Source organism: Diadema antillarum, unplaced genomic scaffold (genome assembly GCF_040938485.1).
Source record: "Diadema antillarum isolate AM-2024a unplaced genomic scaffold, OU_Dant_1.0 seq00000665_RagTag, whole genome shotgun sequence".
Lineage (NCBI taxonomy): Eukaryota > Metazoa > Echinodermata > Echinoidea > Diadematoida > Diadematidae > Diadema > Diadema antillarum.
Genome location: NW_027271576.1, coordinates 20,494 through 164,672, shown reverse-complemented (window position 1 = coordinate 164,672; position 144,179 = coordinate 20,494). Strand labels below are relative to the sequence as shown.

Genomic DNA, 144,179 nt, shown 5'->3' with positions numbered 1-144,179 from the left:
GTTGCTCCTTGGTATTGCTCGGTATAGGCCTAGGCCCTATAAATGACGGAACTGATGCAAACTTGCCATAAAAAGGTCCACTTTTTCTAATTCTTGCTTGTTATGCTGATAAAATCCAGAAGTGCCCCTCCCCCACATTTGAAAAACGTATAGCGCCGGCCATGGAACGTTTCACAGCCCAGGTCCTGGATATATGATGGGCTATATGAGTTAGTCATACCAGTCAAAAGTTGGACAAACATGACAGTGATAATATTGGCAGGTCAGTTTGTAAGGCCACCTAGAGATGATTATGGCTTACTGTCTGTCCATCACCAACTACAATAGCCAAACCAAAATACATAATGCAGTATAAATATATTCGTTATCCTGTTTTCATCCCAAGGGAGGAAAGTAAGCCCTATTTTTCCCTTGGGCTAAGGATTCTTCATTCACTTTATGAAGCTTCAATACACATAGATGTATTTGTAGGAGGAGAGGGAAGAACGATGAAAGGGAAAGAGAAAAAAAATCTTTATTCTTAATTTAACCATCACTATACGATGTTGAGCAGGTGAGCTGTATCACACAACAGTAACATGTCGTAGAAGGGGAAATAAGTTTTCCAATTATTATACATGTATTTTGCGACGAAGGAAAATACCTCGGGATTTCCCCTGGAAGACAACGAATGGACTATAACCTACGCTTGCTTTGTCCAGGGATTCGAACTGAGTGTGATCCAAAGAAATTTTATCTAGGTCTTTGATACAATGGGATCGAGGTGCTTTCCTCTCACCTCCCTGATAATATCTAAGTTTAGTATAGAAGTATGCTATGTACAGCACTCGATGTTTACACGCGTGCGTGCGCGTGCAAGGGCCTTCGATGAACTGGCGGACGAGTGAAGTGCGTCATGTATACTGTATGGATGTACGTATCGTACACTGTGTGTGTGTAAATTACGATAGGAGGAATTACGGAATCAAAATAAAAAATAAACAAAGAATAGACCACCAGTCAGTTTCGTCTTTGATCGTCTGCGAGCACTTGTGTAGGGAATTCTGACAGACTAGAGTTCTACTAGCAGCAAGAGCTAGCATATACAGCTAACAATACGTCGGTGGGACCTAATGCTTACTCTCTTATCACCTTTATTCAGGCCTTTCTGTAATTCCCTCACCGCCTTATCGAGCTCTAGGTTGCAGCAGCTGCTAAGACGACGGTCTTGGATGGGATCTCCCCCTCTCGCAGCTCGTATGTCCATACACTTCCTCTCATTCCTCTGCATGCAGCTGCCGTAATACAGTACACCGCGACCCTCGGGGCTCACCCTACCGCTACCGTACCAGGATCCGTCGACAGTCGTGGGACGTTAAAAAGAAGAATTCTCGCAAATCTACGATTGGCTTGGCATTTTCTTGTCTCCAACCGGGATAAACATTCTAGACGCCGTCCACTTCACTTCGACTAGGGCCTAGAGTCTATATTCTAAGCCAGTCAGCGTAACGTGCAGACCGTAGACGGCTGCAGACGGACGGGATCAGGATCACCATGTCCGAGGGCGTCCCGGGCACGGACGAGTCGATAGTCGACGACGTTAACGGGGAGCGATCAGCATGGGTGATGACAGAGCTCCGCGAAGTTCTGAAAAGAACATTTTCTTTTCTCACAGCAAGACAGCTTAATGTGTGTGCAAGGTGCGTAACCCACCTCAATTCTCATTCCCTTGTGAGTGGATAAGGGTCTAAAGACAAAGTTAGCGTCGAAATTCTTTTGATTAAGTTGTCTTTCAAACGTCTGTTATTATATTAGATATTCTAGATCTTTCTTCTTTGACCTGGTCCATGTTGACTGTCAAAAATGCCAGATTATAATCAGTACCTACATGCAACTATAATACACAGCCCCTAGCTGTAGCTGTGAGAAGTTGCACGGCGTCTGGTCGAGCTATACCTACAAAATACATGTAGGGCCTACATGTAGCTGCATTGACTGCTTGCTTTTGAGTTGGTGCATGATCCCGCATGAAACAGGAGCATGCTATGAAATACAATTGGTGTAAATGAAGCAAACCATTTTATAGAAGAAATGAAAACAAGAACTAGAATCTCATACCAGCTTTTACTAATGTCAAATAGCAAACAGAGTTGGTCATGGCTGTTGTATAAATTACTACCTGCTATAGTAAAGTTCTGTGTTTTGACTTTATGACATTATTTCTTGTTCCTGTTATGATTTGGCCATTCTCCATTCAGGGTCTGCAAAGTATGGCACAAAACAGCTAGGAGGATTCTTGCTAGGCGGCAAAACATCCACTGGGTGGTAGACTTCAAGTCGTCCCATCCCAAGGGCCAGACGTCACATCCACTCGGCTTCTTTGGTTTAGGTCTAGAAGGAAAATTACAGGTAAAATGAGTTTGCAAACAGCACCAGCAGCTGCAACTGCCTTAGATGACAATTAGTTCTGTATTTGATTGGGGAAGAAAAGAAAAAGATAAAGAAACAACAAAGCAATGAAAACCTAGTTTTTGGTAGTATGCTGGGATGGTGACCAAACTTTGGAGATACACCATTTCAGAAGATTAAAAAATCTGCCATTTTTTGTTTTTGTGTGTGTGTTTTTTTTTTTTTTTTTTTTTTTTTTTTAGAGTTTGTTTGGAAAATTGCACCATTGAGGAAGGTACACATACTTAGAAAGTCTCATATAGGCATATTATAGAAGATGATTCTCATTTGAATGGCAGTATTCGGCATCAGAAATCACATGTAGTTTCAGCACCCTGTATCTTTATGCAACAACAAGAAGATGATGGAAACACTTAATTTAGTGAGCATATAAAGTGGAACAGCAAGATTCTGTATTGTCTGATAGAATACAGATATAATTTGCCTTTGTTCTTATTCTTCACATCCATTTCTATTCCACCTCCCCCCACCCACCCCCCAGTCTACTGACTCTCAGCCCAAGCTAGCACTAATGTTCACTGAGTTCTCAAAGGGTGCGGAGTACAGGGCCAATGGACCTTCACGGAAGAAGACTGAGGACAGTGGTCCCAAGAAGGCACAGGAGGTCGTTGACTTCATCAGGAATCTGCTCCCAAGTGACTGCATCCTCCTCAGCTTGATGACACCTGGGACAGTCGGTATGCGTGAGAATAACTAGTATAGCCCACTGAAACTGTTCTGATTTTGTTATAGCACATGATCACCACAGACCGCAACCTGAGTCTTCTTGTCGCAGATGCTCAACAGGTTGTAATTATCGTCAAATATGAAGAGCAGCTTGCGATCATGGCAACCTTTAGATGATAAGGTTGATGGGTATAAAGACGCTCCAAAAGTGCAATCACATCATGTCAGTTTTCAGGTGCGAAGGTCATGGTCAAATTCTTACATGTCTGTAATGTAAGAGATCATGCTAAGAATGATAGATTGATCATACATGGTCATGATATCAGTTGGTGCTTTGTTTTTGCTCATGAACCAAAGGTAAATCTGTACTGTCTTTGATACCAGTTACGTTTGTAAAAAAGTTAAAACTTGACCCAGTGCATAACAGCTCACTGCAGGCAGCAAATTATAAAGGTTGAGTAAAAGATACAAACACTATTGTTGTGAGGATTTCTTTCTGTCAGCCTTGTGACATGTTTCAATACATGTTGCAGCACTTACAATTGTACACAATATTTCATGTGTTGTTTGATTTCGGAATAGCATGGGATTTGTAGAATTCATGAAAACAAAAACCCTCACAAAATACATGGCGTATCACAGATCTGTGTTTTCATGTCTACGCTACCTGCCTTTATGAGTGCAAAATGATTCCTAGAGGTGACACAAATTAATTTAGGAATGAAAACACTAGTTTATGAGAAACTTTGAAGAGTGAAATGGTAAGACAAAAAAAAAATGCTAGGTGATTTTTTTTTTCTTTCTTTATCCTGTAGCTCCTACATGCAGTGAGAGCACCAAACCCTGTGACGAGAGCGAGTCCGAGGGAGGGGCGCTCTGCGCCCTCTTTCCAAAGCTGCCTGGGGTGGAGATGAGCCTTCTGCCGGTCTCCCTCAAGCTCCTCCAGGGCGGGGATAAGGACACCCTGTGGCAGCGGTGGCAGGAGACCGGGCTCTCACCGACTGACACCCAGTGCATCCTCCTCTTTGGGTGGGGCTTTACGACGGGGGTGCAGCAGGCCGCTCTCGAGCTGCAGCGCTTGTTCCTAGAGAAAGCTGGCCGCAGTCCAGTCATCGCTGGTGCCATTGTTAACCGCCTCCTCAGTAAGGGTTTATTTTCAAGGTAAGTGAGATATGGAGGACAGTCTGAAGTAGATACAGATAAAAAAAAAAACTTGTTACAATGGAGTTAGAATTCAGGTCCCCAAATTATCATCTATACAGTGCGTATCATAAAAAGGTAATCCAGATTTGGAAGGCTATTATTTCGTAATTGTCACCAATGGAGAGTGCAGTGTTGATTGTGAGGAGAGGGGAACTCTTCATCTTTCAATTGATACCTAATTATGTTGACAAATGTCATGCATGACTGAGCACATGACAAATTGCACTTTTTCCAAATTTTAGTGTTATCGTGAAGATACGGAAATGGATGTCTCACTAAATGATGAGATATGTCAATGAAAGTGGTCAAATTAACAGGCCAGCCTTCACGACTGCAGGTTTGTGTTTTTAGGGTTTCTTCTATATCTTTTATGGTCCATGACCTTCAACATAACCACGTTGTTGATAACTTGTTTGCTCCCACAAAAGGCTAACCCATTATCCATTTTTGTCTCTTCATATTCAAGACATGTGTTGAATATGAGCAGAAAAAAAAATTGGACTGTGTAGGTTGGCCTTTGTGAGAGTGAGCAAGTTATTGGACAGGTGGCCATTTTTAAGGTTGTGGACCATAAAGTGTGAGAAGAAACCCAAACACAAATCCTAAGTACAAACCTGCAGTCATGAAAGCTGACCTATAGATTTATTTGGTCATTTTCATTGACACATCTCGTCCATTCAGTGAGACCTTACATTGTTCGTTCATGTGACACTCAAACTTGGAAAAAAGTGCCATTTGTCATTGTTGTTTTTGAAGTTCTTGTGCTCAGTCACGGATGACTGTGTCAACATAATTAGGTATCAATGGAAAGAGGAAGAATTTGTCTTTCCTCCCAACCACCATTGTGCTCTCCAAATGGTAGCCCTCCAAAGTTGTATTACCTGTAAATCACGGCTTCCAATGGTAAACAATACCTTTAAAGATTGAATGGACTACTGTAGTTTGTTATAGCGAAGTAGTGTGTGCTTCCTACTAAGGCTCCTAATAAAAAGCCATTCATTGGAAAAAAAAAATCATCAAAGTCTCCTGTATTTTTGTATTTCATCAGCTGAATTTCACAGTCATTGCATTGTTTTCCGGAACTTTGACCAATTTTGTGATTATTCTTATCAGCATTCATACAAATGTAAGAGAAATGTGTGGAGAAATGAAGAGAGTTTATTAATGCTGCGGTGAGATTTTCATTTATTGACAAGATAATGATGATGTGATGCTGTTTAAATTCATATGTCTCATCTTTGCAGCAGTAGGGTACCAAAGTGTGATGTCATAGCTATTCATCGATCATTGCCATGGAAACTGGTTCTGGACAACTTCACCTGGCCCAAGTGTTTATGCACGCACCTGGGCCCCATTTAAGATGTTCGGATAGCAACTCTTGCGGGAAAGGCAACTTCCAAAGGCAAAAGCCAATCAGGAAACTGGGTTTTTGTAATTACCATCGACAATTGAAGACCTGAATATAAGAACGACCCAAGTCCAATTTTTGGCCAAAGTCAGTTTGACATTGGAAATTGTAGCTTATGCATGGACTCGTCTTGTGTGTAAATGTTAAATCCTAATTACCCCCGGAAGTGCCTGAAATGAATGAGTTAAATCTTATATTAATGTAAGAATGAAGGACTTGGGTCATTCTTACATTCATATTATAGAGCCCTCTCTCATCCTTCTCTCATCTCTATAGCAGAATATCATGTATATGAATCAAAGAACGACCCAAGTCCATATGATTCAAAGAACAACCCAAGTCCATCACACAAAATGGCCTCTCCACAATTAATGTAAATGTTAATTGTCATAATATATGTTCTAATTTGTATACAATGTTGCCTTCTCATCACAATTAAATAGAATATTATTGGACAAATAAAAAAGATATGAAGTTTTTTTAAGTTTACTCAAAATGGTCTTCCATGGACTTGGGTCGTTCTTATATTCAGATACTCAATTGCCATTCCAGCAAAAGTTGTTTATCATATCAACTGTCTATGAAATGGGGCCGTGGTTCTAGTCCAAGCTATAACAATACACGTAGGTGTGACATCATCACTTTAGTACTCTATGGCCTCATGGTGCTGTAATTGACAGGCCTGAAATGTATGACCACAATTCATTGCTAACCAGGTCAGAGGAGTCCTCGGGGGTGATCGGGGTGATGTTCTCTGGGCCCAACGTGCGAGCCGCCTCGGTGGTGCTGGGAGAGGAGGTGCGGCAGCGAGAGGACACGCGGAGAGCCATCTTGAGGCTGAAGGAGGCCAACATCCATGCCGGTTCCGCCTCGCAGAGCGTGGGCTTCATGTTTGCCTGCGCCGGCCGCGGGCAGTTCTTCTACGGCTCCAAGAACGTGGAGAGCGAGGAATTCCATCGCGTGTTCCCCGACACGCCCCTCTTTGGGCTGTTTGGTGGAGGGGAGATCGGCTGTGAGAACCTGTCCCGTGGGGAGAAGATTGACAATGGCTGTTTGAAGTCCATTGCCCATGCATACACCACAATCATGTGCCTTGTGACCTTTGACCCAAGCTAAGAAGAATGCCTACTGATGACGCCTTGCTTTGGTTGCTTCACATCACTTTCAGGCATACAAACGCTTCAAGATGGTGTTGCGGGCAGGTGCAGTTGGTGGCAAGATCTCTTTGGGCTGTGAGGGAATACACTGCCAATTCTCTTTGTCGCACAACAGGTAAGAAGGATGGGCAAGATATCGGTGCATCGCTGCCTAATTTTTATGCCTCAGCCACGAAGTGGTGCCGGAGGCATTATGTTTTCGGGTTGTCCTTCCTTCCGTCCGTCTGTAATGAATTTTGTGGACAGCGTAACTTAAAAACCTTTTGAGGTATCCTAATGAAACTTGGCATGTAGGGGATGAAGTTGTGCCTATCAACTTTTTGGTGCACATGCTCAAGGTCAAAGGTGAAAAGGACAAGATCAAATATGTAAAATTTCACTATTTCCACCATATCTAGGCAATGCCGGAAGATATTTTCTTGGAACTTAGAGTATACATGTATTACCCAATTTAGATTCTCTTGTGAAAGTTTAGGGTTATGAGGTCAAAGGTCAAAGGTCAAAAGGTCAAGCAAAAATATTAAAACTTCACTTTTTTCTCTGTACCTTGGAAATTGGTATCTTCATGGAACATAGTATATATACATGTACTGACTGGCAGTGATTATCCAGAGAATTTAGGGTTCATGGGGTCAAAGGTCAGGGGCCAAAGGTCAAAGGTATTACTTCAAAATGTTACTATTTCCCTCATATTTATGCAATGCCAGCAGGATTTTTTTTTTTTACACTTGGTGTATGCATGTATAACCTAATAGAGATTCTCTGGAAAGTTTTTTTTTTTTTTTTTTGCCTCAAAGGTCAAAAGGTCAAAGATCAAGTGAAAGTGCTGAACTAGCTTTTTCTTCCATATCTCGGAAGTGGCTCAAGTTATCTTGAAACTTACTACATATTTATGCATGTTCTGCCTGACAGTGAGTATCGTATGAATCTTAGGGTCAAAGGCCAGATGAAAATGGTAACAATTTACTATTCAATACAGAAATTGCGCTTTTTCTCCCTACCTTGAAAATTACTTAATGCATAAACTTATGAATGGGTCAAAGTCAAGTTAAAGTCCTGAAATCCCCAAATACATGCTCTCCTATTCATCCAATTAAACCTAGGTCAAGGAAGGTGAACATTCAACACATTTGTGACAAACTTGTCATTTTAATATTTTGCCAATTTTGTGAAAATGTTATCACACATTGTCCACATGTACTATAGACCTATTAGGAGAATCATGCATTATGGCGGAGGCATACCTGTCGCCATAGCAACATTTCTAGTTCTTTTTAGCACAAGCTTATATCATACTCCAGTGGCCATTATGAAGCAATGTGTCAATGCTTGTCAATGTTCTCCTTTCACTAAACACAAACTGACTTGCATTTTTCCATCTCATACACACAGACAATCATTGCCCTTTCTTAAGAGTCCTTGGCTATTATCTAGAAGTCTCAACTTCCCAGACCATACACATTTTGAATTTGCTTATTCAAACTGGATGCAATTGGTACACTCCTTTTCTCTCTTTTGATTGAAGCAGTATTTGAGCAAATATTTGTGTCTTCACAGGGATGTTCCCATTTGTTGTGCATAAATGACTATAGTTAATAGGTCAACTACAATATGTGTTATGATTGGTTAGATTGCATCACGTGATTGTGCAAAACTTTTGGTATAGTGAACGGTCATGCCTGTATTGAAACATGTGCAGAGCGCCTATGCTTTTATAGTCCATTCAGTGGTACACAGCAGGGAGACATAGGATCAGGCAAAGCCTTTCAGTATACGAGCACGTGGAGCACAGGACACAGAAAGTATGCAGTTTACTGTATACGCCAAATATTTCGCGAGGTTTTTATTTTCGCGAATTTCGCAAGTCAGGTGCTATTCGCAAAATTAAAGACAAGAAAATATTGACTCTGACCCCGATATGATTGTGACGTATGCGTATCCATTTCTCCATTCAATACAATATTAAAAAATATGGCACTCGGGGATAATTCTAATTTGCTGTTCTGTAGTCTAGTTTAGTGCATGATAGAGCATGCACTAGTTTGTATAATACTCTATGAGCTGAAATTTTTGCAATGGTTTAAATTTGTTGATTTTTGCAAATCGCCTGTAATCTGTAAAGTAACACAGAAATATAAAAACGTGTGAAAACAACAGTGTGTGAAAATATAATTTCTGTAATAAAAAAAATCAAGTGATGTCAACTTTGCATCATGCGCAACTATAACTGGAGTAACTGGACATAAAATGTAGGTCTAGTACACTGTATTGGACATGATATAGTGATATCTGGGCACAACAAGTGCAACAAGTACAACAAGTGCTGAGTACTTCGACTGCAAAACACACTTCTAATTTATATACAGAGAATCACCAAGTAAAAAACATCCAGTTCTGGTATTGTCACTTGTTATTCATTCAAATTTATTTTGTGAAAGGTGAAGTAATGATTGCTAGACCCTCGCAGCTGCAAAATTAACAATACTAAAAAATGTCCCACAAGAAGCAATTCGCGAAAATATCTGCAAAAATTTCAGCTTGCTTCGTACATGGATATGGTTATGGTTTATGGTCATGTGTTTACGTAGTATGAAGAGTGAGTGGCCACTGAAAGGCAAAGCTCCGTGTACCTGTAACTTTGACACAACAGGGTTACACTCTAATGCACAAGTTTGATCTTACACTTCTGTAAAAGAATACATGTGACCCTGCATCACAAAACCAACAAAAAGTCACCAGACATGGATTTTTAGTTAAGAGCAGATTCTGAAAGAGCAGACTTTAGGCTTTAAAATGATGTCTAACTCAATTCAAATGGACTCTCCTAATCTATCTAAATGTTGGAAAGAAAGCACACACTCTGGAAAAGTGTGAACTGAGGAAAGAGGCTCTGAAGTACAGGGTCTATTCATGCTCTTAATCTCTAAAAACAGGATGTAAACCACCGGAGCAACAACAATAAAGGAATGATCAGATTAAGCTGAAATTGAGCATACTTTATTAACACATTCTGTAGATTAATAATGCCAACTTTCAAAGCAGTAGCATCATCCTTTCTAAAGTTATTAGAGTTGAAAGTGAAGAATGTGTACAGGGTTTTTTAGAAATGAAAAGGGGACTCGCCTATTAACTCAACTACAAAAAGTCTTTGTAAGACACACCTAATCACACTATTCAACAAAAAAGTGTTTGAGAAAAACTGCTTAAAACACTTTAATTTCCCATTGGTTTTGTGATCCAAAACTTAAGCATATTGTAGAAGAAGACTTGCTCTTTCAGAATATTTAAAAAACTCTAAGATTGGCTAGATTGACCCATTTCACCTATTTTCAATCCTCACACAAAATCAGTGCATGTGACTTTTTGTTGGTTTTGTGATGCACGGTCACATACCCCTGTAAGTACTTCCCTTCATGCCTTAAACCAGTCATTGTGGAATTAGGTCAGTGAGTACAACCTTAAAAGTTTTATGTCTCTATGTGCTGTGTACCTCTTGCTCATTGCATTGATATGAATTTAATGTTGACTAAAGTCCACTCAAGACACAAAGAATTCTTCTTATCTGTTGTAGAGGGCAGTAACTGGTATACCTGATAATGGAGTGATAAACAGCTTTTTGATCAGTGTTTGAACAGCATATATTGACCTTTTGTTCACCTGCACTCATGACAAAGCAAAGTAATTTCTGACCGACTTTGTGTTTTTGTTCTTGATGTTTTAGAACCTCTCTCTTCTCTGCTGTAGACATCACAGCCTTTTGGTGATCGTTGATGCAGTAATCTTTTTCCAGCCTTTGGAATACTCAGAATTAAAGTCGTGTACAAATCTAAAGGGGATAAAACTGAAATCCCATCTATGCAGTAAATAATTGGTATGCTCATTGCATGGTGTATTGTAAGCATATTCATCATTTTTTTTCTTTGCTTTTATAAAAGAATGACCATGTTGGGAAATTCAACATCCTATATTAAGCTATGTACAAATAGGCTGTAAGTCTAAATGAAAAAAAGAAAAGAAAAAAGAATCAGTGCCCAAACAGTTAACGTACCAAAAGTTTGTATCTGCTGCTTTTGATAGTGAAATCATGATGCTTGATTTATCATGTGTTTTGAAGACTATAAGCCAGTTTATGCTTTGAGTATGAGCAGAAAAAGTTAATGGTCTTGTACATGTAATTCACTGAGATAAGCATGTGTATTGTGATGATTATTCATATAATCCTAATGAATGGAGCTTGCTAACACATCTACCTGACATCAACAAAGTCTTCATCAAAGCCTAGAATTTATTTGGCAGTGACTGTACAAAAAGTTTGTTAATGCATTCCATGCAAAACAATGGAATGGACTGGTCAGCTGGTGTACGCAAGCTCATTTAGGGCAGTCTTGTGAATCTTGCTTTGAAAACAAGTGAAGTGCCTAGCCAAGTGAGAACAAAAGAAAGGTCATTTGGGAAATGTGCAGGCGAGGTAATTATGAACTGGCTTGTTAGGCTGTATCTTTTCTTGTGAATGTACAGTAAGTGTCAAGTAACAGTACATTGTGATGTTGTGTTACTCATTTTTGACATCTGTAATACCAAACTGTACAATGTTGTCTTGACATTTTTGTTTTCTGTAGCTTGGCACGGGAATGCAGTATGTATGGGAACATTGCGAGTGTGCGCAGAGTGGTACAGGTACAGCTTTACATGTACACTGTATGTTATGATACTGTAGATTCTTGCTACAAAGAAAGCTAGTACAGTCCGACCTCTCTTATACAGATATTTTCACGAATGAGGAGATCAATAAATCATCGTAGATATTTTTGCGAGATGTTGTTTTCGCGAATTGACAATGACACTATCGTAAATGTGCTATTACCATAGCATATGGCCACATTTTTGTGTGTTTTTGAATTAGCGATCCAACTGTGATTCGCGAAATTTGCGAAAATGAAACCCTCGCGAAATTTGCGAAAATGAAACCCTTGCGAAAATTACAGCCTATACAGTAATTATGGGGGGGGGGGGTTTCAAACTCAAACAAAATTTCCACACAAGTCACATAAATGACATATATTTCCTAACATAATGAAGTAAACATACATTCATATCAAATTTTTGTCTAAAATAACATGCATTCTGACATTCACTACCCCCCAAATCACCGCAGGGACATGGACAGAAAATTTGTCATTAAAGGCATGTTACACGCGATCGTTCATTGGGTAAGCAGCTGCGTGTATTAATCATCGAGTCTCCCATATCCAGCCAAATTCCTTATCTGGATAAGCCCTGGTCCTGACATGTTTGAATAAGAGGGGTTGCATTGTATGCCAAACTCTTGTTACATGTGTCTAAGAAAGAGTTTTTAGGTTTTTGTCTTGCCTCAAGAGTTCAAAGATTCTTTGTATTATTGTCTTTCAAACCCTGGTATAACAAAGTTTTGATGTAACGAAGTGATTTCACTGGTCCTACAGAGTTTCTCAAAGAGTCTAGTACTGTAGAAAATACATGTACATCTGATTTTTTTTTAAAGTGATATAATGCCTGTGGTACTGAAAAAAAAAAAAAAACGAAAAAAAAAAAAAACTTAATCATGCATGCTTGTATACAGCATTTTTACTTTTTGACTGCTTGGGGGAAAAAGCACTGTAAATAATATTTGAGACAGTATCAACAAATATGCCCATTCAGCAGTCAATTTTTTATTCACGTCTAGGTCTGCATACGTACATGTAGGTGATGGTCTGTGGAACTATACATGTCATATTCAGTATACGTTGGGAGGAACCATGTACAACTGTATAAGGAGTACTGTTGTAAAGAACTTGTCTTCATTCATTCTATACACAAGATTACTTCACTTGAGGTGTAGGCCTGTTTACAGCTGTACAAGAAAGAAAATCTATGAATTTATTGACATTCAGCAAATGATATCAATTGTTTCAGTGTTCATATGTCACTGGTGTGACAAGAAAGCTGTCTGGTGGTTAGTACATTGTATCAGTGTCTTCCATGTATGCAGTCATACATTGCATGATTAATTGGCCTTGGCCTGAGTTCTTCATCACCTGTGGAGAGACATGGTTTTGACACCCCTGCACACAACTCCCTTCCCCCTTCCTTTCCAAAGAAGGAGATCAAGCATATTGTAGAACTGTGTGATAAAGATACAGACAACTCCTGTTATAACAAAGTCCTCAGGACTGGCAGTTTTCTTTCATTTTAGCCTGACAAATAAAGTATATTGATATATTAAAGAATAATTATGGGACTTGAATTATTACTTCATAGCAACAAAATGTGTTTATAAATGTGGTCATAATAGCGTGTGTTCATGATAGAGGGTGTGCATTGTATTGTTTACCCTATCCACAGCATAAACACTTCTGTGGACTGTGGTTGTGAAGAACACTGTGTTAACCAAACTATTTTGCTACAGCAAAATAATTTTTCTTGCCTGGAATTTTGAAATTTGTCCGTATATTTTAATCATTTTTGCAAACCCTTTATATGTTACTAACAAACTTCGTGTAACAAATGTATTTTACTGTTCCTAAGTATTTTGATACAAACTGAGAGTCCAGTGTGTGTGTCCTGGCATCATAACATTCAGCTTATCTCTGCAGGATACGAAGTCAGTTTCCTGTGCTTGGTACATTGTAGTTGCTGATAACATCTCAGTGTTTGTTGTGAGAGCTGTAGATTTTCAGCTCAGCTTGACCCTTGACCCTTGACCTATCTATGACCACTACGCCTGGCACCTTGGGCTGGGGCCACCCCACCCCACCACACACACACACACACACACACACACACACACACACACACTAAAAAAGTTAAGTGGCAACTACAAATTGTAGTGTGCAGCACTTGCACATGACTTGCTACAAGTCATGTCTGAAATGAACAAGGGGTGGAGCATATACACATGTACATGATTTGCATATTAAAATTAAGTTAGTTTGTATTGGTGAGCAATGCATGTCTTTCTTAATTGTCTGAACCAAATTATGTGGGATACTGGTACATGTACAAAATGTACATTATTAAAGATGCATGCACTTGTATCTTTATCAATTGGAATTGTCTTATGGGTTCAAATTATGACAAGACATTAACATTGTATTATGATTGTTGCAGTGCTTCAGTGATATTCGGATTGAATGAGTAAAATTATTTGCTTTGTCGGGTTGTGTAGGAGGGCTCTTGCAAGCAATCATTGATATGTACTTAAAAGTTACATACAATAAATAAAATGGATGCAATATGCTCATATCACACATTGTAGACATGTTTCTCTTTAGTGAGGCCTTTTGTGTTTGAGTGTGTGTGTGTGTGTGTGTGTGTGTGTGTGTGTGTGTGTTTTGTGTTAGAATTGTGCTAGCATTCCCTGTCGGTATTAGCTCACCAGAACCAAGGTTTGAGTGAGATACGTACTGTGATCATTCATCTAAGATCTTTTTGTGTGGCGAATTCTGTAAACTGCTTGGTCAATTAACCATGCAAGACATATCCCTTATTCATGAATGTGACCATTGCTCCCTCGTATTTCACATTGTTCAGACATGTTGTTCATTTGTACACATGACAGCTGTGGGCAGTTTGAACTGTTACAATTTACTACTTGCTAGCAGCACACTGTCCTACACTTGATTCATATGAAAGAAAGACAAAAAAAAAAAAAAAGGCACAAGTGGTGGGTATAGACCAACATTTCTGACATATGAATTAGTGGTCTATGGTTTCATGGAAGATCTTTAATATACCAATGAGATAACATTACCAGATAAAATTGTTGCCCTTGCTCTTGTGTAATACAAGCAAATGATGGATTCCACGAGGCTGACGGCCGAATGGAATATGGCACCAAACTGTACAGTGTGCGTCATGTGTCATGCGTCCCCTGGGGGTCCAGAATTCTGAAATTAGAGAATCTTTTAAATTCTTCCACTATCAAACCAGAAATGATAGAGCAAGGAAGTTCAGGAGATGGAGTTGGAACAATTTCATTTCCTTTGAACTGGATCTGCCTCACAGATAGGAGGACATTATTTGATTCCTGTGTGATTGCATAATGACCATCCTCTCTCTATGGAAGATACAATGTCTTTTAATATGATGGTAATTTGAATTATCTTTTTTTTTGCCGGGCCTACTTAAAGGACAAGTTCACCTATTACCTCTGTGTAATATATATGTGGATTCATACAATGCAGCAATATTAGTAGAACACATCATTGAAAGTTTGAGGAAAATTTGACAATCCATTCAAAAGTTATGAATTTTTGAAGTTTCAGTGCTGCAATCGCTGGATAAGAAGACTACAGTGTACTACACTTTGTGATGTCACATGCATAGAACACTATAAAGAAAATATAAAGAATATTCAAGAGTTCTTGACTTGCTTCTTTCAGAAGGCAGGGGGAATACATGCAGAGACTCCAACTCTCCCGCTTTCAACGGGAGATCTCCCGCCGAAAGCCCGTTTTTGCAAAATCTTAATTTCTCCCGCTTGAAATGATTTCTTACTCTGTGTCATCGTATGTTGTAAAATAAGCCTTAGATAGCACGAGATAACATCTAGGACCCTAGAGTTGGACCCCGGCAGCATGGAACTTAGCGCTTCGCGCACATCAAGTTGGAGTCTCCCCGTTTGCTAGGGGTTTCAGGCGGGAGAATCTCCAGATCAGAAGGTTCTTAGGGTTGGAGTCTCTGTACATGTAATATTACCCTTAACATACATCAGTATCTTGAACAAGTTGAGGCAATCTGTAGGGCCTACTTCTTCAAAAAATGACATTTGTGGCATTCTCTTTATATTTTCCTTATATTGTTCTATGCATGTGACATCATAACCTGGAGCAGTCTTCTCATCCAGCAGTGACTGTGCAACAACTTGAAAATTTCATAACTTTTGATCTGATTGTCTAATCTTCCTCACACTTTCAATGATATGTTCTGTTGATACAAGCTGTATTGCTGCATTCACTCAATCAACATGTATATGAAGGTGAACTTGTCCTTTAAAGATGAACGATACAAAATGGTAGAGACACAGGGGTCTCTTTAGGTAATAGCATGGAGCTAGGTATCCATGGCAACAGTATACAATAATGTGTCCAAGGTACATAATTATTGTAGACTTGCAATACTCTTGTAGGCGCTATATCTACTGGGTTTCTCTACCTTCCCCCCCCCCCCCTAGAATGGTGGAAAGTAGGAGGGCTTATTATAAAGTTCTAGTGCCTGCATCTACCGTAGTCAATGAAGGTGCCCCACAATTTTCGTAGTCGAGTGCTGTAAAGCCATTGTACATGAATGCATCGACAGAATTTGTGTGAAACTGTAACGAAGTCTAAACGCTAAGGGGTAATCTGCATCATGCGGGGTGGTCAAAACTAAGACCCCGTTTACAGTGCGAGGCTCGGCCGTGGCCGAGCCCGCCTTCATTTCGGTGTAAACGTGCAAAAGGCCAAATGCGGGGCCAAAATTGGCCGTGCATTTGGCCACGCTCTGGAGGTGGTCTCGGCCGCGGCCGAGCCGTGGCCAAGCCCCGTTTTTTCTCAGTGTAAATGCAAACTGGGCCAAATGCGAGGCCAATTTTAGTCTGTCTTCCAAACCCTCTGCCCGTACTATTTCGCTATTCAGGATATTAACCCCCTCAACGTCGAAAACTAGTATAGTTTACGGTGGTTTTGTCCTGCAAAGAATTTTTCCTTCGGCAAAGGCCTTTGCCCGAACGACGACTTCGTCGCCACAGAATTCAGTTGGCAAAGGGTCTGAAAACCAGACTATACCAAATTGCGTTTGTTTACAAGCAGAGCGCCACTACGACAAAATATTGAAAGGTTTGAATTAAAAGCGCGGCCGAGCCTGGCAGTGTAAACGGACAAAATTGCGGGGCTCGGCCTTGCAATTGAGGCTGGGCTCGGCCGCGGCTCAGCCGCGACTCGGCCCAGCCCCGCACTGTAAACGGGGTCTTATACTCAGTCATCAGAAAAGTTGACTTTGCATCAAATGAATACCAATAAATGTGATTCAAAAACACACAAGCAGACAAATAAACAAACATGTGCATCCATTATTGTCCCATGATCACAATGATTTTCAGGCATTGTGCCAGATTGACCTTCTTGAGATGTGATCATAAAAGAGGATTACTGTGGAGGACAAGGTGAACAAAGAACAGAAGTGACTGAGCCACCAACTGGGAAAACTAATTAGACAAGATCTTTGAAGTCAGGGTCATCAGACAACAAACATTACCATGGTCTCCAGCAACAGTAGGGAGCTTTAGATTTGCGACGCGGACGTTTAAGACGACGATTGCATTAGCCGTTCTCCTCTCTCCCTGTGTCGTGTTGAAGAGTAGCTTTAGATTACGCGAAGTTGCAACCTATAAAAAGTAAAATGGTGCCCCCATATGATCAGTGCATCAAGTAGCTCTCTGCGTCATGACTGAGTGGATGCAAAAATAGCCCAGAATGCATAGTGAAAACTCAGATGACGTGAGCTATAAATAGATGGATTGATTTTAGATAAAGCAATTTTGTGCATGTGCAGAATGTTTTTTTTTTTTCCTTCTGAACGTCCATGTTGCAAATAAAAGCTCCCTATTATCAGGATAAGACACTACACAAGGAAACAAAACACATGGGCACGCTGACATGGGTTTTTTAAGATCTTGCTCTTTTTGTTTGTTTTTTGGTATTCATTTTAATGATGCATAAACAATTTAACAAAGAAAATGAGTGGATTCGTTCTAGAGACAAAGTTGAGACAAGCCGACGACTCTTCGATGCAATCCTTCTTCTTGTGTGCTAGAAAGTTATAAAAACATGCAACTTTCTCTAAGCATCTGTTTCATTACTCTACCACAAAAAAAAAAAAGCTAGAATCCATCATCCCATCAAAGTGGCATGCAGGTGTCAATGAATGTTTGTTTGTTTGTTTGTTTGTTTGATTGATTTTTAAGTGCATGCTTCTGTGTGAAATGAGTGTTACAACATGGCTACCCTTTGACACATTTGTGGCTTTTTCTACCATACCAAAGATCATGTTCATCATATTTCCTAGACCACAGAAACCTGTTTTTGGAAATTGGAAAGTGGAAATTAATCATACAAATGATTTTTATTGCAAAGACTATGGGAGCCCATGTAGTAAGAAGAGATAAAATCAAATTTGACTCTTGATAAAGCGGTGCCCAGAACATCCAATAAAAAGTCTTGGGGGTCATGTTTCAACTTTTGTCTCTAGAGCCAATCACAGTCTACATAGTTCTTCCTATCATATACCTGGTGAAAGAGGAAACAGATAAATCTCTTGTATACCATACTACTACATTGCACTTGAGATTACCTAAGAAAAGACTTGGAAGAAATGGCTTACTTTACAGACACAATGGGCTGTACCAAAAGATATCAACATATTTGATACAAACTTGTACTTTTCTTTATGCACTACAGTAAAGCAAATAACCAAATGAGATGTACGGCAGACATTATCCCTAGAAAGAAGTCCAGGGTGATGTAGGCCTACTATTGAACTCAGTTTGATAATGACATTGAGATGTGACTGCAGAGCTACATGGCTCATATGCTCAACTAAACCACATGGTATGTCTCATTAGTAATACTGTAAACCACCTATACAGCCAGGGGAGAAAAAGAGAGAAGAAGACATTATTCAAGTGATTTTTACAATTCTGATTACAGCAGTAGCGATCTTAAAAATACAGGGGGTGAAATCTGGTAAGATTTGTTCCTGCATAAATAATCCTTTTCTTTCAAACTGAAACCTTTTGTTGTCGTTGTCTGCACAAAGGCTTGTAATGATGGGTCCGATGAATGGATTTCTGCCTGCCCATGACATCCCTATTGGGGACTTCCCCACAAACTATGAGAACATTTGACCAGTGGAATGATGATTTTGGTCTACACTCCATTGTGCTTATAGCCGGAGGAAAATAAAAGAGGTCTTGAGACACGTTCACATTCTGTTTAATGTTCCTATGAACGCACTTTTAAATCTTTCATTTGTGCGATCACTTTTACATTTCGAGTTTTCTGTCCTTTCTGACACACACAAAAATGGAATATGAAGCAGCTTGCAGAAAAGAAATCTGCAGTATTTACTCGAGATTATTTCCACAATCTTGTAGTTCTGAGATTTAGAGATTCTTGATGCTGAAGTAGGAATTTCACGCTTCTCATGATAATAGTACGTTCATCTACAATGTTGACACATTTTTGCATATTATACTGCCGTCTACCATTCCACTAGACTATTTCTACTAGAGGACAGTTGTATAACCTACCCCATTCCAAAGTAATAAAGCGTGTATTCCCTTAACTGATGTGCATATTCATTTATTTCATGTAACATTATCCACAACATTATTTCCTATACATGATAACATTTTATGTTATGCTCTTTATCGCTATATCATTGATAACAACTAAAATACAATATCACCTAAAAGTGAAATCATTTTCTAACTGATACACAACACAACCACACCGTTATGATAATAATCTTGATTACATTGCGCATAATAATCACACATTTTTTCTCAACATTAGGATTTAACATGTTCATGCAATTCAAAAGAAAGGCACATTGGTTTTGACTACTGTAAAAGTGGACATTTTCAGTGTTGAAATTTTCGCGCATATCACGCAAAGAGAAACTAGCGTGAAGATAAAAACCTGTGAATATTTTTGCTTGCCGTATCTTCTAGTAGTTGATGTCTCATTTTTGCTGAATTAACAACACACGAAACTCTTCTTACCCGGCTGAGCGCGAAAAAATTAGTCACACGAAAATATCCACTTTTACAGTATATGTTTGGAATGTGGAAATGTCACAGCAGTAGTCATAGTCTTACTTTCAGACCCAGATGTAGACCGAAAGGGACATCACACACCAAATCTGCCACATTTGCAAGGGGCTACTACAGGACACAAGGGGACAGACAGCTGCTGGCAAGGTGTTCGAGTGTCCACTTTAATACATTATACTTCTACGATGAATGCTATCGGCAGGAAATAAATAATTATCATTCGCAGTAACGCATGCAGAGTCGCACTTCATCGTAGATTCTATGAGAAAGACACACATAGCTATCGATAGATTGATGGATAAGTTGACACACTCGGCCAAACAAAGTAAAATGGCAAAGATACATATAGAATATGGATGGATAAATAACAAAAAGAAACAAAAAGCTAATGAAATAGATGGATAGTCAGATAAACAGATATACTCAAGAGAGATGGAATGATTGATCAAATTCTGATCAAGTGACCGACTATTGGTAGATATATATGCAAATGTCAAGATAAAATTAACCAATCTTATGGAAACATAGCTCTATCGATGACACACTGAACTGTGTGGTACTGAATATTGCTCAGAAGTAAAACCAACTTTTGCTTTGTCACTAGCATGTTCTCAAAGCATACGTGCGTGTATTGTATGAATACCGTGTATGCCATATATTTTGTGGGGGTTTTATTTTCACAAATTTGCCAAGGCACGTGCTATTCGCAAATTTCAAAATGTGAAAATTCTAATTCTGATCCAGACACAACTGCGAAGTGCACATCTACATTTTTCCATCCGTTGCCGTGCTCTGATATCACATATTTAACCATCCGCAAAGTCATAGGGAGGTCCTGATTTGTAAAAAACCAACACTCGCTAAACATATGACATACACCGTAACATATCATATCAACAACCATCAAGCAGCACACACACTCTGATGTCTTCACACGATATGGGAACAAATTCCTCCATCTTGGCAGTTCTATAATCTGAAAATCCAGAGACACCAGGACTCATTCAGGTCTTCATGCTAATGTGCACCATCCCCACTCCCTGGGGGAGTTCCATTTTTCTACCATTACTTTTTACTAAGGCTGGGCACATTGAATGTACGGACTCAATAGGCTTAATGTCATTACTCACTTTCGCAGCTGGACTATATATAAGTCCATCATAGCCCCAAGTTGTTTCTTGATGGAAATTCACAGAGTAAACAACAATCCAATTTATTCCAGTTACAAGGCAGCTTGTACTAAAACCACAACTTTACAGGCCAAAATTAGCACTGAACATCGATATATAGCCACTAATGCTGAAAACAATTAAAAAATAACCACATGAAAAAGTATTGCTTTTTATATACCATTATGCAAAGGTGAAAAAATACCTTTTCTGTTTCTTTTTGCTACAAAATCTTAAGTGGTAACATATATATATGAATACTTCAGCCATTTTATATCAAATGAAATATTGTTAAAAACAAAAACGACCTGTGCCGAACACTTTTTGTACATTATTCACTTGAGACCACTGCAGACACACAGATATCTCTTCATGAATTTGCTCCATAAACGTTGAGACTGATCACACAATGAAAAGGTTTTTTTTCTTAACTCATACTATACATCAGATGAGTTTTCATGCCTACCTCATAGCACAAGCTATCATATTATACACAAGAATAACTTCATATAATATTCTACTACTTGCATACACATTATACAAGGCTTGACACCAACTCTTAATCTTCTTTGGTGGCCAATCCTTGGATTTCATTTTTGGTGGCCCCCAAAGAATAAGGAAAAAACATAAAATTCTAAATTATTTCATATACATAACATGAAGATATGATAAATATGTGAAAATAGACAGGTATGAGAAAGTGCTTCAATTATCACACGATGTGACTAAGAAGTGCAAATATAGAAAAAAACAAAACATTAAAACTGGACTAATTTGATAAAACATCAAAATAATCACTGAACTGAGGCATTAAGCATGATTTTCCCTGACATCAAATATCCATTCAACAGAGGGTCATACCTAGTTCTATCATGGGATAGATAAAATTGCGATGTGAAAAATTTGGCAGTGAGAATGATATTTTAGTCAAATTTGGCCTCAATAAAGCCTGTGTTTAGCCACAAAGACTAGCGGTGACATGGCTTGCTCCCTTGTCATCTCAGCTAGCTAAAATGATTGCAGTTATGAAGCACTAAGCCGCCAGTTATTCTCCCCTATTCTGGATGATAAAAATCTTTAAACAATGTACGCACCCACACTGGAACATTTGATATCTTAAAAAAGTGGTGGCCCGACATCCATTTCTCTTGGCCCTGGGCCAATGGGCCACTGCTAATGTTGAGCCTTGACATTATATAACAAGTTTCACCTCTTGCCAATACTCCTCTAATTTCACATCACAGAAATTATGATCTTATCAAATATCATATGACACTTTTCTGCCATAATACAATACATTTATATATGTCACATTTGACCGCATTTTTATGTACAGCATAAATTGCATGTTGTATACAGAATGCAACTGTCACGAAAATCTAGGTGCTTGTTAAACATAATATATCTTTGATGCTCTTATCCCTGCTGTTTTAATACTTTGGCATTTGGACCGTAGATCAAACAGAATGATATTTACTCTACATATACATCCGATTCTACACTGACTTTAAATTGCAACTACATTGCTTTAAAATATTTCAACACGAAGAGAAAATTACAGAAGAGCTTTTTGCTATCATGAAACAATGGTTATAAATACATTTAAAAAATAATGAGATACAAAAGCAACTAAAGGCCACCATAATCAAAATCACAAAGCAAACTTACACTGTCTTCACCAGAGGAAGAATTGTTTACCATTATACTTTATCACAATAAAAATTCATATAACGTGTTTTCATTTTGATACTCTTTGCATTTTGCATAAATGTTACCTTACAGTTGATTTAATGCCTTTCTCTTCCTTCTTTTTTTTTTTTGTGCTTTGGTATTGAGCAGGTGAAATATTGCCATTTTCCCATTTCAAAGACAATGCTGCCATAGTCCCATGTACCAAGAAATATATCCTCATCCCTCCGTAATTGTTCACTTGCCAGAAATGAGGGGACAGAGATTCTGCATGCAGGGCAAAGTGAAACAAGGGGGGGGGGGGGGGGGGGGGGGGGGGGGGGGAGGGGCCTCCACTTGGTACAGAAAAATCAATCTTCAACTGAATTTTTGGCAGAAAACCCTCCCAGAAAAGAAAGGCATCTTTCCCCGAGGTCATAGAGTACAAATCAGGTTTCCTAACAATGTCTGCCTCGACTCAACAATGTGAAATGAGATTCAAGATCTTCAGCAATCTTTGCTTCAAATTCGCATGAAACAAAGACAGCTATTGTCAATATCAACAAAGTGTTTTTTGTGTGTGTGTGTGTGTGCGTTTTTTTAATTACTAAGCATCTGTCGCAAATCTCATTTGTTTATTGTCAAGTTGTATTGGAAAAATAAAACAAACAAACTCAGAATACTGGACACATACTCTGTATTCCCGTAGTTGTTGTTGTTGTTGTTGTTGTTGTTGTTGTTGTTGTTGTTGTTGTCGTCGTCGTCGTCGCCATCGTCGTCGTCATCATCGTCATCATCATCGTTGTTGTTTAAAATTGGGTGTACAGACTACTACAGAGTACTGCACCAGCACACTGTCTATATCAAAACAACCTTGCCTGGTACTTTCATCAGAACGTGGCATACTACTGGTACACCTCACAGGATTGAAAAGATTGCTCTGCAGGCAGCCACACAATGTTTCAGCTCACCCTTCCACTCAATCCACTGCTCAATTTCTTTGAATCAACTGTACCCTGTAGATTGGAATTTGTTTAGCTTTAGCGATACATGCGCTTTACATAATCTAAACCACAAATAAAAAAATAAAAACAAAGGACAAAAGTCCTAGGTATGCTCAAACAGCTACAGACTGTAGCTGTCTGCTAGCCAAGTTGTACCCTGTACCAAATAATTATACTAAGATACTCTTCGTTGCTACAACATTCATCTCACCACAAATTTGATGATCAGAAAACTTATAAGGTAAGCAGAAACAAGCAATTTGTGCATGATAGGTAGCAAGAAATCTAAGTTGCTCTGTGAATGCTGTCACAGTAGACACACAGGAGACATCTTGCCATGCAGGTATCTCAGTTGTTTTGGTCCTCTAATTGCAATGCCAGGCATTTATGCCTATGAAGCCTGATGATAGGGTAGAGCGGTGGTACAATCAATCGGCATTCTCCTGGGGCATAGGTTGGCCACTATGAGTAATAGGTCAGCACACTGGTCTGGTTGCCACGCATCAGCAGCATGGGGGGGAGGTCGTCGGAGAGCACTTCCAGCCAGCTCATGTACATGATGGGCGGACAGAGCTCCTTGCGAGGCATTGGCAGGGACCTGAAGAGGGGTGGGCGGGGGAGGAGCAAGCATTGCGTCATGAGGAACAATATTACACTTCTGTCACTTCAAAAGAGCACAATAGGTAATGTTACATTGTAAGGCAAAACCTATGAAAACAATGATTGAATCATTACAGTCATGGTGACGATTATTGTATCATTTCATTAAAGCCAAAAAGAAATAGGAAAGGAAAAGAGAGACAACCAAAAAAAACCAAAAGAAGCAAAGCAGCAAAGGCAAATAAAAAAGAGAAAAGTCCAAACACAACACTTATCTTATCGTACTGCTTGGAGATTTACTCAACACATTTGGAACATTTCACAGGGACAGGTGATTATCATTGCATTGGCCTTACAAAGATAAAACATTTAAGTTTTTCACATGAATTGTGTGGTGGCATATCAGACACAGAAATATTTTGGCCCTGTCCCATGAGGCTCTGTGCAATACAATCTGTAGCTTCTTATTACTGCAGACACCATGGCAACAGGTGGGCGTAAGGTCTGTGACCACTGCAGACACTGCCATGATGAGCGTAAGGTCTGCATGTTTGCAAGTGCTTTATTGATAGAGAAACCTCATCTACTAATTGCAAGTAATGTTTCATATCTACACAACATTGTATGATAGATCAATGGAGAGTCATTGTAAAGCTGATATAAGAGAAGTTATTATAATCAATAAAACGGCAACAATGTATACAGCAATGCTGCACACTGGCACTGGTCTGACGATCCCTGACCAGTATAAAATCACTGTCGGACCAGTAACTTTTTCAGGAATGGACCAGTAAAAAAATAGAAAACCTGGACACCTACTGGTCCGACAGACAGGTTGGACCAGTAGAAAAAAAGGGTTAAGTGTGCAGCGCTGTAATACAGATATTCACCCTAAATTTAATCAAGGTCAGAGTGTTTCAGATTTTCATCAAAGACAAGGCACTAACTATCTAGATCTAATTTTTATCACCTCTTCACTTTGTTTCAAAGAATTTGGATCTGTTATTGTTGCTAAAACTGAACATTACGCAGGGCTCAACACCAACTTTTTTCTCTGGTGGTCCATTCAGCTACTAAAATCTTATAAAGTTGCAAATTTGGTGGCCTGAAAAAAGAAATGCAGTGGCATGAAATAAAAGGAACATAGCAAATCATTTTGAAATGTAGTTTCCCGATCGGGCCACCAGGCCACTGCTAATGCTAGTGGTGGTTTATCCATCTCAGAAAGCATCCCCAAACAGACCCCGGAGTATCAATGCTACAAGCTTTTTTCAGAGCACACATGCAACTATAATGAATGGGTGAATATGCTTGAACTCACATGACAATCAGCGAGGCATTCCTGGAGTGTTCCTCCAGCAGTTCCCTCAGCCGGATCTGCCTCATGGTCTGCAGGACAAAAGAGGATGTAGATTCTGTAACTACTAGGTCAGCACAAGGCGTGATTCAGCAGGATGTGGCTCGTAAATGTAAATATTACCCCCCCCCCCCCCCCCCCCCCCCCCCGAAAGAGATAAACAAATGAATAAATAAATGAATAAATAAATAAATTAATCAATAGATAAATAATAAATAAATAAATATATAAATAAATGAATAAATAAATAAACAAACAAACAAATAAATAATCATACCTGATGCTTCAGAGAAACAAACTCAAATCCAAATTCATGAATTTCTTCCGTCGAGATGTTTTCATTGCAACTGATTGACAAATTGCCCTACATCGACGTAAATAAGCACTGAATTTGAATAACAAAGCAGTACCCGCTGCATGCTATAAGGATTAGAACCAACACTTGCTTTCGGGCGAAAGCTCGGTGGTCTAGTGGAGATGACGCCTGTCCGGTGATCAGGAGGTCGTAGGTTTGAATCCTGCTCGAGTATGTACGCCCATGATTTTTTATCATGGCTACTACTAAACACTGATCAATTCAGTGCTTATTTACGTCGATGTAGGGCAATTTGTCAATCAGTTGCAAACTCAAATCCACTGATCTCCCACCAAACAAATCACCTTTGCTATGCTTTCCTTTAACACTTTAGTACTCTCTGGCATAGCTGTTTCACCAGTGAATAAAAAATGAATTTGTTATGAAGTTATTTCAAATGGAGAGACCAAAATTGGGAAGTTGTGAGGCATTGACATCATCATCTAATTTGCATTATGTGACTCTGACTGGCATCTATACTGTAGAAATCACAATGAATTCTTTATAACATTCTAATTTCTTATTTCTTGTTCACTTTACAAAAAAAAATTCTCAATTCTTTTTCTTTGATTTCACTCAATGTATTATACACTGACCAGAACTCCAGGTCTGCTAACATTCCCACATCCAAATTAGGAAGATTCCACACAGCAATCAGGGAGATATCTGTGTGTTACATGCATTTCAATGGGCAAAAATAATCCCAAATCAGGGAAATTTTAATATTCTTTTATACAGACATGGATAGATTTTGATATTTTCAGGGAGAATCCTGCAGAATCAGCGAAACTTGGCAACTCTGGAACAGAGGGAAGAGTTTTCTCTTTACTGTAGAGAAATCCTTGCATCCTTTCCCTGTGGATCTCACCTTCTCCTTCAAAGACTCCACGTTGGCCTCTGTGATCTTCCAGGGATGCGACTTAGGGTCTTCGTCATCTTTCAACAGCCATGGTCTGATGAGGTTGTTGAACTTCTCTATACTGTAGAGATGAAGCAAAATGTAATACATAGACAGAACACATACTTACATTTTGTTATATTCCTTCTCTTGTTTTATTTTGTTTGTTTTTCTTTTTGTTTTTTCCACACAGGAAACTCCCAGTATTTGACAATGTCACACACACATTGGCAGCCTACTTTAATAGCGATCATTTGATGTTCCAGCATATTAGCAATAGTGGCATTTGGCAGAGTTAATGGAAATATTTAAGTGTAAGAGCTACAGATTGTACACTATACTTCAGGATATTGTGTAGTCAATTTGTATCAAAGACTCGCTGTCGTGGTGAATTACATTAGCAGCAACTACTATGGCAAAGAGTAAAAATCCTCAAATCTGATCGGTATGTTGCAATGGCAGCTGACATTACAGTAAATGACCATGGCAAGAAGTCGTATTGGCAATAATGGCCTCTGGCTATGGGTGCATTTGAGCACTCTCCTAAAGATGTACCATACCGCACCGAATCCTCGCCAGAGGAGCATTCAAATGCTCCCAAAGTGTATCATACTATACCATACGGAACCAAAAGCGGACCACTTTCTAATGTGCTCCAAAAGTGTACCATACCGTACCATGCCATGCCAGAGAGCGTTCAAAGCAAAGTAGTCCAAAATATATGTTGATATGAGAAGAATGTGTGTACAATCATAATACAAAGAGTCAATTCTCTATGTTACGGACACCTGTATGTAGCCTACATTGTAATCACGCTACCACATACGTGAATATGCTGGTTGCTACAAAACCTGTTACCCATCTGACTCGAGTCCAAAAATAGCTCATGAGGTACACTTTTTTTCACAGAGCACTAGAATGCTCCCACTCTGGCATGGTATGGTACAGTAAAGGTATGGATCAGTTTGCTTCAGTTCTGTTCATTGAGTGCTCAAATGCGGCCTAAGAAAGAGGCCCTTAAGGGTACCTTGCTGCCGAAGGCTTCTTGCTGATGTCTGGGATGATTGTCACGCTGTCATGAGGAATGCGAAACTTGCTCAGCATGTTGGCCATACTGTAGAAAAACAAACACACAGACACAAATGTGGTAAAAGACAGACACGCAATGTGGCTTCCATTTTGTACATTCCTGACTGATGAACCCCCTGAAAACGAAAAGAAAAGAAATATGCCCCAAAGTTAAAAACTGTCTTCTATCATTTGGCACATTGTAAAATACATCAATCAGCATTACACTTTTTTTTTTTTGTCTATTAAAGGTACTGGTTTAGATCCATTTAAATGTCCTAATTCTAGGTAATCACTTTCTATTATCTAGTCAAGAACGTAAAGATTACATCTTGAGGAAATAAGGCAAAACTTTCAGGTGACTTAATGATCATGTTAATTTCATAAATTCACTTGTACAGAATAGCATAGCAATTCTCTATGATTACTATCTCCCAAGATATGCTGTACTGATCAAATATCATTTGTCATTATCCTTCATTGTGTAATAAAGCTGCCAAATTGATTATTATCCTAATGGCCTACAAAAAGGCTCCATGTAACCACCCCCTCCTGAATAGTAAAAAAAAAAAACTTTCTTCAATAGTATTTTACAAAAGAATAAAAAACAAACAAACAAACAAACCATTCACAATGCTTTATTTTGAAACCCTATCATTCAATGACACCAGTATTAACAATCATAAAGAAACAGGAAACAATAATTGGAAAGCATTAAACCTTCCTTTCGGTGGTAACAAAAAGTGGTCTGGGAATGGACTTACTTTCGTTTCTCATGGTCCATCCGCTCTTTCTTGCCACTAGCAAACACCCTCATCTTGCACTTCTGCCAGTTGGACTTCTGGGTCAGTAGATGGGGCAGCAGGAGGGTCAAACCTGGTCAGTGGACAAATGGACGGGTCAGCGAGTCTGTGTGTCTTTCATTAATCTCATACACTATATTCTGTGAAGCAGCACATGCACACAATTATCCATTCCATTCTTCTACTGACCTATCCTATCTATCTGCAATCATCTGATATCCATACATCAATCTGGCTATCTTCAGCTAACTTTCCATACATCCACCCATCCAGCCAGTTGTCCATCGATACATTTATCATCCATTTATCCACTCATTCATGCATCCATCAATTTATCAAATCATTCGTTATCCTGCTAACTCTAAATCTATTCAACAATCTAGTTACCCATCTACTCATCCTTTCAACAATCCATCCATCCATTTATCAATTTCATCCATACACCAACCCCATTCATACATCATCCGTCCTACTCATCTATCCATCCCATTCACCCATTCATCCATCCATCTTCATCATTCATCCATCCCACCCATTCATCTACCCATCAATCCCATTCATACCTCCATCCATCCTATTCATTAATCCATCCCATTCATCCATTCATCAATCTCATTCATCCATCAATCCCTTTCATTCATTCATCCCATTCATCCATCAATCCCTTTCATTCATCCATCCCATTCATCCACCAAGCCTACAGTATTTCTCCATCCATTCCTCCATCCATTCCATTTCTTCATCCATCCATTCAGCCATCATCCATCATCCATCAGTGTATGTCAGCGGCAGCCACGACTATGATGAGCAGGACAGACTCTTCAAGTGCCCAATACCTGCCTAAAACAATACAGGGGTAGAGCCTTCTCTTCCATTGCTCCATGTCTCTGGAACTCTCTACTAATTCAACTTCAGAACTGTATAACAACCGTGACACATTCAAATTTGACCTAAAGACCTGTATTTTAATGCAACTCTGTGACTAATGTGTGAAATATTCATCATCATCATCGTCATTATCGTCATCGTCATCTTCATCATCGTCCCTGTCATCATCATCATCATCATCATCATCGTCATCATCGTCATCATCATCATTGTTACAATTGTCATCGTCGTCATCATCATCGTCATCGTCATCATTATCGTCGTCATCATCATCATCCATGAATTCCAATCACCCAAAGAACCCACCTCCATCATCAAAGAGCCACCAGACGTCGATGGTCCCCTTTGGTTGCTTGCCCAGGAACTTCTGCGTGGTCTTGATGACGGGGTCGATCTGCATGTTTCGCACCAGCTTCTCGCTGGTCAGCAGGGGTCGCGTCTGGTCCGGCTGGCCATTCATGTCAGCCTCCGAGTTCTGGACCAGTGCGGACGACTCTCGGGCCTCTTTTTCCGTCACTCCTCCCACTGCCCCGTCCTGCTCGGCTTTGTCCCTTTCGGTCTCATCAGTTACCGTGATGGTCGGGGTGGTGACATCATTCTCACCTGGGTTATGTGAGATGGAGCAAGCTACAAGGTGTGATCAAATGCTTGAGGTTTCATCAGCATGAGACTGGCATGTGTTTGCTACAACTGTCTAAACCTATATGATAAGTAAAATATATTCTATCAATTCATTTTTTACGTAAAACTTGAAAAGACTTTCAGCGCAGCTTTAATTCATCTTAAGTTTGTTATCATGCAGGTATTCATTCCTACACAGAGCCCATGAAACATGAATATCTACATTAAAATTTCAGGTATATTACAAACATAATAGAAAAATAAGAAATAGACAAATGAAAGTCATAAGTATGACACGCCTTTAAAGATCACCAACCAACACTGAGGGTTTGAAAAGAATCATGGTCATTGTGACAAATAAAATTCAGAAAAAAACAAACATCGCGGGACTCGTATGCTACACAAGCTTACATATATTCCTAATGTTGGGCACAGATCCATTCAGACCAGACAGTCCTGAATTTTGTGACAAAATAGATTTTGGAATTATTTCTTGAATTGTATGCACTGGGTGCCAAGGATGAGAGCAGTCCTTCATACAGCAAACTTGGATAATGAATACCAGAAGTCTCATCTTGAACCATGAACTTTGACTTATGGCTGCACTACAAGGCTGATTTAATATTACAGCATCCATCAAATGATTTACTTTTTCGAAGCATCTCTAAGATGAAGTAAGCTGTTTTTGTTTTTGCTTTTTAAAGAAACCACTACATAGCAACACCAAAATGCAAAATTTCTTGTTTTCAAACCAAAAAATAACTATCATACCAGACAGACGTTGACCTGCTCATGAAGAAAAACTAAAATTTCAAGGGTTCAAAGAGCAGAACTTCTCCCTCTGCGCAACTGATTTGCCTATTAAACAGACATCATATGGACATCTCCACTCCTACAGAAATGCTTTGAACTGAATTGCACTCAGTGACTAATTGTCTTCATTACTACTGCACTTGAGAACGATGATTCACTAACCTTTGACCTCTTCCTTTGTGGTGCTGGGATCTTCTTTTTCAAAGTTGAGGGCAGCAGACACATCGACTCCCTCCTTCAGTCTCAGAATGCACACACCCAGCTCTAGGTCAAAGGCATCGCTAGAAAGATACAAGGAGCATCATACATTTGTGCTGGTGCATATAGGTCCTCACTAACCTGCTGAAGCTTAGACCCAAGTGTACTATTAAGGCAGGTGTACTATTAAGGCAGGTGTTCATGATATACACATATCATAGGAAAATCAGCTCGTCCTCAACGGATCAATGTTTGCTGGTAAGGAAGTTCCTTAAAATTTTGTTTTCTGCCACTAGCCAGCCATTCTGGTCTCCCATTGCATTCTTGTAAACAGATCCTGCTTCTCACAATCGCATGAGTTGAAGACCTCAATTCCCACTTGATTTACAGCTCTGGCTACTAGGTCCAAAAGCCATTATCACTCACCTTATGACCGGGGGAAATTCCGAACAGTTTTTCTGTCATTACAATCACGCAAGACTCGAATATGATGCAATATGCAATGTACTTGTCCACATTTTCATGACAAAATCACTTTATGGTGAGAGTAATGGCAATTGAATATCTGGCACAACAAAAATTTTGATGATTTTATTTCTGCACGTTATACTCAACATAATTAATGCTCCAGAATCAGTGCATATTAGAATACATCTGGGAATAAGGCCCTGTTTCATAAAGCTGTTCATAAAGTTACGCACGACTTTACGGACGACTTAAATATGGCAAGCCAAGCGGGTTTCCCAATCATTGTTAATTTCAATAGCTAAAGTTGAAATCTGCAGATGATGATGATTATTCTTACATTTTAACACACGATTTTAGTTGAAAGTGTATTTTGCCCCAATGTACAATGTAGATGAAATACTGTTATACAATCATACTTTGTTAAAACATAATGAAAAAAAATATGGGCTCACGTATTGGCATTTCATATTCCAGTCGTTCGCAAAGTCATGCATAACTTTACGAACAGCTTTATGAAACAGGGTCCAGGAATGAAATAGACTCACTGTATAATACCCTGATAGTCCAAGACATCCTCGATCTTACATGTTTTCCAGTCCCTCTTGAAGCCCATGAAGATTGTATTTGGACGAATCTTACCTAGGCCTCCAAGCTTCGGTGAGAACAAGAGCAAAACCAGTACGCTAGTAAGCTTCCAACTGGGATTTTACCATTTAATCATTATCATCATAATCATCATTACAGTCAGAATTTTGTTACATCAAGTCAATAGACAAGCAACCCAATACCTCCTGTTACAGATTTGTGCTTGAAATGCAGAGATCTACGGTAACAGATCAGCCATAACTATGTGAAATTGCATTAGAATAACAAAATTATAGCTTCCAAATAAATAAAATTCTTGCATGACTTGTTTTCATAGCAACAGATTACATATTGACTATTTACTGATTACCGTATGTTATTTTCGCGAGGGTTTAATTTTTGCAAATTTTGCGAATCACAGTTGGACCGCAAATTTAACAACACACGAAAATGTCACAATGCGCTAAGGTGATAGTGCGCTTGTAACGGCCTCTGCGTCAATTTGTGAAAACAACATCTCGTGAAAATGTATGTGACCTCCTCATTCTCGAAAATATCTGTACGCGAAAATAACAGCGTATACAGAATTTACGTCAATGTATGGCAATTTGTCAGTCAATTGCAACAGAATTATAGCTGTTCACTATTAACAACTGGCACTTCTTCATTTGATGTGACTTTCACAGGGCCAACCATGAAGGCTCGGGTGGTTGTTGTAATTCTTTTACAATCGACGCCTGTCTTTCACACAAAAGAGGACAAGTCTTCAATTTGTCTTGATGTCACTAACTTAACTTATTCCATCTTACAAAATAATGAAGACACATGTACATATGGGTAGAGTCGTTGAGGCATTTAGAATTTCTGAAATATTGATATCACAAAACATTATACACGAAGAAAACATACAAGAGTACGGATTTGATGCTAAAAATATGTGATCATTTGAAAACTAGAATTCTGCCCCTAAAAGCCATTTCACCACAACAAAAGTAAAACCTTCTGTGGCCATTCAGAAGTAACCTCACCTGCATAAGTTGCTGGGCTCCTTTTCTCAGTGTTGGTGCAGTGGTGAAGGCAAGGAATGCCTTGATTTTCTTGTAATTCAACCACTGCTCATACTCCGCAGTTCGTAGCTGTCTAAACACTTGAGACTGCTCTCCCTGGGGGAAAGGACACAAGCAAGTTTCATTTTCAGAATAACATAAAAAGCTGACGTATAAAGTGTCAAATTTGAGACTCTGGAAATTTCTTGCTGAAAGGTAGATAAATACACTATAAATAAGAAAGGTCACGGAATATACAATAAGAAAAAGAATGATATTGGTTTATGAATTCTTTATTTCTAGAGAAAGAGAGCAGAACATGTAGAGACAGCAAATGAGCTTGGTTAGAAAGTGCCCAATTACAAAAGTAGTTATAAACAATGTTCAATGACATAGAGTAGATAAAAATGTATGACAAGGAGTGGTTAGAAATGAACACAGAAAAGGAATAGTTGGAAATGTACAGGGGAGAGGACTACTTAACCCATTGAGGACGAGTCCCGAGTATACTCGGGCAAGCGTCTATGGGAAATGCATGTTGTAGCAACATCAAACCGTCCTCAATGAGTTAAGAATGTCAAATGAAAAGGACAAGTTAAAAAGACAGGATGGTCTGGACTATCTAAAAAAAGTATGACTTCCAAGCACTGGTTAACCAAAAAAAAATAAAAATAAAAATAAATAAATAGATAAATACACTAGAAATGTCGCTATGGCGACTGGTATGCCTCCGCCATAATGCATGATTCTCCTAATACACTGTAGGTCTATAGTACATGTGGACAATGTGTGATTACATTTTCACAAAACTGGCAAAATATTAAAATGACATGTTTATCACAAATGTATCAAATGTTCACCTTCCTTGACCTATGTTTAATCGGATGAATAGGAGAGCATGTATTTGGGGATTTAAGAACTTTAACTTCGACTTTGACCCTTTCATAAGTTTACGCACTTGAGTAATTTTAAAGGTATGGAAAAAAAGTGCAATTTCTGTATTGAACAGTAAATTGTTATCATTTTCATCTGGCCTTTGATTCATAAGAGAATCACTGTCAGGCAGGTATACATAAATATATACTAAGTTTAAAGATAACTTGAGCCACTTCCGAGATATGGAGAAAGAAGTAAGTTCAGCGCTTTCACTTGATCTTTGACCTTTTGACCTTTGACCTTCTTGGCAAAAAAAAAAATCCCAGAGAATCTCTAGTGGGTTATACATGCATACATCAAGTTTAACCCTAACTAGGCCGGGGGGGGGGCCTCAGAGGCCCCCCCCCTCGACGTTCCGCGCGATGTATCGCAATCGCAAAAAGCTATCGGCGCGACGTTTCATGACTTTTTTCTTTCGAGTCTCCCGCATCTTTTGACACCAAATTTGCGACGCCCGGGCGCGCGGTTCCGAAGTTACGCATAAATATGTACATGCATGTCAGACCAAAAATTGCTCAAAAACGTTAATTCGTGTACAATTTCAATGCAAACTGTGCTTACAGGCAAATTTCATAAAAGCATGATTATTTTGGTGTTTTATTGATTAAAATCAATGAATAACATATTTTCTTGTTCGGAGCAATGTCGCGGACAAATTTCATCGAAAAAACAATGAAAAACATAAAGTCGAAAAAACAAAGAAATACATAAGAAATTCCAAAAAACAATAAAATATTTAAGAATTTTTTCGGATATCACAATTTTTTTTCATTACATTTGCTAAGGACACTAAAAAGAATATTTACACAAAAAAATAAGCCTGTTTTGAGCTTTATTTTGTGATTTATACCAAATAGTGTGATTTCATGCATCATCATGCATAAATTAGCATAATTTAGCATAAACAATGATTTTTTGAAAAAATAACTTCATGGTATTTTAGATTACATCATAGGCAATGTGTGTGCCAATTTTCGTTGCGATCGCGCGGTCGACGGCTGAGATCTGGAGGGGGGGGGGCCTGGGAGCCCCCCCCCGGCTCTATCAACTACCTAAATAGCCCGGCCTAGTTAGGGTAAAAAAAAATAATCCTGCTGGCATTGCATAAATATAAGGAAAATAGTAAAATTTTGAAGTATTGCCCTTGACCTTTGACCCCTGACCTTTGACCCCATGAACCCCAAATTCCCTAGATAACCACTGCCAGTCAGTACATGCATATATATTTTGTTCCATGAAGATACCTTGAACACGTTTCCAAGATAAAGAGAAAAAAGTGAAATTTTAACATTTTACTTGACCTTTTGACCTTTGACCTTTTGACCTCATGACCCCAAACTTTCACCAGAGAATCTTAATGGGGTAATACATGTATACACTAAGTTTCAAGAAAATATCTTCAGGCATTCCATAGATATGGGGGAAATAGTGAAATTTTAAGCATTTGACCTTGACCTTCTGACCTTTGACCTTGAGCATGTGCACCCAAAAGTTGATAGGCACAACTTCACCCCCTAATACACATACATACCAAGTTTCATTAGGATACCTCAAATGGTTTTGATAGTTACCCTGTCCACAAAATTCATTACAGACGGACGGAAGGACGGACGGACGGACGGACGGACGGACGGACGGACAACCCGAAAACATAATGCCTCCGGCACCACTTCGTGGCGGAGGCATAAAAATAAGAGAGAAATGACTAGATTAATCAAAGAATGAAATGTGACAAGAAAGGCTTAAACCACATGACAAGCATTAGTTGATGAGGTTGACGAATGCCACGTTATCAAAAGAAAGACTAAAGACTGTGAAGTGGCCTCCTCTAAAAGAGATTTTGACAGAATGCTCTCTTACCAGTATGACATTGCCACAGAGCAGCAGACTGGTGTTCTTGGTGATATGAGAGACGAGGTGGAGCATAGCTGGTCTGCAGTTTGGTGGTCCACAGAGGAGCAGGATCTGAGGTCTGGCAAAGACAAAAAAAAATACGGAAAACACAAATAGTGGAGAAATAATACCTACATTAGGACGAAGGAGTCACAGTAAAGTCAAATGACACATTGAATCATAATGTGGGATCCCCCTCCCCTATTAAAAACAAAAAGATATAAAGCTTCTTCTTCGTCTTCAAATTCTATTTCTTAGTTGGGGATGTTATGAAGATGCCCCATTACATAGATGCCAAATATGTCACTAGATTATTTAAGCACATCTGGTGGTCACAATAACCTCATAATTATTTCTTCAACTTGTTTTGGTTCCCAATGTTTCGGGAAATATATAGTTTGGAACACAGCACCTGCATGAGAAGACTCAATGACACAGAAAAGATGTGCCGAAAATATAAGTTTTCATTATTCACATCTAAGAAGTTCTGACAACATGGCAGTGTAATTCACCTTTGTCATAAGTATGCTCATTTGGTTTCAACCCACATGGTCTTGTCGTTTTTCATCTACATGATTATTGTACATAACCACTGCCACATGGTTGAATTACCATTTCATCTAGTTTACCAATAAGGCTATGCCAATTTTATCTAATATCCAATTGGTCCGTTATCACCAAGTCTATTTTCTTAATAGAAAATGAGGTCAGTGGCAATTAGACCATTAGGTCATTTACATAGGTGAAATGACAATCTGCCAAAGTGACTAATAGACCAAATGGTCATTACATGAAATTGAGAGTACTGTAAAAGTGGTTTCTTTCGCGTACAGAAACTTTCGCGGTTTCAATCGGTGCCGACTTTTTCGCGTGTGTTTAAATTCGCGGTCGGTAATGATGGCGTTGTAACAACCGACGAGTTCAAAACATTTTAAATTCGCTGTTCAACCTCAAAGCGCGAAAAGCGCGAAAATAAAACCACCGCGAAAGAAACCAATTTTACAGTAAACAAAATGAATTTAGCTGTATTGGTGTTCAGACGATCTGGGAATTAAGCCAACTTGTATGAAACAAAGTGACTACATTGTATAAACCTATGAAGGGTATCTTTAGGGGCTAAGCCTAGAAAGAATAACAATACCTACCTGAATGTCTTCACATGTTCTGGCACATTGCCAAGTTTAATAGTGGTCTGCAGAGCTCGCTTGTACAAAAAGGCTTGGTTGGAAGATCCCCAGTTAATTTCTGTTGGTTAAAAGGGCAAAACATTTTCACTTTTTTGTTTGACGCTTGCCGTGTCAAAACTTATATTTCTTCCCTTTCATGATGGCACATGTTCTTGAGGAATTCATCTTTATACAGCTCAGCAGGTTAATCACAGGGCAAACAACCTTTGCAGACTGATTAGATGACTGACGGGCTGAATAACTGGATAACTAACTAAGGGTGTGTTTATGCTAGATTTGTGAAGGCAGAATCAGCATTTTGGAATGCTGATTCAAAATGTCGTTCACGGTAGCACAGCTTACGTGTATGCTCACATTTTTCTAGCTTGTGAGAGAATGTTTGCGATTGCTTCGTTATATTGGGGTACGCACTTTCTCCGAAGTTCTGGACTGAGTGTGTGCAATGTTCATGTTTCAACTAGCTTCATGTTTAGCATGTCTAATACAGTATGATATCATTTTGATTATTTACTGGTACACATACGTAGGCTGTAGACAATGATAGGAAATATGAATATTTATATTACCAGCAAATTGTTGACAAAATCGTATTGTATTGTAGTGAGGTCTTTATGCATTAACATGTCTGTGTACGTACAGTATGTACCGACAGGAAGCTCAAGCTAAAAAGCACAACACCTGCAAATTATACATTACACAGCAATCAAAAGGGCGGCACGCCTGGCTTTCACATGAACCAGAAAGGCATTGAGCTGACGTCACTTAAACACGTAGGGCCTACATATGTGATTTTGCATTTATGCTTCCCAATGAAACGTGATTTAATAGGCAGAATTGCTGATCGTAAACGTACCTTTTTGTGTGTTTTGAAACTGCGTTTTGAAATGGCGTTTATATCAAAATGAGCATGGACGCAACTGTGTTTTGCACTAATCACATTTCAAAACACTTATTATGGCCCCCCAAAAGTTGAGCATTAATGCACCCTTATTGACTGACTAGCTGACTGACTGGACGACAGACTGACTAACTGAGCAATTGATTGGATAACTGACTGACAAACCAACCGATCAAGTGACATAACAACTGACTGATAATTTACTAAATTGATTCTACTTTACTTTTCCTTCTGCAAATAAAGGAATGAGATGGGCAGACCTGGTTTAGTGCTATGCACATAGAGGTAGAGTCCAGAAACGATGCCGATGGTCAGGAGAGCTGCCCACCAGTTGATGAGGAACATGACCCCTACACAGATGACTGAGGCCACGAGGGCCACCCACATGTTGTAGTACTTGAATGCAGGCCTCCAGCCTGGATGGACAGAAGGTAGGATGTGGGGAAAGAGAGAACGAAAGAGGGACAAAAGGGAAACAGTTGGTGTCACTGCTGTGTACTTCACACAAACTTACTGCTGGTAGGCAGCTACCTTGTTTTGTTTTTTTTTGCTTTTTCTAATGAGTGAAGTGCTTTTCGAAACATTTGGTGCAGCTGTGTTGCAGCTTTTCCTACAAGTTGCAGTACAGAACCTACACGTAAATGGCATAGTGGTACAGCATATTATGTACATCTCAAGAATTAAATTGCTAATAGCCTTGTTTAAAGAATAGCTCAAATAAAAAAAGTAAAAATGTAAAAAAGTAAACAAACAAACAAACAAACAATCTAACTAACTAACAAACTAATAAACTAGTAAACTAACAAAAAAAAAAACCCAAAGAACACAATGATTATAAAAAAAAAAATATATATATATATATATATATATAAATATATATATATATATATATATATATATATATATATATATATATATATATATATATATCTATATGGCCTAATTTCCAGACAAATAACAGGGTGTACGAATTGGATAAGTTACAGGTATGAAAAAAAAAAAGATCTTCTTGTACAAATCAAAGCACAACCAGAGACTAGAACAAATCCGCATACAAATAGTGTAAAGTTTGTGTTGTCTCTCTGTGCTGGTCCATTCGCAGCGAAAAGACCTGCTAAAAATCAGAACTCTCTCACATACTGTATACGCCGAATATTTCGTGAGGTTTTTATTTTCGCAAATTTTGCGAGTCAGGTGCTATTCGCGAAATTAAAGACACACGAAAATATTGACTCTGATCCCGATGTGAATGTAACATACGCGTGTATACTTCTCCGTTCAGTACAGGACTCCACGATCGCGAATTTAACCACTTGCGAAATTGTCAGGAATTCCTGATTCGCGAAAATTTAGTCTCGCGAAATATATGGCGTATACAGTAATCAAATTGGTCCACAAAGGACAGGACAAGAGGAAGTTTTTAGAGAAAAAAAAAATTTGAAAGCTGCCAAAAGAAGGCAGTTGTAACGCTGAGTCATGTGCTTGTAAGTTATATGTGACCCGCTACAACAAAAACGTCCTAAAGTCGCGCACGGTCGAAGCCATGAAAATCGAGTTTGAAGTCAGAGCATTAAAATTGGTCAAAACTTACGATTTTCTGATTTTGATATATTATTGGAGTCTAACATGTCTTCTATCATCTGTCGAAATTTTGAAGCAAAATGATCAAAGGAACGACCAAAAAATAGCGTTTTTCTGAGCCATGTTTTTTGGCGTTTCAACGAAGCAGAAACTGGTTCGAAAATTTGGATTGAGGGCCACAGATAGGTTCCGCCCCTAACAACGACCAGAGTGATCTCATTGGTCAGTTTGCTGCTTGCTGCTAAACGAAGCATGAAGCTCGCACACTGCCCAGTCGAATGGTGCGTGCGGGCGGGGTGCGCTATGCTCAGCCACTTCTCACATCCTGGTCACTGATTGGTTGGTGAGGAGACTGCCGACGCTGATGTGCTTGAATGAACTCTTCGGGGGTTGCTAGGCCTTACCTTCTATTGTCCAGAGGTGAAAACTGACTTGCGTGTCCCTTGATCACGATTGCGTCGAAAGGAAGACTTTTAGGGCGCTTTTCTCGAAACAGTGATTTTCCAAACGTCTCGACATGCTCTCTTTTAAACATCGATATCTCCGTAGCCGATTATTTTTATAAAATATGTTATATATCAATTTAAAGCAGAAAGATTATGGGATTATATCAGGCAATTTTCAAATAATCGACCTCGCCCGACTTTAGGATCATTTTGTTGTAGCGGGTCACATATACATCTAAATTCTATTTTTTGTTTCACAGTAACTGGAAATATGAGGAGGGTCTCTTGTGGCTCAGTGGATCATGTTACAGACAATCAGTCATGAGGTTTGGGGTTCAAGTCTCCTCCCTGCAGTGGTCATGCCCTGCGGCAAGGTACAGTACTTTGTCCTCATTGCTTAGTTTTTCAAAGGGAACTCAAAGCAGACCGTTCCGCGTTGCCTCCTTAGCGGTCGCAGAAACACAAATTCACAAATTCTATCCAAAACAACCAGTTTTGTCTGTCCTAGTTCATTCAAACCACTGATTGTCATGGAAAACGGATGACATACCAGGTGACTTGGCCAAGGATGCGGAGAAACAGGAGAAGTTGATGAGTGCGTAGGAGGCCAGGAAGAAGTTTGAGATAAGTGGTGCGATAGTATTCAAATCACCTGCAAGTGGAGATGGCAAATTTGTTACAGTCAATACGGCTTGTTGATATTTAAAATGTATAAAGTATTCTAGTTTTCTTTAAAAAAAACCCCAATACAGTAGTACTTAAAATCGTGTTAGTTATGTTCATCTGAAGAAGGTCAGGAAATCATCTTTTGTCATTGTGGCCAACTAGACGAGATCAAGACCAAACCATTACCATATAACAAGCCCTTCTGAAGCTGATCTTCAAAAATCAATGGTTCTTGAGTACACATCATGGAAGACACAGACAATTCTTTTGGCAGAATATTGAGATTTTATTTTTTTCTCTTCTATTTTTTTATTTTATTTTATTTTATTTTATTTTATTTTATTTCATTTTTTTTTTATGGGGGGGGGGAAGTGGGGAGTTGACATGACACGAAGTAAATAAACATTACAGCTGTATATACAACATGCACGGTTACATTTATCTTCCTTTTGATTCATTTCCCATCATTTCTTACCAATAGCGATGAATGCAGCTGCAATGAAGAAAGTGAGGACGTACGCCCTCTTGGGTTCATCCCCCGGTCCAACGCCGACGGCGAAGAACTCAATTTTGGGGAAGATCTTGTCCTTACACACAGCCTGCAATGAAAAGCAGAAGAACATCGAGGATACATGCTAGGAGGGAAAGCACTCTAACAATCTAACTTTTAACAATAACAACTGCACAGTTTACACGTTTACTTGGCCTTATGACATATTGTGGTTGAGAAACAGAAAGGCCTAAAAGCCACAGACATATTATAACTGTGCTAACATCCATCTAGCCCTCAGCTGATGTCAATCACTTCTTCTGGTGCTTGGAGTAACACTCCTCGATTCCACACTGTGGTTCATTCCATGGGTTGGGCTACGAACCAACATTTTCGCGAACGGATATCTTCATGAATTGTTACCTATTGGACACTTTCATGTGTTGTTAATTTCACAGTTGTGAGGGTCTAGGGTTACTTAATCTTACACGAAATAAATAAGAATGGGTACAAGGGGTAACAAGTGACAATACCAACACTAAATGTTTTTACTTGGTGATTCCATGTACAGACAAGCACAATTTGGAGTGTGTTTTGCATTTGAAGTACTGTACTAGTGTGTTGTTATGCCCACGAGGTATCGCTACGTCATGGCCCACGCAACATGCTAGACCTACAACATTTGTATGTTAATGTGTACAAAAGTTTCATGTTGACCGTGACCCAGTTCTGGCGGTTACAGCTCGTTATTCTGAAGGTTCGTTATTCCGAATTTCATTTTCGGATTAACAAATCTTCGGAATAACGAACCTTTGGAATAACGCCACATATGTTCGGATTAATGAACCCATTTTCATTTTCGGATTAACGAACCTCTAGGTATAGGGAATTTGTGTGTTTCGGATTAACGAACCTTCGGAATAACGAACCTTCGGAATAGCGAACCTTCGGAATAACGAACAGCACCCGTTCTGGCATGGTCTTATTTGTTTTTTAAATGGTGTTTTCCTGTGTTTTTTTTTTTTTTTTTTTTTTTTTGTGAGTGTGCATGTGTATGTGTGTGCTTTTATATTTGCATGCTATTTTTGCAGTTCAAAGGCAACTGGCAAAATTTGTGAAAATGAAACCACAGCGAAACTTTCAGCTCAAACAGTATTTCAGCCCCTATTAAAAAAGGGTTGCATGCTGCTTCTCACCTGGAACACCTTAGGTGCACTGACCAAGCTTGCCAGGGCTGAGGAGAGGGAAGCAGCGAAGATGCCTGCCAGTACCAAGGGCATCCAAGCTGAGATCACCTTGGCTGCCTGGAATTCAAGAAACAAAACAAAAAATAAAACAAGATTATTAAACAATGTTTGACAGCAGTACAGAAACAACAGTGGAAAATGCACATATTCATGGAATGTGCCTTTGTCAAGAAGGAGAAAATAACCCAAACATATACACCTGTATGTGTAGATTTTGTGAGGCCGAAACATTAGCTGAAACACATCAGCGCAGGCTGAGGAAAATCAGACAATCCATTCTCAAGCTATAAATTTTCTTGAGCAATGAAATTGATTGAGAAATTCACAATTTGAAGCTTTCATTATCAACAGTTAGTTGACCCAGTGGCAGTTTCTATTAAGTTACACAGAGCATGGTGCTTTCTCTGTCTCTCCTGCAGCACTAAAGAATAATTCAAAGAGAACAAGACAGAGCTGAACAGTTTACTAAACTCATTACGTGTCACACAGATATGAACAGACCCTCTAACATTTAATATCTGCTCCACTTGGCTAAAAACATAAAGTAATAGCAGTGGTTCTATGAAGTTTCGGGTACTGCCACTCACTGTAGGCAATGGTTAACCATCCAATGTATTTAACAGTCTAGTCTAGTAAACACCAACCAATTTAGTATAACTTATTGTCAAAACAATCTCTTCAATCCTCAACAGTAATAATTGATCAAGAGTATACGTCCCTATATCAATCTTCCGACTCAATCTGTTTACACCATAATAATTATTTTTGCATTTTTCATCTCTCCTTAAATTTTCCCCAAATTTTGTTACTCACAGCGAGGTCGTTGATGATGCCGTACTGACAATCCATCGTGCCATTGAAGCACACAGACGAGACGTTTCCAAAAGCGACATCCTTGACGATGCCGGACGCCTCGCGGATCATACAGCCGCCGATCAACCAGGAGAGGCCCACGTAGATAATGGATGATATCAGGATGGCTAGGAGGGTGCCCTTTGGAATGGCTTTTTGAGCATCCTAGAAGGAAAACGTCAAAGGATCATCAGTCAAAAAAACCAAGAATGATTTCAACTTTAAAGACTTCGTACAGTGGTCGACATGTAAACTACACTTTTTTCCTTTTTTTTTCCCCTTTTCATTCATTGTGTGTTAGTAAAATGTTGTTACACCATTTTCTTCAAAACTCAAGATGTAGAGATGAAGTGTGATGTAAACACATCCTCTGCTGCAATGGTAGTTGATTTCCTCTGACAAAGTCATGGAAAGTATAAGCTTGGTCATTCAGTAGGCATGAAAACAATGAAGGTTCGTATGAGAATGAATTGGTGGTTATGGGACCCAAGATGGATGTTTCACATTGCTCAGGAGGCAGGGTTCAAATTTTCCAAAATCTGTAGCTTCCTTCTTTTTTTTTTTACATCAATTTCCTTTAATTCAAAATTTGGTATTTCCCACGGCGGCATTTGAAACCCACTGCAAATGTACAAAATCCTGTGGTCAGTGATAATCAATACATTTGCAATAAACATGCTATTTATTCTTTTCTTCTCTGTATGGCAGGCAATGATTGATGTAAAAGGCTGTTAAAGGTCAAGGGTCAAATTTGACCAACTACTAGATATGCTATATTTAATGGTGAGTCTAAGTTTGTGTGAAACAGGACTTTCCCACAATTTTGCAAGTGGTTAAATTCACAATCGTGGAATACAGTAATGAACAGAGAAAATGTTTATGAGAATGTTGCATTTATGTTGGGATCAGAGTTAATATTTTCACATGTTGTTAAACTTGGAAAAAGCAAGCAACTTGTAAAATTCACAAAAATACCCCCCTCCCGAAATATATGGCATTTGTAGATGATTACCTGATACTCTTTCCCAATCCCTGCAACCGCAACCAACCTCCCTGTATGCACACACACACACACACACTCACACACACACACAGACAAATCTCGTAACACAAATATACAGAATACATGTCAAGCTGTGCTCTAAACCTCAGGGTCAGCATCAACTGCTGTGACTATTGAAATATTTAACCTCTTCTACATTTGTTTCAATTCCACATTGTTTTACATCACTTTTTTACTGGCACAATATCAGGTAAATGATTTTCTTTTGACATGCTATAAAAATGTCATGAATGTAGAGTGAACCATCTGAAACACATTAACTAGATAACTAGCTGACCCCTAGACACCCATTAACATTGCAGGCAGCCTACAGGAAAGAGCCTTCTCATACCCACTCCAAGTTTTCAGAATGTATGGTCGGTTGCCAAATGGTCCAGTTCACCTCAAGTGAGCTTTGGGCATTACAAAATCATCGGGGGCCTGTCGCATTTATAAAACTTTTTACCTGAGGAAAACTCGGGTTGATTCTTAACTAGGTTAATTTCCTGTGTAAAGTGAATGGAGGAATCAGTAACCTAATCAATTTCATCTCACTCTTCATAGAAATCTTATTAGTTTTAGATCAATCTCTGTAAAAATCTCATTAACATTAAATCACTCTCTATACAAATCTCAATAATTTTAGATCACTCTCTATATATTCTATAGTAATCTCATTAGCTTTATAGTTCCACTCCCAACCGTAATCTCATTCCTTTCAAGTCACCCCCTGCTGTAATCTCTTCTGTCATTCCCTTCCACAGGTTGCTAAAAGACAAGTACATGTCCACATCATAAAATAAATAGAAACATGAGCTCTGAAAACCGAGTACTGTAAAAGCTGCTTTGTTCGTGTACAGATATTTTTGCAAACGCAGGGGTTACAGACATTTTCACAAAATATTGTTTATCACGATTTGACACTGGAGCTTGTCGCAAGCGCATTAATTCCAGTCTGCTCACAAATATCTTCGCCTGTGGATAAATTCGCGGCCCAATAGTGTATTGCAAAGTTCACAAAAATTGAACTCTCACGAACCGCTTTTACAGTATACCGGTACACTAGAAGTGCAATTGGCTAACATTGTAAACTAAGTTGGTATGTACACATAATAAGGTCCAGGATAACCTCTCTGCACTTCGGTATCTCTCCTTCATCTCTTCCTGACTATAATCATACCATTGTGCTCACTCCATTGTGCTTTGTGCATACATGCCACCAGCACTCTGTACAATCCAGACATATACCCGCTGATATTTCCTCAAGCCACCTGCATGCACACCCAGTTGGAATACAGCCAATGGTTGGCCCATTCTATCTACCATCGCCAGACTATTGCCCGCTTCCTATTGTAACACCCGTCCGCCCAATCTGCCCAATCTCTTTCCCCTATTACTTCCTAACATTAACAGTAGGGCGACAATAGAAGGACTGACATATGTCAGGACAAACCTTGCTGTTCATATACACTTTCACTATACCCATTCAGGTCACAGAAATTATGTACCGCTCAAACTCTGGCCAAAAAGAGAATAATAATAATTAAAAAAAAGGAATAAAAAAAAAACTATTAGAAAATTGCAAGAAGCTCCACAAGTCGTGATAAGACAATGACAACTAAAATCACTTGTAATGCATAAGAATAAATAGACCAACAACAAAACTGAAAAGGTACTAAAAATCAAAAAGTAATAAAACAAAGGATAAATGCAATGATTAGAAGAGAGTTCCTGCATACAAGCATATTAAATATGGTACGCAACTTTAAGCCTCAGAAATCAAGCACGAAGGGACATGGGGGAATACTGTAATATGGTTGGGGCTAGTCAATTCCTTCATTTTTGTGTTAGGCCTGCCTAGCTGTTACACACTTAACATTAAAACGTTGTTAGACATTTCACTGTAATCTGTCAAGCTCTTTCATCTATCCTTGGCTAATCCACCCAAACTTGATATGAAAAGTTAGATAACCCACTCAGGTTTTAAAGATGTCATAGTACAAGAGGTAATCCAATCGGGTTTAGGGGGATTAGATAATCCCTGTCCATTGACACTTAGGGTGGCATTCTGAAAATCTTCCTAAGTTTCTTCCTAAGTTTCTTCCTAAGTCAGAAACTTAGGAAGTGCCTAGGAAAGACAGAATTGGCATTCTGAAATTTCTTCCTAGGCACTTCTTAATGCAAATTAGGCCATCCTTATCCCATATCCATACGATGTATATTTTCTTAAGCCAAAACAATATGCCGTATCATAAGGAACCAACCAATTACAATCGCATATTACTATGACGTAGGGTCAAATACACGAGTGCGCGGCATGTTCCCTTTCTCACGCCCATTTCACGCATCAAAGTACATGTTGCGCGCAGTGATTGACAAGCACTCCTATCACGATGTTTTGCATCTCGCTATTCTTAACAACGTACTTAGGACAGGGGTGGAGCTTTCCTGAATATATTCCTAAATTTCTTTCCGAAGTGAATTCTGGAATACCAACTTCTTCCTAAATCAGAAATTTGCATATTCCCGCCCCCTTCCTAAGTTTCTTTTTAAGTTTACTTAAGAAGAAACTTAGGAAGATTTTCAGACCACCACTTAGGAAAAATCCTGACTTAGGAAGAAATTTTTCCTAGGAAGGATTTCAGAATACCACCCTTAGTTTCCAGACTTAGGAAAAATCCTGACTTAGGAAGAAATTTTTCCTAGGAAGGATTTCAGAATACCACCCTTAAGTTTCCAGACATCTGTGCCAAAGAGCTTGAAAAATACCCCAGCTGATATGACAACTGGGGCCTGTTTCATAAAGATTGAGCGTAAGTTGCAATCAATCGCAAATTGCATTTCATAAACAGCTTTGCGATTGATCGCGAGTAACGCTCAATCTACTGAAAGTTCTGCTTGATTTTTCTTGAAATCAAGCGTGAGTGCCTTTATGAAACAGGGCTTACGCTCAATATTGAACTTATGCTCAATTCAACAAGTTAGGCTCCATAAATCGAGCATAAGGTCAAACATAGAAAGAGTTTGGCATGCACAGTGAGTTCACTTGGAAAGACAAGCCCTTCACTTGAAGCGATTCTTACTTTGAGGTCGCCGGAGATGTTGGCACCAGCCAGAATACCGGTGGCAGCTGGGAAGAAGATGGAGAAAACGGAGAAGAAGGACTCTCCGTCCTGAAAGCCTGGCTTGAGATTCTCCACAAACACATCAGCTGCATAGGGGTGGCGGTGGTGGTGATAGATAGATAGATATTGGTTTATTTCATCAAAAGGAAAATACATAGCAGCCCAGAGGCTGAATTGCGGGTTCTTGATATAAATACATAATACAAACGAAACAAAACAATATGATACAATAATCATTCACTTTAAACAGTGTATCAAAAAATTGAGCCTTATTACATATTCAGATACCACAAATACAATTCTCTTTCAAAATACAATATTCCATTAACAACTAATTACACATAGATAATTACAGCAGAAGATAAAAACAATTGATTTACAGTATCAAAAGATACAGTGTAGACCTGCAGTTGTATATGGCTGTACATGTACAATAACATACATGTGCCCCATTGATGGCAGGGAATGCATGTTTGTGAATGTAAAATTGTGTTGCATTGAGTTGGGTGTGTGTGTGAATGTATGTTTGTTGTGTTGTGTAAATGTTTGAGTGTGTGCATGTTTGCATGCATGTTCATAATGGGGAGGAAAAGGTGCATAAAAAAAAAGAATACATGTAAGTACAGTATTCAAATGGATATCAGAAATGTCAAATTTGCCACAGAAAGGACGATTTCAATTTCAATTCAAATGGAATTTCATTTTCAGTGACACATGTTTGTTATCAATACAGATTAAAAGAAAACAAAATGAAAACAAAACAATTTAGCCTATCAAACATGCTATTCTAAACAAATAACAATTCAATGATTTTACCAGGGGAGCTACAGCAACCACTATAATTTCTCCCATACCCCTTGACATATTTTCATATTTTTCATCCTACATTGGTAGAAGAGGAAGAGGATGAAGAAAGGCTACTGATGATGACAAAAGAATTGGATTTTGATTCTCATTGTTCTTCTAAATGAAAAACAAACAAGTACTAACAAGCATCACCTATCGATGGTGAGCACATACACTGTGACTACCTCACAGCACTTTAATGATGGCATGATGCATGCAATTTTTCTTTCCCCTTCCTCAATGCCAAGTGACAAAGCTAACTTGCACAAAAGATTGCGCTATTAATAGAACCTAACCCAAACTGCATGATGTCACAATAATTGTTGAGTCAGTTTTTTTTGGGGGGGAAAAAAAATCACTGCAGACCTGCCGACCTGGGGGGTATTTCATGAAGCATTTTGTACGATTTTTTTTTTTCTGACAAACTGTTAGCTACTGACATCCTTGCATCTGAGTGGCTGAATGCAAATTTGTCCTACAAATTTGTCAGACAAATCGCTTCATGAAATGTCCCCCTGATGGCAAGGCCTGTGACACCCTCTTGGCAATTACTGCCATTCTACATTTCCAAATCCCAGCCATGGATACATCCATTGTGCTGGTCAGCATCTATGCAAATTATTGGTTGAATAATCATGTGCAGCATTTCCAAATCCTGCCAACGGATACATCCCGTTGTGCTGGTCAGCATCTATGCAAATTATTGGTTGAATAATCACAGCATCATCAAATCCTGCCCATGGATACATCCCGTTGTGCTGGTCAGCATCTATGCAAATTATTGGTTGAATAATCACAGCATTTTCAAATCCTGCCCATGGATACATCCATTGTGCTGGTCAGCATCTATGCAAATTCTTGGTTGAATAATCACAGCATTTCCTAACCCCGCCAATGGATACATCCCGTTGTGCTGGTCAGCATCTATGCAAATTATCAGTTGAATAATCACAGCATTTCCTAACCCCGCCCATGGATACATCACATTGTGCTGGTCAGCATCTATGCAAATTATTGGTTGGATGCTGCAGCAGAGCAGAAGGGGACCAGTGGAGAGAAATCCAGCTCACCTTGGTACCCAGTAAAGCCTCTCGCTGCCTTTGCCGCTGTGGGAGGAAGGAAGCTTCCAATCACCATGTTGAAGATGGCGATGCTGAGCACTACCAGCAAAACTAGCTGAATCTGAATGAAAAAGAGAAAGAGATAGGTAAACAAATGAATGAATAAATACATAAAGAAAATAAAAAGTACATAAATAAAAAACCAAGTAACTAACTACATGTACAAAATGTAACTACACGTAAACAGCTAATTAAGTCATGAACTAACTAGACAAATAAATAAACTGGATTGGAGTGAAATATACTTCATTATCATCTATATAGGACGTTTTAGCGGCGCATTAAAAACGCGTATTGTAGTCCGCTCAATTTTTACCGTTCAATATCGGAGCATATTGAACGAATCGCATAGACCGACGTATTAATTCCCCATAGGCTACCGTTGTTAATTGCCGTTCAAGATCACACGATATTCAATTCTGTCTCGTTTATTGCGTGAGCGCTTGCTGAATGCGCAAATGCGTGCTACTAGTGCGCGTCATTTTGTTACATTTTTCACACGCGCGCAAACATCTTGCTAGTTGTTTGTTTCAATACGCAGTTTTAGGGGCTTCCCCTTTTCAGCGCTGGGATGGGACTGCCGAGTCAACTTCAAAGACGAGTAGAAGCCGGGTAATTTTGTGCAGTTCATGGTTGCTCTACTTGATTGTATAGATGATAATAATTATATTGGATGGCCTTGATTCATGGAATACCAGGGAATATTGCACTCGTTAGAGTCAATATTGCACTCATCTTCGATTCGTGCAATATTGGCCCTAACTCGTGCAATATTCCCTGGTATCCCATTCATAGCCATCCAATATAATATAATTCATTACCAGTGAATATCATGACCACCAGTAGCAAGCAATGAAACTTCCCCTGACAGACAAAACATGTGAATACAAAATTCATACTCGAATGTCATATTAAAATACATGACTATATGAAATATGAAAGGCAGGCAATATCAACAATGCATAAAATGAGATGCTAAAACTTTTGGTAATACATTGCCACATGGGAACAAATACAGTGCAGTTAATGAGTCAGAGTGTATGAAGCAACACTGTCACATTTGAGGAGGACATTACACATTACATATATATATCATAGTGAATTTTATTTTTTTTTAAATCAAGAAGAGCACCCCTATTCCTCCCCTACCCCTCCATCTCCTCAAAAACAAACAATGATTTCTGTAATCACATGCTACAAGCATTCTACGTAAAATGCACAATTTTTTACTACCACCATTTCAAATTTCTAATCAAAATGAGACAATTCATGAGGTATATGATTTACCTTAGCCTCCCAGGCCATGCCGATGAAGACGATCACCAGCAGAATGACAACAGTGATTTCCCCAATGATTCTCACATCATTTATGAGGTCCACCATTTGTGCATCATAGTCCTGTATTTGCAGAGATAGAGAAATATATAGGAATATATGTTTGGGTGAAAAAACATACAGAGAGGGATAGGAATACATTATGTATGAGTGAAAAAGATATACAGAGAGAGAAATATATAATATAGGAATATATGTGTGGGTAAAAAAACAAATAATAGAGAGAGAAATATAAACTAAGGAATATATATATGTGTGAAAAACAATACATGCAGTGTTACAGGGAGAACTTTTATATTCAATACAAAGTACTGCAAACAAGAATATGGGTGGGCTTTTGTAGCAAGGTCGGTTGTGTATCTAGGTACATGCCTCCTTGCTATCAAATCGCTCCAGTTTTGGCACATGTTTGAATCTCATTGACTTTTGCTGGTAACAGCAAATCATGTATTGTGCGGTCATGCCATCCCCTAGAGGCAAAACACTCTGTCCCTTCGATGGACCAATACAATAGAGGTACCATGTGTGGGAGAGTTGCAACCGACACACGTAAAACATTTTTTAAACGGCATGAAGGAGTTTTGAAATCATTAATTTCGCCAACATTTGATGGGGAATAAACTTTATAATTACAAACAACTATTACCAGAGGTATGGATGTTCATTGCCTTGAGAAATATTTGTGCCTTTATGAAATCAGGGGGAATGAATCATAGACTAAAAATTTTGAAAATATGCCCCATTTTGTAAGGCACCAATATTTCTCAGGGGTACTTGATTGCTTTTTAAAGGAAACCTGGGGTGGTTTTTTTTTTTTGCCGTTTGTGTGTTTGTTTGTTTTTTCTTTGTTGTTTTTTTACATACGGGATGTAAGAAAATTTTCGGTTGGGAAGTGATTGGGTAATAAGGCTATACTGTATATTCTACTACATTTCCAGTTTGGTTCTGTGCTGGCACAGAGTTTGTTTCGCCAAAGTTGGCCCTGGTTGAAGGGGAAGGGGAAGGGAAGGGGAGATTTATATTTTCTCTCATATAGTCGCATTCACACAGACAAAATAGCAGGATAATGATCGTGATCCAAATGTCAAAGAGTTTTTGCAATAGTTCAGACTGACAGACACATCCCGCTAATTGCTGACTGCGATAATTTGTCAACCAAACTGCCCATCCTGTGTATGAAATTCACCAAAACTTAATGTTGACCCTTGCCCTTGAGTTGGTGAGCTGTTTAATCATGTGTGTTCAGAATGACAGGACCAAAAAAAAAATTATCGAGAATTCTTTGCTATAGCATCCACACACATGTCGCAGTGCGAATTATCACAGTAATTCCAAAATAATCGCAAGATTTCTTAGGATTTGGATCATGACGCTAATCACGTTATTCAGTGGGATTGTCCACACTGGCAAAAATCGCAAATCTCAAGATCTGTATGCCACACATTTGCGTCAGTGTGAATCCCACTATTGACAGGGTCTTGTGGTTGCAAAGGTGGTTGTGGGGGGGGGGGATCAAAACTCGGTTTTGAAAAAAATCAAAAGTCGAGATTAGGTGACAAAATTCACAGTATTGATAGTGTGGTTGTCAAACTGAAGGCCACACCCTTGTCATATGAAGCCATTTTACACTACTACACAAGTATTGTATACATTCTATGAATAAATTACAGCTGCTCTAGCCTTGGAAAGCATTAAAACTGAGATGTGTCTTCAACATTCTATAGGATAATCATTCTTTACTGAGTCAGAAAACAGCAATAAATTGCACTCCCTGTACGACTGCCTGCTACATTTCAACAAGACAAAGTAGAATATGGTTCTGTGGTGAGCAAATTAGCAATATGGAAGCAAACTTGCAATATGGAAACAAAACTTGAAAAGGGAAGACTTTCGCTGCCAAGATAGAGAGATACACAAACCACAGTTAAAGTTATTTCAGTTTCACAAAGCAGTTTTGGAAATGTCAGTAGTAATCTCTTCATCATGCACTGTAAACCTAATCCACTGATGCAGAAGTAATAGTAGACATTCTATCTCTCTTTTCTTTCCTGTTTTAAAACATGTTGTGCTCCTCCAATAGAAGTAAAAGAAAAGATAAATAGCGACAGAGGCTTTTGTAGTGTTTCCGTCGATAAGCTTCTTTTGAAATCTTTCAATCTGAAGCTACATGAGATACTCAATGTACTAGATGTAGTCTATGCATGCAATATCTTGGGGTGGGGGTGACGTTTGTGTGGCATATCAGTTAAAATCCCATATTACAGTGAGAAAGTGACTTTCTGCTCAGATCCAAGCACCCCCTTATTTCCCCCTCCCCCCCCCCCCCCCCCCCCCTGTTGTACTAGGTATTACCTCTGGCTGTTTATTACACTTCCTGCCTACTTCAATTTGATAAGAGAGTATCGTGTGGGTTCCACGCGCTGAGATTGAAAGAAATAATATCTTCACTATCTATGTCATCTTGTGATACTTTGCCTTGGCATTTTGATAACAATGTGTGAGCTGGAGCAGACTGTCACCAGTTTGAACCATGAAGACACTTGACACCGTATCTACATGTATGTGCAAGCATTTTAAGCAGTAAACTGTTGAGTAAGATATGGACGGATTATTCAAGATATCTGACAAGCACAGACATAATATTTCACAATAGATCTATTCAAAATGGCTGTATTACAACAGAGGTTTTAATTGCAGATGGTGATGTTAGACAAGGGTTAGTGATGTTGGCCTCTGGGTGAGGGCAAGGTAAACCTTGCATGATATGCTCCCTTAAAGCCTGAAGCGGTTTAGGGATGAGACCCTCAATCAGCGGTGGGCTGACTCACGCATCTCTCATCACTAGTTCCTGCCCAAATTACGGCTCGCTAATGCGTCACCTAGACAAGGTATCCCCTCTTCGTAGTGCCCTAGACTCCCCTTGAGAACCTTTCACGCTTGCAATCGATGCTATCTTTACAAGAGATCATGTGACTCCATCACAAAAATTCCCGTTGCCATGGCAAACTCGGCAAACAGAGTCATGCGCCAGTTACAGTAATACCGAGCTCTGTTGACACAGAATACCTGCCTCACTTGGTTGATTGTCCTTGCAAAAATTGGTTAATTAACCCTTGAGAACAAGTCCCGAGTATATTCAGGCAAGTTTCTATGGAAATACATGTCATAGCAAAATTAGCCCGTCCTCAACGGGTTAAAGGTACAATGTATGTCACAATTCTCCATGTTGTGTATTGCTACTTTTGTGTTATGTCAAACATGTGTCTGGGAACAAGAGTGCAATATCTTAGGGTGCATTTTTATGCCTCCGCCAACGAAGTGGCCGGAGGCATTATGTTTTCGGGTTGTCGGGTCGTCCGTCCGTCCGTACGTCCGTCCCGTTTTGTTTTTGTCGATATCTCAAGAACCGTGAGGTGGTTTTGCATCAAACTTGGTATGAGGGTATATCCTGGGGGGATAATACTTTGTTTCGATTTTAGGGTCATGGGGTCAAAGGTCAAAGGTCACAGGTTATTTTGTGAAAAAAAGGTTGAAATTTCATGTTTTTCTCCATATCTCGCAAATGGTTCAAGGTATCTTCATGGAACTAATAGTATATATGCATGTACCGATGGGCAGTGATTATCTAGGGAAGTTGGGGGTCATGGGTCAAAGGTCAGGGGGTCAAAGGTCAAGGTCAACTCCTCAAAATATCACTACTTTCCTTATATTTATGCAATGCCGGAAGGATTTTTTTAAAACTTGATGTATGCATGTATAACCCAATATATATTATTTGGGAAGTTTCTTGCCAAAAGGTCAAAGGTCAAGTGAAAGTGCTAAATTGCACTTCTTCCTCCATATCTCAAAAGTAACTCAAGGTATTATCATGAAACTTACATATTTATGCATGTTCTACCTAACAGTGATTCTCTTTGGAACTGTGGGGTCAAAGGTCAAAGGCCAGGTTTAGATACATGTGTAATACTATTTTACCATTTGATACTGAAATTATACTTGTTCTCAATACCATGAAAATTACTCAATGCATAAACTTATAAAAGGGTCAAAAGTCAAGTGAAAATCATCAGTTCCCCCAAATACCTGCACTCTGACGTTTTAATCATTCATCCAATTGAACCTAGTTCTAGGAAAGTGAACATTCAGCACATTTGTGGCAAACCTGTCATTTTAATATTTTGCCAATTGTGTGAAACTGTCATCACACATTGTCAAGACATTGTACTATAGACCTATTAGGAGAACCATGCATTACGGCAGAGGCATACACCAGTTGCCGTAGCGACATTTCTAGTTAGTAAATGTTTCTGGCTAGAAATACAAGTTTTCAAACCATGTTTTGTGGTTTACATTTTACCATGAATGATAGCCATGGTTAAAAACATGGTTTTGAAATGCACTGTGGAGGTGCGATTCAAAACCATGATTCACTATCAAAAGACAAAGTTTTGAAATCTCAAACACAGTTAAAATGTTGTCATAGTTAGGCACCATATTTGACCAAATGCCAACGGACAAGATGGGTAAAAAGGAGATCTGAGTCCAAGTAAGCCTTGCCAGAAACATCTTCAGGAAAAACTTGTATAAACGCTCCATGTCAAACCATGTGTCAAAACCATGTTTCAAAATCATGTTTTAAAACCATGTTTCTTGGCATGCAAAATCTTACAAACGCAGCCCTAGACTCATGAAGAAGACGTTAGTGAGAGTATCACCACAGGGAAGGGGCTGTGCACTGAATTACAAATACTGTATATGGTGTCTAGGTTTAGTCACTAAAGTTAGAGGGGAGGGGGTGGGGTTTATTTCCTTGGATCAGAGGAGGACAGAATACAGATTCCCATTGCATTCCTTGCTCAGTAATCTCATAATTTGAGGTGAATTAGTCTCAGGCTTCTCTATCTTGGCATGGCTGCTCAAGACAAAGTCCCCCTCCGGTGAAAACCCCTCGTTGAATCATGTATCACTTTAACATGTGTCACAAGCTAAGAATCCCAATTTCTCCAGGCCACAGAAAATGATGAATGAAGATGAATGACACTGTGATAGAAAATGAACTTCAAAATCTAATTGCCAACACAATGAGGTACAAAGTTCATTCAGAAAAGTGTCTATTCATCTTACAATTTAGAAAATGCAACAAGTACACACATTTAGCAGAGTCATTTAATTGGCTTACTACTAATTCAATTAATCAACCACTCATTAATCTTTTTGCGAACTCAGCACAGGTGGCTTATGGGAAGTGACAACCACGAAATGTATTTTCCATTGTCCTCTTGTTTGATGAGCAAAACTTTAATATTGTAATTTAGTACAGCATTGTATCATACAGAAAGATCAGAAGGTATTTAAAAGCAGGGCTAACATACACATTGCCAATAATAACCACTACTGTGACTCCCACAAATACTTGACGCTACATGACAAACAAACTGCTACTACTACTACGACTACTACTACTACTACTACTACTACTACTACTACTACTACTACTACTACTACTAAAACAACTACTGCTACAATTTGTACTTCTACTTCTATCACTCCACTGCTACACAACTTCTAATCTACTTTTTCTCGAACAACTCCTACTTATTATAAATGGGGAAATGTTCACATAGTATTAAACACTATGACAGTGTTACTCTACACTGCAGGACATCACAGAAATGCATATCTGAGGACTTTACTGGATTAGTTTGACATTCTTATGACACTTCACCTTCCCTTAAAAAAGAAAGAGAAAGGTGACAAATATTAAGATATGGTTACAGTGTGAGTGGAAAGAGCATCAACTGGAAAGCAGTTTACCATGAACAAACCCACAATCAACATTTTTGAGAGTTTTCTTACCTGGAGGAGAAGAGCAACCGTCTCTGCAAAGCCCACAACGTACATGGCAATGGCGATCGTGTTGGCAACCGAAAAGATCAGGCCGATGGCGCCACCAAACTCCGGTCCCAGGCTGCGTGATATCATGTAGTATGCACCACCTTGGTGTGTGAAAGAGAAACGGTGTGACAGATTGTTTAACATATGATCCTGGTGAGTACAGGCTAGAACGTTTCTCTCATATATCAAAATGCATAGATGCGGATGTTTCAACTGAAGCCGATTCTTCTTTCTTTTTCTTTCTTTTTTTTTTTTTTTTTTGGGGGGGGGGGGGGGGGGGGGGGTCTGCTTTTTCTGTCTTGAAAAATGTACCAGTGCTGGTCGATTGGATCTACATGTTCTGCACATTAAATGAATATCTACAAATTCTGGATGAATAGCACAGTCAACAAGATTGTGTAACTGTATTAAGAAGTAGGATCTGCTAATTCTGAAAATCTATATATAACCATGATTTTATATAATTCAACAAAATATTAAGAGAATTCTACAAAATTTCTTTTTAATTAATAATGAAAATACACATTTCTTCCACAAGTTACTAACATATGCTATGGGTAATACTGTTCCCCAAAAGCCTTCTGAAAGAGGTTATGATATAAAGTCAAGTGTTACATTGTATCTCATTATGCTAAAAAAATATATATATAACATGTTGATCCTTTTCTATATCTTTGTCCTATAGTGACACTACAAATTGTTGTAAGTCTTCTTATCCAGCGACGGCGGTACCAAAACTTATAAAGATTCATAACTTTTGAACAGATTGTCTGTTTTCCTTCAAACTTCACTGATTTAGATGTACAGGTATTATAATACAACTTGTATCTTTGCATTTATGCCATTTACAATATGTAATTTGGGTTTCCTTCTCATTTATATTACAGAACATGCAAACTAGACAAAGGTTTCTAGCGACAAATAAAGTCACGGAGGATCTTTGCTATTGTACATCACCCCTGTTTTAGGCCACTTTATCATGCACTGGTTTTTATAGCTTTGTGTAGATAGCAAAGTACAGGTATAAAGCTCTTGAGCTGGCAACCTCAAACTGAACACTAATCACTGACTGAAAGCACACAGCCATTGCACCGTAAGTAGGACTTTAAAGCGTCAGTGACAAAAATGCTGTGTTGGCTTGCTGAAATCGCTTAATTAGACCTTCGCGGTGCTCGACTTGTATGCTAATCAAACCATGACAGAGTCCACTGCTTGTCAAATACACTCTCTCTACACTAGCTTCAGAATCTGCAGTTGCTTGCTCGCTCCGCAGATCTAGTTCAGACACAAATTATAGAATGCATTGTGGCTAATTGCTCAGCGAGCGTTCCCTAATAACGCTTAATTAGATACTACTCTCTTTTAATACTACTCAGTCTGATGTTTTGGTTTGCAATCTGACAAATCGTGAATTTGCCGATATTCAATCAATGCCCTGGGTCAGGTAATGGTGAAGTGATGGAGAGTCAGAGCTGAAACCTTTCTAAAAACTATATTACTGTATATTGACATACACCGTACGTAGAAACAGCAAAAGAGAGAATACGGGAGAGAGAGAGACAGAGAGACAGACATTAACAGATAGATGGGTAGAAAGAAAAAGACAGTTCTTCAAGGGTAGTCAGGGAAAGAGAAATATAAAGACAGAAACAGAAAGACAGACAGACAGGCAGATTTAACTGATGTTCAGAGTCTCCTGCCTTTAGTAAAGAAACCCAGTTTTCCACTATCGATACATGCAGTGTGTGCACAAAAGCCCCACGCACTCTCTGTAGATGAATATCTTTGTCACAGAGCTGTCGTCAGAGCATATCAGGCAGGGCTTATGTAATCAGTGATGTCACACGGGGGAAAACTATTCAACATTTAGGCTTGCCTCTGGCAAACATCTGTATTGAATTGAATTGTCTGCATCCATTACACCCTCTTCAGGACTCCAGAAGTTGAAGCACAGTTTGTGACAATGTATCGCTCCAACAAGAAATGTTTCAGTGTTGGTCTGTCTATCGGTGTGTGTTGTACACGTGATACGTTTCCACAAATTGAGAGCTAAATTAAATCTAATTGTGCGATAGTCAGGAAGGGTTAACCTTGATTAATCTAAGCATGAATTTGTCTCTGCCGCTTTGCGGAATTCAACGAAACAGCTGCTCCTCAGCTTCAATATTGAGTCAATGTTTCAGAACTCATTGGCAATCAAGCATCTATTTTATTATTAAAGAGGGGCAGTAAACAACTCTCACTCAGAAATAAGCATGCATTATCTGACACACTCAAATTATAGAATCGATGCAATGTAACACTTTCACTAAACAGCTAACATTTTTCAATACAGGTGAAATATGAGAGATATAGAATCAAAGAAACATTTTGTTTCATGCTGCTAAAAGTGGACGTTTGAAATGATTTCCTTAACTATAGATGATTTTAAAGTAAATAAGTAAGTCTAATTATACAGGGCTGCTATTTTTACTATGAATATGTAAAAGGTGCAAAACTTTTTTTTCCCCTAGTGTGATCCTAATAAAAGGTGGGACCAACCTTTTATTAGGATGGCTTTGTTTTACTTTGTTTTTGGATGTCTCTGCCATTTCAAAACAGATTTTCATCAAATAAACTTTGAATTCTTCTAGAATTGAATGCTCTTTAACATTTTCATAAAGTGATTCCTAAGTATCTCGCAAAAAGTTAAATGCTGAATCCTCACCTCAACCAATACTATATCATCCCTTTAAGCCTTTTTTGTTTTTGATTTTTTAGTGGGAGGGATGCTTCTAGAAAATTGTTGTGGCAGCACCTATTTTCTCTTTCTGTCTGTCTCTGTCAAACTGTATTTCTCTTTCACTAATAATTCTGATTTCACTATTAGTAATTTAAAATAATGAACAAAATAACACTTATGAAAAATATGAAAATATTTGACAGACTGGGCAGATCAAACTGTTTGGAGGCATGATCTCCAGGTCACTGGCTTTCACATAGTCATGCTTACTCAGTCTTTTATAGTGCTTGACAAAATTGATACACTGATTTGAATTGAGTTGAATGGGATGGAATGGAATGGAATTGAATTGAACTGGAATGATCTGAACCGATATTAAGCATCTCATGGCATGCCTAATTATGGTAATAATTATGCCAGGTGATATGTATAATTTGCAAATCTTTTGCCTGCTCAATAGGATTTTGAGTCGAGTGTTTCAGATAAACCCGACACATAAATTAGTTGCTGCTAGGTAGGAAAAACTTTCCTGTTGTCAAGGAATATTCATTGCTCTCGGGTTGTACGTAACAGAAGAGTACATTGCAAACCCCCCTTTATCAAATCAATATATCAATATTGAATCGAGTGGTATGGCGTGGAATGGAATTGAGATGAATTGCATGGAATTCAATTGCAACTGAAATTGAAATGAATCAAATGGCACTGAAGCTGTTTAGCCCTTACTTTGCTTCGGTCGCTATTTGGTACAGGTGTCTGAAAACTAATATTGTCAGTGAATAGAGATCACCTAGTCGGTATATTTGCTTCATCCATTTTGCGTCACCATGGCCTTCCTGTTGGACTGAGGCACACTGCTACATCTGAGTAGGCTTCTAGCTAATCTACAACAAGGTGAAGTTTGGATGGACTACTGAATGATGATGGAAAATGCTTGGCAAGTTTTACCCTACATGCCTGGGCAAAGGATTAATCATTGTGAAAGGTATCCATGGGCATAGAAGGACCGATGAAGAGGGATGGATGAAGGGCAGCGGAAATGTGGTGTTCACTCACCCCCTTTGACCTCTCCGTTGGTGCAGATGGCCGACATGGAGAGAGTGGTCAGTGTGGTGACCATTGCTGACAGCAGGACAATGATGCTTGCATACACTGTGGGAAGCACAGAAGCAAAATAATCGAAGTGGTTTAACATTGATGCAAGATGGGCATGCAATACTCACATTTTTTGTCACAAACAACCTCAAGTGGAGACTTTCTAGGTATTTATACTTGCATGTTTGTACAATGTACCTCAGAAGCAATCCGTGAAGAGCATATCTTTTTCTTTCTCCTTTAATAATCCATTGAGCACTAGATCCCAAATTGTTGCAGTTTGGTGCTGCATCTTATTTTTTATATCTACTAGGAATTCATAGTTAGTATTTCACAGGTCAGATAACAAAATATTTGTCTTTCATTTGAGCCATATGTTGGAAACTGTTGTTGTTCTTCTGCTGCAAAATCATCAAAAGCCTCTAAATCTCATAAACTCATAAGTCACCCTTTTTATGACAATATTACTCTAAAAAATTGGTATACTTTATTCTTTTCTGATTTTGTGCAGATAAAATGAATCTTACAGTTCTATTCAATCTTTGTCAAATACATCAAATGTACACTTAAAAGTAAATTCAATGTTGCCAAGGACTACATGATAATTTCAGCAGCAAAAGGACCCCAAGACTAGTTTGAGGACAAAAATAGATTTTTCATTTCCTTTTATTTCTTCTGTCTCTGTACAAGATTCAATGTGGCTGCATGTCTTTTACCCTTAATATAGAGGAGAAATATTCTACCATACTATCACACACTGCCACCAAATTTTGTGGATACATAAATATCACACAGTATTATAACACACAATGGCATGAGCGCGCACACACACACACACACACACACACACATGCACACACACGCACACACACGCACACACACATTGTTTAAAAAAAACTAAACATACTGATAGATGATTGTGTGCATTTAATTATCCACATTATTTTTCTTCTTTGTTTTTAACCTGTGGAACATGGACATAACAAGGCTTAGTTGGTAGTGTACCTATGCTCTTTATTGAAATGTAATCGAAGTATTGCGAGTACTTTATCAGGGCAATACATAGAATGATTATAGTATTGCAGTGGAAAGCACAAGTATGATTACTTTTAAACACTCACTCCATCACATGTACAATAAACTATTGGCAACGACGCGTCGGCAACCAGGTCCTTGTACAGGCAAGGTGAATTCCTGCCTATATCCAACTAATCATTGATTCATTACCACCCCTGGCATGCTAACTCAGTCCACACTGTGACTGCATAGATTACATGCTTATCCCAGGCAAGGCCACACGTTATGCTGTGATGATGAGGTTTATAGTCTACTAAAATTGCAAGGGGTTTTTAAAAAGCAGTCAAGCAGGTCTTCACACACATTTGTCCATCAGAACATAGTAACTATGACTACACAAATACATGTTATCATCAGTTATCCTGCATCCCTCACAAACCTTCTCAATACTGCCTCTTGTGTCACTTTTTTCAAATTGTGAATATTCTATGTAAAATTTGAAAAAAAAAAGAAAAAAACTTTCCCCCACATTTATCATTTATAAACAGAACACAGGGTCCCTCTTATACTACATTATGTAGCTTCTGGACACTAGCTGTTCTAAATGCATAGAAGCAAACATTGTTTCAGCATTAAAAAAAAGAAAGATATTTTTTACACCTGTACAAACATTCTATGGATTTGTCCACTATGGGTATCTTTTACCTTCAATTGGTCAACTCTGAGGTCAAAAATTACTACTGGCATGTCCATCACTCCAAGCACCTATTGTATACATTATCCACCAACAAAGTGAGCGCTGCCTTATCTCTACAAAAGCAGGCCCCTTTCAAAAATGGTGTGTAAATTTATCCAAGGCCTTTCGCACCTATTCAGCAACCATGGATAGCCATAGTCAGTTGTTCAAATGTAGGCAGGTACTGTACGTGCAGTTATGGACCAGTACATGTTCAAGCTAAGGTGTAGTAGCCTAATTAACAAATTGCATCGAAGCTATACATGGGATTGCATAGAACACATATGCATACATGAACAAGATGTTGAATGGTACCTGGTAAGCAGTACCTGCTGGTAAGTGCTCTCTAAAAGTTATCACAATCAGATGTTTACACCAAGTGCATATGTAAAGAGCACATCTTCTGTTTTGATATTTATGAAAATCCTCTAAAATGTCTAGCTACATATCCCAGAATAATGAGTGAAACTATAATAGTACATGTACTTACATACACCAGCTTGCCCAACAATCCAGGTCAGACGAAGGAACAGCATAACACCCCAGATGTTGAGAATACATCTTACCTGGAAATGATGAAATCATTTCTTCATTGAGATGCTTTGAATAGATACTATACAAATATGACTTTATAAATATGTATCACTCCTCTGGCAATCGAAGTACTTTATACGTAACTGTAACATTTGTGGTTGAAAATCCACTGTTTGTCTCTACAGTTTTGGTTTACATATTTTTGCTTACAAAAATAATGCCTCCGCGACACTTTGTGGTGGAGGCATAAAAAAGACTTGAAAATGGCTGCGGCATTTTAATAATCATACATGTATGTATATGCTGGAAAACTTCCTATGACACTTGAATCAGTGATTTGTGTTATTTGAAAGTACAATTCTACCACATGCATATGTTGACTTTAAGAAGCTGAGTAATATCAAATATATAACAGAGAATGGTAGAAGCTTCAGCAAATAATTAATTATTATTTTGGAAGCTTCGTGTTTTCACAAAGTAATGATACTGGTTATATAACCACTTTTGCCATTAATTACATGAGGGCAGTGATAGTATCAACTCCTAACAATTCCTCCAATGGTTACGTTTTTTTGTTTTGTTTTTTCCTGTTATGCTAGTGGAGGGAGAATTAATTTTTGTATTCATTATAACAGACAATAAAATACCTTGTATCCTTGTAGGCAATATATATTAAAATTCATAAAACACATGATTTGATATGACAGCAATGGAGGCTGACGGTAGTGAGAAGCCAATAATGCTAGCCTGAAAGAGTGAAGTTCAAACACTTGCACATTCCTGAGGGAGATTCATGGTAACTTTGTTGGGGATGCAATAGATATTATCTTCTTTGGCAGCAGAAAGGCTGTTTGGCTATATTCTATCCAGAAAAAATAAATTTTTATATACATTGTAGATTATTTCTCTCTTGCTGAATTAGTAAACAGATTTTTTTTTTCTGCTCTCTGACAAGCTGTGGCAACATTTACTTGAAAAATGCAATAAATCTGAGACAAACATTTCAAAAGGTTTTTTTTTTTGTTTTTTACATGAAATGAGCGATTTTCCATATAATTTCAGATCACCTTCTGTAAAGGATTTTATTGTCATTGTTGTTGCATAGGGATAAATTTTGTATAGGTCAGTAAAATCTCAGCAGCTAATGGCAAGTAGCAAACGTAGTGATGAAATTCTATTTTTTTTTGCATCTATACAACACCACAATACAAACCAGTACGCCCTTGATCCATCCGAACTTCATCGAGTTTGCTGCCCTCTGGTGCTGGGTCTCTGTATCTTCAGGGACATTTTCCATTGGAGAAGGCATCTGATGCAAAAACATAAATTTATTAAATGCAAATATTTGAAGACATACAACACACACAAGTGCGATCTCAGGGGTTACAGGAGTTTCAAGGAGCACTGTACAATCTAATGAAAATTAATACAATTGCCACCATCATGGGCACAGACACACTGTACTTGCTATCTGTCATTGAGATTTTATTGAATTAAATATCAATTTTAGAATTACTTACTCCCACAGAAATGATATTTGGCCAGCAAAGAATTTGTCAAGAAAAATTACCTTCAATAAGTTGTTTATCTTCTCATTGAATTCCTACATAGCTATGTATAATGATGGGAAAATAGCAACAAAGTTGCCAAAGTCTGTGATACAGTAATTTCAAGATCATAGTTTTGAATAACAAATACATGTTTTCTCCCTCATGCAAGTGAAAGGAAGATGCAGGGTATAATTGGAATATTACATCGATAGTCCCCTTCATGTTTACTCTATCTACAGTAAATCACCCTGCTGCTTTCACAGTTCATACAAATATTGACTTTGAATAAAGACGACAAGAAGTCATACATCACACAATGTATAATGTACATTGTACCTGTATGTCCTCCTGCTACAGTTAATACCCAATATGTGGCAGGTACATACATGTGTATTTTACATGTTTCATCCCACAGACAAATACATGTATGTGTACAACAGATACTGTACATGTGAATCTTCAAACAAAATTTGACACTGTTTAAAGGTGCTGCATTTCAAGTGCGCGCAAAGTACCAACACCAGATCACCATGCCACTCACGAAAGACAAAAGACAATGCAAGACACACTAAGCCTCAATGGGTAATCGATAGCCACCCATCTGCCTTGCTATACATGTATTTTATGCGAAAGTAAAGGGGCACACAGCTAATGACATGTTGCAAGCAAACAGAAGTAAAGGTAAGCGAGTAGGAATTGATAATTTTTGGAAGTGACAGTAAATCTCTCTCTCTCAGGACTTATGAAAATCTCTCTCTCTCAGGACTTGATAAAAATCTCCACCATCCATACTGAAAATTTTACATTTCATTATTGCACAGATTCTTTTTCCTATACATGCAGCAATACAACATGCATTAAAAAAACACACGCACACAGAAGGGTAAACTTCAATGCAAAACAACACTGTGTGTACTGTGCAAGAACATGAAGCCAAATGTAAAAAAAAAAAAAAGAGTCCAAAGCTTCCACAATAGCTTGAAAACATGCCACACCATGTCAATACAATACAAATGTTCTCACATAAATGCAAATAAATTCACCGGGAACCAAGCAAGAATCAACACAAATCTTATAACCTGCATATAAAGCAAATAATATCTTAATGAATTCATTTCCACCTACAGGATCCAAACTGTGGTCCAGATCACTACAAAAATGTAATCATCCATTCCTCGCATCATTATCAATTTTTTCCTGAAAATTTCATCCAAATCCTTCTATACATGTAACTTTTGAGATACTTGGCAAACAGACAGACAGACAAACAAACAGACAAAAAAAACAAACAAAGCAATGCCTGCAAAAACATACCACTGCTACAGTACCTATTGTAAAGCAAACCCCGCAAGTGACAAGTTTGCAGATCGCATTTATATCACGGTTTACACAATACTTTAAAGTCAATGAAGTAATTAACAGATAATGCCAGTTTTGTATGAACTGTAACTGTCACTTGAGCACACCAGCCCCATTCCCTTTGCTATCAACTTGCAAGCTGTGCTACCACCCCCCCCCCCCCCCATCACACACCCAAACTTCCAGTCAGCATTAAATTATAAGTAAATTTGTTTGCACATGGAAGCTACGTTTGTAGCATTGATGCAATGGCAAAGGTGCCTCCGAATGACGCATGGTACAACATTGTAGCTGCTCACACAGAATAGAATAACAAGGATTCCTGATTCTGGAGGGACACCCCTTGCTACCCTCACTACGAACACATGGTCCTCAAGAGTCAGTCCCTAAAATAAACCTTAATCTTCCCTGTATAGTACACAGACTCTGCAGCTCAAAGAGAAGCAGACCTGTACATGAATTCTCAAGCAGCCTACTCAACATTGATCACAGTTGACCAAGAGACTGCCAGTTCCTTCCATATTATATGTTACATTCATGATTCACAACTTGGTTTGGGCATCCACAAATTTTGGTGGATAAAAATTAACGACACTACAGCAAAACTGTTCTTGTATAATAGTGTCGTTTAACTAATTTCTTGCAATCAGTGGGATATTGCATAAGGAGCACTAACTGTACACTGCTCTGGTGCTCAAAGTTTTTCACATTGCCTGTTGTTGTTGGCAATATTCAATTTCACTCCTATAGACATTTGTTTTCATGCATAATATCACAAAGCAGAATTTCAAAACTACTGGCAGGCTTTTTTGTTTTACTCCCAAATTTTGCTTTTAAATCAAATCAAATTGAATTCAATTGATTTATTTCATTCTCATTTTTCTCCCAAAAAAACATAACACAAAGTAACATGAACAAATGTATTGCATCATACCAACATACAATGTAAATTACATATTGTATAGGTAATATATAAAGAAATTGTTTTCCCCAGCATTAACAAAAACAAGGAAAAATATCAATATCATCCTACCTGATGTGTGTGCACAAGTGATGTGGTACGGACTGTACATGTAGCTTTAATAGTCTATCTGTGTTGTTGTAGATCTGTGTTGTTCCGGTTGGAGTTTTATGCAACCGTCATCTGATGACGGTTGCATAAAACTCCAACTGGATTTTTTTCCGGTTGAAATCACAAAATTCTGGTTGGAAGCTCCCAACCAGAGTTTTTATGCAACGGATTTTACATTCTTATGTTAGCAACCTTAAAAAGTTTTACAAAATTTGTATGCAACGGGACCTGAAGTCCTATATGCATTAACTTCCCCTCTGGCATGAGTCTGTGTCTTGTATTGTATCAATATCCAACTTTATATTTCTTTAATTGCAGACATCTCCTGAAGTGATGTAATTCAAATCCTAAACTCAGGTCACCGTACAAGTGTATTGTGCAACAAGGAAGCAGTACTTGCAATGAGCGGACCATACAAAGTGTACAATCTTTGTACAAGGAACTGTTCCAACTCCAAAGCTAAATCAGAATTACCTTTATACCTACAATGTACAATCGTCTTACAATTTACCTTTACACAGCATGCCTTGTCAAAACACAACACTGGCATGGTGATTATACATACTGGATAATGTTTGTTCTTTTTAAACTACTGTAGCGGTTCAGCAGATACATGTGGCCCCCTGCAATAAAAGCAATTTTATGTAAACTTGTTATAAAAAAAACCACCTAAACGTAAACCTGTGCACTCTGAAGTAATGCAACGTACCAGGGAATAGTCATTTATTATATTCAGATGGGACTGAAGGTTAATGTATTACAGATTCTTATCTGAGCAACTGTGTCATCATGCTATAAAGTAAGAAAGACAGAAAATGAGTAATTTCTGACATCCATTATGATTACTATCTCTGCTATTCTACAGAGGTAATGGCTTTTAGAGATAACATGGGATGACGAGGAATTTAAACACTTAAACGGTCAATAGGCTTATTTGTCAAATTTATGGCAGTATCAAATTACAATGTTTGCATTCTTGTGAAGGTACAAGTACACTGTAGAATAAATGATGGCAGACTGCTATAACATGTCTTTCTTCCTCACTCTGTTTTCTTCCGGGTATTTCAGAATGTCTATTTGGCATGGACATAGGCATTTATTCAAATTAATCAATGTCTGAATGAATGTCTGAATTAATCAATATCTGAATGTATTTACAATGTATGATTCTAAGAGGATGTGAGGCTGAATCCTGAACCTTGAGCTCAATTCCACATTATATATACATGTAACATGTAGACCATGTACATGTATGTTTATACACTGTAGATGCATAGAATGATATAATTTATCAAATAGTGTGTGAGGGTTCATCAAAACCAGACTTTCAGTATTGTATTTTCACAACATGGAGATGTGTAGCAACTGGTTCCATGATGATTGTTAATGTGACAATTGCTCCCATTACAATGTACATTGTACATATCTGCACACCAAGCCAAACATTATTTCTACCAAAAAACATAAACCCTTACCCTAATCCTAATCCTCATATATCAAACTGAACCTAAAACCCTATCACAACCCTCACCCTAACCTAATAAAAGTCCTTGGAGAAAATAAGACTGGAGCAATTGTCGCAGAGGCAAATGTTGTGTCACGGTACGTAGCAACCACATTATGCAAATCATATGAGGTGATGTCATTGCTTTACATATTTCTCAGAGGTTGTGCTAGACTCACGCAAGGCTGTTCAGCACAATCTTTACCTCAGAGCATGGACCTATAACGTTGTAGGTCCATGCTCAGAGTCACCCCAGACACTTTGTGCCATAACCTTTCAGTCCCCATTGTCTGGGATGAACAATGAACATCTCTTGGAGGTTGTGCTGTGTGTTAGGGGACTCTAAATGGTGGAATTAGATAAATCTCTCTTTTGAATTCTTAAAATTACCTGAAAGTCTGATGCCACTTGATGTATGACAACGATTTGACACAATAATCATATTTACTGGACTGGATGTGAAAATATTGTAAATATATGCTTTTTCATAGAAAACATATCATGTAGATTGTACAGTTAAACTATTTTGCAATGTTCAGGTCAATTGATGGATACTGCCAGCTCACTGAACAGATTTACAAACATGAGCTGTTCATTTCCATTGAATCCCAACATAATATCTACCAACACTTGTATGTTTACCACATGTACTTGTATAAAGTAATGTTGACTATCACTCTTGATATCGAAAATCAAATCCATCAGAAGTTTCTTGAAAATGTGAAAAGTTGTTGTTAGTATTTAAAAGCAGAGATATAATATGCAAAAAAAAAGGCAATTGATAAGCATGTTAGGACAATCACAGACATTAACAAAACATGTACTGTAACATGAGACAGGAACATACAATGTACGGTAAGTATTTTGTACCCCACACATCTGGCTGCTTGAAACACAGACTGTACATTACAGTAGTCCATGAGGAAGGAACCATTCCATATGACATGTAATAGCAAGGTTTAGTAGGCCAGAGCAAGAAAACGTAGTAACTTTATAGTAGACCAGAGCAAGAAAAGGAGTAAAAAAGAGTAAAAACAAAAAAGAAACACATCATTGTAGTACAGATTTATATCAAAAACCCATGTACATGTAATGCCTGTTCTGCAAAGTTCCCCTGAAATTAACACTCTCTGCTCCAGTGTGTGTACAGCGCTATGGCGTTTTCTCTGCGAATCAACACTCACAGCACACAAAGGGTTAAAATGATGCATACTCTACACTATCTGGAAGTTATCAACACCACAAGCAGAGGACACTGCTCTGTGTTGAGGGATCTGTCACAATGCGGTGAGGCCAAGCCGGTCCAGATGCGTCATTTTGCCATACACTTGTACATCTAAAAAGAAAAAACCTTATAACTAAAACATCTCCTTTCTGACATGGTGTGTTACCATGACTCATGATCGACCAGCTTAAAAGGAAACATTCATTAAAACTGAGACTCTTTATCTAACATCAAATCTCATACCATTACATAGCTACCTCCAATGTGTATGATGGCATCATGCTCTTACAATCCGAGGGAATGTATTAAAAGTGGACAGACACGCAACAACAAAGAAGCCCTGAATTTTACAGAGACTCCAACTCTCCCGTTTTCAACGGGAGATCTCCCGCCGAAAACCCATTTTTGCAAAATCTCCCGTTCTTCTGCTTGAGATTTCATTTCTCCCGCCCTGGCTCTTTGACTCCCATTGGACAGGATTTCTTACTTACTGAGTATTTCTATCATATGTTGAAGAAAATAAGCCTTAAATAGCACCAGAGAACATCTGGAACCCTAGGAACTTTGCGCTTCGCACCCATCAACTTGGAGTCTCCCGTTTGCTGGGGGTTTCAGGCGGGAGAATCTCCAGATCAGAAGGTGCTTTGGGTTGGAGTCTCTGAATTTACCTCATCAAGCCCACTACAATGTCACACTGAATCTCATGGAAGGGTCTGAATCCAATTCCAGCAATACTGAATTTACATAATTGTACAATATACTGTACTTTTGGCTGTATGAATTCTGAATACCTGTAAACAGTGCAGGGCCCCATTTCATAAAAAGATGTTAGGATGGCAACTCTTGGTGGAATGACAACTTCCAATAGCAACAGCCAATCAGGAAGATGGATTCTTGTCGTTACTATGACAATTGTCATCCCAGCAAGAGTTGCTATCATATCAACTTTTTATGAAATGGGGCCCAGGACGCTTTTATATTTCATCCTTTTCCACTGATTTGTCTAAACAGCTTTTACTACCTGGTAAGCTGCATTTGTGAGCCTGACAGCTGCATGAAACTACAAAGTATACTTTAATATTCGGTAAAAGTACTTCTCAATACTGAAAGCGTACAATCAGTATTTCGGCGCAAGTTTGTGATTTTTGTTCCCCCCTGGTCATCTATGTGTGTCTCTTATATCCATCAAAACCCAGAATTACTATATAAAGTGAATTATACATTTTTTTTTTCAAACATAAAGTCAAAATGTAATCTATGAATCTTCCTTTTATGACATAATCTGCATGTAAATTGAACATTAACCATGTGCACTCACATTTTGTAGAGTACACACAAATTCAATAAACAATTGTGGACAAGGTGACTCATGCTCAGAAGCACAACAATTAAAAGTCAAACAATATGGATTGGTTTCCACTTTGAAATATCAAACAGTATAATTCACAGGTGTTGAACACCCAATGAGGTACGCACCATATTTTTTGAACCACAATGCTAGATTCATATCATTTGACTAGTATGATACCAGACTTCCCAACCTTTCTGACTGAAGATTTCACTCAGAAGTGGGAAAGAAAGAGCAGTTCCCATTATAGTAAAATTGTCAAGAAAAAAGAGGAAACTCATATTGAAACATGAGCTGGGAATAGTTGAAAATTCAGATTCTTTTCTCCAAATTCAGAATGGTTGGGAGGTCTGTGATACAGTACCAGTTGAATTGCTTCTTATGCATGCAGCTATGGGCCAGCAGTGAATACCAGAGACTCCAACTCTCCCGTTTTCGACGGGAGATCTCCCGCCGAAAACCCATTTTTGCAGAATCTCCCGTTCTCCCGCTTGAGATTTAATTTCTCCCACCCTGGCTCTGTGTCTCCCGTTGGAAATGATTTCTTACTTTTATATCGCTATCGTATGTCAGGCCTTGAATTAACCGACGGCCACCGACGGCCATGGCCGTCGGTGCCCCTCTCGTTGGCCGCAATGCCTTTCTTTCCTTGATCAAAGTTACGGCCAAAAAAAAATGTGCCCTTTTTCTTGAGGCAGTGGTGCCCCTTTTAGAATGAAAGTTATTATTTATGACGTATAATATGCCCTTTCTCAAATGCTACTCAAATATCATACCTTCAGTTCACTCTGATTCAATATATCTGATTCAAACTCAAAGTATCTTTCCGAGATACAAGACAACGTGTACACGTGTACATGTGTCTGCACCCGACCGGCTTTTACCGTCCCGACTGCCTCCGCAGCAGCGCAGCGGCCATAGAGTTACTAGTACTAGCTAGGCAGCGGCGAACCGGGGCAAGTGGTCGCAAACTATGCTAAAAAATGCCAGGCCTGTCGGACGGCTGCGAGCATTGCCATCTCTCTCGCTCTGCATTCATGCCCGCCCGACCCGCGCCGCATGCTCAAAGCAAAATGGCGCCTGAAGTGCTCCAAGGCGAGCGCGGTGTGTGCGTTGAGAACGTACTGTATTACAGAACCTACATCGTATTGCGTATGGCCTACTGCCTAACGTCGTCTGCTGCGGAGAGATCTTATGCGTGCGTGCGCTGCTGGAGTGTAGCAGCACGGTCGATAGCGTACAGCTCTATGGGGCATTCACATCACGTATAAACACCCAACATGCCCTTTCGAATGTGGCCTTGGTGCCCCTCTGACTGACCCAAGTGCCCTGGCCTCTTGGAAAAAGTGCCCTTTTCTAAATGGCCGTGCCCCTCCAAAATCCTATTTCGAGGCCTGGTATGTTGAAAAAATAAGCCTTAGATAGCACAGTGAGCATCTAGAACCCGAGGAACTTCGCGATTTGCACACATGAACTTGGAGTCTCCCGTTTGCTAGGGGTTTCGGGCGGGAGAATCTCCAGATCAGAAGGTGCTTGGGGTTGGAGTCTCTGGAATACAGTGTTTCCAGTACCATTTGTACTAGTTCCAAGCGCGATGAACTGAATTACTGGATCCTTTTAGCTCAGCATTGGGGTAGTAGGAGTGAAGATTACTCGTGAGGAGAGCAGTTGGTGGGGCGAGGGCAAGATGTATTGGTCCCTGTCACAAACCAATTATGAATGCACCTGACACCATTTTGAGTATTAACAAGTCCACTGGACAGCATTATTTCCCAACCATCAAAGGAGCATATGGATGGATTAAAATGCATGAAATAAACAATTTACTATTAAAATTCATAGCTAATTCCACCTAAAATGTAACACTCTCATCAATAGGAAGTTTTAGATTTGCGATGTTGATACAGACATTTAGACAATGATTGCATCCAGATTGGCCGTTTTCCTCTCTTGCTGCATCACATTGCAAAATAGTTTTAGATTATACTCTCGAGGACGCAGCGTACACAAAATAAAATGGGGCCCCAATATTGGTCTCTACTCTAGTGTTCACGTAATTGCTCTCAGCCAATCATTTGATACTTCATACTTGGATCCATATTAACCATCTTAATATAAAACTTCATAGATTTCAGTCAGAACCCGTAACATGAGTTCCTGAACCCTAATAATACCATACATTTATGTAAAATTTGAAGGTTTAAAGCCCTTGTGATACAAAACTGTACCATATACAGCATAGTTTCATGTACAACATATCATACAGTAAGGTATAAAAATACACTTTCTACTGATATGCAGTAGTTATGTGACACAAATGTTAAAGGTCAAAGAGGCACAAACTCCCCTAAGAGAAGAGTGCACACTATAATCTGGACCTGTGCATCATATCCCTGACATTATAATCAGACACCCAAAGAAACTTTCGCATGCAGCATAGTTACAATTGTACACGTGTATGTGAATGGAATGCACACTGCAGTGATTGATTTTGATAGCATACTACATGTGTACATGTGCCTCCAGCTAAACAAGCACCGTTAGCAACAGGCCGGCAATGTGAATTACTGCAGAGACAGATGACAATTTCAATTCATTCAATCATACTGTCACATGCACTGGTCCCCTTGACAACCTTATTGAGAAAAACAAAATAGATCGGAAAAAAAAAGTAACTAGAGAAGCACTCAGAGAGCGCAGACCTCCGCCAAGCATGCAGCTCATTTCCACCACTGATCTTGTTCTTCCATAGAGGTATCAGCATTTTGATTTCCACCCACGTATTTATAACATTGTGTGCTGAAGTTGCCTGATTTCCCAATATAGAAGTCTTTGTTACGTCATAAACCCTCAGCTGCACGGCGCGTCTCACCCCAGCGGAAACTAGAGCACGCACTTCAGTGCGCGCAGGCAAACCTCAAATACGCGCAGCCTGAACTCCAAAGTTCATTGACCCTACCTGCCAAAATATCAAAAATCCTTCATAAATTCTTCAAAAATTCTCGGATCTCTACCAAAAGTTAATCGTTTGTTACTTGTGTCATTCTCAACCTTTCCTGCAAGTTTCATCCCAATCCGTTAACTACTTTTTGAGTTATTTTGCACATGGACAAACTAACTAACGAACTAACTAACAAACAAAGCAACGCCCACACGGTAATGAAAACATAACCTCCTCCCTTGGCGGAGGTAATTAAAAGGCATTGTTGTCAATGCCATTTTCAGATCTATGGAACACTACAATGTAAATCCTGGAGAGTGTAGCATACGTTATGTTGTACAAGGTTAGGACAAAATTCACTTTACCATTCCATGGTGAGATATTTTAAAAAAAAAAATCAAATGCAAAGTCTTGTTCAATGTATACCAAATATGACGACTTAACAATTCCTGTTCAAAAAAGTCTGACATTATTAAAAGGAGTACTATACAAAGTACAAAATAGAATTGTACAGCTGTAACAGGTTTTTACTCTTTTTTTTTTGTTGTTGAAGTGCATACACAAGTATATTCAAAAGAAATACCTGTAGGAAAATGTATACGTCTTACTAAAATATTTGAATCAAATTGTCTTTATTTTGTTTCAGGTTTTTTTTTTCTGTTTTTGTTGTGTGGTCTGCATTTAATTTTTATCATATTTTTTTTTTACTGTTTAGAAGTAGCTCTGTTGCACATTGTAGTTTTGTGAGTTCTGCGAATTACAGTACATGTTGTAGGACCGTGAAGTTAACAACACACAAAAACATTGCCACATACAGTATGCTACTACGGTAATAGCGCATTTACAACAGCCTTGGTCTAAATTCGCAAAAACAACATCTCGCGAAAATGTCTGTGACCTCCCAATTTGTGAAAACATATCTGTACGCAAAAATAACAGAGTTATACAGTTACATTTTCCATTTTCCATAACATCACAAATGTGTACATTTAGCCTCATATAGTCTTCTCATCCAGCCGTGTAACTCCTTGGTAGAACCGACACTAAATTCCTAAAATTTCAATGGATTGTTTGATTTTCTGTGAACTTTCACTGATGTGTTCTATGAAGACTGCTGCATGGGTATACTCAATCCACAATATTTGGGTTTCATTCCCCTTTACGAGAGAATCAACAAAGATGGCAAAACTGAATATGTGAATTGTGACATTATGAATGTTACAATCAGTGTAACTTCAAATCAAACTGAGAACACGTAAATGTACCCTCATTTGATTTCAAAGCAGAATATGTTTTCTAATCTGCATGTCAATGTGTTACATGCTGGTACACTTGTACATCCGGAACTTTCAGTGACCCTAATCATTGCAAGTTCATTCACTGACAAATATTTTGTATACAATGTGCGCAAATCATACTAAATGCACTGCAGAATAGAGGGTGGATATCACGAAAGTCACAAAGTAATACTGCATGCTATAAAAAATAGTTTGTGCACAGATATACATGTAAATGCAGCTCATATCTTCTCAAGAAGATATTAGATATTGTTTGACAGACCGATACTGCAAGTCAAGCTTGGTGATCAAATTTTTTCCAGGCACACACAGGGAAACAAAGCACACCAAGCAACTTCAAACACAGAAACAAGATCAAACACAGAAAAAACATTAAAAAATAAAAAAATGTCCTGTCCCATCCCGCTCTGAGCAACCTGACATTATGGAGCCTGATAATTTGATAGCAGATCAGGATGTTCTCTATTAGCATCGTTTTACGCTAAGATCTAGAAGATTTTCTCTAGCAGGAACTGCGGATTTACTGCACGAGACAATTTGGCTTAGGTTTACGTGTTGTGGGGCATCAGGTCAGACAAATGCCATCTTAAATTCCCATTGACGGCAGCTGCCAAAAAATCAGCCAAGCAGATAAACTGTAATCATGTCCAATCAGCTCAATAGATCTGAGATCTCTGAGACTTCATGGCAAGTAGATCTTTACCTACCACCATAATTATCATTGGCTCTCTAAACATAATGTATTTAATGTACAAGTGTACCTATATCCATTCATTTTAATATCTCCATACAATGACTTACTCTGACTATATCAGGAGAAGGGGTAAAGTCAAGCTTGCAAAAGAAAACAAAAAATCAACAACAAATGATTACATGTACCTTCAACACAGAAGTGAAACTTCTTTGCACAGCTGTTAAATTGTTCATTCATTCCATGAACTATCATAATTGCTCTGTGTGCTCATCTTTCACCGATTACATTTCACTGAAACTTGACATCATGACTTGGTTGAACAGCAAATATGAAAGTACAGAGACCTATCTGCTTACATGAATTACATACAACTGTACAAAAGAAACAAAGATTACATTGTACCTGTGATCATTTCCTGTCTGTTGTTTTATTTTACTGACATTCAGTGACTTTAATACAATTTAAGCCTGTCTTCTTTTTTGGCTATGGGAAGATTGCTCCTTTTAAGAATGAAGGTTAGAGCACGTCAGTCCAATATGATGAGACATCATGGTGGCAAATTATAGTACCGTTAGTCGTGTCTTGGATAAGGATAACATGAGACCTTGATGTGTTTTGCAGGGCACTCTTTAATAGGGGTTGGTATGTCAGAAATGCAATACAGAATTCATTGCACTTTATGAGGGGTCTACTGAGGTGCAATCAAGACAGCATATTAGATGACTGTGATGTTCAAACAGGCTTCTCTTCCTGCACTCATCCATTTTTAAAAAAAACTTTCAATATGTACACAATGTGTAGGCCTATTGTGCATATTGTAGATGATTGTACATACAGTGCATTTAAGATATTTCACTCTTTGATTTTTTACCTTTTAGACATTACAAGTTTAATAGAATGTAATGTACAAGTTTGGCTTTTTTGACTAACACGGGAAAATCATAATTTGTGAGAGGAGAAGTTGTGAATATTATTGGGACATTGTTCTCATATATCTAATATTTTATCTAATTGCTCACAAATTTCCACAATGATTTTGAATATTTTGCTATGCATAGGAAACAACATGCAGCATAGAATGTAATTTCGACAGTTATTTTTTTCTTATACTTTGATTATTCCAAACAGCTGTCCATACTAAACCCATATTGAACAAGATAGATTGAAACTTAAAGATCCTAACTTTTTAAATTATGTACAATATGAAGTATATTAATACCATGGTTTTATGACTCAAATACCTTGATTGGTTCATGAAGCTCGTGCAATGTGGGTCTCTGCTTGGCACTTGCAGATGTAGAGAAAAGATTGCGATAGTAGTCCAGTGACGGCACCACCTCAATGGTATTCTGGCCAAAGGTCTGCATGGCCATGGAGTGGTCAAAGTCCTCATTGCCAGAGGGGCTGGACGGGCCATCTGAGTTGAGACCACTACTGCTCTCCGGAGAACCCTTCTCCTTGTCCACCTTAGAGGCTGACTGAGGCTTTTCACTGACGATATTGACCTGGAAGCGGCCCGGCCTCGGCGAGCTTTTCGTTCCGCCTCCCTCCTGGGCCAGGCCCGCCTCCTGGCGGTTGCTGTCCTCCTGTTTATTGAGATCCTCCATCTCGACCTCACTCTTCAAGACGCCCACATCACCACTCATCTCAGAGTGGCCTTAGGGTCTGCCCAACTTAGAACCTGTCCTTGTTTCAGTCTCAGCAAAAGTCTCTTTTAACCTGATCATAATGTATAAAGAGAAAAAAGAATATGATGATGATGAACAAAAAAAAAACAACAACAACAAAACAGTGATTTCACAATTTATAACTTTTGCTGGATAAAACAGAACCCAGGTCTACCATATTGATTATTAAAGGCAGCCTAACAGTATTGCCAGGTAAGAAATTATCTTCAATTGCTATACATTTCAATTATACGTTCATCACTTAACATTATGAATGTTACAGTACATTTTTTTCCTTCTTATTCCACACAAAGGACAATCTTGGGCAATATTTTGCCACGATGTAATAGTACACATCCATCACTCAATGCAAAGGTCTAAAACAGAGAGCGATATAACACTAGCTTAGCCCCTGCATGCGCCCAGTCAAAGCCACTGTATGTGTGTGTGTGTGTGTGTGTAACGATATAGATGAAATTACCTACTTTACTTGCATGTGTGCTGCTGATTGAAGGACTTGCTCCTCCAACATTATCCCATTTCTTTGCAGCAGTCTTCACTGCACTGGCTACCAGTGTCCAAACAGGATGGAGTTTAAATTCGGCTCCACACATGGAAAGCAGTACATTCTTCGACTTCGACTTCAAATGTTTGCAAACTCTGGTTTTAGAATATGTTCCTGGCCGAAATCTCCATATTTTTATAATTATCACTGGTAAACAGCAGTCCAAAGAACAATCTTAACTTGTTGGAGAAAAAGCTTTTATTTGTGCATCTCTCTCTCTCTCCATCTCTCTTTGACTCTGGAATGCTCAGCATTAATTGACTCCATGTATGATGTAGGGCCTACAGTAGATCATCTCTACTCGGCCTGGTACAGAGCAGAAATACTAAAGTCCCCCAAGAGTAGCCTCACTAGTCACACAATGCACACACGTACAGTTAGTCGTACACCAGTGCCACCAGGTGCTTGTTTCACAAAGAATTTGAGAATTAAGTCAATCTTACAATTTAGAATTGGTTGTTTAATAGCCTGTCACCATCCATTTCAAATTTTTGACATTGATATTTCATTTAGAAATTTTAGGCCTACAGTGCACTGCATGCAATGGCTACAGAATAATTCATTTGTTACTTGGAATTTATAGACACTAAATATGGGTTGTAAGTTGCATTATCAATGATGTCTCCAAAATCTTAATTTTCATTAGAAAGTCAAACAAAATTGAAGACACACACAACATCAACATATTATGTAATACATCGCATGGCCGCATTCAGTTTAGCGTTAGTCAATCTTGATTTTAAGATCGACTTGGCCAGTTGGGGCTTCTTTGTGTGAAACAGGCACCTGATCCCATAAACCCGGGCCAGGGCGCCCCTTGTATTGTACAAACTTAATGTAGACATCTAGCACTATGCACTATAAACAACAGTTAATTAGAACCTCTAGTAGATATACACAGAGCCAGAGAGGTCTACTGTGAGCTGTGGGAGCGTTCGGGCTGGTCGCAGTACTAGTGATTGATTGATCCCACGTACAAAAGTAAACTGCTGCGCCCGCCCGCTCGCCGCCGCGCCGGGCGGGCTGTCTGAGAACGGTCGGAATGAAGCAGGTGGGTCGTGGGCCGTGGGACAGCCGGCAGCCTGCTGCAGTTTCTGTGGCGTCTGCGACCAAATAAAATGCATAAACTCAATATCATAAATATTCTAGGTTACCTACCTAATTGGACCGGTCCTCTCGTTGTGCAGACAGAGTAATTTTACTGCAATCACTGATCTAAGGTTGGTCGCGGTCACTAGCTAGATTCTGTATACCACCAGCATGCACTCCACTCCAACCTCCTTCGTGTTACGCCCGGATCAAACTGAGTTGACGAAGCTAGCCAGTATCTACACCGTGTCAGTATAAATACAATATGCACTGTTCTACACACGGAGAGATGAGATCAATGATTTAGTGCCAGTGGATGAGAGGAACGACCCGTGAGTACTTCCTGACATCTCATGGCGTGAATGACAGACCACTGATATAAATGACCTCTCTGTAGTGGTGCAGTGTGGAAAAGCTGAAGTATTCAATTAGACAGAGCCTAGCCGTACGAAAACACCGGCGGCTGGCTGCATGGGTAGCTAGCTCGCGAGCTGTGCAATTCGATCATTTTTCAAACGTTGAGGGCAGTATCCCTAACGAGATCATGGAGTGGAGCTACCAGGGGGGCGTTTCATCAACGAGTTCGTCGGAGTTTTCACCGACAAATTTGCTATCAGCCAATCAGACCAAGAATTTCATTAGCTTTTAACAGTTGTCAGTGTAAATCCTTGCGTCTGATTGGCTGATAGCAAATTCGTCGGTGAAAACCCCCGACGAACTCGTTGATGAAACGCCCCCCAGGATGTGCCCCTATGGCGGGCCATTTGCCCAATACAAGATTGAATTTCGATAAACTGAGTTTATCGCCGAAAAACTCAGTTTATCACTCGATATATAGCTACTTTAAGTTTTTCGAGAGAAACTGTGTTAATCGAGCGATCAGTTTATCAACAGAAAAACGCAGTTTATCAACCAAAAAACTAAGTTAATCGTGATAAACTTAGTTTTTCGCTCAATAAGCAGTACAGAGTTAATTATCTAAAGAAATAATAGTTTAGGCCTGTAGACTGACAAACTGAGTTTTTCGGCGACAAATTCAATTTACGCAATAAACTTAGTTTATCTACTGATAAACTGAGTTTTCAGCGGTAAACTAGGTTTTTCACTCTATAAACACAGTTTCGAAGAAAAAAAATAGTTTATTGATAATCAAGGTTATTCAAGCTTTGTCAGTAGTGGGCACTTTGGTCTTAGCATGGCGATTGCCACTGCTCGTGTGCCGTGTTACTATCTCCATGCATTACGTGACACATGATAATATTGCATTCAAGCAAGTTATCAACTTAACCATGCTCACTGCATAACGCAACAGACGTCAGTTCAACAGTCGTTTTGCTCGCTGTTTTGACATGGCCACGGAAGGTAGTGGGCAGGCAGAAGAGCTACCAGATCCAGCTTTTTAGATATTTTTCACGTGGGATGACAGTGTTTGCCGTTGTGACTACTAGCTGATAATTATGTAAGCTGTTGTCGCAAGTCTGCGGCCAGCGCGTGCTGAACTCCATGTCCTAATCCTGCAGCCAAATCCGTACGAGTGCTCTCTTTCACCAAGGCTGAAATAACTATGATTTTTGATAAGCTTAGTTTTTTGCTTGATAAACAGAGTCAATCATTAAACTTAGTTTTTCGATGAACTCAGTTTATAGAAAAACTCTGTTTATCGAGCGAAAAGCTTAGTTTTTTGAATAATTCTGTTTATAAAGCGATAAACTTAGTTTATCAAGCGAAAACTAGGTTTATCATGAAACTCTGTTTGTCATGCAAAAAAAAAAAATTAGTTCACCGATAAACTCTGTACATAGAGTGAAAAACTATTTTTATTGTAAGAAACTTAGTTTTTCTTTCGATAAACAGAATTTTTCTGGAAAACTGAGTTTATCGACTGATAAAGTTTTTCGGCGATAAACTAAGTTTCTCGGAATTATTGGACAAATGGCGCGCCATAGACATCAGTGGTGCAATGTACTTGTGCATGTACCTATCCCTGTACACTGAGCACAGATCTATTTTGGTACGTTACAGTCATGCCAGTCGTTCATGCAGACAGACGACATGCAAGCACCCAAGCACAGCACGTGTGTACAATTCAGTTTTAGTAAAAAGAACGTCTAACTTCAAGGTCGGTGCACGCAGCACGTTGACGATGCAGTTTTTATTGGCCCAGTGTTGACCAATCACATTCGTGCAACCCTTCTCTCACGTGAATAAGATACTGTACTAGTACTAGCAGATGACACATATGATTACTGACTCACCAAATGCACTATAAACAGCGACTTAAAGTTGACATCATTCGACGTTTTTGCTCATTTCTCAAAAGTTTACTCAAGAACAGTACGTATAATCATAGTGAAAGTTACGCAACTGCATTCCTACTCTCGCGTAATAACGTATGGATTTAATGATATGCAGGAGAATGATGATAAAACGTACATTACAGAGAGAGGGGGCGGGGGGAGGGAGGAGCATACTGTAAACTAACAAATCAAACAGACAGGAGATGACGCCACATCTAAGACAGGACGTGAACGGAATATTTTGTTGAAGAGAATTATATTGTGTTACTCAACAAACTGCATTTACAGTTTAAAAGTATATGACATAGAGTAGATTATTGCAGCACTATTTGGCGAAATGATGGAAAAGGGAGATTAGACAAATTTACAAAAAAAAATGCAAAATTAGAGCTCTCAGGATTGTATTGAAGAAGGAATGGAGTCGTGTTTTGTTTGATAATTTGAACATTGATAATATTTCTAATAGGAGAAATAAACAAATTTTGTATATGATGTTTAAGATTGCATAATAGATATATGAAACCAGGAGAATTTTTCAAAGCATTATGGCTTAAGTAATGTGTATAAGTGATTTGAGTTACATAAGCCGCGTACCAGTATTTCATTACGTGGAATTAAATAATGGAATCGATTGTCCTTTACCAGATTTAAGTTCAACGGTGAATATAACTGTCATCTATTAACGATACTGCTTCCAGTTCTAGATTCATCAAATTTATATTCTTTGTGTACATTTGTTAATTTTTGTGTGAAAGTTCAACAAGAATGATCTTGCGTAGAGCTATTCGTGTGTGATGCGTGAAGGAGGAAGGAGGTATGGGGCCCTTGTAGCCCGCAAAATCAACTGTTGATGATGTCTTTTGTTGTTGTTTCATGTGTTTTTATTGTATACTTCATTTTTTTTTTCTGTATGATTCATGTCACCATCGATGTTCCTGTATATGTTCCTGTATCATGTTAAAGGGATCGTATAGTTTTGGTTGAGACCTAATTTCAGTTTTCTAGCATTTTTTGGTGAGATAATGAGAAATCTCTTATGAAAGAGCATGTAATTCCATGCGGAATTCAACGTGTATTTGATGAAAATTGGTTTTGAAATGGCTGAGATATCCAAAACAGAGCGATTCAAAGTGTGGCGGGGACCCACACTTTATTACCGTCGCTTTGTTTTACTTTGTTTTTGGATGTATCCGTCATTCCAAACCCGATTTTCATCAAACAAACTTTGAATTCCTCTTAGAATGGTATGTTCAGTACTATTTCGTAAGTGTTTTCTTGGTATCTCGCAAAAAGTTAAAAGCCCAATTCTCATCTCCACCAGTACTGTGCTATCCCTTTAACTGTCTTTTTTAAGATGCACGGACTTGTGGAAGTACAGCCTGTGGCTGAAACAAGTGCCGTGTGGAATTTAAATGAAATAAATGAATGAATTATTGAATGAATGAACATATATAATGATGAATTACAACTTTTTACCTGTATGTCATGTACGTATATATTGTTTTGTTTATTGTTCTTATGTCTTCTGTGATACTCTGTTGTAACGTGATACTCTGTTCTACAGCGCCATGAGTATCTTTTTAGGTAGAATGAGCGCTTTATAAGAGTCTCTCAATCATTATTATCATAATGATTATTATTATCATTGTTGTTACTATTATTTTTATTATTATAGTTATCATCATCATCATCATGAATGAATGAATGAATGAATGAATGAATAATGAACACTGACTTTAGAAGAATCGTTAAAAGTTAAGATCAACTTGAAATAATGGTATACCATTGGTTTTATTGTTCAGTTTTCTCTACTTTATATTGTTAACAAAATTTACAGAAGAATAATTCCTTCATCCCTCACTGTATTTTGTATACAGGAAATTATATCTCGTTACACATCACTCAGCAGTTCCCTATAATGCATTTTGGTGCGACTGTCATGCAAAATGTCATTCGTGTAGGACGGTGTAGCGATTTCATTACAAAGAATTTTACACCATTATGTTCAAAACATTATGTCCAATGACTAAAATTGTCATATTTTGAGAAAGGAAAATATTCCCTGTTATATGAATGTCTACATAAAAGTCTCCGGAGAAAATTTCATTTTCATTTGGAAGCTATAGAATAGCATTAAAGAAACACATAGCAAATCATTAGTGAAAGATGATCTTTAACTTTTAGCATCGGCTTATATTCTAAATGCATTTTCTTTCAAAAGAACAATAAACATTCATGGCATCAAACAGAACGTCGGCAAACTACAGTTAAACTCGCCTAAGTCGACATCGCACCAAAAATTATCTACCAAATAGCGTATAAATAGCGTAACTTTTGAAGGAATACATTTTGAGCAAAATGATTTGGCAGGGGTATAATGGGGGCCTATGTGTTGACTAACTTTTGTGTGAAAATGAATGTGTTCTGTCAAGTCATTTCTATGAGTGAGCACATGTTTAAAGACAAAAATTGTCACTTTTCAAAAGTCACAAAAGCTATTTTTGACAGTTGCTCCCTCTTATTTGTACCTGTATAATGGTGAAAGTTTGAGTAGGGCCTACTATATTGTTAATCGTTTCACCATACATTGCTTGACCCCTAATTATGCCATATCAACATTAAACACACTTCAGCATTTCATGCTTCATGTTAACAGTGTGCCTGCTCAAACACTGTACAATGACTCCCTCTTATATTCACACAACATATCTGTTACATGTTGGTATATGATATCAGATGTCATTTTTTTTCTCCACATTATTAAACAGAAAAGATTTTGCAGTACAGGGGGGTTGAGATATTCAAAGCCATTTCCTCAAACCGTGCTCGACTAACCGCAAAGATGTCAGGATTATTAGGTACAAGTTGCTCAAAAGATGAATGATAAAGCAACAACAGCACTCATAAAGATGCTCTACAACCAGAGCGTTTCACGGACCCCCTAAAACGACTCCCGAGAATTTTAAAGAGTTACTATTTTGCTTTAAGACGTGCTCATTGATGTATGACTGACCAGATTATTCTCATTTCACACGGAAGTTAGTCGATAAGAACATTAGTGTTAAAATAATTACCCTTTATCTTGTTCAAAAACCTTTTCGTCAAATTATGGAGAGGGGGAACTTTTTGTTGTGTTGATTTCTCTTTAAGAAAATTCATGCCTAGTGTACTAATACCGTGCTCGCAGGTGACATTCTCTTTTATTTCTTTATCTTATGGAATAATTCAAAAAAATATATTGTCTAGTATGTTTTTGAATCGAAAAAGGGGATTTTAATGCGACCTTCAACGCGTCATTAGAAAGAAAAGAAAAAAAGCGAAAAGATGTCTTAAGACGCCAATGAAGTCGCAGGCATGGCCTATAGGCCTATTATTCTACGGCATACAGGTTTAAAAAAAAACTATACCAAGGGCTCTTTTACGCAGTCATGCACATTCTATGAATCTTGAAACATGCAATAACGACATTATTTTTGACAGTAAACTTACTTCATGATTAAATGCGACCGTACAGCACAAAACCAACAAAACGTTGCACGTCCTGATTTTACGCGAGGACTCAAATTAGGCATTAAGTGAAGCGGGTCGACCCAGTCAATCTTGAGATTTCCATATTTTCTGAAAGAGCTATTCTTCTGGATTATTTTAAAGTTAAAGATCATAAACGAATGGGAAATTGTATTTTTAGCAGTTTTTCTATAACACTTTTTGTTGAATAGTGTGAGCACGTATACAATGTCTTTAATAGAGGCCTCCCTTCATTTCTAAAAAAAACTCCATACTGTTCACTTTCAATTCTAATAACTTTTGAAAGGATGAAGCTATTGCTTTGAAAGTTGTAGTAGACATGGTTAGAATGTGTTGATAGAGTATGTTATTTCAAGATTAATTTGATAATCCCATCATTGCTGTTGCTATGGAGTTTTACATCCTGTTTCTGTCCCATTCATTGCACAGAGCACGGCTTGGTCGGATTTAGTGCTTGCAAACCCTATACACAGAGCCCTTTTTTTCTCTCTCTCTCTCTCTCTCTCTCTCTCTCTCTCTCTCTCTCTCTCTCTCAGTAGGCCCCTAAACACTTTTCCAGAGTGTGTGCTTTCTTTATTTGGATATTGTTAGGAGAGTCCATTTAAATTGAGTTATATATTATTTCAAAGCTTAGAGTCTGCTCTTTCAGAACTACCCTTAGTCAATTGATTCCTGCAAATTTTTGTTGGTGATGCTGGGTAACAAAGTTAATATAGGTTTTCCCGGCCAATTTCGCACTTGTGTCAGTCCAATTCCTAATTGCTGCATTCAATTTAGCAAAATTTAGCGTAGATGACATGTTCGGTAGTTCAATTTTATGATCTCTTCATTCAAATTCATTTTGGAGCATTCAAATTACCTTTAGCGTCATTCTAATTAACACTTTTTCAATTGAAATTCGTAAAACTAGCACCATTTCGTTATTCGTTCATTCAATTTAGAATGATATAGTCACGTGATCACGGACATGCCGCACTCGTTCATTCAAATTCATTTTTGGGCATCCAATTTAACATCTTTTGCAGTCAATTTAGCACGCATGTTTATGCTTTGGTTCTTTCTTTATTTTTTTTTTTGTCAACACAGTTACTGTTTTGCAAGCGTCATTACATTTCAAATTTTCGTACTTATTTGAAAGATTTTGGCAACAGGTTTTTTTTTTTTCTTCAATGTGCTTAGTGATTCTTCCAGTCCGAAGATTTAGTGCATCATGTGGCCACAACTTATCTGGCCGTTGAGTGCTTTATTCCGAGTGTGTCGGCCAGTTCTAGGAAGTCAAGGTTATGATCATCAAATGTTTCTATAATTCTTTTTCTGTCTTCTTGAGAAATACGTCTGTATCTAATTTGTGCTGTCATGACTGTAAGAAGATGAAGTTAGTATTGGTACATGTAGGCCTAAAATGACATGTATGAAAGAAAAGGGGCGTTACAGAACAACAAACCCGAGTTATGTATGGTAAAAAATATGATACTTTTACTGCTTAACAGTGCGTGGATGAAACAAAAAGTCACATAGAAATACGCGTTTAAATGTTATCACCTTTTCAAAAGAGAAATAACATGACGTTAATTTGAATGAACATGTTAGGAATTTGACTGCCCATACGCGAAATTGAATGACTGAAATACCCCTTTCGGCCAGTGTTGGCGAATTTGAATGACTGAAGAGCACGTGCCAATTTGAATGCTCGTTTTACGAATTCGAATGGCACATGTGCAAATTTCATTGATCGAAATGCTAAATTGAACGACCAACTTGCAATTTTGAATGACAGAATGGGCAGTGACGAGGATTTTCGCTAAATTGAATGAACCTTTTATCAAATGGACTGACAAAAGTGCGAAATTGGCCGGGAAAACCTATATCAAAAACTTTGAATTTCTCACTGAATACGTGAAACACAACAATTGAGAATCGGGTAAAAACGTTGAAAATGGAGTATAATGGAAACTTTAAAAAAATCGAAGTGAAATAAAAAATTAATGCACATGCCATAGCAATACAAAAAAGGCATCTGATATCATATTTTGTTATAAACGGTTTTGCTATGGATACCAAATTAGGCAATGCACGATGGAATAACGATGGTTGTATTAAATCATGGAGAGCGCCACCATCGTGTTCAAGTATAGTTGAACATAGCTCGTTTAGTAACAAAAACACATTTACAATGGAAACCGAACTCTCATGGCCATTATAGCTTTTGATGGTGACAGCTCTGCTCTGAACAATTTTTGTATGCCGGAATGCAGACTATGTTTGTTTCGTTTTGTTTTATTATTATTGCATTCGGTGAATGTCATCATACAGGTAAGTCAGCAATATTATATAAATTCTGGAATTGAGCAACAAACTGCATGCAATGTCTGTGGGCTGGGTGTGAATAGAAAGGAAGACAAATATACAGAGACTGTTTTAGATAAAAGTTGACTGAACGACTCCATCCCTTTAATGGGTAGACAGGAAGGCTTCATTATGGCGGAATCAGAGAATAGTGGGTCAAAGGTTAGATTTACATTATACACTGCGATAAGATCCATCTCTTTATAGAGGAATACACATTTTAGCACGAAAGATATATAATATATATATATATATGTGTGTGTGTGTGTGTGTGTGTGTGTGTGTGTGTGTGTGTGTGTGTGTGTGTGTGTGTGTGTGTGTGTGTGTGTGTGTGTGTGTGTGTGTGTGTGTGTGTGTGTGTGTGTGTGAGGGCATTCTACTATAGGACCTACACGGACACTAAGTACGTCAACGGTGTTTGTGATATGCGACCAACCTCTTTGTATGCGACACAATCCTGGGGATTCCCCGCGGTGCAACTGCTGTCAGCCAAAGCTTGTGTGTTGGCCTGTGCTCTGGTATTTTGACTTCCGCCGTTCATAAGTCCTACGGAGCAGCTTAAAGCACAAAAAAAAGTACGGGTGTTACTTTGCATTAATTGTTAGTGTCGAGAAGGTTTCCTAAATCGTCTCTCCAAAATGTCGGATAATGTAGATGTTGTGAAAACACTACAGGAGAAAATCGAAAAATATCATCCTGGAAGTACGATTCGAGCGGCGAACAAGCGGCCTACAAACCCGCCACCACAAACACGAATCGGCCTCTTTGGTGGACCCGGTGTAGGTAAATCGGCATTAATCAACTCATTCCTCTACGCCACAGCTACGGATGGTCTGTGGACTCATTCAGCGCCTGAGGGGTACCAGTCCCAGACATCAACAACCAGGAGACGCAATGTTTACGATATCTCGGAAAGACTTGCTGTGTGCGATAATCGAGGGATGAGAGATTTCAGCAGGCAGTACATGTCCGAAGTACAATCACAGCTTGGTAAGCTAGTAACTATACATGGCATGTATTTCTGTCGTAAATTCGAAGTGTTGCTGTGACAGTATTCATAACAGTAAAATGAATTGTAGTAGTGGTGATCGATGGATCTTTCATATACTCGCAAACAGTAAAAGCATCCCCCCTCTCTCCCTTCTACCTTCATTGGAGGCAATGATGGTTAGAAGAGAGTATTAAACATGTATCATTATTATCATTATTATTATTATTTCTATATTATTATCATTATTATTATTATTATTATTATTATTATTATTATTATTATCATCATTATTATTATTATTACTATTATTATTATTATTATTATTATTGCTATTATCATTATTATTATTATTATCTCAGTCCAATCACTGGACGAGTTCGTGGACTTGAAATATTTCATTCAGAATCACTGTTCGAAAGTGAAGCAACATGTCGCAAAAAGAAAATGCAACAAGTATTATTGTAAGCAACAACAAGGCTAAATTGGCATTGGGAACATTATTGCAGATTGCTAAAATTTGGCAGCCACGGCAGGGTGCGTAACTGCACATCTTATGAACACAAGATGGCGCTACACTACGCCGTAACCAGAGCCGTAAGCGTAACCTGGATGACGGTACGCAGGGGTACGGCGTGGTGCATCATTTGCCAACTTTAACCAAGATCATTTCCCATGTTCTAAGAGATTGAATGTGCCTTGAATTACGAACTAAAAGAGAAAACGGTATATAATTTCTTTGGTAGGTGTTTGAAGGCATAATACCTTACAGTTGCAAGGAATCTCATCAATCAGAACTTCCCTCCGAACCTTGTACAATATTGCACAGAGTAAGGCTACAGTATTGACAATCGTCATGATCGTAGTTCATAACAATGCCTACTTTATTTCTATATACTTCGCTGAAAATCAAATATCAAACCTTTACATTAATAAACTGGAAGCTTCAGATCACGTGACATGATTGAATCGTGAATGAATGACACAAAGAGGTATTATTTTGCACCTACTGTACGTATTGGCTTCCTGCTCACATGCTGTACAAGTCTAGAGGAGCGTTATCAAAAGGGGGGGGGGCGCACTTCCTGGTTTTATGACCTAACAAGCAAAAGGGGGGGGGGGTGTCTTCAGCTCATCTCTCCCCTTCCACTTCTTGGTTAAAAAAAAGGAAAAAAACAAAAGGAAAAAAAAGGTGTTGAGCGCAAAAACATATAACCTTACCGCACTCACACTTCAAGATCTCTACCTATTTCTTTTTAGTGCCACTTAGTAGGGGCCCAAAGTGATGACATCTTATGTATTCCTTTGTATGGTGCACAAAGTGGGGGGGGGGGGGGGGGCGAGACCCCTGCCCCTCCCCCTCTCCCCCCCCCCCCCCCCCCCTCCGGTTCCGCCGGCCATGCTGTATGCACTATTTACAACAAGACATGGAGTTTATAGCAGCTGTGGTATGGAACACTACTGTACCATGTGCATTATATTTGTTGTTGTGGTTATTGTTGTTGTTGGCGGTTTGCCAAAAGATGATCGCCCGTATCATTGCATATCAGTGTGTCAATACTGTTTGAAACGTGCTTACAAACGAGCTTTCTTCTTCTTCTTCTTCTTCTTCTTCTTCTTCGTCCCATTTTCTTTGTCATGTCCAGTTGGTGTGCGAGCAGATGGGACAGAAGTCGAATGGGATAGAACTTTCTTCCAGAAATTCAGCGCACCCCTGGAATGGATATTTAAAGCCCAGGAGGGGCAAAGGATACATTGTGCAGTTCTTGTCCTGAGGTAATATCTCTCACACTACGTTTTTGTGAAATGGAACTTGAGTTCATAAATCAACCAAAAAGCAGATGACTTTTATCAGAGGCGCACCAGAATATGATATATTTCGTACATATAATGTACCTTTACCAACGCGATTATCATACTGCACCATGTAACTTCTGAGGTCACACATTTGGTATAACATCAGCAGATTTGATATGTACTATGGTACTATAGCAAGGCTCGACATTTTTTTTTTTAGCCGTGGCCCGGGGCCACCAGAAATAGATATCGGACAACCAAATTTAAGAAATGAGGTGTTTTGGTGACCCAATTAGGTCCTTATATAGGACCACCACTTATACGTGGTTTTAATGTGTTTTTCTCAACCGGAAAAGGGACAATAACTTGTGCTACAGGTTTGATAAATGCACACACTTCAGCCAGAGTTGCCGCTACCAAGGTTGCTAGATTGCCCCTATAGTCTTCACAGCCGAACTCACTTTATTTTAAGGCCAATTTCGGCCACATTTTTTTTTTCACGGTTAGATTTTGCTGATAAATTTCGTATGTCCAATGATAGAAGTGGGTATACGAAACAGCGAATGATAATACCATGAATATGTAGTTCGTAGAAAATCAAGTTTATGCTCCAATTCAATATTGGATGCAGTAATACTGTGAACTACACGAACATATATCATTATGGGATTTTTTTTTTGTATTATTAAAACTTTATTGATTTTAATTGTTTATGATTTTCATTACTTTTTCATTGCCTGACAGCCAAATAGAACATAAAGAGTATTGGAATACTTTCGAACATTCTTTATAAGAATTCATCAACATTTACAGTAATATTACGTCATAAAAATGAAATAATTTTGATACACTTTCATTTTATTGCATGAAGGTCAGTGTTAGCATTAAATCACTGTGCAGTAAATGCCTTTTCAATCATTTAACTGCATTATTAAGTCGGTTTCGGTTTCTTTTGGTTTTTATCTCTTGACCATCTTTCATACAGTGCAAAAAATCTGTCCATCCAGCCATCAGACTTGCGGAACCTGATTGATACTGTGAAGAGAGTTACCAGTGAGTATAAAAGCTGAGTTTACCCACTGACCATGTTGACTGCAGATTATACACTTGCACAGACTTCACAGGGCATATGAAATTATCCACGTCATTTTAAAGTTCTAAATGTAGGATCCGTTCGAATAAAAACAAATCGAGAGGCTACGACATCATCACCTCACAAAACTGTCAATAGTTTGAACATTAAATACTTTTTTAAAGTCATAAAAGTCGATGATTTAACACCTATACAAACTTCTCTCCTTTCACCGTTTTGTACAAATCGATGTTACTTTGCAATTATTTTATATAATTAGGATGTAGAAACAAATAGATGAAAATGAAAATGAAAGTCACTGCAGCTAGATTTTCACAAGATTGATTTTGCTATTGCCTTATATTTACTACCAATATTAGTATGTTGCTGCGAAGAGATCACTCCCTGAAAACTTGAGAAATTTTAACATTCCGTAATTGTTATTGCGTATACATTCTTAAATTGGCAGTCGCACTGTTTGACGTGAGCTACGAAGCTACAGGCCTTGAGGGATATTTCTCCATGTCTCTCTATTTTTTTTCTATTTCTCTTGTTCTTGTAAATTTATTCAGGAGTGATTATCGTCACTGTCATTACACCTATTTGATGTGCATTGTTATTATAGTCAGATGTTGTGGGGGCACTGTGGCATAGTGAATAAGACTCCCGAGTCCCAAATCGGAGGACCTGAGTTCGCCAATTCACCACAGTGCTTGCGTCCATGGACAAGATGTTTTTACTCTCCATGTCCCAATCGACCCAGATGTATAAGTGGGTATATCTGGCAACGATAGGGTAATAAGAAATGACCGGCAGGGTCGCAGTGTAAGCGCTGAAGAGACTACCCTGAATAAAGAAGATCATAATCACCACATTTATTTTGAACACTAACGCTTTTCCTCCTCTTTGTTTCTTTTCCAAGACCAACCTCCACTGGTTGTCATCACTCATAAGGATTCTCAGTCGGATGCCAGGGTACTGAAAGATTACAAAGTATCTCTTGAGAAAGAAGACATCAAGGACGTCTTCACAATCGAGAATTACACGTTCAGCGACCACCAGTACAACTACGACAAACATCGCGCCGCACTGGAGATTTTGCATCATTGCGTGATCGCCGCTGACGAAATCATGAAAGTTCTGCCACCAGCAGCTGCTGCAGAACGTGGATCCTCCTGCACCATTCAGTGAAGGGAGTCAGAGAAGTGGATCAGTCTATGGACCTAATACACATGGACATTCATCGTATCGTTAATTAATTCATGCACCCGTACATCTCAAAAGCGCCACAAAAACATTTTTAGCATGCTTCACTGCTTTGATCCTATGATCGTCACCGCCAGCAAGCCGGGAGTAGAACAAGACGGAGGTTCGAGAAATCTAAAACTATATGCGCTGAAGAAAAAAATCCTCACAAAAATGAAGTAAAGTGAATATGCAGTGTGCATGTGATGTATGTTAGAAAATCATGCCTCAAACCATCTCAAACAATTTCGCAGGTAGCAGGCAGTTTTTAAAACAAAGCTAACATTTTGGCAGAATGATTGTCATTTGTGATTTCAGTATTTCACATTTCCGCAGCTTATTCCAGAGCAAAAAGGGATGGTAATGGTAGAGAACAGGTATCTTGCCATTAGGCAAGATCTTATGCGTGTGCGAAAATGTGCGAATTAGCAATTACCCATCTTTTGACAAAACATTGTCATGTTCTCAGGTTTTGCTGCTCGTAATCATCTGTATTTATTCAAAGACATTTCCATCTGAAAAAGGCACATCAGCGAAACAAGACTGAAGGGAGGGAAACGATTCTTTTGTTAGTGACGGTACATGATCACGCAATCGTAATCGTCCAGACACCTGAATGTACTCATTGAGATGCACATAATCAGGTGGCGGTGGTGATGATGGGATCAAAGAAAGACCTCTGTTCATAGTCCATGTGTAGTAGGTCCATGTTCGGTCAAACCATGGAGCTATATACTATAGCTCCATGTTCAAACCAAAGCGGGATACAAGGCGGCACAAGCACTCACTCTTATATGAAAGTGTAATTAAGAAAAAGATAACCATTGATATGAATGACTTAATTGAGAGAAATCGAACTGTCCTTGATTGGTTGTGATTACAGATACTTAAAGACTACATATCACCTCCTGTCATCAATATGCAGCACTATAAGTGCCTCACCATTACTGCTTGCCTAATCTTCTCTAGTTTTTATGAATCTCTCGGAAATTCAACTTGTCATGCTTGTAATACATCGACCGAAGAGTGTCTTATTCTCATAGCCACTACATGATATTCATTTCCCACCAATTTCAATGACAAAAGTCAGCATCTTAAGCACCCACCTCATCAGACATCTCTGTCCTTTGCAAAAGGATAATCATTCAGAAGTGCGATACTTAATTTGGAAATTGCTTCCAGACAGAGATCTGGATATTGCTTCCAGACAGAGAGAGAGAGTCCGTCCACTCAATCAGATAACACAGCCTGATAACATGAATGTACCTATCGTAATCTTAAAAAAGAATAAAAAATAAAAAATTGAGTAAAAATGTTCACTCTTGAAGGAATGAATAACACAAATGAGTGAATTTAGAGTGAAATTAGAGTGAATTTTGAGTGAAATTGGAGTGAATTTTTAGTGAAAGTGTTTATTTTTAACTCATTTTAGAGTGACCTCAGGGATCACTCCCAAATCTTCGTGTGATCCCTGAGGTCACTCAAAAATGAGTGAAAATGAATATTTTCACTCAAAATTCACTCAATTTTATATTCACTCCTTCGAGAATGAATATTTTCACTAGATTATTTTTAGAGAGTAGAAATCTGTAGTAAAAAATGTAAATCAAGTATCTACGATAAACGCATCTGTAGTATCAATTGCAGTAATGACGCTGATTTTTACAATCTGTCGGGCACGACGGCCAGCCCGTTCCTTCAGACGTCCAGTCATGCGGATATCCACTTCTCGAAGATGCCCTCCTGCCTTCGTCAGTTAGGATTTAGTTGTTAGTTCAGCGCTAGAGCCAGTTTTGATATGTTTGTAGTGCATATTTTAATGACTTATAATACTATATCATTTCATTAATTTTATCGCCATATTTCTCAAGGAAGATACATCAAAATAACAAATACCATGACAATATACATCTGATTATTACTTACTGAGCATGCCTAAATTTGGACGAATTGTCATGATACATTTGTATTATATAGTTTAATGTTGAGGTATGACCAAAGGAAACAATTAAAGATATTATGATAGGCCTACCAAAAAAGAAAAGAAAAGAATGTAATTACAGGTTTCGCGAAATTATTGGTGGTATGTTGTAAGCTGTTTCATAATACTGCAAACTGTTGTGTGATAATAATAACTATGATAATAATAATGATGATAATAATAATAATAATAATGATAATAATAATAATAATGATAATAATAATAATAATAATAATAATAATAATAATAATAATAATAATAATACATTGTAATGATTTTGAAAAAATCTAGACTAAGTTTGATGAACATCTTGCATGCATTGGGCAAACATAGTTTCCAACCATTTTGCATGCAAACTTAACTTGTTTCTTAAACAGGCAACCTATATCTTATCAAAGTAAAGTAATGTGACAGGTGGTTATTATCTTAACCCGTTCCATGCCGAATTCTGAAATCCTCTTAGATCTAGTACACAGGCCGCCAAGTTCCCGAAGGGAATGGGTTAACATTTCCCTGTTATACGTGTCACATGACAGCTGGATGAAAACACTGCACCTTATACTATGTCCTGCAGCTATGCGTACTTTACGTGGGGCCTACACTATCTATTTCCTAAAATCTCCTATATGCTTTATAGAATCTACTATGAATACACTACTTGTATTGCGTTATTTCACTCACTGTTGTATTATATCTCGGTTGAAATACAGTGTCAGAGATTGCTCATTTGTTGTTGGTTTTTTTTTTTTTTTCTAATGGGATTGATGGGTAGTGGATACATAACGCACTGTATGTTATAAGTACCACGGGCCCTGTTGCATAAATCGAACAAACATAATTAAAAACAAAACAAAAAACAAAACAAAAAACAAACCGGAACATGTAAGCCTTTTTATATCAAACATAATTTCGTGCCTCAATCAATCATAACTTGTCTTTTATCAACTTAAGATAAATAAAAAGCTGTGGTTGAAGTAAAACATAAAATCAAACGTAAAATGCCCAATAGCCAATCAAAACCAGGGGGTGATTGCCACATTAGTCTTCCCCACACATTATCATCTGCTCGGAATCAAACCTATAGGGCTGTGAGTTGGCTCAGTCGGTAGCGCGCCTGCCTCACGATCCTAAGGGCCCGGGTTCGAACCCGAGTCTGAACTGAGCAATGTTGTGTGTAATCATCCCGTCCCCTCTAGCAAGACGCAAAACACTCTGTCCCTCGGATAGGACACAAAATGGAGGTCCCGTGTATGAGAGAGTCACAACTCATGCACGTAAAGATCCCGCTTCATTCATTCATCGCAAAGAGCAGGGTGTTTAACCCGGTGAAGTGGTCCCACCTCACATCCAACTGGACCCCATGGAAGACCAGCTTACTGTAGCTGAATATGGGTTATCCAGCCATCTACACATAATGGAAAATGAACAATACAATACAATACAAAAACCTGACTTAAGTTTACGAATTTAATGCAAGCGGTTTTACGTTTGATCCTAGTTATGTTTAATTCTTATGCTTGATTTGGACTTATGCTTGATTTCGAAGGAGTCACATGGCCCTGATTAGTTACCAAAAGATGACCAAAAGATTTCGGTATGAGTAACTGTCGCTATAAAATGTATACGTAAAAATAGCGCAGTTAGGTCCCATTATTATGATATACAGATATATAAGATATATATACATATACAGATATAGGCCTATTATGTCTGCTATAAACTTGCTCTTTGCTTTCAATCAGACTTATATTGTGTATAACTTGATAAAGTGATGATTGGACATTGTCATGATTGTACTTAATAATGCATGTTGAATACATAATAAAACATGATGACACATAATGAATGTGTGTTTCTATTTGTGTGTGCTGCTGGTTTTGCGTTGACTGTTGTGAATCGATCATGATAATTGAATTTGTGTTGGTACGTTATTTTAGAGTCCACCTGTATATTGTTTCACTGCAGTTTATTACAGATCACATCGTTGACAGGTGATGTCGCTCAAAACGTATCTCTCTCTTATCAGTTACTTGTGTACTATAATTCAGCAAAGTCGCTGCATCTTACTAAACCAGATAAATCCACCATTGGGCAATGACTGTATAATAGGCCCTACACGGATACAGGTGTTTTCCGAAGGTTTATATATTTATGTATGTAGGCCCAAAGTATGATGTATGTTTGTCATATATGTATGAATTTACTTATCTATTTATCTTATCTATTCATTCAATCTTCTTTAAGCAGGGTGGCCATTTTAGTTTGCTAACTGTTCTACCAAGTGGCCCTGCGTATACAAAAAACAACCACTTGGAAAAGTATAGAATTTTACAAAAGAAACATATAAAAACAAAAGAATACATAAAGATGGAAAATAAATATATAACACAGCACTGATTATGTTTGAAAAGTTTCATATTGTGTAGATTAAACATCATTTAAAAAATGGAAACATAACAAGCACACAAATAGGCCTATAAGGATAAAGTTTACAGGTGAAGCATTTCTTCTGCATTAAAATAGTATTGTATCAGCCGTCTAAGCCGTCAAGCAAAATTCAAGCCCTAGAAAATTTGCTCTTACATGTATTTTAGTTCTAATAAAAAGGGGCGGATCCTGGAATTTCGAAAGGGGGGGGGGGCGCAAGCAACATTTCTTGTGCTACTTCCGGGTTTCATCTCATTTTTTCTTTTTTCTTTTGTTTTAAGGATAAATAAAGAGGGGGCGCGCGCCCAGTGCGCCTCCATCTGGATCCGCCACTGATAAAGAAATTCACACTGCAAATTCTTATTGCGATAAGTCTTGGAATTCCACAGTCTGGGAATCAACAAACTTATAATTTCATGCATAGCATGTTTTACACAATTTTGTAGTTTGCCTGTACGTGAGACAGAGCGTGTTTTTACATAATGGTTTGGCAATGGGAGACAACACACAGACGTTACTCTACCCCGCTAATCATAATATGATTTGGTTACGGCCTGTTTGTTTTGTTTTGTTTTTATGCCTTCGCCATGAGTGGTGCCGGAGGCATTATATGTTTTCGGGTTGTCCGTCCGTCCGTAATGAATTTTGTGGACATGCAGGGTAACATTCAAAACCTTTTGAGGTATCCTAATGAAACTTGGCATGTATGTGTATTAGGGGTGAAGTTGTGCCTATCAACTTTTGGGTGCACATGCTCAATGTCAAAGGTCAAAGGTCAAGGTCAAATACAAAAGATTTCACTATTTCCACCATATCTATGCAATGCCTGAAGATATTTTCTTGAAACTTAGGATCTGCATGTATTACCCAATTAAGATTCTCTGGTGAAAAGTTTGGGTCATGAGGTGAAAGGTGAAAGGTCAAAAGGTCAAGCAAAAATATCAAAACTTCACCTTTTTTCTCTGTACCTTGGAAATTGTTCAAGGTATCTTCATGGAACATACTATATATACATGTACTGACTGGCAGTGATTATCTAGAGGATTTAGGGTTCATGGGGTCAAAGGTCAAGGGCAACTCTTTAAAATTCTACTATTTCCCTCATGTTTATGCAATGCCAGCAGGATTTTTTTACACTTGGTGTATGCATGTTCATATAACCTAACAGAAATTCTCTGGAAAGTTTTTTTTTTCTTTTTCTTTTTTGCCTCAAAGGTCAAAAGGTCAAAGATGAAAAAGTGAAAAGTGAAAGTGCTGAACTAAATTTTTCCTCCATATGTCGGAAGTGGCTCAAGTTATCTTGAAACTTATTACATATTTATGCATGTTCTGCCTGACAGTGATTATCTTAAAGGCAGCCGATCGCCATCCCTAATGGTACGTAAACTCCGAACGACCGAAGTTTGTGCATGCAATTGCGCAATGCCAGACTCGGTGCTATATCCATAAACGTGTGGGACAATGCTACCACTGAGACAAGTGTGTGTGTGTGCGTGTGTGTGTACGCATCATACACAAACATTGTCACCGCGAGCTGCGGTGATTGGAGGAGAGAGGCCAGAAGACGCTGCGGCGTGTGTGTGTGTGTGTGTGTGCGTGTGTGTGTACGCATCATACACAAATATTGTCACCGCGAGCTACGGTGATTGGAGGAGAGAGGCCAGAAGACGCGTGGCTCTTTTGGCCTCTCTTCATGCGCATGCGCACTGAGAGTGTGCGTAGATTCGAAAGCTCTCGTGGCTCGCTGGGACAGCCATTTTGGGTTAGGAGATAAGCACAGGGAGCTCTCTTGTAGCCTACCGTGTTTTCGCTGACCCATTGAGCCAGCGTATTCTCATTCGGGGGTCACTACATTTGATACAGAATGGGGGAGGCAGCGTGTTGCGTTCGCCTCCGTGCCGCACAAACCACTCGCCACGACTGAGTGTCTTTAAATATGAATTTTAGGTTCAAAGTCCAGATGAAAATTGTAACAATTTACTATTCAATACAGAAATTGCACTTTTTCTCCATACCTTGAAAATTACTCAATGCATACATGTATGAATGGGTCAAAGTCAAGTTAAAGTCCTTAAATCCCCGAATACATGCTCTCCTATTCATCCAATTAAACCTAGGTCAAGGAAGGTGAACATTCAACACATTTGTGACAAAATTGTCATTTTAACATTTGCCAATTTTGTGAAAATGTAATCACACATTGCCCACATGTACTACCTAGACCTATTAGGAGAATCATGCATTATGGCGGAGGCATACCAGTCGCCATAGCGACATTTCTGGTTTTATATTGTGACACTCTGGCCCGAATTCACGAAGATGGTACAAATGAAACCATGGTTTAGGGCTCACACCCATAAATATTTCCCCATAGGGATGTGTGTTAAAAATCAAATTTCAAAAAATTCTGCAAAATAGCTTGGAGAAATGAAGTGTTTCAGCTTCACTAACCTGGATAAGTTAGATATACCCTTTCATCCATCAAATTCTCAGGGTGGATATTTCAGTTCAAATTCTGTCCAGGGGTCCGCAAAGCCAGACTACGAGTTCTTGTCACTCAAAATATCACTCATTTTCCGTACACGTACCCAATGAAATATAGTCCCCTCAAATTCCACCAGAAAAGCTTTCATCTTCCAACCAAAATGCAATTTGTAGAGGAATTCATACTCAATATCTACAGCTACTAGTATTCAGTTTTTTTGCCAAACTACATCATTGATTTTTAATTAATTTTTTTCTTCATTTATTTTGGTATCTTTGGTACGAATTTGTGAAGGGGTCTGGGACAGTCCATTGTATTTACGGGTGTGAGCCCTTTAAACCATGGACAAAAAACCATGGAGCGCCAAGTGTCGCACGGAATAGTTCGTTACGACATTGGTCTTTACGTCGAAAAAATGACCGTTTCGTTAACGAAATTATCATTTCGTGTACAAGACGTTCATTTACTTACAAAATGTTGTCGTTTCGTTACAAAATAATCATTTCAGGTAACGGAAAAGAGACGGATAGTACATGAAATTTGTTATCTGCTATACGCCACACAACACAGGATGTGCTGTAACATCAAAACATACAATTTGCACTGACTACATCAAAGACACATTGATTTTTACATTAAATCGAAATCAATAGTCAGCTCAATATGTTATGGTACACAGATTAAAGTTACTAATGATCGTTTTATAGAGTAGGTCCTACCCGTTTTGAGCTGTTTCCACAAATGAAGAAAGGAAAGCCCTAAATTCAATCTTTCAAAATAATTCGCAAAAATCTTACCTTAAAAAAAATACCAATCAGATTTCACGCGCCTTGAAAATTGCAACCAATATCAAATGCCGAAAATGTGATTTCGAAAAACACACACACACACACATGGAAAACATTAAAAAATGCAAAATATGCCATTCATCATCATGTCTGCATGAGAATGACCTAAATAATAGCACATGAAAACATCAGATTTTTAAAGAACTGTTTTGCGAACTATGGACTCATTCGTATAGCTTTTATTCCGGATAATCTCGTCAAGGTACATTCATGTTTTGTACAGTATCGTTTAAACGCTTGAGAAAATATTAACAGTGCTAATGATTATCATCATCATCATCGAATATACTCTATATTTTGGAGATTCCATTTCACAGGCACCTCAAGTAATCCAGTCCTGCGGAAAAAAAACAGCTCATAATTATTGATTGATATCATTTCATATTCATGAAGTTACTATTTTGGTTTGTCATTTGAACCCATATCCGCAAATCCACAGTCATCATTGATGATTGAAATGTTAATAACTATGGTTACGGGCGAAAATGATGTTAACCGTAGTAATAATAGCATTTCGAAAAGTAAAAATTGCTAAGAGGATAATGACCATGACTGAAATTAAAATATTAAAATAAAACTAATTCATTTACAGTGGCGACAATTTGGAACTCAGGGCATCTTATACACAAGTTTGACTGGAGAACAAAGGTATTGAAACAGAATATCAGGCATTCAAAGATACGTATCAGCAGCTTTTGTTTCCAGATAAAGCCATCACACACAGTTTAATATATCAATCTGGCACTACGCGGGTCCTCCTATAATTAACCTCCTATGGATAATAATTCGTGCAGCACGTATACAGTAAGCCTACGGACAGTCATGACATTTACGGGCTTAGACATACATAAACTGTAGACAAGCGTGCGCCTACATCCATTGATTATTGCAATCTTAATGGATTTTAGTCGATAATAATTCTGTCAATGAATTATCAACATTCAAAAGAAATCATCGATACAAATCGTGATATCGGAGCCAAGTATCGACAAACAATGAAACTTCATTCTATATATTTAAGAGAACATATCTTGGGAACATCGTAATATGTAAATCAGAAGCTGGTAATGTTTTAGAAGGATAGCATCATAAATATCAGGTTTCTTGCTAGGGGCATTCATGTGTAAACCGGGAAGAAATCATTGATCGATCCGTCAGTCTCTGAGAGCTGTCCAGTCATCGGAAACTGTATATCCATCCACCATTCCATTTGTCATTCAAAAATCTTTTGTAACCTATTGGTGATATTGGCAAATTATGATAGGGTATATATTCTTCACTTGCCAGGGTATGAAAATTTTGCGGATTTAAGAGCATATGTATTATCAAATTGAATGTTTACGGTTCAGTTGAGTTTTTCAGTTCAGTTTGATTTTATTTCTGCATTTCTCCATGAAAATCAGGTTCGGGAATTATCGGTACATGTATCTGAACAAAAATCTACGTAATGAATTTACAGTAGAATGATAACGATACTTTTAAAAGTTTTTGAACAAATACGATGAAATCAAAGAAGTCAACGATTTACTTATATCCAGTTTGAGGTAGAAAAGAAAAATGCAGGAGTTGAAAAAAAAGTGAAAATAAAGTTTGAATAAAGAATAAAGTAGTCTGCCATCTTAAGCTGTTGATTGTTAGAAATGGCAGTCTCAGAAAAAAAGGACAAAAAGAAACATTTAAGTTCCTTTTTTGGAACGAAGCTCCTCGTAGTCATTTGGTAGTTGACAAATATTTCCGATGTAACTATACACAGATAGCTATTCGAGTCAAGAAATCAAAATATCCTCTTTATAATGGAATAGAACAATCGTATTTTATCACAAATCATATACCAATCGTGGACTGGAGAAGCTCATGCACCTGTCAAACACAAACACACACACACACACACTTTTTTTTTGTTTTATGATATTCTTTATTTGAGTTTCATTCAATATCAAATCCATATCAACAATGAAATTAATATTACAAAAAAAAAAACAGCTGTGTTCTTCTTTCAGAGTCTTGTGCTAGTGAATCATTTTTCCAACATACAGTACAATATATTTGAGTTTTTTCCAAATCATACCATGTTTTTATAAGAAAAATGACATTAAATTCTACATAACTCTCAGAAAAGGCTATTTTGATCAGCCTAATCAAGCCAATCCAAATGTGCCTTATTACACACACACCCAAAAAGAAATTGTCCTACTAAATCAGTTTTTTTTTAACATAACTTCCTTCTTTTTTTTTTCTTTTTTTTTTGCAGAGCACACGCTATATACATAAATATATATCAGATTAAGCATAACTCTTAAAAGGGAAAAATATCTCGATCAACTTGATCAGGTTACTCAATATCCGCTTCATTACATAAATTCTCTTACACTCTCTTGAGAATACATCATTTCCCAAAACTTGTCATAAACTGAAAAAAAGAACAAAACTCATCATTTTAGTTAACCAACCAACCTACCCCCCCCCCCGTATGTGTATATTATCAAAACAAACCGTATTCCTGCCTAACCCCCTTAACCATTACTCTACTATTACCTAACTACATCTACCTAAAAAAACCCGACCATCCCCACTTATTTCCCCACTAATATACCTCCCCCCGTAGCTTACCCTCAGCACACACCCATATACACACAAAACATCAACAAACATACCCACAAGTGCGCACCCACAAACACCAACACTTGCACACCAAATCACACTACGATGTACATACATGTGGTACATGGTTACCTGTTTCCTAGACAGTAGACACAAAACCGAAGCTAACCAAACGTTTGACATGGGAAAGAGAGAAAAAAAGTGACACACACACACACACACACACACACACACACACACACACACACACACACATTATATCATAACCTCAGATACGTATAGTTGTTGTATTTTTTCCATAGGCCTATTACGGCCACAGAGGAATAGTAAATGTGGCAGTAGTATAGCAAGCCATGACTGTCAAACAAACAGGAAAAAAAAAATAACCACGGAGAGTTTTTTTTTTTCCCTACAGGCCTATTGCGGGATGAATGTTTTTGAATACCTGGGTCCACCAAAAGGATAGGAAATGTGGCAATATTCTTTTTTTTTCTACAAGGCTTTTACGGGATGAAGATTTGTAGCAATACCAGCAAAGAGGAAAAAGGAAACATGTGGTCTGGTATGTGGGTGTTTCTGTTTAGATATATGATATTGTGTCAGGTATCATGAGCGAACAGCTATTCAGTTCCCTTGCATTATTTCTACGGGATGATATCGTCCTATATGGTACAAAACTTCTGACAAGCTTCAAAGGGCATTAATTGATATGGATAATGTGAATAATGTGGACATGGGAACTCGTAATTTGACAATAGAATTGAAATACACTAATCATTACATTGATGACTACAATGATCTAAAACGATTACTTGTATTTCCTGTTTGTTATGGTGTCTCGAGTCTACTCAAAACGACACACTTGACCTAGGTGTTTTCACTTTCACTGAAACTAAAAACCACGGTCTCACAGATACGAGAAACAGTTCTTTTATCTAAAATGACGGTAAGTATGTGAGAAGTGGAAGAGTACATAATCATCTGTAAAGAGTGTCAAACCAATTTGTTGTAATAATTCCATCTGGTGACCGTCTTGGTTGGATTGTAAGAAGGTTTCGGTAAGCTTCACAAAATCGCTTCTTGCGATTATTGTTATTATTATCGTTATCATTATTATTATTATTATTATTATTATTATTATCATCATCATCATCATAGTGATAGTATTAATTATCATTATAATTATTATAATTATTGTCATTATTATTAATGCTATTTTTATTCAGCCGAATGAAAATGACAATAACATTAACATACATTCACATGGAAATGGCACAGTTGACATATAATACAAAGTATGAACAGGGAAGCAATACATGGGCTAGGGCTCACATAAGTAATTATTTTACTGTTGCCCTTAGGCATGTGAGCCCTCTCCTAATGCATTCCCGTAGACACAAATACAATGGAGTTATGAAAAGAAAAATACACATTATTATCAAAACATACGAATAATGAAAATATCACATAAAAGTACAAGAGATGAATGAAAAAATACCCCAAAATTATCCAATCTTCACTTTAAAACCTACCTAGATTTATACATTCACTTTATGTAATGAAAGCAAAAGAAAAAAGGGGTATAATGAGACAACAATATGATCATATCAGACATTGTGTCCTGGACCGGATGTTTCAATCTTATTACATTCAATTCAATTCAATTCAATTTGTTTCACGTTTATCAATGAAAAAAAAAATGCATCAACAGGATAGAATGATAATGATATCCAGCTTGGATGTGCAGCATGACATTACTAACATAGAACATGACCGTCAATTTATCAAAAAAGATTTTTTCCCTTACAGGCCTATTACGGGATGAATGTTTTTGAATACATATTGTACCACCAAAAGGATAGGAAATGTGGCAATATTCTTTTTTTTTTCTACAGGGCTCATACGGGATGAAGATTTGTAGCAATACCAGCAAAGAGGAAAAAGGAAACATGTGGCCTGGTATGTGGGTGTTTCTGTTTAGATGTGACAATGTGTCAGGTATCATGAGCGAACAGCTATTCAGAGCCTTTGCATTATTTCTACGGGATGATATCGTCCTATATGGTACAAAACTTCTGACAAGCTTCAAAGGGAATTAATTGATATGGATAATGTGAATTATATGGACATGGGAACTCGTAATTTGACCATAGAATTGAAATACACTAATCATTACATTGATGACTATAATGACCTAAAACGATTACTTGTATTTCCTGTTTGTTATGATGTCTCGAGTCTACTCAAAACGACACACTTGACCTAGGTGCTTTTACTTTCACTGAAACTAAAAACCACGGCCTCACAAATACAGGAAACAATTCTTTTATCTAAAATGACGGTAAGTATGTGAGAAGTGGAAGAGTACATAATCATCTGTAAAGAGTGTCAAACCAATTTGTTGTAATTATTCCTTCTGGTGACCGTCTTGGTTGGATTGTAAGAAGGTTTCGGTAAGCTTCACAAAATCGCTTCTTGCAATTATTATTATTAACATTATTATTATTATTATTATTATTATTATTATTATTATTATTATTGTTATCATCATCATCATAGTTATAATAATAATTATCATTATAATTATTATAATTATTATTGTCTTTATTATTAATGCTATTTTTATTCAGCCGAATGAAAATGACAATAACATTAACATACATTCACATGGAAATGGCACAGTTGACATATAATACAAAGTATGAACAAGGAAGCAATACATGGGCTAGGGCTCACAAAAATCATTATTTTACTGTTGCCCTTAGGCATGTGAGCCCTCTTCTAATGCATTCCCGTAGACACAAATACAATGGAGTTATAAAAATAAAGATACACATTATTATCAAAACATACGAATAATCAAAATATCACATACAAGTACAAGAGATGAATGAAAAAATACCCCAAAATTATCCAATCGTCACTTTAAAACCTACCTAGATTTATACATTCACTTTATGTAATAAAAGTAAAAGAAAAAAGGGGTATAATGACACAACAATAATGATCATCAGACATTGTGTCCTGGACCGGATGTTTCAATCTTATTACATTCAATTCAATTCAATTCAATTCAATTCAATTCAATTCAATTCAATTTGTTTCACGTTTATCAATGAAAAAAAAAATGCATCAAATATAACAGGATAGAATGATAATGATATCCAGCTTGGATGTGCAGCATGATATTACTAACATAGAACATGACCGTCAATTTATCAAAATTTGAATCGAGAGCTGATGAAAAAAATATATATATACGGAGCACGAATACAGTGCACTCCCGTTATAACGAAATGCTCGGGACCGGCAGTTTTCTTCCGTTATAACGAAATTTCGTTATAACCGAACAAATACAATATATAACGAAAACAAGGAAACCACGTACATTTGTGTATCATATTCTGTTTACTGAATACTCATCATACACTGGAAAGCTATGTGAAATGTGATGGGATAACTGAATCACAATAATAAACGCAAGTTCCCCTCAGAAACTGTGCGTGACACAAAGAGCGAACACACAGTGGTGTGAAGCGTTCACCCATGCAGAGACGCTATAAATGCTTGTTCCGTTAGGTATTTTCGAAAGCAATTCGCATTTCGTTATAACGGAGCACATTTCTTTTGTTTTTCTTTGTCTTTGGCGCTCGGAAAAGACTTCGTTATAACGAAAATTTCGCTATAACCGTGTTCGTTATAAGCGATTTTTTTTTTACCACAGACTTTAATGCTGATAATTTTGGGACCAGAAGATTTACTTCGTTACAACGAAATTTCGTTATAACCGTGTTCGTTATAATGGGAGTGCACTGTACAACATCTAGGATCAAACTAGAGAAATATAGCAATTATACTATACAGGGGAGAACGAAATAAATCACATGCTTTTCACAAATTGACAGTTGTTATGATAGAGACGCTGGAAATATTGTAATAGTGCGATTGAGACATTAAGTAAACGACATATATAGGGTCCTCAGAAGATACAGGGGAATGGAAAAAGAAAAAGAATACACATATTATGAACTAACGATGCACGAGTGATCTGACAATCAAATCTGATATTTCCTGGGCACTATGACTGTAGGGTGGAAACGTCGCATTCAATTTCTGTTATTTGGCATTTGTTAATATGTCATCAACCATCATGCTCAGAGATGCCACATAGTCCATTTTTCAACATTATAGCGTGTTCTGTAGCAGGGATGGCTGAAACATGACAGATTTGGAAACCGCCCCATGTGCACGGATACGACACTAGCATAGCGTATTCAAATGTTCGGTCCTCTGAAGCAAGATTGACAGCTGTTCCCCCATAGCTTGAAGCTGATCATGCATCTGTCAATGAGAAAAGAGATTGAAAAATGATTGCACCTATCTCTAAAGGGTATCTTCTGATAATTATCAATGGGTTATTGATTCATAGCTTTTATTGGGTATAGTGGTATAATGCTGATATGCGATATTGTCATGTGTCATCTTTGGTGTGTATTACATGAAGGTGTAATCAAATTAGTAACAAACGATGTGCAGGTGCCGGCAGATTTGTTTTGACTATTTTCGATATTCATATTCATTGGCTTTATTTGTTTGTACAAACAGATGGAATGATAAATAAATATGTATAAACGGAGGTATATGGGATTTGGGATAGAAGTAATAATCAGTCAGGTATACTTGGAATGAGCATGGTTGAAATGGACGTAATTCTAACAAAACATTTGTTAAAGATATTTTACGAATACATATGATATATCAAAGTGTATATAGAGGACATTGTATGGACATGCGAATGGTTCGAAAACGTAATACAGAACACAGGATGCTATGGTACAGTGGAAGAATTAATGACAAGCAAAAATCAATGAGTGTATGATTATAGTAGTATTGTGTCGTATTGGTTGTTGTGGTTATCTGTTTCCTCCGTAAATTGGCCATTCATTAAAACCTTTCCCAAGATGTTTATCAAAATGTATTGTAAACTTACGAAAAAAAAATGGGCGGAAAATCCGAATCGGCGATGAATTCAGGGGAATTCAATACTATCCGACTAAGAAGATTTGATAACCTGTGACACGTTTTACCTACTATAATCAACATGTAAGGCATTTCCCATCATTAACATCTCGTCGGGTGACAACGATAGGCATGATAGGGGCGTTAAGTTCCCAGTAAAAACATAGTGTTCAAGGCACCTTAACGCCCTAATCACTCCTCGAAGGAATCGCGAGAGCTAAGCCTATTATAGAACAAAAAAAAACACCACAAATGCTTAATGCCGTTATCAACTGCAGTCACAACAATGATAAAATCGTTAAAAGCCACCCCACAGACACACAAGCAGCTTCGTAAAATTTTCATCGATACAGCAGAGATATGAAATCTTAACATTCCGCATGTAGATAACGCTTCACAAAACTATATCTAAAAAAAATAATTGTAAAAACAATAGCTATACAACTTCCTCTTTCAAAATTCGTTAATGTCTTACCATTGCTCCTTTACCTTGTGGGATTCATTAAGCGTACATTGTATATCTATTGTTGTGTGAAAATTATTTGCTTCAGAATGGTCTCATATTCAGGTAATGTGCAGTTTAATGTTTCCAGGTTAGCATGCCTGTACATTGACGGGGTGATCATTATTTTAAAAAAAAAAGAAATTAGTAAGATAGAATAGAATGGAAATCTTTATCATCATCACCTGTCGTGTGAGACTTGCCGTTCTTTCCCTCTCTACACTTGCTGCACGCTCAATCTCTTCAATTCTGCAAGATAGAAAACAATATTTTCTTGCGGTCATATGCACATGCACACACACATAAATCCAGAAACACACATATTATACTAAACATATTCATTTGTTACACACATAATACTGGTCAAATTGTCACGTTGAATTATGCACCACTTCAGGAAACCCAACATGCATGCCCTTATAAAACAGTTATGGTAAGGAAAAAAAAATCAATAATATACATCATGATGCTAGAATAGTAATGTACAATTTACTGTGTAATTAACATTATCAGGATCACTATATTCAAAATACCATTGACATCTTCTGGGGGAGAGGTATCATTATTGACAAAGGAAATGACCGTGCAGAGCCAATATCATTTTTAGTACCTTCTGTTCAAGCGTTGAACCTGCTCCCCAACGTTAGTGACGTCCGTCTGCCGCTGTTTAGCCACGTAGCTCTCGAGCTGTAATGACTCCCAGCCAATCAGCGACTGGAGTTCAACTGTAGGCTCTTCATCTGAGGATCGATGCGAAAGCATGGAATAAGATGAATATTTGACTTTGTGGATGTACCTTTTTCATTCATTGACGTTTTCCAATTTCCATTTTGTCATGATATGCTCATCAACATGATCAAGGCACAAAATGAATCGAACGTGCTTGGTAAAAAGTATGCAAATTAGGTAAAAAAAGAAGAATGACATCAAAATCCAAAACTTGTGTTTTTTAAGTCAGAGATTAATGTTTAAGTCACCATTTCCGTCGTAAACAAGTTTGTAACATAGTGTTCCTCTGATTTAAAAGAGGCATTATCATCAATAAGGGAAACACGTCGAATATTATTGTGCAGTAGATCTATAGAATAAGTTAAAAGGGACGAATATAATATGTTCATATATATAATACGATATAATGTACATAATGTATACATATATATATTCAAATATAGTAATACTGACAGTATATAATACCTGTGTGTGTATGAATATTAAACACATATATACATTTATATTCACACATCAAGGTGCGTGTCTCGGTGTGCGCTTGTGTTAGGCTTTTCATTGAAAACAATCGTTTTTTGCTCTTCTGTCGTCGCAAAGAAGCGGGTGTCTATGAAGACCAATGCAGGTTGGTAAATAGCTTACCGAGAAGCTTTTCGTTATCCTCGCCGCACCGTCGGGAGGAGAGATACCTGATGAGGCGGTAGAGATGAGCAGCGATGATGAACGGTGGAACCAGAAAGGGTTTGTCGATATACTCCTTGATGAGTCTGTAGCGATGGAACTTCCAAAAAGCATCTGTGTTGTCTTGTACCGTGCTGAATGTGTAGCTGGTGTTTTCAGAACAATTTAGAAAAATGACGGTTGAAGAAAAAAAAAACACCAAAATCTTGCGCCTGTGTGACGTAAATTTCTATGGGCTATATTATTTTGAATGAAAAACAAAAGGAATGTTGTTCTCTGGTTGTAAAGGAAACGTGTAATAGACACTATAAGAGAGCCCGTTGTACAATAGAAAATTTAACAGGAAGGTTCTGTGTGCTATACCAAGCATTTAGAAGCTGATCGCGAAGGACCTACAATGTACGACCAAAGAACACACGAGTGTGTGATCTTACTTCAGTGAACGCCTGGCCAAAAACAAACAAACAAATGAACAAAGAAACAAACCAAATGCTGCTAAGCTATGTCGACATAAGTATGCAAATTTGATATGATATATTATTTCATGCATCGAAATCCATGAGCTCAAGAAAACTATTCAATTTGAGAGGTTTCATCTGCAAACAGAGGCATACCTGAACATGGCAATGAGAAGGTTGAGGAGGAGAACATTACTGATGAGCATGTATACAGCGAGGAGTATCAGACCTGTCCACGAGTTGTCCGGGCAGGGAGAGTAGTTGCCTTCTTCGATCATGGTCTCATTCCTCGTGCAACCCTCGGGTCCTAGGTGTTAGAATTCAGTTTGTATCCAGAGACAATTTTCCTGATTGACTAGCGATTGACTGGATTAGTATTTTGTAATGTTTATGATATGTGTCCTATATTATTTACCTGGTCGAATGAATAAATAGAGAACTAAATAATAATAATAATAATAATAATAATAATAATAATAATAATGATAATAATAATAATGATAATAATAATAATAATAATAATAATAGTAATAATAATAATAATAATTTGTATCATAATCATTTAGCAGGAAAGTCATTAATTTCTCAGTTAGTCTATTGAATAGTCAGAAAGAGTATTAGTTGGTCTGCGGCTTAATATAATCATATTCTAACTGTCTTGATTTAACAGTGAGTGTGATATGGATGATTACGGAGTAGGTCTTATATACATTTATAGATTTTCGTCACACGGACGTTCAGAGAGAGAGACAGAAAAAAAAACCTGCGCATGCGCAAATTTGCTTATGAAAATCGACCTCGTGTCGTCTGAGTATGCACGGTCGTTCTGGGTTATTTTTGCGTCCCCTAAAATTCACACGGCAGAGAGCTACTTGATGCAGTGATCCTTATGGGGCGCCATTTTACTTTGTATATACAATAGGCTGCGTCTTCACGACTCGAGGAGTGAGGAGAACGGCCAACGCAATAGCCGCAAATCTAGAGTGTCCTATTGGTCCGGATGCATAAACACTAGCAATTGCTTGTGCTGGCCTGTTTGATTAATTAGTGATCAATTGGCATAATGACTGACTCGAGAATTATGATATTGATTGATCAGTGAGTACTTTCATCAATTAATGAGCTCACTGGATTATTTATGTCTAGATTGTTGAATAACAACTGTGTGCATTTATAAGTGATTGTTGGTTCATACATAGAAACATGCACGTGTCTCTGTGTGTATTACCCATGATGACGTCCAAGTACAGCTCGCCAAAGACCTGGAAGTAGGCGCGATATAATATCCCCTTGAAGACGTCTACTGGGTCCTCCTGGTTGGGGTAGAGGATGGCTTGAGATGCGATCCCGTACGACAAGAGGAAAATCACCAGGATGCTGATAAACATCACAAGATCGATCATCTAAAAAGAAGACAAACAGTCTCCCTTTTAGGTATACATACATCGCAGTTTAAACGACTTGAATGATTCATTGTTTGTTTGTTTTTGCAACGACTGCTCTTCATGAGATATGACTTGTATTGGAAATATTTACAAATATTTGCAGCAGAACTGTGGTATATCCCTTTAGCAACTGATGATTCCGTACATAATGGCCTATTGTTCCTCTGAAGGTACAGCAAGATCTTCTTATTTTGAAAACTTTTGAAAATATGAAAAATAGATTACTGCATGTTTATTTTTGTCTATTGAAACTTACGTTTATTTGAAAGCCTATTTACACTTTACCAAGAGACTTGTGTGTCACAGAAATAATTCCGGCAAACTTTTGTTTACATCTGACCTCTGTCAAATTACGTAATTATACGTTCTATATGAGAAATATAAAAATAGTAAAGCATAAAACTATCTTAAAAAAAGGACGGGCTGTTTTGAGCGTTTAACCCTAACTAGGCGGGGGGGGGGGGGGGGGGCCCTCTACGTTTCGCGCGATGTATCGCGTATCGATGTATCGCTAACGCGAAAAGCTAACGCCGCGACGTTTCATGACTTTTTTCTTTCGAGTCTCCCGCTTCTTTTGACACCAAATTTGCGATGCCCGGGCGCACGGTTCCGAAGTTGCGCATAAATATGTACGTGCATGTCAGACCAAAAATTGCTCAAAAACGTGAATTCGTGTACAATTTCAATGCAAACTGTGCTTACAGGCAAATTTCATAAAAGCATGATTATTTTGGGGTTTTATTGATTAAAATCAATTGATAACATATTTTCTTGTTCGGAACATTGTCGCGGACAAGTTTCATCGAAAACATAAAGTCGGAAAAACAAAGAAATACATAAGAAATTAAAAAAACAATAAAATACTTCAGAAATTTTTTCAGATGGCACAATTTTTTTCTCTTATATTTGCTCAGGACACTAAAAAGAATATTTACACAAAAAAGTGCCCATTTTGAGCTTTATTTAGTGATTTATACCAAATTGTCTGATTTCATGCATGATTATGCATAAATTAGCATAATCAAGCATTAAAATTTAACTTCATGGTACTTTAGATTACGTCATAGGCAATGTGTGTGCGAATTTTCGTCGCGATCGCAGGGTCGACGGCCGAGATATGGAGGGGGGCCTGGGAGCCCCCCCCCCCCCCCCCGGCTCTATGATCTACCTAAATAGCCCGGCCTAGTTAGGGTTAAGGGAGTAATCTGAAGGGCGGTTTCGGGCGGTTCAGTTACTAATGAGATAAACATCCTGTCTGATGTAATACTTTCGAATTTTGCTTTGAATGTTGAATAAATTAGTTCAGATTAACCTGTACCGGGAATCCTTTTTCTCAGATTTCTTTCTAAAAATCAAGTCATATATAATCACGTGACTGCAATCGTAATGGGCATATCACACGCACTTTTCGAATCATTAAGATTGAGCACTTATTTTCACGATCAATGATAGTGGATACACAAATCAATTATTAGCAGTCAGATTCATAAAGAAGCGAGGTGGGAGAGGCGTATGGGGAGCCGAGGGTCTTGAGATATTACCATTTTCCCGATCATCAGCAGTTTTGGGCCGAGTTTTCTGACGACAAGGAAGAGGTAAAGAACCCGGATGAAGAACGTCATCAAATTGACGCAGAGAACGATTCGAGCAGCTTCGAGGTTTGCGTGGGACATGCGCAGTATGAGACCCAGAAAAAACAGGAGGAAGTTGAAGATATCCATTCGGTTCCAGGAGTCGTTTATCCAGACTCTGATTTTGCCTTCCCACGTCTCTTTATCCATATCAACAATCTGAGAGTGAAAACAAGATTAAAAAACAATTATTTCCAACAACGAATTATTTGCACTGTCAATTCCAAATCTACGTGAAAGCTAGAAAGATCCACTCACAATATTTAGGAAAGTTTAGATTGTCTATAATTATCATATCTTCACAGGCAGCAATCTGAAATGACCACAGCTATTTCTACTGAACCCTAAAGTGATAATCTTCAGGTGGCAAATTTTAAAAATAGGGCCTATTCAGAGGGCTGAGAGAATCAATTCCAACTACGCTCTTCTGCGTCACGGTCAAAGACAGCAACGATCGGAGCCTATTGTCTTCTTGCTCCGCAAGACGGTCCAGAGAGGGTTTGGCAATACAGTGTATCACTTTCTTTATAACTTAGTATCAATTGATAAAGTTGAACCACATTGATAAAGTTGAACCGCAGATATTCGCGGGGAATTTTTCTAGAATTTTTTCCCTATATCCTGGACATTTCAGAAGGAGGTAATTAGTGCCATCAATGATAAATTTGCTGTCTGTATTCAACCTCTACATGCACGAAGGACATTTCTGAGAGGTAGGCTTCGTCAATTAAAAATGTGACAAACAAGAAACTTAGATTGACGAATGACTACTATTGATAAGAGCAAGCATTTCATAACGCAATACCTTTGAAGTGCTGGCCACAATTGATATAATTGACGTACTTGACATTAACCAATCGCTCAGCAATTGATGCAAATTGCTACTGATGAAAGACTTTTAAATAGGGCAACAAGTAGTGGCAAGAGGTATATTTTCAAGGGAGCATGTCACCTTTGCTCGATTCTCGAGTAACGTTTGAGCAACACCTCAGCGAGCTTTAGATCTGCCACGCTAATCCCCCGACGTGGCCATCAGACAAAAAACATCATCATCATCATCATCAACAACAACAACAACAACAACAACAGCAGTTACAGCAACAGCAACAGCAACAGCAACAGCAACAGCAACAGCAACAGCAACAACAACAGCACCAACAACAACAAAAAGCAACAAAACAAAACAAAGAGAACAACAACATCAAGCAAAGAAACAAAAAAAAATCCTGCACTGCAAGTATGCGAGATAGCTTTTCCCATTTTCCAACCCTGGAGGAGGAGCGCCTTAAGTATTAGCGTCATCCACAGTGAAGTTTCGCACCTGCCTGATTTCGTCCAAGAACAGCGTGAGGACCCAGAAAATGAGAAGAGCCTCCGGTCTGGATATATCTTCGTGAAAATTTGACAGCATGACGTAGCTGAACTGAGCCAGAAATACAAGGTACACAATCTGGGGAATGTCAAGAAGGACGACAGAAAAATTAGACAAAACTTGAGTATGAATGGTGACGTCGAGGTGGTATTTCAACGTAATGAGAATTTGCTACGGAACATTGCGGAGCAATTATATTAAAAGCAATGAGTGTACCATGTGTGTTTTCAGCACTAACTTGTTACCATATTAGATTTGATAGATCTCTTTTATTTCTGCAGATTGTATTACCAAAGCATTGTTTCTCCACTCACGGTACGTAGCAAATTTTAATGTCATGTTGTAACCATTCTGATACAATATATTGCTACGTTTTTTAAGGCCATTATGATATGTGACCGTGCACCTCAAAACGAACATAAAGTCGCACACACTGATTTTGCGTGAGGATGAAAATAAGTGAAATGGGTCAACCTAGCCGATCTTGACTTTTTCATATTTTCTGAAAGAGCGGGTCTTCCTTTACATTATGCTAAAATTTGGTATCATAAAACGGGCAGGAAAGTGTGTTTTTTTAGCAGTTTATCTTGAACATTTTTGGTAGAAGAGTGTGATTAGGTGTATCTTTAAAATCCCTTTTTCATTTCTGAAAAACCTTGACCACACTCTTCACTTTCAACTCTAATAACTTTTGAAAGGATAGTGCTACTGCTTTGAAAGTTGGCATTAATTATGGACAGAATGTGTTAATGAGGCATGCTTAATTTCAGTTTAATCTGATAATCCCTTCATTGTTGTTACTCTGGTGGTTTACTTCCTGTTTTTTTGTCCCATTCATCTAACAGCCAGCACGGTTTGGTAAAGATTAAGCGCTTGAATAGACACTGTACTTCAGAGCCTCTTTTCTCAGTTCACACTTTTCCTGAGTTTGTGCTTTCTTTCCAATATTTAGATAGGTTAGGAGAGTCCATTTGATTTGAGTTATACATCATTTTAAAGCTTAAAGTCTGCTCTTTCAGAATATGGTTTTAACTAAAAATTCATGTCTGGCGACTTTTTGTTTGTTTTGAGGTGCAGGGTCACATATCATATTTTTTCAATTTCAACTTACTTCTGCAACTTCTTTTCACGGATATAATGTACAGATGAATGAATGATGATAACATATAGGTAACAAACAAAATGATTGAAATGAAAAATACAGTAAATGGTTGCATTTTATCTTCCATCAAACATACGTAATGATGTTTGACGAGGTAACAGCCCTTTCCTCGTGATAACAACTACAGCAAACCCTTCTCAAGGATTTACTCACAAAAAAGGGGTGCAAAATGCGGGGGATTTATTTTCTTTTAAAAGGTTTTAAGAAGGATGTGAATTTCTTCAAATGGTTGGGAGAGCATTCCGTACATCAGATCTATAATAGTGTCTTAAGGATTTGTAAAGCCAATAGAATTCTTGGGCAATTCAAACGAATCGTTATCGAACTAATTCTAATTGAATACCTTGTTATTTACACTTGATGCAGAGTTGTGCTTGCTTTTCTTATTGTATTATACCGAGAAAGACATTGGAAACCACAGTATAGAAACACTAATAACAATTAAACAATTTAAGCCGAAATCATGATGTATAGCTCCATGCCCAAATATACCAGGTGTAACCGGAACTTCACCGCAGGAGACGAAAAGAACGCCACCATTCGTTGGAAGCAAGTTAGGCCACCTTCAGGGGAATTCCCAATCTCGCTGGTTTGTTCCAGGATCAGAAGTTTACAGACAAGTTTGATGTAATGCAATGAAATAGAAAAATGTGAAAAACATAATAAGGTGTTTCTAAACTCGTGGGGGCTCAAGAGAGTGCTGTTTGACTCATCATTTCCTATCATTACACTGCAAAAAGTCCGATGTTGAACGAGCTGGTGATGGTGTTAAATTTCCGATGCTCATTTATGGTGTTAGATTAACACCTCCGGGTGTCATTTCAAAATGTAGAATTATTTTTTTTAGGTCTTTAGTTGTTGCGACTTTTCACCTTTGATCTGTCCTCATACTCAGCTGTTGTACACATTCCAGGAACACCCAATCATAGCGAGTGAGGTGTTATAGATATAATTAATCAGGCTTTCTTAGGATGTCATCAAATGAAGATAATACCGGTATAAGAGAAATATGATATATCAAACTCCGATTGCAAAACTTCTTTAAAGGGCTTAATTACATTATAAATGATTATGCACTGTATATTAACTAGTACGTCACGATTCGAGGGATTTACCCTGTAATAATGTCTGCGCTTAGTCACTTTTTACGATTAATTACACTATCATATTTTCCACAAGTATATCAATTCAATTCAATTCAATTCAATTTTCGAGGCGTATAGTTACCCTATAATATCGGCTGTTGAGAGTGGCTGGTAACTCGCCTTCCTAATAGTCTCGACATCAGTTGTTTCCTTGAAAATTGCAAAGACACTGTTAGTTTCGTAAACTTTTTTTTTCGTATTCGTGGTGTACTAAAAGATTACTTAAAATCAAACTCTCTCCTTCAGTGATCAAAGAGAGAAATGAGGATCTTTGTATAGGAGCATGTTGGAATCCCTTCCCTCCACGTTTTGTCCATTGTGTTCAAAAATTGATATGCAGTTCCAAGAGCATCCAAGTGCTTAACTTGGAAGAAACAGACCCATGGCATGCTTTACAATAATCAACATTTCTCTGTGACCACTTGATTATATTGAATAGGGCTTTCTGCAAAATATTGGTGAGATGTTACATTCTAAGACCATGAACATGATGAAATAGAATTCAGACACTTTGATTGTATTGAAAGTTATGAATGCGGAAATCCGATCTTTTTTTTTTCTTTTTTTTTTTTTTGGGGGGGGGGGGGACATACTGTCTAGGAGACATGAAGGCCTCCAATGGATCAAGATCACTCCCACAGAGAAAGAGACAATACATTACGATTGACACAAACATCTCATAATACATTGAAATCATGGTCGACATGCTTTCTCACTTACACATCAATGATATTGTGCCACGTGTAACATATAGAGTTATATCACCGTCGATGTTATTTGTGAAATCAAGCATTATTTTGATCGAAAAAGCAAGTTAAGACAGGTCAATAAAGATATTAGCACCTGGGGTATAGTCATTACATAATCACATGAGGGGGATAATGTTAGACGATCTGGGAATGGAATGCAATTCTTAGTTTTGATTCATATAAATGTGGATGATTTGAATAGATCTATCAGTGTTAATTTAAGTCAACGTGTACCATAAACATATCAACGAGTCCAGGAACCACAAGGAAGGGAAAGTTACTATGAATAGTTAATTTAAGGGTAAGACGTGGAGAAATAAGAAGAAATCTGGTAACCTCATGAAGTGTAGTCCTTTCTTGCAGCTCTTGCTCTTCTTGGTTGGCGCTTTCGAACTGGATATACCACATTAAAGGTGGAAAAAGGGTCGCCAGCCATATCTATTGAGGAAATGTAACATCGCTCTTGTTACGGAATTTCTTAGCATGGAGCGTACAAAATTGCCTCTATCACAAAGCGTGTGTACATGATTATCAAATGAAACAACAACAGTAACGTAAAGTTGAATGTTGCACAAATTCCAACATTTTTTTTTTCATAAAGGCAAAACAACGGCGTATCTTTCATACTTCATTATAAATAGCTACGTAATTCAAACATTTACGTGTGATTTAAAGCGAGATGTCCTTACCTCGGCTTACGGGGTGAATTTCAGGAGTGAATCTCACACAATATTTACTCAAAAGAAAAGTCCAGAGAGCTTTGACATAGACTAAAAAAGAAGAAATCTTTTTACCAAACTCACGATGTTGAAATAAATATTTGACAACTTTAGTACATTTGAAAATCACCAACAGGCGTCGATTTATTTATCATTCAACATTTTTTTCGATTCTCCTAAATTTATCGAGGTTTCTTCGAATTAAGGTAGACCCGGCACAGTTTACGATATTACTAACATGATGCATTTTTTTCTTCATGTCAGCATGACTTAATTTCACATGACATATTCATTTGTGTTGATTTGACTTGTTATTGTAGGAATATTATCGATGTTAAGGACGCGAGAGCCGTATTTTCAAATCGTCGACTATCTTGAGATCTAATCTCATCTAAAGACTTAAATTGTAATAAATTTATTTCTCCTATAAAAAAAAAAACTGCCTTATAGATTTGGTTTTAAAAAGTTCATGGAAAAGCAAAAACAAACAAACAAACAAACAAACAAATTAACGGTGAAAACTACCATTTGGTAGTAGTGCCAAACGAATAGCTCGGGGGTTTTACCAGAGATGCCTTTAGAGAGACAACCAAATCTGAACTTTGATCGCCTTGAGAAGAGAGCGAGAATGTCGTGATACATCCAAGAGACATCATTCTTTACGAACCAGTTTGGAGGAGACGAGAGAAGAGATGTCTCCCAACCACATCCGGTTGAGTACTGTCTGTACGCTGATGTGCGAGGTGAAGACCAGATTTTGTGCGCTGAAAGCGATCCAGACACAGGAGGTGTTGTCCCAGTTGGGTCGGATCACCGTGAGGAGTTCGGTCGTCCTGGCGGCACTCTCGTCCTGACACTCGTCCAGGATGTCCACTGCCATTTGTTCCAGTTTCCTGGACGACGAGGATGAGGATGAGAAGGAGGACGAGGAGAAGGAGAGGAGGATGATGATGAGGAGAAGGACGAGGAGAAGAAGGAAAAAGAGAAGGAAGAGGAGGTGGAGGAAGAAGAAGAAGAAGAGGGGGGAGAACGATAATGATTCTCTGAGTATTTCTACTTCATTCATAAACCATCTGTCTGACCTAACCAAACAAGCAAAATGGTGAACGCAGGATAATTATTACTGCAGAGGGGTGAAGATATGCCTGTACAGATTTGTTTGTTTGTTTGTTTTGTAATCAAGTGTCACCCTCTCGTACAAAATGTATTTGTAAAATCGCAACATCGAAATAAACATGTCGGGGAAAAAGAACCAGGGGGAATCGAACCTATCATTAACGTCTTTTCGGGCAGCGACGTTGTACCACTAATCTAGGCTATCCGTGGTTGCCGGCAGTGATAAGATGAACTTGGAACAAATACTCAGACTCTGACATTCCGACACTGTTATGTTATAGTACACAAGGCAGACAAGAACAATGATATCAGTGCCACAATGTGCGGCTGTCAGTGTGTATTAACTGTATGTTCACATGTATACGTGTGCGTTTCTCGGCATATTATATTACCCTATATGCAAGACACAATAAAATGATCGAGACGCTATTCTTACATGGTGGTGCTTTTCATACTCTCACACTCGTCGGGAAAGTTAGTGTAGTGGACGAAGGAGATGGTTTCGAGCATCTTTGTGGCGGTCAGCGCGGCGGCTATGGGCTCCCTGCATCTCTCCCAGAAGAGTTTGGCCATCTCGAAGCGGTTTCTGAGAGCGGCGTAGAGGAACAACTCCTGGAACGGCTCATCAAAGCGGAAGATCGAACTGGAACCTGGAGCAAGGCATCAATTAATAAGAAATTTTCTAGAAATTCTTTTTAAAAAAAGGAGTTACGATGTGATGGATGAATGAGAGATATTTTCCTCTTGTCATTCAACCATGATAAGTAGATTGGTTTTGGGAAAGTTTTGTTATGTTAATCTCAAGTATCATAATGAAGACTCTATATTTTATGGTCATGCACATTCGTCACAAGCATCTTCAACGCTTTTAGACCTGGCGTTTCTCTGTATAATACGTGAGTAAATCAATAGTGACTTTCGGAGACGAAATCCGTATCTTCTCCAGTTTTTCTTTTCAAAAGCCCCTCTACTTTTAGGAATAGGCGTAACCGTAACAAGGATTGTCTGTGAGAAGGGAGGTGAGACTCAGCAAATCGCAAACACTTGGGTGCAGTTTCAGAAAACGCTTTGTGCTTTATTTGTATGTAACGTGAGCACATGTAATAGTTACTTCGTGCCATGAGTTGGTGCACGTCACAAGCTCGACAACCACGAATCACACAATCCACGAGTCATACAACCTACGAGTCAAACAGCCCACGAGTCATTTAGCCCACTAGTTATACATCTTACGAGTCATTTACAGCAAAAAGAACTAGACACTAAGTGAGCAATTCGCCAAGACCTACGAGCCTGACATCAACTATAGGTCCACGATCTATCTATACAGTTCTTCAGCTAGACACTAGGAAAACAAGGCCCACACACTATAGGCAAAATTTGTAGCTCATGGGCCACTTTTAATAGTGCTAGCTACAGTGGGCCTGTTTTTCTCAGTGTCTAACTCGTGGGGCGTATGACTCATGGATGTCGAGCTCGCGTGGGATGACCCTTATACATTAACCGCTGTTAACCTCTTTGTTTCTTAGTTGACCGGTATCGTCCTATATCTTCGTCTTCTTGCTCGTTCGTCTGAGGAAAAGATGTTCGCCGTACTGACGTCGCGGCTCGTTGTTTTACCGATGCTCGGACGTAATATCGGTTCTCCGTTTCGTACTCAGACGAAGTGAGGTGCTTTATCAGTCTACCAACATCTGACACAGTGAAGAGGTTCTAGTCAATATCAAATGATCAGAAATATACATATTTTTTTTTTTTTTATCAGCAGGGTCATCCTTCCTTTAATGTCTTGCATAGTACGACCATAAAATCAGTTTGAAAGATGCAAGTTACCTCAATCATAAAAAGAAAAAAGTCATCGTGCTTGAGTGCAGAACAATAGTCATTCAAAAAATTTGCAGAATGAATATCTATTTCTATGATGCTGATCATAAATGTACATTGATATTATTAGGGATCGTAAAATCTAAGTACTGGACAGGGCTTATTTTAAGGGAACTTTGAAGAAATTAAGACCAAGCAATAATATCTATTAAAATAAAAAGTATACTGTTGAATTCCTTTTTAAAATACAACATCAAAAAATGCCAATACATCGTCATCATTTCATGAAATCACAGTCCAAAGCACCTATGGACAAAAGAGTAAAGTAAAATGATAGAGATTTCTAAACAGACATCGGTAGAAGTACAATAAAAAAAAAAGAGAGAGAGAAATATTATCTATGGCATCTGTTTCATGCAACAGAGAGTGAAGAGACTTTAACGTGGTACGTGAGATTTATTTCAAAAGATGATTTAAAAAGCTAGTATTTTCCGGAATCTGAAGATGATTTGGACAGTCCCATACATGGTCCAATATCTGGGCGAAACAATTAACCCTCACATGTTTCGCAGACAATGTGGACTTAGACATGGAGATCTAGGCTATTTGATACCTTCTCTGTGCTGCTGGAGTCTTGGCGACAAGAAGAGGTTTGCTTCAGAAGATGAAACAGAACGGAGTTGGTGTTGACCTATTATGACAGTAAAACATATAGATATTGAATATCATATGCCTCATAAGTATGTTTGACTAATGGGATAACACTAGAACACGTTACCAAGAGATGTTTTCCCCTCAGCATCCATGTTGTGGTACCATCACATGATATACTTTTTTGTTAGCATTTCTTACCATACCCGCGATTGCAAACGATAAAGGTATCGCCAGCATCTAAAGGCCACGGCCAAGTCCGGTAGATGCGCCAACGCCATAAGCACAATTATCGATACACATCAGTAATTCAGTATCGCTTGTTATCGTCTTAGATCTAACGTTAGTCTCGTTCATTCGACTGCCGCGGACGGTGGTTGTATACCGTCTGTGTTGTAATATTTAGCACGATTATAAAATAAAAATCTGCGTGGTTGATTGAATACATGTTGTATCAAATCTCAAGTTTGTCAATAGATGTGGGATATAAGCAAATAATCATCTTCTATTTCTTAGGCAATGGAATCTAACATCACCTAGGTGATGTTAGGTGCTTAGTACCATCGCCCTCGCAGTGGATGATCATTTGCTTTCTATGCATAGCTCATCGAACTTTAGGATCAGACCGTGACGGCATCAGCTGACTCATTTCCACAGTTATATTGATATGTTCAAGAACAGTTTGTTAAAGATTGTCCAGCCTAACAGTTTCCTAACTTCCGTACTTTGTGTCCGATTTTGATATTTTAGTGCTGTGCCTAATAATTCACTCTTTCTTTCCAGACTAAATTCTAACTTTCAGAAATCTCCCTGTAAATACAAACTGAGTCTTACATGATTGTACAAGCTTTCCAGCTCTCTGACAGTCAAGTAGTCACGGACGTGCACACCTTGCTCCAGGAAGAGTCTTACAAAGTCAACTTTATTGCAACATATTGCCTCGTGGAAGATCCTCTGTAACTCTGAAAGTTCTAGGGGCTGGGGTAGATTTTTACGAAAGAAAGAAAGAAAGAGAAAAACAAGATATATGAAATGAAAGTCATCGTCATCATCATCAGCTTTTCTCGACATCATCATTGCAATTAAGTTTATACCATAACTTAGGGAAATGAATGCTAATAATAATGACATGGTCTTACCTATCCATCTCTACACCTGAGATAAGTAGGGCATCCTTGAAAAAAAAAAACCCAAGATGCCTATATGAGTGGTGAAATACGAACTTGTGACCTCCTTCTTTAAGAGTCTTATCCATTATACCACAGTGCGGTCACAAGACGTCACTCTTGGATTTGACATTTTAATTCTCACCATTACTTAGTGAAACTTTGGCATAAAGATTAAATGAATGGAGACCGGAATCACGCTACCTCGTAGGCCCGAGTCGGATCGTGGTTGTCTTGGAACAGCTTCTCCGCCGCCTCGAACCGGTCCCAGATCATAGCAAGCTTTAGAGCAGTCGTCCAGTCGGGAGAGTTGCTGGCTTGCGGGACTGTTAAGAAAAAAAAATGTCGACCTTTTCAGAAGGAGGCTAGTTACTTTAAGAGGAGATATAAGTGAGTGAAAAGATGACTCACCAGGCAATCAGCGAGACAGCCAGCCAATCAAAAAACAAAACTTGCATGATATATTATTTCGGAACATTGCAAACAAATAGGCAGTAAACTCGCAGTCTACGTTCATCTTTGAAGGCGACAAAATGTATCGCTAGAAAGACTGTGGCCCTGAGTGGTTATACACAACGGCGAGCTAGCTGTCTAAAGCAAAATCACCTTTTGGGAATCTCAGATGGCTAATTACATCGGAGAGTCAAATCATCACCGCAATTTGCAAGTCGTCAGATACAGTACCACTACTCAGGCGCAAACACGAATCAATTGAGATTCGTGTCGCTTTTTCCAGCACACCTAAAACATGACTTAATCCAAGACTTGTGATAAAGGCAACCTAGCTTTCTTCCCTAGACGTCACACGAGGACAATACAAGCCTCCCCTTAATCTTCCCCAACCCTCCTCACTGCACCCTCAAGGGAGGAGATGGAATTCATTCACTTCTATGCCAACGAAGTACTATTACGTCAACGTAAATCATGCTCAGAACTACATAACTATCATAACCATGCAGGTGAAACCTACAATCGGGCACACATTGGTACAGATCCTGACAAATTCGAATATTTTCGATGAGCAATCTTTCCTATGGTCTTAAAGATACTGTGGTGGATAATCTTACAATAAGATTACAAATTGGCGTACCTTGGACCCATATATCCAATATGACGTTGGGAAGGTCCATACCATCATAGAGCAGGCTAATCATTTCTTTCTTCCTCATGCATGCCTTGATGGATTCGATGGTAGTGTCTATGTCGAGGTTCGATTCGTCTTTGCCGAGGCGTTGCCTGGTTGACTCCTCCCAATCTAATCGTTTCCTTAAATGACATTGAAGTTGCATATAACATAATGAGGGTTGGGAGTGTTCTACGAGGGGTTGTTTCAGCCACTGGTTCTTTGCAATCAAATACTCAGTTAAGTCGACAAAACCCCTCCACAAACCATAACAACAACACACTTTTTGATTAGATGTTATGATAGAATCGTAAATCACTTTGTAGCTTCTATAATTATTTTTTTTTAACTACAGCTACCCTCTCTTTGTTGTTATTTGTTTGCTTGTTTTTTGTTTCCATCTGAGAAGATGGCTGGATAGCCTATATTCAGCTGCAATAGCTGGTCTTCCAAGGGGTCCATGGCAGTTGGATGTTAGGCGGGACCACTTCACCGGGTTAAACACCCTGCTCTTTGCGATGAACAAGAAGCCGCGTAAAGCGGGATATTTTACGTGCAAGAGTTAGGACTATCACACACACGGGACTTCCATTTTTATGTCCTATCCGACAGATAGAGTGTTTCGCCTGTTACTAGTCAGTGTTAGTATTGTAGTGTGGATGGTATGATTACACACAACATTGCTCTGTGAGACTTGGGAATCGAACCCGGGACCTTTGGATCATGACGTCGACGACCATCCGAACCGTCGTATATGTCAAAATTCGGTAAATTTTTCGAATTTCAGATTTTGCCGTTTTAAGAAAGCCCAGCACACACTCTTTCTACTCACAAAATTTTGGAACCGGATTTTGTGTTTTTAACAGAGAAATTTGATATACGTCATTTTGCCTGAACGCGAATTGGCTGAAGGCGTTCATCCGAACCGACGTATCGCTATACGTCGGTTCGGGTGGACGCGAAACTTCGAGTCGCGTTCAGAGAAGGTGTCGTATCGCCCCGGATCAGCCAGAACTGGCAGAAGCAGACGATGGAGCGTCAACTGGACCCTCCCCAGGACCGGTGAGTTTTATTGTGAGTAGCTATGAAATCATGCGATTTCAATTAAAATGAACAGACCCAAGCAAGTTCTATCCATAAGATTGTCACTTGTCAAGATAAATACGCAGATTGTCGTGGGTTTCCCCAAATATTCGTCGTGTTGTTAGATGTAGTCCTGTGTATAGATAAATATGTGGGTACAAAGGGATACTCTAGTAGAGTTTAAAATCATAGACCCTTACTAATCTAGAAGAAAACAACGTTCACAATGATCTCATTGAGTTGGCTTTATGTGCTTATGGTCCATATATGGACCTCATACGTAGTGGGTGTGGGCAATGCCAAACTGTTAACACTTCAGGGTGAGTTGTTTTGGAATTACCACAAAAAGTACGAGATTACTAGACGAGTCTAACAATTAAGTTACGTAGTCACAGCCAACAATTTAGAGCCGCTAATCGCTGGTTCATCATTGAGTGTAGGACCCTAGAGTTCTGATGATAGGTTCTACTTACTTATATTTTTATGGCCGATTGAGCCCCAAGCTTGCAAGCACACACAAAGAAAAACACCCAAATCTGAGTGTAATGTATCTCATGTGAATTTGCCAATGTAAGCCAGGGATCTACTATCTAGTAGTAGTAGTAGAAGGGCCTAGCATAGGCTATACTGGCTATAGTAAAATAAACGATTATAAATTACCAACGTCTGTAAATTCACCTGATACTAGGATTCCTAGGACTCTAGGAGTAGGATTAAATTATGCTGGCCCATAAATACATGTGTGTTGTTCAGAGATCTAGCCAACTGCAAATGCTTTGTACCGGTACGGTACCGGTACTGATCATGAGTATGAATTTTTATGCATTTTTATGTCGCTGTGAGTGCCAAGTCTCCATAATATTGAAATCACTGCAATGAAGGCTTTAGTGTGTTAACATGCCAGAGGGCAGTACTTGAGTAAGCCCCTCCTGTGATATCTTATAGTAATACGTTGATGTTTTACAAGTAAAATATATAAATTGAGGTCTTAACGCAATGTTCCAATTGTCAGATCTAGCCTAGCTAGGCTATAGGTGCCCACACACTCTAGAGAGTAGTTTTGCAGTACCATAAGCACAGGGGATCTTCGCCCTCTATCCGTTTTATAATATGAGTTGAATTGTGCTTTTGCATTTTTATGATCAATGTAAAAATAGACCACTAGATAGGCTTGAGGTAAAACATTTCTGCTAAAATTAAAAAATATATTTTTAATACACTTGTAGTGAATGTTTTTGTTTTTGTTTGTTACAGCTCTTTGTCCTCAGGGAAACCAACAGATGTTGAAGTCCTTTGGGACAAAGATGGTACAAGGAATACCGTAGCTGTTGATCAACTGAAATTCAGGAAGGTCATGCTTCCCACGACTTGGAGTTCGTGTGTCAATGCGATGGCACAGGAAACTGTGGAAAGGCACAGTTACTGCTGTGTATGGGGGAAAGAATTCTGAAAGCAGTAGCGATGATGGAAACACAAGCACCGCAGACAGCAGTGACTAAGATGATACTTCTGATGATGACGATGATGACAACATTTACCTGGCGAACTTAGGTAAGATTGTGCGCACACAAACGAATACATACTTGTAGTAAAAAGTATGGACAGTATATAGTGTGTGTGTGTGTTTATTCAATGCCTCTAATAACTTCATAACTGTGCTGCAATGTTAGAAGTAGCTTACTCCATACTGTATGAATGCAATGAAGTAGTGCCTGGTATATAAGGTTTTCATGGTGTCAACTCATAGACAGCACAACCTGGTATACCAAGTTTTCACAATGAAGACATGAGCGTGTACTTGTGTAGCCTTAATTTATGTTAATTTGTGTTATGCCTAAAAAAAAAAAAAAAAAAACTTTAATGAACAGATTAGACCTTCTATCAGTTTCTTTTCTTTTTCTGTGTCACATCTGCTTGTATTTTGTGTTGGTTACTTTTTCCAATTTCATAATGCCTTGTTTTGCTGCAAAACTGAAAATCTATGTGTGTAGCCAGCAAGGCTGAGTTTAAAGAATTTTGGCTTACTGACCCCATTCGGGTGCCCTGTACGTAACAAAAGAGTTTGTAAGCCTATCAGCAAATGCTATTTTTGTGCCTCACTTCCAATGTTTTTGTATTCTTCATAAGCACATGCAATTGACTGTGGAAAGAAGATGCATGTACCGCTTGACTGCTTTTGCATTTAATGCAGATCACCACAGTCTGTCAGATCTCTGCTGATGGGCAAAATTAAAACTCTTGTTTGTGGACATTTACATAGGGCTATCTGAAAATGTGGTATTAAAAGGTTAATCTTAATTTTTTTTTAAAAATCATCTTTAAAAAAAAATAGGATAGTAACAGTGTAAAATGTATGCACTATGTATATTTTGTTTTCCTCATTTACAGTTGGCATCAAAAAGGACATCAGCTGCATTCTAGAGATACCAATGCTAGTATTGAACAGTGAAGGAGAACCGTTAGATCCATCCCAGCAGAATGTCAGCTCTGACCAACTTCTCAATGGTGAGTGTTTGTAAAGCCTTAATCTTGTTCAGAAACCCAAGCAGATATGGTTGAATCAATCTTGTTGGAATATCAATTAGTAATCCGGGTTAAATTATGCTATTGCTGTCATATAATAGCAAATAAAAAGAATGACATCAACTATACACAAGCAAAGACTGTAGCATCCTGGCTACCATGTACCAGTATTTTTTGCAGTTGTCAGGGGTGGGTCCAGGAATTCTGTAAATTGGTGGGGGGGGGGGGGGGGGAACACATGCACATCCTCCAGTTTTTCTCTGTTTATTTTTTGTTTAAAAAAAAGGGCATCTTAAACCCCATGTGTCCCTGCGTGGATCCACCATGGGTTGTAATCTGGATGACAAAGAAATGATAAAGCCAATCTTTCAATAAATATGATTTTTTAAAAATGCAATATTTATGCACCATGTGTATTTTCTTTTTCTTTTTGTTTTCTTCATTTCCAGTTGGCATCACCAAGGACATGGACTGCATTCACAAGATACCAATACCAGAATTGAACAACGAAGCACCAGGAGATCCATCCCAGCAAAATGTCAGCTATGACCAACTTCTCACTGGTGAGTGTTTGTAAAGCCTTAATCTTGTTGGGAAACCCAACCAGATATTGCTGCATTAATCTTGTTGGAATATCCATAATAGTGATTAAGATTAAATGATGCTATTGCTGTCTTATACACTTTAATAGCAATTAAAAAGGATGACATAAACTACACACAAGCAAAGAATGTAGTATCCTGGCTACGATGTGCCAGTGTTTTTTGCAGTTGTCAGGGGTGGGTCCAGGAATTCTGTGAAGTTGGGGGGGGGGGGGGGGACCACACGCATGTCCTCCAGTTTTTCTGTTCATTTCTTTTGTTTAAAACAAAGACAAAAATAAAGGGTATCTTACACCTGATGTGCCCCACATGAATCAACCACTGGTTGCAATCTGGATGACATGTTATCCTTCTTGTCATATTGTAGCAAATGACTAACACACAACTGGAGAATGTAGCTTGTCTGCAAATTGTACCTGGACCTTCCAAGCAGAGTGATAATTAATCTATGAGCAATTCTCAAATGAGGATGCATGTACCGTTTGACTACTTTTGCATTAATGCCAATCAGCAGTCTGTCCGATCTCCGCTGATGGGCAAAAAAACCCCTCTTGTTTGTGGACATTTAAATAGGGCTTTCTGAAAATTGTGGTATTAAAAGGTTAATCTTAATATAAAAAAGATAAATTCAATCTTTAAAAAAAAACCTGATAGAAACAATAAAATAAACATAGGCTATGTATATTTTGTTTTCCTCATTTACAGTTGGCATAAAAAAAGACATCAGCTGCCTTCCTGAGATACCAATGCTAGTATTGAACAATGAAGGAGCACCGTCAGATTCACCCCAGCAGAATGTCAGCTCTGACCAACTTCTCAATGGTGAGTGTTAGTACAGCCTCGACCTTGTTGGGAAACCCAACCAGATATTGCGGAATCAATCCTGTTGGAATATCCCTTAGTAATCCAGATTAAATGATGCTATTGTTGCCATATAATAGCAAATAAAAAGAATGACATCAACTATACACAAGCATAGAATGTAGCATCCTGGCTCCCATGTACCAGTATTTTTTGCAGTTTTCAGGGGTGGGTCCAGGAATTCTGCAAATTGGGGGGGGGGGGGGGGGGGACCACACGCATGTCCTCCAGTTTTTCTCTGTTAATTTTTTTGTTAAAAAAAGGGGGGGGCATCTTAAACCCTATGTGTCCCCGCATGGATCCACCATGGGTTGTAATCTGGATGACATTTTGTCCTTTGAAAGAAATGATAAAGTCAATCTTTCAATAAATATGATTTAAAAAAAATGTAATAGTTATGCACCATGTGTATTTTCTTTTTCTTTTTGTTTTCTCCATTCCCAGTTGGCATCACCAAGGACATGGACTGCATTCACGAGATACCAATACCAGAATTGAACAACGAAGCAATGTCAGCTCTGACCAACTTCTCACTGGTGAGTATTTGTAAAGCCTTAATCTTGTTGGGAAACCCAGCCAGATATTGCTGCATTAATCTTGTTGGAATATCCATCAGTAATTACGATTAAATGATGCTATTGCTGTCTTATACACTTTAATAGCAATTAAAAAGGATGACATAAACTACACACAAGCAAAGAATGTAGCATCCTGGCTACCATGTACCAGTGTTTGTGTTGTCAGGGGTGGGTCCAGGAATTCTGTGAAAGTTGGGGGGGGGGGGGGGACCACACGCACGTCCTCCAGTTTTTCTGTTTATTTCTTTTGTTAAAAAAAGACAAAAATAAAGGGCATCTTACACCTGATGTGCCCCACATGAATTAACCACTGGTTGCAATCTGGATGACATGTTATCCTTCTTGTCATATTGTAGCAAATGGCTAACACACAACTGGAGAATGTAGCTTGTCTGCCATTTGTACCTGGACCTTCCAAGCTGAGTGATAATCTATGAGCAATTTTCAAATGAGGATGCATGTACCGTTTGACTGCTTTTGCATTGATGCAGATCACCAATCTGTCCGATCTCCGCTGGGCAAAAAAAAACTCTTGTTTGTGGACATTTACAAAGGGCTACCTGAAAATTGTGCTATTAAAAGGTTAATCTTAGTAAAAGAAATTATAAAGTCAATCTTTCAATAAATATGATGGAAACAAATAAAATGTTTGTGCACCATATGCATTTGTTTTTCTTTGTGTTTCTTCATTTCCAGTTGGCATCACCAAGGACATGGACTGCATTCAAGAGATACCAATGCTAGTATTGAACAATGAAGCACCGTCAGATCCATCCCGCAGAATGTCATCTCTGACCTGCAACTTCTCACTGGTGAGTGTTTGTAAAGCACTTAATCTAATCGGGAAACCCAACCAGATATTGCTGACTCAATCTTGTTGGAATAACCATTAGTAATCCGGAATAAATGATGCTATTGCTGTCATATAATAACAAATAAAAAGAATGACATCAACTATACACAAGCATAGAATGTAGCATCCTGGCTAATATGTACCATTTTTTTTTTTTTGCAGTTGTCAGTGGTGGGTCCAGGAATTCTGTAAAGTGTGTGTCTGGGGGGGGGGGGGGGGGGGACCACACGCACGTCCTCCAGTTTTCTCTGTTGATATTTTGTTCAAAAAAACAAAAACAATAAGGGCATCTTACACCCCATATGTCCTCGCATGGATCCACCATGAGTTGTAAAATGGATGACATCTTGTCCTTTCAAAGAAATGATAAATTCAGTCTTTTGATAATATGATAAAACAAATGTAATATTTATGCACCATATGTATCTTGTTTTCCTTTTTGTTTTCTTCATTTCCAGTTGGCATCACCAAGGACATGGACTGCATTCAAGAGATACCAATACACACTTTGTACCAGAATTGAACAATGAAGCACCATCAGATCCATCCCAGCAAAATGTCAGCTCTGACCAACTTCTCACTAATTATTGCTTGCCTATGGTGCCTACAGTTGTTTGTGCATGCAAAAGCAATTTAGTCTATGTATTCACATTTTTGATAATTTATCACTCCGCACTATCTCCCCACCACAATTTGCCATGTTATGATTTGTCTATTCTATAGCTATTAAATATTCTATGATATCATAATAAGCTTTGATATTTCTTTAACAATAATTGTCATATTTTTTCCTGTGAAAGATGTACATGTAACAGCTTTATTCCTCCTTCCAAATGTGATTTGATTTCTGTAGGACCGTTGCGTAGATATTACCGTTATATCGAAATGAAAGTACAATCACAAACATGCACATTTTGTAATAACAACTCAAATCATACAATGTACTTTTTTTTAGCCCTAAGACCTGAGTTATTAGAGATTCACTAATATTAGGAGGAAGTTGGCCTTCTGCTTTAAGCCATTTCCATCTGATGAATGTTTCAGAATGTTTTTCAATATAAACTGCATTGTGTACAATTTTCTCATGTTAAAATCGGTTTAACAATTGATTTAGATCAATATCTATTTAACCAAAGACATTTTGATTTGCACATTTAAAAATGTTCGAGGAAATGTAACCATTGTATTAAAGGACATGTTCATTATCAATGAATTTAAATCAATATCTATTTTACCACAGACATCTTGATCATTCTGTAAATTCAAAAATTTTTAATGAAATTTTACCATTGTATTTAAGGACATGTTCATTCCTTTTCTTTTCTTTTTGGATGGGATATATGGATTGATTTTGAAATAAATATTGCTGCATTTTAATGCAGCCTTGTCTCAAGACTCACTTCTTTGTTTTGTTTTGTTTTTCTCTTCTATGTACTGTGACCTCATATCGTGAGGAAATCATAATATTATGCACACTAAAATGTCAGCATATATAATTGGAAGTGAAATGATATTCATAGTACTACTTGAATATCATTTAAGTCTGTAGGACAATACACCTTTTATTATTTGTGTGAACAAGTACAATCCATGTTGTGTGTGTGGATGTTTCTGCGTAGAAAATTAATTTGCATCTGTTTCAGAGTCCTGAACGTATATACATGTATAATTATATAAAAAAAAAAACAATAATGTGAGACAGACGTGTGGCTAAGTAAATTTTTTGCATGTTATTTCTGATGAGCAAGCTGATAATTGAGTTTTACCCAACTGAATGATCATGAATTATCCCTGCCATGCATGTAAGCTATAAAAGAAAATCTTTATTCATGGGTTAAAATGTACAGTATTCATCATGGCAGCTTAGAAAGAATGAAAGTTAGGTCATTGCAGTCATGATTGCGGCATGAATTATCACAAAGAATAGCAAGGCTTGGATGTGTGATTTTGGTTTTTGTTTACAGTATTGGAGAGTGGGAGAGAGGGTTAAAGCGTTGCAAGGGAAAGAGAAGAGGTGGAGGAGAGCAGTGAGAAGATGAAATGAGAGGAAAAAGAAGAGGCAGGCTGCAATGGAAAAGCAATAATTTCATAGGCCCCACCTCTTTCACAATACATGTATAACCACTTTTTGCGTGATACAAATTAGATACAAACTGATCAAAGATAATGTGTCCTAAACATGGAGTGGGTTTTTTGATTGTTTGTTTGTCTGTTTGTTTGTTTGTTTTTTACATCAAAGGAACTCTCGTCTGATGCCTGAAGCGTAATTCATGTCAAAAAAACAAAACAAAACAAAACAAACAAACAAAAAATCTGCAGAGAAATCTCCCCCTCCCCTACCAGTGTTTCATCATGCATGCCAAAACTAGACCTTGGACATATTTGTACTACATCTTATGAAATTATGACACAGAATAGTTGCATTCACACAAAAAATATGCACGAAATCACTCGTTTTTACAGATAAATACCACGTAACCATGCATATCGCATAGACGCGCGTGTTATAAGAATAGGATACGTCGGTTCGGAGATCGCACTTTCGGTACGCGCGTTCAGCAAACTGACGTATCACCCCGATACGTCAGTTCGGATGACCGCGCGTACTGAGAGTGCGATCTCCGAACCGTCGTATACCTGTTTTTCGACTCTTCCTGTGCGGAGGCCTTTCTTTTTGTGAACGTAGCATTAGTTTTATTCATACATGATTTTAAATACATATATTATACGAATCGTCTGGAATTTGCCTTTCTTTTCATATAAAAAGATCGGGAATAAAAGCAAGAAATTTCTTTACACTAGACTTCAAAGGACCACCAAACTTCAAACGCGTTTTTCTCGAAAACGTGTTCTCGCACGCCGCTGACAGATACGACGGTTCGGATGGTCGCCGACGATGAGGCAGAAGCGCTATACCGACTGAGCTAACTTACCGCCCTTGGTGCTGGAATGAAGAATATGTTGATCTGAAAAATAAACTCATTTAGGAAGTGAGCGAAAAAAAAAGTAGAAAGAAGCTGTACTTCACCAGATAATTTATGGAGAATTTACCTCTCCGAATCCAAAGCAAGGACCAGGTCCTGTGCGATTCTACCGGTCTCTCGGAGAACGATGACCGGCATACCCATCTGTAGAGATCTCCGTGCCGTCTCCAGTGAGTTCTTCCCGCCATTAAGAAGTATGCACACGCTGAAATCTGAGTTGTCAGTGAATAATGAATAAAGATATGAAACATATATATATATATATATATATATATATATATATACGAGTTCGACGCACAAGTGGAACATCAATCACATTTTTGAATCAAATAATGGATTTGATAAAACTCTTATATGAGTACTATATAATTATATACCTCAACTGCGTGTCTTAGAAATGTGAGATGCTGGTTGTTTGGGATGGTTTTTTTTTTTTTTTAATTTCTTGCATAAGATATGCCGAGTGTCGTAAGGAAATATATAAAGCAAACTTCTCTGACGGGGAACGTATGAAATAGATTACAGTAACATCCGCGTCATCTATATTTTCTGGTGTAATACCCAGCAAATCTGTTGAAAATATCGAACTCGTAAAACTGTAAACACGTTCCAAACATATGACCAAGAATTGAGATGAATTGAAAAAAAAGAAAAAAATAATTGAGAAAGGAAACGCGAATCGTTATACGTACTGACTCTATTTTCTTCACACAGGACATTCAGCAGCTTGGCGCGTAGTTCATTGTCCCCCTCGACGTCGGTCTCACAGTTGTCGATCAAGATGAAGTGGGTGTGGTGTGGATCCAGAGAACACTTATTTGTCACTTGATACTCGAAGGGAACACCAGACTTATTAGAGTCCTGCAAGTCAGTTACAAACAAATTTGTCGCCAAAATGCTACGGACAAAATATTATACCTTTCTTTCCTTCCATATCCCAAAAGATTCGTTTAATGATGCAAGGCATTGCAAATGGCATGCCTGTGTATATCATAATCATAACAAATTACACGTGTAAGATATGAGTAGGCCTACATTTATATCGATGTTGCCACTGAATTTGCTTCCATGTTCCGTTATTTCTGAATACTTTGATAGTCCATGATTTACTGAAAACAATAGAGATGAATTGTACGACCTGAAGGAATTCAGGGTAACAAACTCATAACTCCCAGTATGAGCATGCGCTTAAAGAGGAAATCCACCCCAAAAATAAACAAATCTTAAAAGAAAGAGAAAATATGCCCTACAGAAGGATTGAAAAATGACATGAATCGCATAAGAAATAAGGAAGATATGACATTTTGAAATTTCACATTTTTTCGGAAAACATTTTTTGACCAGCTCTTGTGAATATTCAAATCAGCAAGTTGACGATGTCATGCTCTCACAATTTCTTATTCATTTCATATAAGGAAATGACAAGAATCTCGTATTTTAACTCTATAGATATAAAACTTGTCTTTACCACCCAAAATAAAAAGAACAAAATGTTAACATTGATATATCTCCGTATAGAAACATGTTTTTACTTGTATAAGCTAAATATAACAAATTTTCCGAATTTCATACAAAACAAACATGAAAAATTGTGAGGGCATGACATCATCAACTCGCTCATTTGAATATTGTATTCAACAAAAATTCTTCAGTCATAAAGAATATCGTAATTGTATAAGCACACAATCTTTTTTTTTTCAGTTATTTCCATCAGCTCAGGAATTGTTACATGAAAAAATGAAAAACTTTGAACATAGTCCTATTATTGGACATAATGGGAAATAAAGTAGGTTATTGGAGATGGAGGGGACTGATATAAGGCTTATCTTGTGCATATCAGTCTCCTCAGAAAGAAAACCTATACCAATAAGCAACTCTGGCTGCTAATAAAGAAAAAAAAAAAGGAGAACAAAAAGCGCCCTCGGAGTGCGCCGCATTCAGCATGTTCAGGAACACACAGAAGTATACAAAATGAGGGTAAGGAGAGGAGGACGAAAACATATAGTGATGGTGCAGTTTCGATCGAGATGGGGTTTGAGGTTTCCAACGTTTTTTTTTTTTTTTTTTTTGATGATTTTTTTTTTTTAGATAAGGACAAACATCTTATGAAATATGAAAAATGATATAATTCTAAGAGGAATTCAAAGTTTTTCTTTAATAAAAATTGGTTTGAAATGGCTGAGATATCCAGAACAAGCGCCTCTATAAGGTGTCTAACGTATAAAATGGTTCCTGCTGGTGAGGTATAGTCCGAGAACCACTCCAAGGTCCTCCCTTTGGTACCATAATGATTTAATTTATAGAGGAGTATACTGTGACTGATGGTATCGAAGAAAACACCAACTGTGTGAGAATGATTATCGATTACTTTGGAAAATTTGTCTATGAAAGTAATGATTACATGAGAAGTATTATGATTTTTACGACATCCAAACTGAAAAAAAAGAGAAAACTATGTATATCAATAACATTGATAATGATATAAATCTATAACCCCTGAGTGAAATACCTTTTCCAAGCATTCTTGAAAATGCATGTAGTAATGAAAATAGGTCTGTAATTAGGGCATACTGGTGTCTTCTTTGTTGCCCCATTTGTACAACATTGTAACAAAGTGATAACCTTCGAGATGTTCATTCTGTATTATTTTTTAAACTAAACGTGATTATACCATGATGCTCTGGACTTTTTTGTTTTAAGTTTCTAGTCATGTCTATTGATTCATTTCTAGAAACAGGTACAAAAATATAATGAATATAAGTTTTGGGAACCTAAAAAAATCCCTACGAAATATTCTTTCTTTTTTGAGGCACTAATCTTCTCGTTTAAATTCTGACTTATTTGAGAAAAATATGAATAGAATAAATTCGCAATTGGTCCTGTATATCATCAATATCCACATCATTATGTTTGATATTTGTATACACATGACTAAGAATTAGAATTAGAATTAAGTAATACAGGACAGTCTATCCATGTTTCTCATTTGCGCAAGAGGAGTGTGTATTACACGATACAAAAGTCACTGAATACTGATGATAAACAGATGAGTCATGGGTATGTATTGTATGAAACCATTCTTAGATATTGTGTTGTAAGCATAGACCTATACCATATTGTGCGCGACATGGAGCATGTTTACACGGTAAACAACGTCGCAATGCCTCAAAAAAAAAAATCTTCCTTTTCTTGTGTGTTCTTTGCAAAACCAGGGAGGTGAGATGAAAACACCGTATTTGGAACACCTTCATGCATGACGTTAATGCAATGTCAGATAATGGCATCAAGAATGAACTTTGGTGTTGCAAGGTATAGCCTATATGACATGATATTGTCAGTTTGAGATTGTGTCTATGCCTGGTAGTCTTGGGGACATAGAGATTGTAATTATGTTAAGCACAGCATAATGCTCCATAAACACAATTTATTGGATACAATGCTATTATGTATCATTATTGTCAATGTATTCATAGCAAATTGATTGTTTTGGAAATGTATCCAGTACCAACCATTGCCAACAAATGTCACTTATACCGTATTGCTTGACTATGAGTGAGGTGATATCGAGGTGATATGAAAAGTGAGATTGAGTTTGAGTTTGTTGTAAATGCTCGCATGGCATAGGATCATGTCTCGAATAATCCGATATCCTTCTGTGTTGCAAACGACAGTAATAAAGCAGCCCTGTACAAAACTAATAGCTGTTAAATGGTTCTGCTAACCTCAATGTGCTCTTTCAGTTCCTTATGATGGGCCAGATTACGCAGGGTAGATATGCCGATGGCCACCACATTTCGAGGAGTGTCTGTCCCGTAGTCTCGTACCGCCTCGCCAACGTATTTCATCACTCCAGCGTGCAAGCCGCCAGAAATAATCCATGCATCTGCAATAGGCACATGCAGAAATGAATGTTTAGAAACAAATTATTGTCTCCATAAACCCTTCGGATAGCTGTTGGAGCTGTAAAAAGAAACAGTGCTATCAGCACAATAATGGAGTACGAACAGTAACGTTTATGATTGTTATGAGTTGTTACATTTATCCCTTATAGAGGTATCCAGTGGTGGATCCAGAGGGGGACTCAACCGGCGCACGCCCGCCCTTTTTTCGTAAAAAGAAATATATATATATATATATATATATATATATATATATATATATAAAATGAAAAATGAAATGAAACCCGGAAGTTGCACCAGAAATAGTTGCCCCCCCTTTTTTTTACAGAATTCCTGGATCCGCCTCTGGTATCTATACATTGCACTGTATTACAATAGGTGACGGTAATGGTTTCAGCAGTAACAATTGACGAAGTCGTTTACAGCTGTTAGTAACAGAAAATACATATTATAGTGTCTGTGACGTCCTTGATGAGTATAGCAACTGTTATTTATCAGCAACATTTGATGGTAGAGGTAGCAGTAGAAGCAGAATAAGTCACACGGTACTTAACACAGGAATAGCTCTGTATGACCCTTTCGAATTTTTCATATATGACGTATGCTTTGTATCTTATTTTGCTCGATGAAAAGACAGAAGAGGATACTTGTGAGCTGGCTTTTAAAAGTTGAAATTACAGCGGTTTAGTAGTATACTGAATGGACATTTTTTGGACAATGTACTAAAAATGTTGAAGGGTCAGAAAGTTATTATGCATTCAAAAAATCTATAGATTTAATAATTTCACTCTGTTTCAACGGACAGAATAGCAATTCATTTGTAATCTAAAACAAAATAATATCAGAATAGTCTTTATAAATGAAACTGGAGAAAAAGACTTTAAAAATCCACATCTTTTACGTGGCTCCATGTTGACTTACTGGTACTGAGAGATGTTTTGATGAGTCCCTTCTTAAACGAATCCTTCATGTAATCCAGAAAGGGAAAGTCCACGGCACCGCCAGTGACCATCATCAGCAGACACGGCCTTTTCAGCCCCCACTTTCGCCGCATAAAGGTCTTTAGAGCTCCCGGGTCTGTTGAGTCTTTCACAATCACAACCTGAAAGAAATGGACCAGGCTTTGTCATCTTCCTCTATTAAAATAATTCTCTCTTTTCAATCTATATGGCGATAAGAATCTGAATTACTTCAGGGAACAGAGAAAGACTTCCAGGGGTGCAACGCATAATTCTGGAGTGCACAATACAGTGGACTCCCGTTTTAACGAAGTCCTCGGGACCGGCAGTTTTCTTTGGCTATATCAAAATGTCTGTTTAAACGAACAGACAAACAATAAAAAAGCACAGAGTGGATAACTTTTCGGCCCGAATTTTTACTTCGTTGTAACCGGAATTTCATTATAACTGTGTTCGTTATAACGGGAGTACACTGTATAAATAGGAAAATACGAAATACGAATGCAGTACTACTCTACAATATATCAGTTTCGAGCGTTCTTTTGTGTGTGTGTTAGTGCATCAAAATGCTTCTTTTTATTTTGCTTTGTTATCTTCTGGGATTTTGGGGTTAATCCTCACCCTGTCTCTGGCCCATACTGCTACTTATATGCGATTATGAATTACAAGAAACACAGACCTGGCATTCGTATATGCAGAGTATAGTGTCATGTCTGCAATGAATTAAGTCATGTAAGTGATTGTCAGACATGTATACAAATACCAATAAATGACCACTCACTATGGTGTTGACTATAATTTAACCTGAATTTTTTTGATGACACTCGTCATCAGAGATGATACCTAATATAATTATACACAGCATCAGGTTAAGACGCCTATTTTATGGTTGCGGAACCTTATGCATCAAAATGATGCACATAGATTTCTACTTTCTTGCGTTTTGCTCGCATGGATTGTCAACATATCTTCGTAAGTGAAAAGAACATAATATTACTGTCCTGGGCCCTGTCTTATAAAACTTGTGATAGAAATCAATCAATCACATATCTCTTGAAAGTTGCAATCAATCGCAAACTGTGATTCATTGATTGCAGTTCTCCGTCTTAATTTCAATCATAACTTTTTTATAAGATGAATTTGCATTCAATCGTAGAGTTGCGATTGATTTGAATCAATCACAAGTCTTTATAAGACGGGGCCCTGATCTATGTGAATCTAGTTTGCTTCAAATTGTACATAATTTTATCATGTACATGGAAAATCGCTTATCATGTACACACTAAGAAAAAATGATTCATTCTTGCACCTTTTAAGGGTGCAAAGTGATGTCACACTGGTGGCTCCCTATGGGTGTTATCTTGCACCCTCGAGAAATGGGTGCAAAAGTGGTACCTTGCGCAAGGGTATAACCTTGCAACCTGTGGGTGCACCTTTGCACCGCCAAAGAAGGTGCAACATTGCACCCTTTATTGAGGGTGCGAAGTGGTTCCCTTGGGTGCATATTTCCACCCACACTAAGTGGTGCTAAGTTGCACCCTTTTCTTGAGGGTGCATCTTTCCACCCACACTAATTGGTGCTGAGATGCACCTTTCTTGAGGGTGCGATCTTTCTCCCTTTAATTTTCGGCGCAACTTTGCACCCTCTCTTGCCTCTACTTTTGGTGCAACTTTACACCTTTCGTGAGGGTGCAAAGAAGCACCCTAAGTTCCAAGATTGTAGCCTCTTTTGAGGGTGCGATTTTGTGCCATATATATAGGTATAATGTTGCACCTATGTGGTGCTTATTTGATCCATGACTGCAGCAAAATTGCTTCTTTAAAGGAGCCAGTCAGTGTCACTGTCTACGCCTTCAGAGGCGCAATGTTGCCCAGTATAACCTCAAGTGAACCTTGAGATTACTGCATGGGCAATATTGCGTCTCTAGAGGAACAGGCAGTGACACTGATTGGCTCCTTTAAAAAAGCAATTTTGCAGCAGTTATGGATAAAATAAGCACCACATATTTGCAACATTATACCTATAAGGTAAATATACTTAGCATCACATAACAAGGTACAATTTGGTTACTTAACTACTTTAAACCTTGAATAGTGCGAACTAATGCAAGCCTGTTTGCTCAGTATATCAAACTTATGCTGTTGTTGCACTCTGCAAAGTAAATAAGATTGGTGTAATTTGGATCCTGTGAATCATGAAATGTGTGCGTGGAATTTGTGAATTTTGAAATGTTAATGTAGAAGTTAAATTATAGTTGTGTTTGAATGACATACTAAAACCAAATATTTACCCAATTACTTTTCCGATGAGGTGAGCACTATCACTATCTATCAAACAAACCCTCTAGGCAAGAGCATACATCTGCATGAAGGAAGAGGTAAAAATATGATATACATTTGTCTGGATACGTTTTATTCAAAACGTACTTGAATACGTACTTATTCACATAATCTATAAGAATAAGATATGCTTTTTGCCAGTACACAAAGCCTCAAAAAACAAAAGCATGCTACGTACATTTCTAAAGTATGCACCATATCTTTAAAAAAAAAATGTAAGACGATTTAACAAGTTGTTTGTATGCATTTAAACGAATAGGCCTACATATTTCCATGCGTACAATATTCATGTAACAGTGACGTCATCATGAATCATCAAAAAGATATGTTTCCAGCATGGACATGAATTTATCTAAAATTTAAAACATGTCTTACAATTAGGAGTTTGTTTTATAATGACGATGCCAATTGTCTTAAAGTCCTTATCACGACATGTCTTGGTGTTCACACTTATTCAAATCATGAGATTCTTGGCACTTAGATTACGACTACAATTTATTATGGTTTAGATACTTAACTGACATACGCATACCATATTCAGGTATACGGGCATTTCGATGAAAACATCTAAATACAAGGTATACCTATAATATGAAAATCGAACTTGATACCAGCCCTTATGGGCTACCAATGGAGACTAGGCAGAATCGCAGTTATCATGGTTATGTATTCAGATTTTGTTTTGGGTGATCAATTCGAGTCCCTCGAGCTGAGATTCCGGAACTGCAATGAGCAAATCATCATAATGACTAACAAAGTGACTGAGAATAATACATGCACCAGTTTCTGTTTCGTTGTTCTATACATAGAAAGTTGTTACGTTTTCCAATCCTCTGTAGGCACACAGGGATTTGCAGATCACCTTTGGCTATAACACCATGGTCGCGTGCAAAATGATTGCAGCTTATCTAACTTGTAGTTTCCGAATAGGGGACTACCGTGCTTATACATATTAATCAGATGATAGACCCCGTCAAAGAGTAAATTGCGGATATCGTATACCATTGTCAAATCCACTTTTTGTTCTGTACACAGTTTCACTGGACTCTTATGAACCACTTAAGCATTACCAAATCATGGAGTATAAGAATAATCTTATGTTATTTCCTTGAAACGGCTGCATTTGTATGAGCAGGAACAGTTTGGCATCATACATGACTAAATGCATGTATTATACAAGGTTTCAGGACACTTTGAACCGTGTCCCCCCCCCCTCCCCCCAAAAAACACAAAACAAAACAAAGCAAAACAACAACAACGAGTGAAATGTTGTATACCCTATAGGCCCATTAGTGTATGATCTTTGTCCTTTGAATACATTGCCCATATTTTTCAACGAATAAGCATCTGGATGCAACGTAGGTATATATAAAATGTTTTTTTTTTTTAAAGGAAAATACATTTAACCACTTCAGAAATAACTATGGAACAAATAGCATGATATTGACACGTTCCCTTATTCCTAAATGACGTAACAGAAAACTTTCCTCACCGAAATCATTCTGTCGTTATTCAAGTACAAGACATTGATGATTATATACCTAGTTCGATTAAAAGTATACATGGAGTCATTGCAAAAGTATCTAATGAATAGCATGCTTCAGAACTACATCATTGTCATTTATTCTATGACGCTAATAATAGAGTAATTGTTCCGCCATACTGCCTGGCAGGTTGTAGTCCTCCTACGACGTTTGTTCAGCAAATAAGGCACAAAATAAAATTTTGCGAATTTTACACGCTGTTGCCAAAGTATCTAATCTTCTTTACCACTATTCTCAGACATAAGGTATGCTGATGCTGTATGAATTAGAAACGGAAGCTTCACAAATATTCATTATCTAACAAGGTAAAAGCGAAGTGATGTCTTGCCCACATATCGAATTTGTGATTACACTGATTTTCAAATATAAGCTCATTGACTTTTTGACTGTTGACGGAGTCGGACTTCACCAATATCAACACTTGAAAGCCATCTTTAGATGTTCTGGGGAGTGAATTTGGTGGTCATATAGCTCAAAAGTGTGGAAAGTTGTTAAAAGAACACCACAATACTATGTCGACAGTGCTTACAAGGTGAGATACAAAGAAAGAGCACGAAATGACATTGTAGAATTTGACAATGACCTACAATATTTGACCTTGAACGCTGGCACCCACAAGGTGGAAGAAGTAACTTCATCCAATCGTACATACATATGCAAAGTTTCATTTGGATACCTCAAACAGTACTTAAAGGGGAATGAAACCCAAATGTACTCGTGGATTGGAGAAATATCATAAGAACACATAAGTGAACATGGAAAATCGTATGATCCAGTGGAAGTTATGCATTTTTTAAAGTTTCAGTGTCACTTTCATGTATGGAAACGTATATGACGAAAATATCAAGGGAATTCCATAAAATCTGATTCTAAATGAAAAGTACAAATTGCCTCCACTTATTTGTCGTTGCCATAATGTTAAGGGTAATATTACCCCCACCCCCTTCTGGAAGAAGTAAATCAAGTGCTCCTTTTGTAATGCTAGAAACGTGAAACTATGCCTATTTTCTTTACATTTCTTTAAATAATTTTCCATAGTTGACGTCAAAGATGTAGCTTTCTCATCTCGTAATGGCGGCACTGAAACTCTAAATATATGTGTATATATAGCTCTTCAACGGATTTTCCGATATTCCTCAATTTGTGACGATGTGTTCAACTGCTAAAGTAATCTCCCTGCATTAACTTGTCCACTTGTACTTTTCGTTTCATTTCCCTTCGTGATACAACGTTGCCATGATCGATAACAGACTGATGTACGAACGGAGGGACAAGCTGAACAACATCATTTCTCTGGTGACAATTCCTTGTAAAAGTATACACCATGAAAACTTTAGGCTGGTAAACTATATCAAGACAATTATTGAACAATATTGTCAATGAAATGCCGTAGGTTTTTCTTCGTGATAGTTGCCTGTTCAGATCAAGGCTTGCAATGTACTGCTGAAGTATGCATCGGGTGTTTCTGCCTTGTCTGGGATACTGAAAGCCACAGAGCACAGCAGGCCGGAAACATTGTAGCGAAGGAAGACACGATTGTATACAGGAATTCGGGCAGATTTCACAACCATCCAGCCAAATAGTGCGCAGCATTCACAGTGAAGATTGTGGGATTTAG

At 38.1% G+C, this 144,179-nt stretch overlaps 5 protein-coding genes across 5 annotated transcripts; 2 read left to right on the top strand and 3 right to left on the bottom strand.

The window, feature by feature from the left end:
- Positions 1-999: 999 nt before the first annotated feature.
- LOC139736840 (F-box only protein 22-like) lies at positions 1,000-6,841 on the top strand. Its single transcript, XM_071647503.1, has 5 exons — positions 1,000-1,679; positions 2,238-2,388; positions 2,930-3,125; positions 3,930-4,275; positions 6,442-6,841. The coding sequence occupies exons 1-5, from the start codon at positions 1,534-1,536 to the stop codon at positions 6,839-6,841; spliced, it is 1,239 nt and encodes a 412-aa protein (XP_071503604.1). The 5' UTR covers positions 1,000-1,533.
- A 17,124-nt stretch (positions 6,842-23,965) lies between these two features.
- On the bottom strand, positions 23,966-79,342 carry LOC139736839 (solute carrier family 12 member 2-like). Its single transcript, XM_071647502.1, has 25 exons — positions 79,301-79,342; positions 77,152-77,629; positions 64,133-64,228; positions 62,876-62,951; positions 60,594-60,689; positions 56,777-56,916; positions 50,873-50,983; positions 49,535-49,646; positions 47,577-47,704; positions 43,413-43,616; positions 42,549-42,656; positions 41,338-41,461; positions 40,747-40,848; positions 38,430-38,585; positions 37,230-37,329; positions 36,052-36,163; positions 33,238-33,372; positions 32,170-32,276; positions 31,121-31,239; positions 29,831-30,127; positions 28,598-28,709; positions 27,793-27,879; positions 26,736-26,847; positions 25,477-25,544; positions 23,966-24,153 (listed from the first exon to the last, which is right to left on the bottom strand). The coding sequence occupies exons 2-25, from the start codon at positions 77,554-77,556 to the stop codon at positions 24,018-24,020; spliced, it is 3,243 nt and encodes a 1,080-aa protein (XP_071503603.1). The 5' UTR covers positions 77,557-77,629; positions 79,301-79,342; the 3' UTR covers positions 23,966-24,017.
- Positions 79,343-88,040: 8,698 nt separating this feature from the next.
- LOC139736835 (uncharacterized) lies at positions 88,041-92,450 on the top strand. Its single transcript, XM_071647497.1, has 4 exons — positions 88,041-88,392; positions 90,037-90,166; positions 91,173-91,240; positions 92,182-92,450. The coding sequence occupies exons 1-4, from the start codon at positions 88,041-88,043 to the stop codon at positions 92,448-92,450; spliced, it is 819 nt and encodes a 272-aa protein (XP_071503598.1).
- Positions 92,451-107,120: 14,670 nt separating this feature from the next.
- LOC139736834 (transient receptor potential cation channel subfamily M member 5-like) lies at positions 107,121-125,221 on the bottom strand. The gene is made up of 15 exons (XM_071647496.1): positions 125,217-125,221; positions 124,303-124,478; positions 123,417-123,538; positions 122,881-123,024; positions 122,009-122,086; positions 121,086-121,284; positions 120,008-120,221; positions 119,123-119,348; positions 114,630-114,758; positions 113,219-113,467; positions 111,461-111,635; positions 110,389-110,539; positions 109,736-109,920; positions 108,978-109,107; positions 107,121-107,187 (listed from the first exon to the last, which is right to left on the bottom strand). The coding sequence occupies exons 1-15, from the start codon at positions 125,219-125,221 to the stop codon at positions 107,121-107,123; spliced, it is 2,250 nt and encodes a 749-aa protein (XP_071503597.1).
- An 8,661-nt stretch (positions 125,222-133,882) lies between these two features.
- LOC139736832 (transient receptor potential cation channel subfamily M member 2-like) lies at positions 133,883-138,772 on the bottom strand. Its single transcript, XM_071647495.1, has 4 exons — positions 138,640-138,772; positions 137,542-137,702; positions 134,512-134,680; positions 133,883-134,031 (listed from the first exon to the last, which is right to left on the bottom strand). The coding sequence occupies exons 1-4, from the start codon at positions 138,770-138,772 to the stop codon at positions 133,883-133,885; spliced, it is 612 nt and encodes a 203-aa protein (XP_071503596.1).
- Positions 138,773-144,179: the final 5,407 nt, after the last annotated feature.

Coding starts and splice junctions, on each gene's coding strand:
- LOC139736840 (XM_071647503.1), top strand. CDS start 1,534: ATGTCCGAGGGCGTCCCGGGCACGGACGAGTCGATAGTCGACGACGTT. Junction 3,126..3,929: donor GATGACACCTGGGACAGTCG/GTATGCGTGAGA, acceptor TTTATCCTGTAG/CTCCTACATGCAGTGAGAGC. Junction 4,276..6,441: donor AGTAAGGGTTTATTTTCAAG/GTAAGTGAGATA, acceptor ATTGCTAACCAG/GTCAGAGGAGTCCTCGGGGG.
- LOC139736832 (XM_071647495.1), bottom strand. CDS start 138,772: ATGCGGCGAAAGTGGGGGCTGAAAAGGCCGTGTCTGCTGATGATGGTC. Junction 137,703..138,639: donor CAAAACATCTCTCAGTACCA/GTAAGTCAACAT, acceptor TGCCTATTGCAG/ATGCATGGATTATTTCTGGC. Junction 134,681..137,541: donor AACTGAAAGAGCACATTGAG/GTTAGCAGAACC, acceptor ACTGACTTGCAG/GACTCTAATAAGTCTGGTGT.
- LOC139736834 (XM_071647496.1), bottom strand. Junction 120,222..121,085: donor GTCAACTAAGAAACAAAGAG/GTTAACAGCGGT, acceptor GCCTTGCTCCAG/GTTCCAGTTCGATCTTCCGC. Junction 109,921..110,388: donor CTTCTCATTGCCATGTTCAG/GTATGCCTCTGT, acceptor TGAAAACACCAG/CTACACATTCAGCACGGTAC.
- LOC139736835 (XM_071647497.1), top strand. CDS start 88,041: ATGTCGGATAATGTAGATGTTGTGAAAACACTACAGGAGAAAATCGAA. Junction 88,393..90,036: donor CGAAGTACAATCACAGCTTG/GTAAGCTAGTAA, acceptor TGTCATGTCCAG/TTGGTGTGCGAGCAGATGGG. Junction 91,241..92,181: donor TACTGTGAAGAGAGTTACCA/GTGAGTATAAAA, acceptor TTCTTTTCCAAG/ACCAACCTCCACTGGTTGTC.
- LOC139736839 (XM_071647502.1), bottom strand. CDS start 77,556: ATGAGTGGTGATGTGGGCGTCTTGAAGAGTGAGGTCGAGATGGAGGAT. Junction 41,462..42,548: donor GTGCACCTAAGGTGTTCCAG/GTGAGAAGCAGC, acceptor TTTTCATTGCAG/GCTGTGTGTAAGGACAAGAT. Junction 24,154..25,476: donor AATGCCTCGCTGATTGTCAT/GTGAGTTCAAGC, acceptor ACCCCTCTTCAG/GTCCCTGCCAATGCCTCGCA.